At 35.6% G+C, this 137,500-nt stretch overlaps 1 protein-coding gene across 1 annotated transcript; it reads left to right on the top strand.

The window, feature by feature from the left end:
• Nucleotides 1-43,868: 43,868 nt before the first annotated feature.
• Nucleotides 43,869-119,908, top strand: LOC134853644 (uncharacterized). The gene is made up of 2 exons (XM_063869649.1): nucleotides 43,869-43,913; nucleotides 119,510-119,908. The coding sequence occupies exons 1-2, from the start codon at nucleotides 43,869-43,871 to the stop codon at nucleotides 119,906-119,908; spliced, it is 444 nt and encodes a 147-aa protein (XP_063725719.1).
• The last annotated feature ends 17,592 nt before the right edge of the window (nucleotides 119,909-137,500 follow it).

The raw sequence follows: 137,500 nt of genomic DNA, 5'->3' as shown, positions 1-137,500 counted from the left end.
CTTTATTTTTTATAGTCACAACGATTGAAACAGATATTTTTCTTCATTATGAAACCATTACTCTCTCAGTTAATTTTTATTTATTTTAACCTTTGAACCTCGCATTCTCCCAGTTTTGGCTGGACCAGAGTTGTTTAAATATATCTTCCTTCCCGTACATTTATTCAAATAATTAGTTATAAGAACAAGTAAATGACATTCTATTTAGCAATTAATATCCGTTTTGAGCGAAAAGTTGGTAAAAAACATTATTTTAAAACTTTTTGAAATCTGTTTTCGAATTAAAAAGTTGCCCTGAAAAATGTTAATTATATGATCTGGAAACAACAAGCAAAAAGAAGAATTGAAATCACGCAAGTCAGTAGTATAGTAAAAGTGGCTAGGAAAATGACCACTTTTAACCCCCCTTTTTTTTCGGTGTGCCGTTGTACTTACCAATTTTAACCCCAAAGGGGTTAAAACCCCTACTTTTTTGGGCACGCATGTTTTAAGGGGGGTTAAAATTGGTAATTTTCCAGCCACTTTATGGAAACGGGATTGGAATTAAGTTTTGGTTGGTGCATCTTTTCCCTTTGACATTGACAGTTCAAACTTTACTGCGCGCGTTATATTGTGGAATTTTTTTGTTATCTTTATCACCACATGTGGAATTAAATAAAATGCTGTGATATTGGTAAGTTTATATTGTTGTTTTGAATACCCCTTCCCCTCACGATTAGAGTTGATTATTTCACTTTTCGGTCAGAAGAACATTTTTGAAAAGCTTTAACTCCTGAATGAAAAGTACTATAAAGCTAATCACTTACATTTATAATCAGAACTTAGTTAGTCAGAATCGTCTAATATAATAGAACGTCGATTTAAGCACCACCGTTTAGGTGGTCTAATTTCTGCCCGCTCGTTTTCTTCTCGAGCTTCAATGTCCAAATAGGGGCAGTTGTACGCTGCTGGTTCTGACTCATTTTGCCCACTTAGCTGGTCGAAATCTACCAAATCCTGTTCTAGCTCTTGAACAGTGTATGTGGGTTGGATGAACCCCATATCTGGCGGTGTAAAAAGATCCACGTTATATCCCCCCTGCGCTTCTATAGCTTCAGCCAAATCCCCCCTTCCGTTATCGGTGGGAGTGGGGAACACGTCTACGTCGTATTCGTCCCAGTCCATGGTGCGCCCAATTTCTCTTTTGAACATATCCTCACGCAAACTTTTATGTCCGAAATGACTAGTAGTTACTCTGTCTGCATGTATATATGGCTTATTGTCAAATGAGCTCAGGGAAATTTTGTTCGTTATTATATTTTGTAAATTGTGATTACAGGAATTTATCCGCACATTTTCTGACCGGACCAGTGAACAGTAAATCAAATTTTCTTTGTATTTATTATGGGTTAGCTCCTTTTTTGTATATTTGAAATTCCTTTGGCGCTTTTCTTATCAGAGCCTAAAAAAGAAAATACAATCGATTACTTCAAATTTTTAACAGTTTTTTTTCCCTTTTCCACATAAATACCTCCCTTCCCCCCTCCCCCACCCCTCACTATATAATCTTATGATTGGTTTTTGTTGCCCTTTTCTAAAATGGTAATTGCAAACTAAAAGAAAAAAAAAGAAACTTACTGGAAGAAATAATGCTGTACAGTTTGGGCTTTAGTCCGACGTACTCCAGTATGATCTCCCCAGCAAACTCGTCCTTGAATTTGAGGGTAACGCGCAAATTCTCGTTGGTGTAGAAGGGGTGGGTAGCTGGTAGATTTGAAAAGTCAAAGTGATTTCGCAGTTCATGGTTTTTCTCAATTTCATTGTATAGATCTTTGCTGCGGATTTCATACAGGACCGAATCAGTGTCCGAATATAAAAGAGTTCCGTCAAAACTTTTCTTGATTATGTTGTAATGGAACTGGAACATATAAAATTTTGCCAAATCTAGTATCGCTGCACCAACAATTGTGGGCTTATCCCATTTAATGTTCACTTGTTTTGAGGTTACAGATACCAAGTGTTGGTCAATAATTTTTACACTGCTAAATCTTTTTTCCTTGATAAATTTTGCAGTTCTTCGGCATTGCGAACAGTATCTACTATAAGTCGATTCCTTTTTGATTCGCAGAATTTTCCAAACGCACTATTTATAATTTGCTTGAAGAAATCTTGCTCAAACTTGGTAGTAGCTTTTTTTCGGAGCTCAGTGTTCAACTGAACATATGGTGCAATAAATTTTTCTTGTCTTGACTGCAGTACTCGATTTAATTTTTCAATTTTCAAACCAAGTTTGAAGTAAAGCTGAAGTGTTAGGTAGTGTACAATGTAGTTTTTCTTTGGAAAGAAGTTTTGTATGAGCTTTGGCGTAGTGCCCACTTTATCCGAAAGGTTCATTTTTTTCAACATGTCCAATTGAAGCTCACTGAGCCACATTTCGGACACAACTTCTTTTGTTGGGGCGAGTGAGTAATCCGAATGTGCATCGTGCAAATGATCGGGGTATAAAAGATCCACGTCCAAAATGTATCCAATTTTGGATTCTCTGCTCGTGTTGAGAATTTCGGCTATAGTTAATTGGTCATTAAACTCAAATGAGTTAAGTGGGTGAGGAAATTTCTCCATAATACCGCCATATAAATTGTTCGCGTCTATCATGAAGAGGAAAGTGTTGGGATGTTTACGTTCGTAATTTTTCACAAATTTATTGTTGGCGAAGTCTTTTTTCAAACACACTAGCAATGCCCCCCACCCCCCCTGATCAGGTTTTCTGCCATTTCCAAAAGCTCCCTATCAGTGAGTAAATGGAGATCAGCCTTGCATGTTCTCAAAAATGCATCCCCTGACCTGAGCGATTGCTAACCGTGAAATATTGAGCACAATCTAGCTTATATGTTTCATAACACACTCGTCTAAACTCTTCAAAAACGCATGCAAGAATCAAGGTATCAGTCGTTAGATACAAATCGCTGTATTCGCCCAAAGTCTGACAACCGAAACGAGTGTACACTAACCATGCATGTTGGTATTCTTTTCACTGACACTAACAACACCTCCTTGCAGCGTGTTGGTCCACTTGTCGCGTGCAGGTAGTCCATCTTCTGTGTATCTTGCATGGCTGTCAACATACGAGTAGGGGAAGTAACCTTTTTCTCGAATCAATGCTTTTTCTTCTTCCGGTCGGGTAGCAAAGTGGTTATTGCAATATATGATTTTTTCCACGGGTAGATTCCGAGCTAGCTCATCTAGTGAGCCGTTCATAAATTTACAACTGTACACAAAACGGATTTCTTCGTAGACATTATGGACATTTCCTTTTTCGTTAGTGTACGATCTAATCAACACTTTCATTGTAAGTGAAATAAATTTTTCGTCATTGAGTAGAATGACCGAAAAAGTGTTTCTGGTATTGGTATCTTGCAGACTCTTCAGTACATGGTGCAAATCATAATTCTGGAGATTGTGGGCAAACGCAGGGGTGAATTGTATGTTACGTCTCAGGAAGTTGCATCTGTTGTGAGCTCATCCGAGGAATGATCCATCGAAATGATTATGGTCCAAAATTTTCGCGTTAGTATCGTAGAATTCCTCTTCGCAAATCCAGCATTTGTCACTGTCTTCAAGAATAGTGGTGCTTCTGAGGTAGTTCGGGTATCGTCGTTTTTTATTATGAAAGTCACGCGCCAGTACTTCCAGCATTCGAACGAATATAGTCATCGCGTCCACTCCTCGATGAAGTGAAAAAAAAAACGCCGGTTTCGGGTTTTCAGCTTCCACAACTACAAGGAAAAAACTGCTGGGCTTATGTTTTTCAATCACGGTTGTGCTCGAGCAGGTAGGATTAACTCTCACTGTCTCCACCTTCTCCAGCACAGACTCCAAATTAAAGTGAACCGCGAATGGTCTATAGCTTCTAGCACCGATGTTATTGAAGCCTACACTGCTCTTGTCAACATTTGGCATAGTAATGATAGCTGGTTTGCTCCCCGTGCAGGTTAACTGGTGGCGCTCAAGTCGTTCCTCAGATGAACATCGGTGGAAGCAGTTTCGCCACAGCATGTTTCTCGAACTCAGTTTTCTTTTTTGCATTTTGTTCACCAGCTTGTTCCGGTCTTTTATCACGACGTAGTGATGCGTGCCCATATCGTTTAGAAGCAGCAAATCCACAACAAAATTAGACTGATATTTCAAGGGTAGAAGAGTCTTTTCATTGTACCTAGAGAGAAATTTTGAATGATAATTTTATACTAATTTTTAATGTCATCAAAATAATAATTCTTCAACGAATGTGCAGCCAACCATTTGTTCTAATGTGCTTAGATACAGCTCCACACCAATTTTAAAAAAAGTAATGATTAAAACTGCAACTAACCTGAAAACATTCACTTGCACTTCATTCAAAATTTCAAAGCGTGCAATAGCCGGTAGTCCCATTGGGTACACAAAATCACCAGTTGGCTCGTTCGCTCTTGATTTTCTGCGATAATCATTGAAGCTCGCTTTCTCCTCCTCGTTACTCTGCATCGTATGAAGAGTAAGCGGGATATTGTTTTGCCGATGATACTCAGCAACGAAGCAGTACTCTAAGCATCTATCGTCTTCATAATTGCGAATATTCAACAAGAAGCGTTTGAGTTTCAGAAGATCGGCTGGTAGTGGCAAGTACGATGAACCCCTGATCGGTGCAGACTTCACCTTTTTTAGGACAATCTTATCAATCCTGCGGATTCTCCAGCCGCTACCATGAGACGCATATTGATGGACAGTAGACAATATTTGGTCTACGCAATCATAGAATTGGTCCTGGGCCCATCCTTGAATGTCTACAGCAAGCATTTTGCAATTGGCGAAGATGGTTATTACTTCTTCTGTGCCATCTGCTTTTTCTTTTCAAGAGTTTCTTCTGCCGACAATTGAGCTTTCGTCACCATTTTTCCTTAATTTTACATATTGCATCAAAGATACTATTCTCCACGGCATCCTCCGCAATTATGACCCAGTTACCCAAATGTATTTACTCTGTCCCATCACGAAGACCTTCAATGCCGAAGAATCCAGACTCTTCCTTATACCGCATGAATTTATCCAGCCTATTGAAATACCCATATTAGAATTCCTTGACAATACTAAATATAATCATAAAATATATAACCTCATTCAAAACACACCTTACGAGTTTGCAGTAGGCACCGAAGAACTAAACACCATTAAAGCACTTCAATTGCTTTGGCCACTGCTACAAACTAAAAACATCATACGCATACTAGCCAAATTACTAACAACATCAGATATGATACACGACATCTTCCCCCCACGGCTTTTTCCCAGGAGATTAAGGTAAGTATAATTTGAATTACTCTTAACTATTTAAGTTAAAAATTTAAATTAGTACTAACCATTTTCTATCAATGTTTGATTTATATTTCTAGTCTTCACACCACGATCACCTACAAAACAGAAAAGAAAAATAAAAACACAATTTTGTTAAATTATCTTAAAATTCATTAATTTCTTGCACTAAATAATGTAGTAAAATTCATACCAAATGTAGTAACTTTATTTATTTATTATTTCCCCAATACGCAGTAAAATTTCAAATTCTATGCAATAAATTCATAAAATGAGAAAGCAGTACTAACCTTTTCAATATTTTCATTCACTCGCACAAGAATTCTATCCAAACTCGCACAGCTCGCCCACAAAGAATTGTTTAAATAATGATTTTAAGTTTCAAGCTTTCACTATAAACAACTCGAACACACAATAAAAAGTTTCAAACTTTCCTTTAACCCGGTTGGAAAGGAATTATATACTAAACCAAATTAACCAACGCAGCTTACTAAACACCAAAAATCATAAATTAACAGCATGACTAAGAAAAGAAAACCAACGGTACCCAAACCGGATTAACCCAGCTTAAAACTGGATAATTTATTCTTTTGAAGACTATTATAAAGTCTAAGAAAAAAATAACAAAACACAAAAAAGTCGCAAGACAAACCCATACCAAAAACAATTTGATTTTTGAAAAAAGGACACAACCAAAGTAACATAAGAAAGACCAACAAAAACTCAACATAAAACGTTATCACATAACAGGACCTCTCAAAGAAACAGCATGCAATCATACTCCCACTCCTGGCCTAACCCACCAGAGAAGGATGTCCTGAGCATGCTCTATAGCCGGCCTAACCCACCGCGCTACATCAACGCTTTGTGACCACACTCCTATTTTTAATAAGAGGTACTCAAGGGTGAGTAACTCTTGAAAGTAACCGAACTAAAACAAAACGCTTTTGTGAAAACAACTAACTAAATTCATGATTAAAAAACCGAATTAACATAAATTTATAAAATGTAAATCATACTTTGCATTATATAGATCATACACAACAACAAAGACGAACATCCAAAGACTAGATGATCCCATCACACTCGCACAAAAGAATGGCTAAACACAACCGACATGCCGTCCACAATCACGACTCAAAGGATTTAGAGTACGACTTGACTTCGCATAAAAGGACTTCATTGAACTAGAACAATGACCACCTCGATGTTCAAGTATACGTACAGATCCGAGTTACAAGGCATCCCTTCCACAAACGATCTTCACGCCATTCCCAGACGAGGTTGCACACAAAACAAGTTCTCACCATAATATAGAAAAAACTGTCATAGCAAACCATTTTGAAATCGGATTGATTTCATTGGGGATCACAGTCGTTGTCGAATGACGACATAACAATTTCCTATCCATAATTCCAGCGTCCTGGAACGTTCTTCTCCAAGAGGAACCGGACAAGAAAATGATGTTCGCCAAATACCAACGTTCATCATCCATCCTTCAAATTGCAGAGAAGATAGATAGTTCTAAAAAACTCTGTAAACCTCGGATGGGTGGAACCTGATCTAAACTACATTTTATTATTGGATAAATTAGATATTTTATCACTGTAAAATATTTAATATTAACCAATCATAATCCATCTAACTAACAACCCACTTATTTGTAAGTGCTGAAATTACTTGTAATTTCAGCACCAGAGAGATTTGAATTTAACCAAGAAATTAGTTGCCTCTCCAAGAGAACTTCAGCTGCCGCAATAAGCCAGTATACTCTAGATCTATTGAGCCTAGCAGAGACTAGTTAAACACTCTGAAACTAGTAGATATAAGAGTAAGATTAGGATCGGTTTTAGACTAAGAAGTTGCACGAATCTATCCGGCCGAAAATAAGATAGCGTGACGAGCAGACGGTTTACCCTATCCGAAATTACTCTATGAGTTAACCACATCAGTCATAACTCAGAAACTCTGTTTTACGAACTTTCGATGTTATAAATATTTCAGTTTTTATTTCCGTTGATGTCTCAACAGTTGCTCTTTTTAATTATTTCTGTCTGTCCGAACTTTTTGCAACTCTCTATACTTGAGTTTTCGCATTTCTGATGAGTAGTGTTCTGAAAATTTTTTTTTTAAAAAGCTGACCTCATGACAGTACAGCAGTCTTCGATATGAGCGAGTTGAGCGAACTTCTGCTGCCGAAAGCGCATTCATACTTGTAAGAGGTTCTCGAGTTGGTCTGGATCAATCAACACATACTTATTCAACGAATTAGCGTTGAACTAGAAAGCAACTTTTAAAAATCGTTTGAGTTTTTTTTGGCTAGATTACTGTCTGGTGAGGAAAGAACAAATTACGATCATTACGGCATGTCGTGTCAAGTGTTCTAAATTTGAGTACATAGTCTTTGAAAAAGTCCTTCTGATGAGACTTGAAAAATTTTATCTCGTTCACATTACTATTCTTCGCGATGCGTTTCTCCAATGATTTCATTTTGTCAGTGAGAATTGAAAATTGCCGTGAAGCTTCAAACCGTCGATGAACCACAGTATTTCAATCAATTATCGGGATCATCGTGAGTGATTTATGATTCGAACGTTTTTGATGCTCTTTTAGCGGCTTCTGAACGAGAGTTTAAATGCATATCTGCTCACGGCGACTGAAAATTGAACTCCGTTTTTTTCGAATATCCGAGTCAAAAGTCTAATACATTTTAATTCAACCCCGTAAATTTAAAGTGGAATTATGAAAAAAATTGGATAGCTTCTCACCCAAATTGAAGAGATTATTAAGTAAGAATTTGAATTGAAAGCTTAGTTATTAAAAAATGTTGTTCCAACTTTGTGGCAAAACAGGATATGAAGATATACCTCTAATCGTTTGTTAGTTGGTTAATTTGAAAGAAATAACAACAAAAACAGTAGAGAAGTATCATCAAATTTAATAATAGGTTGGCCACCGAAAAAAAACATCGAAAGTTTAAGGAAATTACAATAGAAGTCTATAAAGCGAAAATACTGAAGTATCCTAAACTGAGCTCAAGTTTCAAAGGAAATTGTTATATGGCAGATGAGGCCCGCATCGAAAAAAAAGACTTTAGCATTGCCAAGTATAAAAAACCAAAGAAGTAAGTAAAACTAACTACAAAAACGCAAATACGCAAGGCCGTACAAATTGTTATCAAAGTACTTAAAGCCGTGACCACGAAAATGAACAAAATTTGAATCTTCGCCAAAGGTACAAGGGTACAAGAACGGCTCAAAATTGCAAAGTCAACAAAACTTTCAAAACAAAGCTGCTGGTCCCAGAAGCGATAAAGACAGAAAAATTGTTGGAAATAGTCAAAAGCAAAACTGAAAAATATACGTACAAAATTAGCTGCAAAGTTAAATATATCCAAAATGTTTAAGCAGAAATAATTCAAACTCAAACTAGTGCGGTTTGATTTTTTTTCTCAATTTTTGAAGTAAAATTGCTGCAAAAAAGTGCATCTAGTTGGAGTAGAATTATAAATTTTCAACAAGTACTTAGTTTCAAGAGTTTTGCCTCTTCTTACTTTGGAATGCTCATCTGACAAAGTTTGATAGCTTACATCGGTTCAAGAAACAGTTCAAAACTCTGAGGCAAGATGTTTGGTTTGTGAAAAGTGTTGAGCACAAAAAGCTGCGCAAAAACTTAGTTTAGAAAAATAATTTCAAGCAAAGGGGTTTTTTAGATCTAGTTATTGAGATATTAATTATAGAGTTAGTTATATTAGCTTAATTAGCTTGAATGGTTTTATGAAAAACAAACTAATTTCAGACAGGTTATTAAGCATTAGGTTTTTGATGATTTCAAGTTGTGTTTACAGCTTAAATTGACTCTAGACACGTTCGCGTTTTTTTAAAGCCGGCTCATTACGAGGCCAAAGTGTGCAATGGGTAGGCGCACACTTTGTCGTCTGGAGGTTTCTGGAATCGAGAGGCAGGTCTCAGAACATGTTAAATTTTTGTCGGAACGATCAAAAAAAACGAAAAAACAAAAAAATAGTAAAGAGGTCACCTTTTTTGAGGAATCCGCTAAAAACTCACAAAATACTCAGTTTGGCTTTTTAATTCTAATGATTTGAGTTTTAGGATATTCCAAATTATTTTCAAGCTTGAATTAGTTTGAAAAAAATGTAGTTTTTTGCAACTGTAAAAAACTCTTAGTTATGGTCAACTTGAATTTCGCTTTCGAACAACTGGCTTGAAAAAAATGCGAAGCCTTAATTTGTTTGATTCAAAAAATGAAAAGATTGTAAGTTGATTTGCTCGTTTTCTATAAAACAAAATGTAATAAAAAAGTCTAGACAGGAAATGACCATTTTGTGTTTTGACCACATGATTTGAAATCTATTTGTCTGTAGGTTGAATTTTGAAACAACCATCTAAAATTTTCTAAGAGATGAAATTATCAATGGTTCTAAAATTTGCTGAGGCAAGGTTGATGCTGAGCCGAGACAAGATTCCATCGCGTTTGTACTGAGGATTATATGCCGTGAAAGTTTTAAGCAGCAGCACAGGTAGGGCTCGCTATCTCTCTCTCTCTCTCTCTCTCTCTCTCTCCCTCTCTCTATCTATCTATCTATCTATCTATCTATCTATCTATCTATCTATCTATCTCTCTTTTTGTCTCCTTCTCTCTCTCTCTCTCTCTCTCTCTCTCTCTCGCTCTCTCTTTCTCTCTCTCTCTCTCTCTCTCTCTCTCTCTTCCTCTCTCCCTCCCTCCCTCTCTCTCTTTGTCTCTCTCTAGGTTTTTACCTCTCTTTGTTCTTTGTCTGAGAAGGTTTAACCGAATCCTAATTAACACACCTTTTAAAAACCTCGAGGTACCTCAGGTTTCAGCACACGTGAAATTGTTAGCTAGCCTCTTACAAAGTTATTTACAAAACTGAAAAGTGTGTGCTAATTTCTTTTCTTCCGGTTAAGCAAGTTTATAGGTTGTGATTTAAGAATTCTTATCGTTGCACTTTATAGAAACTTAAAACAAAATGCGTCTCGATCAAATGTGGCAATAATTTGCTTTGTCCGTTATGGTTTGTACCAAATGACACGGTTCTATAGGCCAGCGATCACTGTTACTTTGTCAAGCTAGGTTTCATTCGGAAAATGACTAAAACTATCACAAGAAAGTGAGTCACCGCAATCAAAATAAATTTTTATAGTGTAAAAAGATATAAGTTCTTAGCCCATTGACAGAACTTCTAAAGAAAACCGCGAAATATCATAAACTTTAAAATGTGAAGACTTCGAAATTTTAAAAAGTAGTATTTGTATAGAACAAAATTAACAAACTTGGCTCTTTGAAATGGGAGTTGCTAGGAGAGTTAACTTGTGCGTTGTTGGTAACAAATTGTACAGTAACGAATGGTAGAAAGCATATCACATATGAAACTCCCAAAAGTCCGAAGAGTTTCGCCAGAGAGTTTTTTCGATTTCCAGATTTTTTAGACGACGAATGTGTTGCCGTATTTTCGTTGGTAAGAACTTTGTTCGTCTGATAGTAGAAAAGAGGTGTTAACAGTATAGCTGGAATTGTGCACAGACAAAATAAAATTTGTCTCAAGTAGTATCGGTTGAACATACAATGCTAGATTCAAAGACTTTATTTTGAAAAAAAAATCCTTTTTGTAAAAACACAGAAAAGGTTCGAATTAGAGATTCGACACAAATAATTTCCGCAAAATTCCTTAAAAAGTGGAAAGGGTTTATTTGATTTGAATCTTTTCCTGGGATACAAATTAACCGTAATCGAGCTTAACCGATTATCTCGTTCAATCCAAAACTGGTATTAATTTTTATTTTAGATCTCTATTATATTTTATGAAACATTTGAAATAATTGTAGTATTGCGTACTTTTTATACAAAACCCAAATAACAATTTCGACACTTCCAATCAAAGTTGTAATGAGATAGTTTCGAATATAACCCAACAATCGCTGTTCTGGTATATTTTTTTGTTTACTTTGAGGAAACATGAATTTTCAATAACAAGTTGGAGTACCAGAACACAGCAAAAAGTTAAGTAAGTTTTTAGTAATACTAGCAGTAGTTAACCTTACTCTATACACCTGAAACATGTAGCTACTATTTTGAGACACAACCGGGGTCAAATTTCTAATCGTAATATTAAGTTATGATAGCTAAATTTTGCGAGCACTAACGCACTTATTTTCTCTCTTTATAATTTACCTTATTTACCTTTTACCTTTTAGCTTATTTTTACTTGAAAAGTCAAAACTATATATGATTCCAATTGCGCAAAAGTAATCATATCTCATAAAATTTCATCTAAATCATTTTAATATCTTGACAGTGAGTTTTTCCATAAAAATGTAGAAAACTAAAACAGTTGGGACCATTGTCCTGCTTGCTACAAAGTGTGACCATGAAACTTTTGATAAATTTTTTTTTTAAATTGGTGTTTAGGATGCTCATATTTAAGTGTAATTTATCTTTCTCTAACTCACAGAAAATTCTAGTATTAAACTGACGACCTTAAATAGCTGTTACACCCAAAAAAAAATTATGATTATTTATGGTTACACTTCTGGATTTTGGCTCACATATATCACAAACAAATACCTTGAAGAAAACCAGTAATTTTTTTTTACAAAATTGGCCTTAGAATCGGCAGCGGACTCAACAAATTCATGATCATCTCTATACAGTTTTTTTCTTCATTATGAAACCATTACTCGCTCAGTTAATTTTTATGTAAACTAATCTTTGAACTTCGCATTCTCCCAGTTTTGGCTGGACCACAGTTGTTTAAATATATCTTCCTTACCGTACATTCATTCAAATAATTAGTTATAAGAACATGTAAATGACATTCTATTTAGCAATTAATATCCGTTTTGAGGGAGTGCGAAAAGTTGGTAAAAAACATTATTTTAAAACTTTTTGAAATCTGTTTTTGAATTAAAAAGTTGCCCTGAAAAATGTTAATTATATGATCTAGAAACAACAAGCAAAAAGAAGAAGTGAAATCACGCAAGTCGGTCAAAGCTGACAAAGAATTTCCAAGATCAATATAAGTTTCAACAAAAAACTTTGGACCAAAATAAGTGAATATTGATCAATTTCGAATCGATTTTAATCGGTTTAATAAAAAATTTTCGAAAAATTCAGTTCAAATTGATCATAAATATATGCAAACTCGTTTATTTTGCTCAATTTAAACCAGTTGAAATTAACTTAATCAAAACCATTTTTTGGTAAGCTTTAGAAATTATATATGTGCCTGCAGACCACTATAACAGTGACGGACGTTTTCTTTAGTGCAAAGTTTTTGCAGCAAAAGTAAAGTATTAAGTAAATTAAAACTCTTGTCGCTACCAAAAGCCATCCAAGTCTACCAAAAACCATCCAAAAAAATTTAAATTAACCTTTAGGCAGTAAATTTGGTAGCAGCTACCAAAAACCATCCAAGTCAATTTAAATCAACCTTTAGGCATTAAACTTGGTAGCAGCTACCAAAAACCATCCAAAAAATTTAATTTAACCTTTAGGCAGTAAACTTGGTAGCAGCTACCAAAAACCATCCACGTCAACTTAAATTAACCTTTAGGCAGTAAACTTGGTAGCAGCTACCAAAAACCATCCAAGTCAACTTAAATTAACCTTTAGGCAGTAAACTTGGTAACAGCATCCAAAAATCATCCAAGTCAATTTAAATTAATTTTTAGGCAGTAAACTTGTTAGCAGCTACCAAAAACCATCCAAGTCAATTTAAATTAACCTTTAGGCAGTAAACTTGGTAGCAGCTACCAAAAACCATCCAAGTCAATTTAAATTAACCTTTAGGCAGTAAACTTGGTAACAGCTTCCAAAAACCATCCAAGTCAATTTAAATGAACTTTTAGGCAGTAAACTTGGTAGCAGCTACCAAAAACCATCCAAGTCAACTTAAATTAACCTTTAGGCAGTAAACTTGGTAACAGCTTCCAAAAACCATCCAAGTCAATTTAAACTAACCTTTAGGCAGTAAACTTGGTAGCAGCTACCAAAACCCATCCAAGTCAGTTTAAATTAACCTTTAGGCAGTAAACTTGGTAGCAGCTACCAAAAAATATCCAAGTCAATTTAAATTAACCTTTAGGCAGTAAACTTGGTAGCAGCTACCAAAAACCATCCAAGTCAACTTAAATTAACCTTTAGGCAGTAAACTTGGTAGCAGCTACCAAAAACCATCCAAGTCAACTTAAATTAACCTTTAGGCAGTAAACTTGGTAACAGCTTCCAAAAACCATCCAAGTCAGTTTAAATTAACCTTTAGGCAGTAAACTTGGTAGCAGCTACCAAAAACCATCCAAGTCAATTTAAATTAACCTTTAGTTACCTTTACTATGCACCGTAAAAATTTACTATCGTTTGCCTGAGTCAGAGCTATAGTGCAGGTTCTGACTTCTAGGCTGTTACCTTGAATCTTATCGATATATTAAGGATCTTCATTTAGACATTATATCGAATAAAACTATGTTTTAGCATTATCAAACGTGTAAAATTTTTAACGTCAAGCAATAACGAAAATATAACCTCCCGTACAGAAATAAAATAAAAATACAGGTATGCCCATGGTTTATCCATTTGTTTTGAGATTGCATATCTGTCGTGAAATGCAACATACATGTTCAGATCTGGAAGAACTTTTTTTTGAAGTTTTCGAATGAATTTCCAAGTGTTGAAACGTTTCTTGTTCTTTTCGTTAACAATAGCCATTAAAAGAGTAAAAACAGTCAGGCGGCTGCAAAACAAACAAAAAATGTTTTTAACTTTTTCTAATATTGCAAAATAGATTCCCCGCGGCCTGCAGAAATTGAAAAAAGTGATTTCAGAAAGCATTCATTGTTTAGCAGGTCTATGATTTGTGACACCTGACTTTATATCTCAGCAGATTTACTTCGCAGACTCCTTAGCAGATTTATATATGTCCCACCTGATTCAGACCTGGAACATATATGTGTTGGATTTACTTCCAAGTTTTTTTTTAAGTACGGGCTTTTGGTTTTTTTGTAGATACCTTGCTCAAAGGTAAGACAAAGGCGCAAAAAACAAACGTGATTTTACCACACAAACCCATAAAAGAAAAAAATTTTGACCAGCATTTTTGATGAGAAAACCCACCAAATCAGTTTTTTTTTTCATTTTTAGTTCATATTGCAGTCCTGAGTACGAAAAAATATATAATTTTTAATATGCATTTTTTCAACATTTTTTTTCATTGTTCAATTTTTTCTAAACTTGATCAAAATTTTTTTATTCAATCGACCAGGAGAAGTTTGGAAACTGACACACAGAAACACACACATCTAACAGACGTTTGAATTAAGTTTTGTATAGATTGTAGACGGTATTATCTTCGAGCTTTTTTTTCTATCAGTAAAGATATTGCATAAAAATGGTGCGGTTAATCTTTAATTTTACTGAAAGCTGTAAAAGTCTCAACTACAAACTCTCTCTTGAAAACTGTTAGAACTGCTGTTGCAAAAAAATCCAAACTACTTATCAGTGGGGTTTCGAAATGATATAAATATGCCTCCTGTAAACGAGCGTTTCATGAGATTTATTTGATTACATTGAGACTGATACATAACCAGGGTCAATGTTGTCAACGAAAAGCAAAACGAAACTTCGTTTTTGTTGGTTTTATGTGTTAATCAGATCGGTTGTGTGGTCCAGCTCTTCCGTAATTGTTATGAAACCCCGTAAACAAAAAACTGACAAGTCGGATAAAGATACTTTTTTGTTTTCGGGGTTTCAGCTTTTCGATACAAATTCAATCCATTTCTCTTCTCCAAAATATCTGCCGATTTTTCAATAAAAGTTTCTAAGCTATAGATGAGACAATGAATTGATCGAAAGTGATCAAAATGCGTAACAGTTTTTTCATGCAGTAACACAGGTTGATCATGCGAAGATTGGTTTTAATTTTTATTGTTTTTTTAAATGTTTCGACTCTGGTACAAAGTTCAACCAACAATTTGAATGCGTTTCATATCATCTGAAAACCATACAATTTGTTTTATCTCATCTCTTTTTATACAAAAAACTCAAAATCAAAAAAAAAACTTTCATCTGCAACTTTTTTCGTATCAAATATAAAAATCAAAAGCCTTCTCGGATAGTTCCAAAAGATATTAGAACAATCACCGCTTTGCCCTGATACCAACTGATTTATTCAAAAGTATTGTTTCTTTTTCTGCATTCAATTTTCTACCAATTTGCCAATGTTTTGTTGGGTGCTACATAGAAATTACATGTTTTCCGATTCCTAAAAATGCTGAGCCAGTATACAAAAATTATAAACTGTCCATTTTGAACAAACAAAACTAATTAAAATTAAGAAATCAATTGTTAAATTACAATTTTATCTATTGTTTTTCAAAATAACTACAAAATAAAATACCCGCAGTGATAAAAGCGAATAAGAAACGGTTAACAAAAAAAAAATACATATTTTAGATCTGTTGTAATTTTACTTAGTAAAATCTCGATTATGTAGTTTTAATAATTGATTATAATGCATTTTGTTTTGCAAAAGTCTCTCACACTGTATCTCTGTGTTTTATAATCAAAACCAAAACTTTATAATTTTGTTTTTTCTGCATCAAATGGTCTGCGAACTATATACAGATTATAAGCAGATTTCTACAGATTTTATTCAAATTATACAGGAAATATATACTGATTTTCTCAAAATAGTCGCCAATCAGTTGATATGAGTGAATTTAAACAAAAATATAATGCAAGCTTTTCATTCAATTTTTTTTGCTAATGTTAGATCTGCAAATTTTTAAAACTCTTTTGCGGAAAAAAAGGTTGCTGCAAAAACTAATGACTGTAAGTTAGGTTTTCTAATTTTTAGTTGATGCTTTTCTAATAAAATTGCACTGAGATGGTTGATCTTTTAAATTGCATTTGAAGAAGTTTTGCACGAAAATACTTTTCTTACCGCAGAAACCTTAAGATTGCAAAACCTTCTAGGGATCTCTAAAAACTTGTAGTTTGCGGTAAACAATTTTCCAATTTTGCCCAAGTGAGTTCAGTTCATTATAACACAAAGAAAGTCTTTCCTTACAACAAACTTTTATTTGTTTTGTGAAAAAAAATCATTAATTTCAATTATGAATGGTCACAACCGAAAATGCTACGACCCCTATAGTTTTTAAGCAATTTAAACAAATTTAAACAGACTGTGAACATATTATATACAGATTATCTACAGGTTTCAATTTATAAAGATTATAGACTGACTATATGTCGATTATCTACAGATTTTATACAGGTTCTATAGAATAGAAAAATTGAAAGTTTCAGCACTAAAATTAATTTATTGTTGGTGGAACAAATTAGATTCTATCTGTATAGAATCGATTATTGTTGCCAAAATGCTTGTGGATGAACCGATTCTGTACTTACGTTAATTTATACATTTTTCGGTTGATAACCGATTTTATCCATTTTTGTCACTGCGGGAAGTTGGTAACTAAGGTTCTTGAATAAAATTTTTAAATTAAAAAAAATATATTATGTAAATGCTACTATTGTATTTGAATTGGTTTTTTGTGAAAGCTCGTCTTAAAGCGAAACCTCGATATTTTTTGTCTATACAGAAGTTTTGAATTAGTTAAGTTCCAAAATTAAAAAAGAAGTTTTTTTCTGGCATTTTGAACACCTGCTCACAAATGCTTTGCAAACATAAGAAATCATTTTGCAAATAACAACGTATCAAGTAGCCTGGAAAAAGTTCCGAATGATTTTTGAGCGGGAATAGATTGCTAGTTTTGCAATAGCAGAACAAATTATATCGCGATAGTTTTATCGCAACTTAGCCAAAATTACCTTTTTTTATAAGCCAACATATATCTACAAAAGATGAAATTTGCAGATAAAACATGTTCTAGCTTTTAGTTTTTTTGGAAGACATAAAACAATCTGTCACGCCTTTTTAGCTCAAAAATCATAACATCTGATTTTTTTTAGAATGTTTTTGAACTGACAAAACTAGCAGTAGTCATTTGCCAAGAAAATTTTTGCATTTAAATGGGTCTTCATATATTTAAACATTTAATCAAAGAAAACAGAGAATTTCACACCATTTTTTGCTGACTTCAAGCACTGCTTTTCTTTTAGTGTTTCATTTTGATGGTCATTTTTTTTTTTTTCATTTATAATTTGACGTTGATTGACTAGATTGCTAGAATAATCAGTGAAATCTCAGAGCTATTTATTCAAAAATCGGCAAAGCGAACTCGCCCTTGGTTTTCTGAAGTTCTAGATGACATCGCAACAGCTCAAAAAGAAAAACTTAAAAGTTCCTTTGCTTCGGAATTTAAGCGTAGGAACCAAAAATTGGTGATATGATGGGAAAACTTTATTCAATTAAGTTATTCATAGGAGAGGATATATATATATATAAGACTTTAAACTAAAACTATGGGTCGCGACTCTCATTCCAACCCTAAATGAAGACATAGTTCTATCCAATGCAAAATAACATTTTAATTTAATTAGATTTTTTTTTACATGGTTATTTCATCATCAGTTAGGTTATTTAGTATTTAACCACCTCACACATCCCTTAGGTTTCTCTCCACCTAGCTGTGTGAAATACAAAAAAAAACTGATTATTAAAAAGTATTTCGGAGTTTTTTGAGGATTTTTACTGAACCTTGCCGACTGATTCCTGATCCTTCAACCTAGTTGTATTTTCAACATATCATTGCAACCCTTCTTTCGTTTCAGACTTCACAACACTAAGATCCAAACTAAAAAGTCACGAACAAACTGAGCCTGAAGATGGATTTAAAAAATTATCTCTGCCTCATCTCTCATTACTAATAACAATACAAACAACCAAAGAGAAAAACAACCAAAGTTACTGGAAAAATTTGATTTAAAAAATAGACTTTAGTTGACTAAAAATAGGAGTGAAAAAGCATCATTTAATAAAAAACAATAACCTTGACCGGATAAAAAAAACTATTTTTTGAAAACAAAACAACCATTTCGATACCAAGCTGTGCATTTTGTGAATTGTAAGCGGATTCCACAACAGGCAAAAATGAGATCGGTCCCGGAATCCGCAAAACTGCTATTTTTCTTTGATCTTCTCTGCTGTTTTGGATTCCACGAACAAATAACTAAAACACTGTCGTGCTGAAAACTGCTCCAAAAAATGGCAATTTTGCAAAAACCGCACCAAAATGTGGGGAATTCGGAACAAATATCTGGAATCCATGAACAAATAACAACATCTGCTTTTAGTAAAAATAAGCTGTCAAGGAATCCGCAACATCAACGGAATCCGCAAATTGTAAGCGGACTCCGCAAATTATAAGCGGATTCTGCAAATTCTAAGCGGATTCCGCAAACTGTAAGCGGATTCCGCGAATTGTGAGCGGAATCCGCAAATTATAAGCGAAATCCACATAAATCTGTGGAACCCACTCAAAATTGGGGAATCTACTTACATTTGCGGAATCCGTAACAACTACTTATATTTGCTCGTTGCTGAATCCGCAACAAAATCAATAATTCGACAAAACTTACGTTACAGTTATTTGTACGCGGAATCCACTGAAAAGTTATAAGTGGAATCCACTTACATTTTTGAACATGTTCTAGGACTTGTCTCTGGAATCCAGGAACATACAGACACAAAAATGTGCGCCTATCCATTGCACAGTTTGGCCTCGAATTGACACCAAAACCTACAAAGAAACCAACTCAGATACAGAAAAAGCCAAAAAAAAACTAACTATAACTCGAGGCATCGTATTTGAAAATACTACAAAATAATCCTTTTCCTCAAAACGTTTTTCATTTTTCTGATGACGGTGGATTGAGCGCAGTTAGGTTGAGTTATTACAGCTAAATTCACATTGCATAAGAGTATGTACGTTCTTTCTGCCGCTCAATCGAACTTCGATTTTCGTCCGAAAATTCAAAACAGAGAAAATTTTTCTCATGTTTAAGTGTTTTTCTTTGAAGTCTGAATCGCGAATACTTGGACAAAATATGAATTTCAAGTGAAAACTAATAATTTTTATGAGATTCACCAAAGGGGCGGAACAAAACCTATCCTAAAAGTCCCAATTCACTCCTGTCACATCGTGCCTTATACAAAGTAAAATAACGACAGAAATTTCACCATATTTTTGCAATTATATGACGACCCAATGTATTTCACTAAACTTTCTGTTATTATTTTCATCCCCAGAAAAAATAGTAATGAGTGCAAATATAATGGGTATTTGGTAATTTAAAAACTACCACTCCAGGCTGATGTGAAATGCTAGTCATAAATTTTTGTTTATTGAAAAATTGCCCGTCATACAATTCCATACTTTTCTATAGAACAATGAAAACAGCATGAATAACATTTATTCAAACTGTAGAAACTATTGATCATGGAATTTTTCCTTAATGGTATTGTATGAAAAGCTTTCTTTCTCCAAAAATTTAACACTATGAAGGCAACAATGATAAAAACAGTCACAACAGTGTGCAAAAGTAAATTTGAACAATAAAAAAACATATCACATAATTTTCTTATAACAATTGAAAAATAAAATGACAAAATTATTTAACAAAAATTATGAAAAAATAACTATTTTCATCCCAAAACACTACAACTCACTGCCCCAAATAAATAGAAAGATAAAAAGTGATCAAAATTACCAAGCTATAAAATTATAAATAGAAAAACAAATTCATAAATTTTGGTCTACATCACAATAGATTAAACACAATTGGCAGCAAAATTGCAGCAACTTTAAAGAATTATGCTTATTCTGTTCGTACGGAAAAAACTCTCATCATACAACTTTCGTTATTGGAATCAAATGATAAGGATTTTTTTTCAAACATTCCGATTTCATTTTGTATGAAAGTCAGATTCCGTTGGATTTAATTACCATTAGGAAGCTATTGGAAAATGCTTATCATTATTTCTATCGGACATAAAAATTGTTACAGGAAGGGTTGCACAAAATTTCTTAAACGTTTTTCAAGTAAAACTTATCTAAGGAAATCGGACTAAAATTAAAAATAAATACGTAAAAGACGCAAGAAAGAGAGAACATAAAAAAAACACAATTCATAATTTTTAAAATCATAAAGAAAAACGTTCGCAAAAAACTAATTGAATAATTTCCATTCCTTATAAAGAGATAAAAAAGACTATCAGGTGGAAAATTTTCTAACAAGTTACTACAACTGCTATCCCCAAACAGTAAAAATTACTATCGCAACCCAATAGAAAGATATATATTGATCAAATCACCAAGCTAATAAATTATAGTCAGAGAAATTAACAAAATCGAACTTAATTGTTTTCTCACGTTTGAACAATAGATATCATAGTAGTTCAACAATTTAGTTCAACAACCTTACAAACAACAACAACAATACAGTAGATCAAATAGCTAGCATCTATACAATTACCTAAATAGTCCACTCAAACTAAAATATCACACAAAGTTGGAAATCAAAAACACAAATTGCGCTCCAGAAAAAAAAAACAATTACTCAAATAGCCCTCAAAAAACTACAAAAAAAAGTTAAACAGCATCAAGTTAAATTATAATAGCAACTATACTAGTCTCCACTTATCTAAACACATATTACTTTGAAGCAATGAACCAGAATACTATTTTTAGTGCAAAACTCTGCCCTCAAAACCCAAAAAACAAGTCATTCATGTAGAAAATAGTTCAACAGTCATCGTTTTTTCGAATAAAAACAAAACCGAGCACAAAAATTGGATCTTTTCATTGAAAAATAGAAAATCACAAAATCAATTATAAAATTAAATTTATTGGAAAATACCTCACAAAAACTACCAAGCATCAAAAGATTTAAAAATTTGGACACCTAAGAACTATTCGAAAAACATACATAAAAATGACAGTAGCTTTACAAAGAAATTTTCCATCAGAATGAGAACACGACTTCTCTTATCAAAAATTCGAGGCTCAAGGAACAAATCATAACAACGAAAGAATATTTCAAGAAATGAGAAATTCAAGATAAAAACGAGAAAAAAAATTCTTTTTTTTTTGCAGTTGTAAAATAAAACTTTCAAAATTTCCTAAAGTGAGCAAAAATCAACGAGATTTTTCAGATCATACAAATTTTTCAAAACACTGAGTTGAAAAATGAAATTTGAGTGAATAAAAAACCAACACCAGAGTCCCTATTGGTCATTTTTTCTTTAAAAAGTTCGAAATAATGATCAACAAGTTTCACAAAAGAAAGCAGCAAAATTGCATTCAGCTGTAAAACACGCTGTGCCACAAATAATTTCACTATATGGAAAATCGACGACTGAGTAGGAAAGGAGGATGACTGAAAATAAGGTTCCCAGAAATTAACAACAACCTTCTTGCTCCCACGTTCAATCATTTTGTACACCACTGTATCAAATTTATACACTTTTTTCACACTAATACCCCCAAGTTACAACAAAATTAAAATATGGCTGATTACATAAATAAAAATCTTCCTATCAGGCCCCTCAACATTCTTCCATCGTGGCTTGTTTCGATAACACATCAAAATTTTTCAAACATACAATATAATTAATTAACATAGTAAATCTGTCTTCAAAAATCTCTAGTAAATTTTTCAATTAATTGTTTGAAAAAATCTGTGTTAACAATGTTAAAAACACTAATCAGAAGCATTGCTCAATATTTCTCAAAAATTGATCAATGGATTGATTGAGCAAAAAGTATATAGAGTTGGAGATTCTAATCTACCTTCGTCTGCTGGTAAACTCGTTTTAGGTAGCAAGTTTTGGACATGAAGCTATTAACTCTTGGGAAAAGCAGCCTTTAGACAAAAAATAGGCAGTTTACACAAAATAATGAGCGAGGACATTTCGAATTGATGGCGGCAACGGGCACTAGATACAACCCACAAAAAACTACCCATAAAAAATTCCTCGAATAAGTAACCGAAAAAACCGCCAAATAAAATCCCTCTCTCCGGCGTTAACAGCTTTTCCTGGGGAAAAAGATAATGGACCTCAGAAATTGCACAACTTGGGAAGTATTAATGGGATATCAATATAACTTGGTAGAGAGGACCCCCATGGGATTCTTAACCTGAATAAAAAAAACTGATCCCAGGTGACCCTGGGTGACCTTTAGAAATCTTTTAGACGCTCAGGACCAAAACTACGTTCAGAACATCGGAATTCACACCAAAAAGTGGCGAGCCTAACCCCTAAAGTTAGGAGTCGATCACATTACTTGTATTTAAATGATATGTATTTTGTCTTATCATCCAGTTGAAAACATTGATACCGACTCTTACAGACGTTGAGTTGGAAATTGACATATTCATTATTACGTTTAGGCTATTTCCTCACACTTTCTCAAACTCGAGCTGAGTTTCAAAAATCTGTTGAGACTGTTTTCAAAGTCAAGCTTAACCATTAGATTTTTTGTGGAGATGTTTTTTTAGCTTTTTGTGTTTCATTTATAGCAAATGAGACTCGGCGTTTAAAAAGAAAAAGATAAGTGTTTGCTCGGAGCTGTCGCGATTCAAAAACAGTTCATCATGGGCAGTACATTCTGTATCCATCCATTATTCGTGTCGTGACTACTCCTTCTATAATAGTCGCCAAAGGAATAATTAGTAAAAACAGCGAAATTGCGAGATAAATTTTAGGCTTCCATGAATCAAGCCAGGCTTTCTTTTCGGCGTGACAAACAAGAATATATCGTTCAATAGCCATAATTAGGACAATAAGGCCATTGGCAAGTACAGAAACTTCACCACTGTTTGTAATTATCAACATTCAATTGCTCCACATCTTTTATTCAAAACAAGCGATATTTTATTTCCTGGCCGTTGAAACATAATAGCTGTTTTAATAAGAAAATTAATAACTGTTTTTCCATGTTCGATCATTTTTTTGAAATTTTTTTTTCAATGGCTTTAAGAAACGCTTTTTCGATAACAGCACTTTGCCCAATAAAAAACCCAAATTTAGACACTGAAAATTAAACAAAACAGTTTTGAAAGTTCTCGTCCCAATTTACTTTATTTTGAATATGACTGATTTTTGACAATGACTGTTTTTACCCGAAGAAGCCATACTAAAAATGACAAAAACGTCAATTTAGCTTTAACCAATCTCATTGTTACTTAAATGCTCCTATGTTTCCGCAATATTCAAACTAAATATTCTGCTCTTTTTATTCACTTGATCATTTTTCATTTTCTGATTATTTTTTTCGCTTAAGTGAAAAAAAAAACTGGAATATAGACTACTCTGAATTACAAAAAACATTAAAAAAACGAAATAAAAACAATTTTCTTGAACGTATTTTTTGCCATCATGGTTGCACTTTTACCCTGCTTGGTATTTTAACCATAGTTTTGACCGCTTGACTGTGATCATCACTTTTCGCTTAACAATAATCAAACGACTGCTTCATTCGTTCGCAAGTACTTCTGCTGATTTTACAAGTTTATTTAGAAAAAACATCAAAACGTATCTCTCAATCTGAAAATGGCTACTTTTCAGTGATAATTCAAATTAGATGTAAAATGTAGCCATTTTGATTGCTCAAAAATTAATATTATCAACACTTGAGCCAAAACGATCATCTTGTATGTAGTACTGCGGTTGCAGTAACCTTGATATTATCTATTCATAAAATAAGTATACTATCATTGTCAAGGCCATTTGCGCCTATCTGAAAAAGAAGAACTGCAAGTTTAGTTCTGCCATAAACAGTATGGAGCCTAGGCCAGTAAAACTGAGCTAAAAAGAGACGTTATCAAGAACAGTCTAAACTCACTCGTTACGAAACACTAGTTTTACATAACTGAGCTACCAGAAAATGCTACAGTTATCACGTGGCGCAACCAGCAGGACTTTTGTCTCAAACAATCGAACCGACATGGGAACTCCCGTATTCTGGACCACAGCGAGCTCGGATCCGCCATGGAACTTTAAGATTTGGTTCGATCAATTTGTCATGGCAGTGACGGTGAAAGAGAATGTGGATCCTGAAGAACTATTAGAAGATACGGAACCGGTCATAGAAGAGCCAGCTTCAAGACGCGAAATACCGCGAACGGGAGAAAATGTTACGGCCGTGGCAAAAGGAGAAGCAAGAGAGAGAATGGCTAGAGACAAGGTCCAACTTTAAAACGAAGAACGAAGAGAAAGAGGCCCCAAGGTTGGCCACAATGTCTAGTATAAAGAATACATAAGAGATTACAGCTCAGGCCATTCCTAGCAATAGGGGCAGAGGGAAAGAAAATATTCGTTCAGAAGAATCCACACACGGAGAACTCAACTGAATTTAGAGGAGATGGTGGCTTTAGCGAAGGTTTTGCTTGAAAAAACACAGTGTGACGTACGTAGGATACAAGGTTTTCAATAGACAACAGGAATCAGGAGAGAGATTGGAATCATTCCACGCAGCCTTAACTGCACAGGGAGCGAGGTACGAATTGGGTACGCTAGTACGAGAGTTATTCATCTCGAAGATGAAGAAGGTAACCCTACAGGGCATTCTAATATTTAGAAACCTATCTCCCGGCGAGGTTTTGAAAAGAGCGCTAAATTTTAAACATAGAAGACAGACAACACAGGCATTCCAGACGACAAATGCCAATACTGCAAATGCAACTCAGTCATCTGGTTCACAAAATAGAATACAACAAGAACCTATTATGAAAGTGGGCATTAGAGTCAGAACAGCAGACGAGAAGGCAAGAAGAAGTATAAAAGAAAACAACAGAAGGGTAGAAACAATACACGAGCTACGATCTTGCAGTAGATGCTGCTGAACATTTAACGTGGGTCAATTAAAAATCTGCCTGGCGACGGGGTAACACGTGTAAAATCTGGCCGAGTATGGAGATAGCTCTGAAGAAGAGAGACACCTCATAAAGAATTTTGACTACTGTGACGAATTTGAAACCATGTCGTTAGAAAAAACTAACCGATCCTTAACCCAGATTGAACAATACGTCCAAAAACGATTGGCAAAAAGGAAAGGATACAAAAAGAGAAAAGGGGTGACTTAAGTATCAAGAAGATTTTAAAACAAAGAAGTCAGAAAAAGTTAAATCTCTGAAGGCGGTTGTCAATCGATAATAAAATTTTTAAAATGACAGTAGATGTAGGCAGTCCAGTTTTTTTTTACTAAAATGGGCTACTGCGAAACAAATCTTGGAAACATGGAAGAGAATCATTTTTGTGCCAGCAGATCAGTAAAACATGTCTGCCTATCTTGTTGACTATAATAAGCATCCAATTGTGATTCTTGGAGCAATCGAGGTAATTACTCGTTCAGCGGGATGGGAACTCTAGATTCATCAATTCTGGTTACAGAGAGACGCACTTGTTTTCTAAAACAAGTGGTAAATTTCTTTTGAAAACAAAGTCAGCTACTAGAATGAGTTTGACTTAATGTTACTCTTCTGATCATGGTTACACAAAAAGTTTCGTTGAGCACAGCACATTCATACACCAGTACTTAGGTGCAAACTTACATAATTACAATTTTTCACGCAAAGATGTCTATACTTTAAAACAAACGCACAGACGTGTTCAACGGACAGATACAAGTATAAAAAGTAGTTGGATTGTTCTAGATTGATTTAGAAAAACCAGGAGCATAAATTAGATTGAAGTTGAGTTTAAGTGTTACTTCCAGTCGTTAGTTATGTATTTGACCGTTAGATCGTGTCTGACGTGCGTTCGTCGATAGGTTCAGTTAATCAGCTTATGAGATTATAATCTCATTTTTTACAGCGTAATACCTATATCAACCAAATTTTTTTTTCGCTTAAAAATCGCCAGCTGCAATTGTTAAAACTTCTTAGAGATTGTAAAACTTAGTGATGACGACCGGATGTGGAGTTATTGTTTTGAAAGTTGATTAACATGGTCGATAGAACATATGTTATGAGACTGTATGTGTTGTAGATGTCGTAGGCCATTTCAAGAAAAAAGTCGCCGCATGAAACTTTATTTCGTTGTCCATAACATAAAATTAATAATTTTTTTTGGAACTGAATTGTTGAAATGTTTAAAACATGAAACCGAAGAGCTCAATACTAGTACTTTTTAGGATTTAAATTGTTCAAATAATTTCATTTGGTCAAATATACTCAATTCTTAAATTCACTTCTTAAATCATTTCACTTGAAATCGAAAGAACTTTGGAAACGGAACATTTTCATTTTTCAAGTGTTTTGAACACAAAAATGACCACTATATTAGCTGTATTGACATACATTGACGGGAAACATTTCTAGTGAAAGTTCTAAAGAAACATTTGCATTCTAGGGCTGGTGATATAATGCAAAAGAATCCATGTTTGTCTTATGGCTACACAAAAACGCTCCAGAGATGGTTGGACAAGGTTTTCTGTATCTTGAGTCAGACGTGGAAGCCAATGCACCATCTAGTCTGTAAATTCCGCAAAAAAGAGAACTTAATTAACCAACGGAGTATTCCTAATTTTTGGTAGCATTAACCCGCAATAACATTGCTTATTTCTCTATTCTCTGCTGGTGTTGCAATCTGAATAGTTTTGCCCAACACATTCGACTCATGCCAAAGAGTGGGAACCGAGTTTTTCGTAGCTGATTTTATTTGCACCTACCATTATATATCATACCAAGTAAAATGAAGAACTTTTTTTGTTTGATTGCTAGAAGTTCCTGCATAATTGACTCCTCCAGATTTCTGAACAGCTAGAGCACCGACACTTTTTTATGGTTCATATGAAATTTCCCATCTATGCATTGATTTGATGTATATGACTAGCATTTTCTTATAAAACGACCTTTTATAAAGCTTGCCCTTGTGATATCCCTAATCTGCGGAGCGTGTTAAGAAGAAGAGTAAGATGGATAATGTAAATTTACTGTTGTTAGTTTTGTTCTGTTCTTAGTTAATAACTGATAGTTTGTTACTGCTTTTCAGCATGAGATATGAACACACTAAACAACTCAAACTTTAGTGTTGAACAACAACGCATGACCTTGACCACTTACATAATAATAACATAATAAATAGTTAGCACATATGGTTACTGCAGATGCAGTAGTTATCGACTGTCCTCAAGGTTGTGTACTACAGATGGCTGCACTACCACATTCCCCCTTGGGCAAAATAAAATTATATCTACTATATTTAAAATTTTATAAGTAACAATAATATGAGTTTTTTCCAGCTCAGTTTCTTGTGGTACCATTGGTGTATGCCTTTTATCAGTTTTTCTTCTCTATTTCCTTTTTCTTTATTTCTAATGGCACTTTCCATTGATTGCTCCATGGTTGTGTCGTATCCAGCGCGGCATACCCAAACTTTTTTCTGAATAAGTGGCGTTCCAGCAGCTTCAGACGGGTCTCCATTGGGTTATGTTTATCAGTTTTCACATTCGCCAGACCAAGTCTGTATTGTTCTAACGCCATTTCGTTAATAGCATTCTCGTCATCCGCGGAAATATGTTTTACTGAGTGTTTCACTGGGCTGCCAAATCTTTTCGGCCCTTGATTTTTCGTTGCTCGTGTACTACGTCTGACGTTTGTGCCTCCTTGTTCATCAACCACCGAGTCGTCTGAAACTCCTGACGGTGATCCTAGTTCGACTTCATTCTTGTCTTCCACCTTAGATTTGATAATCTCCTCCGCTGTCATTTGCAGACCTCTGGTCAGCACTTGATCGGCTAAATTTTGCCATTCTTCCTCCCCCATGTCTTGTTTCTGGAACGCATTCAATATTGAACCCGGTGACGTATCTCTTGTTATGCGTTTCTTAGAGGGTACACTTTTGGTGCCCGAGCTGCCTGCACGATTCGCTTGATCTCCATCTGATTGTTTTGTATTGATACTATCTTCTGCTGCTTCCGCAGCTTTCTTTTTTCCTTTGCCCTTGTTTTTGAGTGTTTGCTCTCTTTTGTCCCGTGATTCCCCTGTCGGGTTTATCGCAACCTGTTCCTGTGTCTTTGGGCCCCCGAGATTGGGCTTGGCACGCTTGATTGCCAAATTTAGGCCCCCACCGACTGGTGTTTCACGTGATGTTACGACCTCTTCGCTGTTTTGAAACGATTCTTTCGTCTGTTCACTTGGTGTATTCCAGTCCTCCTCTTCGGACAGTGTTTCTTCCAAGACATCCTCATCCTTCTTCTGATGTTTGCTTTTTGGCTCCACCAGTGGGCTTTGGGCCTTCTCCTTCTGCGTTGTTCCCTCTTTGGGTGATCTCATAGGGGAACCTTGTATCTTCGCCAGGTCACTTTTTCTATATACTGCCCCTGCAGCTGTTGTCACCGTCTTTGATGACTCGGATGCAACCTTCCCCTTAAATGGCTTTGTCAGCGCTGCTCCACTTTTCCTCGTTTCGTCCCTGCGGCTGAGGTTTTGGGTGTTCCAATCTGACCCCTTGGGCTTGTCTTCTACAAATCCCTTTTCCCATGAATAGAGTAATTCCTTCCTTAACTCAGGGTCAATTGTACTTGTGTCATCTACTAGTTGTGAAAGGCTGGGTCCATCATATCTGCGTCGTTCCGCGTTCCAATTCGCGTTCGCCTCCAACAAGTTTCATAGAGTTCTCGCTCTGTTTCTCTCCTGAGTTGTCAAACTAGCTTGTTTGAATAGGGGGCTGACTTCTCTGCTTCTCTGTCCTTTTTTCACGATCTTTAGAGAATCTCGAGACTGATCAATCCTCTTCTTGAGTTGGCTTGCGGTTAAAGCTGACCTCTCCAGATGCTGTTTATCTAAATTATCAGAAAACTCTACAAATTTATCCCGTATGATTTTGAATTCTGTTTTCGGTAGTCGATTGAAGTGTGCTGCAAACGGTGATTTCTGTATGGTTTTTTGTTTTATCCATCGCAAATCCCTAATGATCGTACTAAGGCATAGTTTTATTGATTTTACATTCTCTTCCAATAGCATCACCCCCAAACGCCTTTTAATAGTTTGGATTGTCCTTTCTACTAAACCGCACCCGCGGTGGTCACCCACCGGGCAGAACTTCTGTTCAATGTTGTGTTCGAGACAGAATTTTTTCATGGCTTTTCCTTTAAATCCGGAAAACTGGTCGGTTTTTATCGATTCTGGTATGCCATGCGTATCTATGTACGACCTTAGGAATTTTATGGTTGATTTACCCCCCGTTGATTTGGTTACTTTCACCGACGGAAATTTTGAAAACCGATCAATTGCTACCAATAAGTAGATTTTCTTTCCTTTATGGTCTTCTAAAGGTCCTGCATAATCTAATTGGACTTCCTGTCCTGGCTGCGATAGCAGTGGCAATGGTTGGGAAGAGTTTTTCGGTATAATGTATTTTGCATTCTTACCATAGCGTGTACATTCTCTGCACTCTTCAGCGAGGTTTACGATGTCCTTATGCATATGGGGCCACCACAGATAATTTGATACATCAATCATTGCCTCCTGTCCCGGATGTCCTCTATGTATGCGCTTCAACACTGCTTGGCGCAACTGAGCTGGTACTGCTATTCTGTTATCTACGAGAATGCAATCGTCGACTACTGAAAGTTGGTTCCACAACGGGTTTGTGTATGGGCCCATTAGCTCAAATCCCGCCCGGTCCTTTCTCTCTATTACTCGACGTAGTCGGTCCATCCAGACATCCTCCGATATGAGTTCGGCCAACAGCGTCTTATCAAATAATTTTGATAAGGTAAAGTTTCCAGTGTCTCCTACGTCTGTTAATGCGCTTGCCAGTTGGGTTTTTCCCTCTTTAATTCTTCTCGAGGTTTGAACCGCGCTCACTTCCGGTCCAAAATCGTCATCATCTGCTGTTAGATCCACTTCAATGATTGATTTCGCTGGTGAACCTCTCGGGCTGCTCGTTACCATCTGCGTCATCGCCTCTAGCTCTCTGATATTTCCTGGTAGTTCTTGATCTTTACTAACTAGGTCCCAAATGGATAGCAAATTTTTCGTTTCTTCGGCATCTTTCTCCCATATCGCTGCCTGTGCAGTACAACTGTCCTCGTCAAAACTGTCTTCCGTTCTATCTAGAGTTCTTCTGATTCGACATGTTCTATGGAATGTAGTTTCGGTTATCTCCGCTTCCGCTACTTGATCGTTTTCCTCCTGTGTCTGCGTCCTACCGTCTTCTATTCTCACCGATTTCTTCTTCATCCTTCCATCCTCCATTTTCTCTGAGATTACTCTTCTGTTTTTTACTAAATTAACCGACTGTATTGCTCTGTTGAAATTGACACGAGTGTTTTTCTGTTTCAACACGTTCTTGTCTGTCAAGAAATCTGAATCTCCCCCGTTCTCGTTCCGGTCGAGCTTTGTTCGGTTTTTGACCGTTCTGTTGCTATAGCAACCACGCCTGGATTCTAATAATTTCTCTTCTCTATTCTGTTTTTGAGAATATTCTAGAATCTTTTCGCTCGGAATTTCTACATCCGTATCACTTAACCGACTGTATAAGCAGTCGAGTGCTCTATGAAAACACTCAATTGAAGTGACAACAAATTTTTCATCCAGTTTTGTTTCAGGCCAAGGTTCTCCTGATGGTTCTCTAGATAGATAATCTACTATTCCCATATCCTTACCTGGAATATGGACAATTTTGAACTGGTATGGCAGTAATCTATCCACCCATCTTGTTAATCTGGATTGGTATGTTTTGTTAGACTTGTTGCCTTCTAAGGCAGATGTTAATGCCTTATGATCAGTAACTATTACAAATTCCTTTCCTAATAGGTAATGTTTGAAACGATCCACTGACCATACCACTGCTAACAGTTCAAGTTCGTTGGTAGAATACTTTTTTTCTTGATTGTTAAGGTAGCGCGACGCGAATGCGATTGGAATCCACTCATTTTTCTCCGTCTGTTGTTCTAAAGATGCACCCAGTCCACTGTGACTTGCATCGCATTTTACTCGAGTATCCCGGTTTGGATCGTAATAATTCAGTTTAGCAATGTTTGCTACTGCTTTTTTTATTTCCTCGAACACCTCATTGTGTTCTGTTCCCCATTCAAATTTTTTTACTGGGATTTTAATATTTTTCAGTTTTTTCTTTTCATTTTCTTCACGCAATAATGGTCTGAGTTTTTCTGTCAAATTAGCTGCATTCGGTATAAACTTTGCAAGATGGTTAATGCTACCTAGAAAAGACCTAAGTTGTTTGAGTGACTTTGGATGTTCTAACTTTAGGATAGCCTCCGTTTTCGTAATTTTAGGAGTAACCCCACTTTCCGAAAGTTTATGTCCTAGCCAATTAACTTCTGTTTTGAAGAATTCACATTTTACCAATTTCAGCGATAAGTTCTCCTTATCGAGCTTGCTTAAGACATCAATAATCAGTTTTTCATGTTCTATTTCCGATCCTTTTGAAACAATTAATATGTCATCCAAGAAACAAAACGTATTCTTAGAATGATTCAGCGTCCGATCCATTGCTTTTTGAAATTCGGCTGGCATATCAGCTAGACCATAGAATCCCGTCAGAAATCTATAAGTACCCGTGGCTTTCCCCCCTACGATGTTGAAATTGCACTGTCTTGCAGTTTGTGGATTCAACTTTAGCTGACTATATGCGTATTTCAAATCTAACACGGTGAAGAACAAGGTACCTGCTGTTTGCGCAGTTACTATCTGACTGACCCCATCTAGTAATTCTTCCACATTCGGCATCTGATACTTATTTTTGTATAATTGTCTGTTGATGGGTTTTGCGTCCAATGCCAATTTAATTGTATCGTCTTTCTTCACTGTGATAACAATAGGGGCTATGAAGCAATCACTGGTACATTTATCCAATTTCTGAATATGTCCTTCTAATAATAGTTTTTCAATTTCCTTTTCGACTTTCCCTTGCACATGGATCGGTATTCTCCTCCCTTTCTCTTGAATCGGGCAGAGAGGATATTTGAATGTTGTGTTCACGACGTGATTTACTGATCTTCCTTTTCTATCAAACAGTGATTTAAAATCTTTGTAGAATTTTTCTTTCCACTGATCCGACTGTTCGCACAGCATGATATCAAATCTGGATTTTTTCGTTGGAGCGGGTCTTTGTGTAGTGGTTATGCCTATCTTGTTTTGTAGGTCTAACCCTAGTATACATCGCGTCCTTCGTTCAGTAATCAGAAAAGTAGCCTTTGGGACTTCCCAACCGGCGGATCTTATGTTGGCCTTCACCGCCCCCAATATTGCTATTGGTTTTTTATTATAGTCCACGAATTGCGCTGGTAAGTACAATTTCTCGACTGGAGTAAATTGTATTTTTTCTGATAACTCAAGAATTTGTTTTGCTACTGTCCAATTTATGAATGAAATTGGACTACCGGTGTCCACCGTCATATTTATTATCTGATTGTCGATTCGGATTAAAGCCTTCAGTGACTTCATCCTTCCTGATGATGAGTCATTCCGTATGTCAATCTTTTTCGTTTCTAGTTCGTTAACCCCGCTGTTTTCTTTCATTTTTTCCTCAATGTATCTGTTGATCATCTCTACTTCGCTGTCTCTCTGTTCCACTGCCATAACCTCGAATTCTTCGCATGAATCGAATGTTTGTATCAGGTTACATTCTCCTTCCGAACTCTCTGTATTTTCAGTTATTTCACTGACCTGTTGTGACCGACACATTCGAGCAAAATGATTTGGTTTGTTGCAATTCTTACACTGTTTTCCCATCGCTGCACAATTTTTCAAGTGACCATCTACAAATGGTCTACCACACCTGTTGCAGGGTTTTCTGTCCTCTGCGTTACTATTGTTCGGTAACCCTCTCCCCTCTTGTTGTTTCCGTCTATTTCTTTCACGATAGGGTTTTCTATTGCTTTGATTCCTGTTACCAACCACCATAATTGGTTCTTGTTTGACTTTAATCTGTGGTCCTTGGTGAAGTGTTGCTTGTGCAGTTCCCAGAGTAGTTTTCTGAAATGCTTGAGTCGATTGTTTACTCTGCTCAAATTTTATCGCCCTTTTTAATACTTCTTCGGGAGGTAGCGTTTCGAACGTGAGTGTATCCTGTAGAACTGGGCTTCGCATTTTCGAAATAAAGAGATCTCTGACCAATTCGTCTTCCAAAGTGTCCAATGCTGACTTAGCTGCTTGTGCAGTTAGTGCTGCATGAAAGGATTCTAAAGATTCTCCTACTTCCTGTGCTCTATTGAATAATTTGTACCGCTCGTACGTAATACTTTGGCATTTTTCAAAAGTTTCCTTTGCCAATCTAACCATCTCCTTAAACTGCAGTTTCGAAATTTCCACATGTGGATTTTTCTGAACAAATCTTTTCTTTCCTTCAGTCCCAAACGCAAGAAATAGTCTAGATACTAATCGCTTCTGAACTTCGTTGTAGTAAATATTGTGGCCCACTTTGGGTCCTCTTTCTCTTCGCTCTTCATTCTCAGCTGCCACTCTATCTCTCAACAATCTATCCCTTGCTTCTCTTGCTGCTGTTGCAGCAGCAGATTCGCCGTCTCTGGGTGTTTCTGGACGGGGTTCCGGCTCCTCTAATACTGGTTTGGGATCTTCCAGCATTACATCTGGGTTTACATTTTCTTTTACTGTCACTGCCATCAGAAACTGATCCAACCATACTTTAAAATTCCAAGGTGGATCTGAGTTCGCTGTGGTCCAATATACAGGAATTCCTATGTCCGTTCTGTTATCCTGAGCAAAAAATCCTGCTGACTGCGCCATGTGATATCCCTAATCTGCGGAGCGTGTTAAGAAGAAGAGTAAGATGGATAATGTAAATTTACTGTTGTTAGTTTTGTTCTGTTCTTAGTTAATAACTGATAGTTTGTTACTGCTTTTCAGCATGAGATATGAACACACTAAACAACTCAAACTTTAGTGTTGAACAACAACGCATGACCTTGACCACTTACATAATAATAACATAATAAATAGTTAGCACATATGGTTACTGCAGATGCAGTAGTTATCGACTGTCCTCAAGGTTGTGTACTACAGATGGCTGCACTACCACAGCCCTCAATTTTTTTCGAAAACGGAAATTCGAGAAATTTTCCAAAAAACCCTCTGGTCAAGTGGCAACCAAAAAAAAACAAATTAAATTTCAAAATTTGTTTTTTTTTGCAAATTTTTTCAGTGGTTTTTTTTTGCCTTATGTTCAGGCAGATTAAAATTTATACCACATTTACATAAAAAAAGAGAATTTTGATTTTGCACAAATTTTTCTGAAAGATTTTTTTTTGTTGGTGTGAGTGTGAAAAAACGGATGCGCATTGCGTTCTAGTTAAATTAGAACCTTCCTTGCATGCATTTTTTGTTTCTGAAATTGAAAGCAAAAAACTTCGCTAAGTTTTGGAATTGAAAAATTGGACTTTTTGTAGCCAAAAAAAAGATTCATACCATACCATTTCAATGTTTTAAAATTGGAACTTTCAAACTTTTTTCCTTAGACTGCGATTGCAAAGTTGTTTGCTAAGCTTTTTTTTGTATTGTTTTGTGTAATAAGCTTTTTTCGGGCATGGAGGTCAAGCCGGGTTTAGAAGACAATTTTTTTCTGAGAAGGACATCGAAATTAAGAATCTGATACATAACACGAGGTTCCAAATCCTGAAAACAAAGAACTCATTGCAAATCATGACCTGCTGATGGCTAACTTCTCTTTCAAATACCTTTTCTAATTAAATTGTTTTTACGAAATTGGACTCAAATTGTTAAAAGTTTCATTTAAAAAAAATTTGGACAAATAGTAATTTTGAAACATGAACTGATGAAGAATTCGTCTGGCAACAACTCATTAGATATTTTTCAGAGAAAAAAAATTAACTGTTGACAGCTTGTGCGAAAAGTATTATTTTGCAAAGTTTATGAAATCTATTGGCAAATAATGCACCCTTTAAGCTCCTAGAGTAAAACTTCAAGAATTAATGGCTCTTGAACTCCTGTTCTGGTGATATAAAATGTATGTACTCTATCTGTTTTATTGTTTCCCTAAAAAAGGAGCCGTTATTTGGTACAAAACGTTATTTTGTATAAAACTGGGCTCAATCATCCCATTTTAAGAAAAAAATGGAACTTTGAATGCGGTTGATTTCTACTTTAACTAGTCTTTTTTGTGGCTAAGCTTTTTTTGGTTCCGAAACTGGACTCGTTTTGTCGCTTTTTCTTAAAAGTTGAGTTCAACCGACCCACCACATGGAAAAAAAAACTAATGTCCTTCTTCAAAGTCTGGAAATGAGAAACGGACATGCAATTGGGTGCTCATGATACATATTTGGTGTCCAGCTCCTGTTTCAAGCCATGAAAGATGCTCGAAGTAGAAATTATGCATAACTTGCTTAATTTTTTCAAAAACATAAAAAAGCAGCCCAAATGATGACAGTATTGTTTTTCTTAAAACCAGAACCATTGAGATATTGAAGAGTTTTCAATTTCTGCCATTTAAATGATACTGCCACTGTATTTATGAAAAAAGTGTTCCCGTTTAAAAAAGAACATTAAAAAATTTGATTTGTGTTCGCAACATCCGTTGAATTTGAGGCACACCAAGAAAAATAAACAAAGTAAGCATTTTAGTTAGTTTTTTTAGAGAGCTGCCTTTTTTTAGTCCACAAATCAGAAGTATTCTTCATTTTTAGATCGTATCAGTTCAAACAAGTATGCGCCCTTCAAAATTTTTTTTTTCAATGAGTGTCAATTATATCCTGTATTTAACATTCCTGGTAGTTGTCATACCTTGATGTATGAGAAGTTCCAAACACCGAATCTGCACGGATTGGTAAACGAGAATCCGCAATTGGACATAAGCAAAACAACTGATCTATAAATCGTCTATTTAACTTCTAAGCTTTTAGCTCAGACACTTAGTTATGTTATTTGGTACAAGTTCAACCGGTGGGACTGAAGTTTATATAGTCCTTTTGGGACTTTTCTCTGCGTCTTCTATTTTTCTGATGGTTTTGTTTTAACTTCGTTGTCTTCCTCTTGATGTTTTTCGTGTTCTTCTTTTGATACTTCATTCTTCTAATACTTATTTTTTTCGTGTATCAATAATATCTCGTTTCCGGTTTGGAATGTGCTGTCTGGGCTGTTGATGGGGAATACTGAGTCGATTACTTCTGAAGACTTTTCTTTCGGTTTCTGCTTTATTGCCTCATTAAATTTAGCACACGCCTGGTACTTAGATGACTTATCGTTGAAACCCATCTCTTCTATCAAATTTTTGAAATTTGGTTTTATTTTAATGGCGTGGTGTCCGTTAGGGATTCGGTGTTGAATTGTTTTTCTTGATTTTTCGCCTGTTTGTCTTCGATTGCGTTCCTTGTTTGGTTTTGTTTCGGCCTGAAATTTTGATTTCCTGTGCGGATGCTCTTTATTGAGGTCTTCCTCCGTTCCTCTTTCCGGTCGGTTTAGCGGTCAATGTCTGAGAAACGCAAGCAAGGTCCGGATCTCTGCGCGGATTTGCACTCGACAAAGGCACTTAGCCTTGAAGGCCTGCATGGCCCATATATTATAGGTTTAGGGACAAAAGCGACTCCACTGTTCCTTAATAATCTCGGTTGCTTACCTAATGTTTGAACCAGTGCTGTATGTAGTGTATATGTCAAGAATTTTCCGTGTGATGATGGGTTGTGATATTTGGATGTGATGATGGGTTTTCTGCCCGTGTGTGCTTCAAACGGAGATTTTTTTACTCCGTGCGGAGTGATCCGATGTGTTTTTATAATTTCGGCTAAATCCTAACCCAATTTGAACAGGTTGTTGTTTTTGTCTAATCTCATTACACTTAGCCTGCGTTTTACTTCCTGTGTCACTCTTTTCACTGCTCCTATTGATATATAGTGATCGACGGGTGCAAAAATAATTTAATGTTATTCGTGTTACGAAAAAGTTGAAAAATTTTTGAGTTGGAATGTTTGTGTTTGGTCGCATCCTAATTCTTTTGGCACTCCGTTATTTGAAATGTAAGTTTGCAAGAAATTTATAGCTATGTATAGCCGTTGTGTTTGTAGCTAACTCAGCCGTTGGGAATTCTGACCAATTATCTATTGCCTCAAAGATATACGCGTCCTTATTAAGTTATCATGGGAGGGGTCCTGCATGGTCTAATCGGACTTCCTCATTGGGTTCGACTACGGGTTCTATTTGGAACGAATAATGTTTTCCTTTTCCTGGTCTTAGAATTTTTGGCTTGCTCGGTATATTGGCGGCAGCTCTGTGCCATCTGCTCTTTTGAGCGGTGGATGCCGCGGAACCAAACTTATTGACATAGATCTAACATGGCCGCCGAACCGGGAGGTGTCAGGTGTATGCTTTCGAGAAATGTTTGTTTGATTTATGTTGGTATGACTATTCGTTCGTCAATCAGGGGTAGTCCTCTCGAACTTGCAGTCTGTTTGAAATGTTGTACCAGAAGTGTCCATCGGATAATTTCATCGCGTCCCAATCCCGTTTCTTGGTGAAGTTGAGCAGAGAGCGCATATTTCTGTCTCTCCTCATGGCGCTGGCGGGGAATTCAATTCCTAGGACTTTTTTTAGTTTTCCTCTGAACAAGGGCGTGTCCTGTTCCATTTCTGTGTTGAATCCCTAATCCAGCGTCGCGACTAGTCCTTCTGTGATCATTTCATGACTGGCTTTCAATTTTATATGCTCTTGTCTAATGTTGGATGACATTGTCGGTGGTTCTATGTTGGGTACGGCTCCTTCTGGCTGTATTGAGTTGGATCCACGCGGCTCACGCAGTACTGTTAAATTTCATGTACTTCTTTGGATAGTTCGGTAAGAGTGATTGTTTCCATATTGACATTGCGGGTCTCTCTTTGCACTGTTATCGTGTAGGTTGGTTTTTCCGTTTGTGAAGCAACGCTTTTGATTTGTTTTTCCCTCTTGTTGGTTCTAGTCTGTTTTTCCGTTACATTTTTGTCTTCATTGAAGACAGTTTTCGGGAAAAATGACTTTTTTCTACATGAACAATTTATTAGTTCCCTCGCGTCCTAAACCTTCGTCGGTGAGAGTGTTTTTGATACTCTAGTTTTAGATGTTGTCCATCCAAGTTTCGTAGGTTGTTGTTGTTTTTATCCGATGCCACCGCGGATCTGATAGGCTTTCCTTGAGGTCCGATTGGCTTTGCCGTTTGTTGTCCTTGTAGTCGCTTCTGCCGCGGTTAGTGATTTGATCTGCCTGGAGAAAACCACCTCTGAAGTCTTTATAGGCATTTCGTCTCCTCATTGATCTTTGGATCAGATTGGCAATTCTTGTGGCCTGATTTTATGGGTTGCTATTCAACTGGATTTTGAGTATTTTTTTAAAAACTGATCAGTTTCTATCTGGTTTTGTTGACCGCTTTCTGAATATGCGGAATGTTTGAAATGTTTTTGATTTTTTGTTTGACTTGTTTTTTGAGCGCTTTTTGATCAGCTGATACGGTGCTCGATTCTGATTAGCTAGATTGTTTAAAATGATGTTTTCATTATCTCAAGATTGTTACTGAATGATTTAAATGACTTCAAAACAAAGCCAAAATCATAGGCTCTTAGAGTTTTTCTAGTCCAACCGAGTTTCGCAACAGGTAGTCTAATAAATGCATTTTGTTTCCCGCCAAATATTTTTGTCAAAATTAAAGGGGATTAATTGGTCAATCCATCTTGTTGGCCTACTCTGACTGGTTTCTGATCTTTCGCTTCTATTTGATTTCTTTGATTAGAGCTTGGTGGTCTTCGATGATGGTGAAAATTTTTACCGGCAAGTAATATTCGAAATGTTTGGTTGTCCAAACTCCCCGTAGTAATTCAAGCTCATTTAATAAGTACCTTTTTCAAAAAAAAAAATAAGAAATTCGATTCGTAAGATTTGCCATCCAATCTTTTTTTGGTATGTTGATCTAGGGCCGCCCCTACAACGGAAAATGAAGCGTCACAAGCCATGCGGATCTCTTAGTTTTGGTCGAGAAATTTATTTTGTGATATTTCTGATGCTAGTTTTAGGGTATTATGAATGCTTAATTGGTTTCCAATCAAGTGTTTTATTTTTGTATGCTTAATTGATTTCCAATCAAGTGTTTTAGTTGGCAGTGCGGGGGCAGTTTGCAGCACATGTGGAATGTACCGGGTGTGTTGGGCTAATGCACCCATGAAACTCTTTATTTGCTTGAATATTCTTGTTGGGGTTAGTTTTTCGCTTGCCTCGGTTTTCTAAATTTGTGATTTAGTGACCTATCTATTTTTGTTTTATCCTAACCGTTCATTTTTTTTGCAAGCAAACTATCTTTTGTCGAGTGAGGTTGCTATGTTTTCTTCGTCCTATTTTGTAAAACGGTTTTTAGTGTTTCTTCAAGTTGTTCTAATGATCCTTTGGTCACTATTACAATGTCGACTTATTAGGCTATTGTGTTTTTGCAGCTACTTAATGTCAGATCTATTAGTTCCTGGAATTCTGCCGGCATATCTGTAAGGACGTAGAATCCCGTCTGAAACTGATGCGTTGCCTCCAAAAGGACCAAAGTTGCATTTTTCTCCGGTTTGTTTATCCAACAGCATGTGCGAGTTTTTTTCTTGTACCAACTTTATGCCAATTTTTGGTGATAGATTTCTTCCTATTACATTTGCTTTTTGGTCATCCAAAGGATGAACGGTGCTGACTGTATTCTCCATCCCCCGGATTCTATCGTCATTCTTCCCTTTGGAATAAAGAATTGACCATTTCAAATTTTGCACCGCCTCTTGCGGTGAGATTTTTTTTCAATATTGTTGATTTGCGGCTATTTCGAAGTCTTTGCACTATTTTTTGTTCAAAAACGACATTGGGCTTCCCGATTCTGCAATGGCAAATTGTGCTTCCGTCTTTGTTTTTAGTTCAACTGTTCGTTCGTTTAGATAATCTTCAGTTATATCTTCAGAGTTTTTCTTACTTCGAATTATTGTCCAGTATTGTCCATCGGATAATTTCATTGCGTTCCAATCCCGTTTCTTGACGATGTTAGTTGAGTAGAGGGCGCATGTTTTTGTCTCTTTTCGTGGCGGCGGCGGTCAATTGAATTCCTAGGATTTCTTTTAGTTTTCTTCTGAACAATGGCGTGTCCTCTTCCATTTTTGTGTTGTTTTACCAATCCAGCGTCGTTACTAGTCCTTCCGTGATCATCTCATGGCTGGCTTCAAGTTTTGTTTGCTGTTGTGTTTTTTTGGATGTTATCGCCGATGGTTCTATGTTGTATATGGCTCCTCCTGGCTGTATTGTGTAGGATCTACGCGGCTCGCTCAGTACTTGTAAGTTTCATGTTTTGTTATGGATAGTTCGGTTTAAGAGTGTGGGACTCTGCTTGCCTTGCTATCGTGGATATTGGCTTTTCTGTTTGTGAGTCAAGGCTGTTGATTTGTTTTTCCATCTTTTGTCTGTTTTTCAGTTACATTGATGTCATGTTTAAGATATTTTTCGGGAATAAGGTCTTCTTTTTAGATGAATAGACTTTAAATTCCCTCGCGTCCTTAACTTCAATCTGTAAGGGTCTTTTTGATACTCGAGTACCGAATGATGTCGAACTTTCATAGGTTGTTGTTGTTGTTTTTCTTCCAAGGTTGATCTGATATACTTTCCTCGCGGTCCGATTCGCTTTGCCATTTGTTGTCCTTGTTGTAATTTCGGCCGCGTTTAGGGATACGATCCTCCGAGAAAAAACCACCCTTGAAAGTTTTTTTAAAGTCGTCTCCTCATTTTATTTTGTTGTGTCAATTTTTGGATCAGATTGACGAATATTGTTGTCTAATTTTTGGGTTGCTTTTCAACTGGATTTTGAGTGGTTTCTTAACAAACTGATCGGATTCTTTCGAATGTTTTAGTAGACCGCTTTCCGAATATGCAGAAGGTTTGAAGTGTACTCGAGGTTTTGTTCGAGTTGTTCACATTTTTCAATTTTTGGCGCGCTTTTTGATCAGCCGATATGGTGCCCTATTCTTATTACCTAGATTGTTTAGTATGATGTTGTCAATCTTCTCAAGATATTTTATGAATGAGTTAAATGACGCCACTACAAAACCCTCATCATAAGCGCTTGGAAATTTTTCAATCCAACTGGATTTCTTGACATATAGTCTAATAATTGCATTTTGTTTCCCGCCAAATATTTTTTTGTCAAAATTAAAGGGGATTAATCGTTCGATCCATCTTGTTGGCTCTGACTGGTTTCAGAGCTTTTGCTTTGGCTTATTGCTTTGATTAGAGCTTGTTGGTCTATGATGATGGTGAAAATTTTTACTGGCAAGTAATATTCGAAATGTTTGAAAGTCCAAACTACCAGTAGTATTTCAAGCTCGTTTAATTAGTACCTTTTTCTAGAAAAAAACTTAAGAATTTGATGCGTAAGATTGGCGATCCAATCTTTTTTTTGTATGTTGATCTAGGGCCGCCCCCAGACCGGAAAGTGAAGCGTCATAAACCACGCCGATCTCTTAGTTTTGGTCAAGAAGTTGATTCTGTGTTAATTCTGATACTAGTTTTAGGGTATTATTGAATGCTTAATTGGTTTCCAATCAAGTGTTTTGTTTTTGATTGTGTTTCTTAGGAGTTGGTAGCGCGGGGGCAGTTTGCACCACATGTGGAATTTACCGGGTGTGTTGGGCTAATGCACCTATGAAACTCTTTAGTTGCTTGAGTATTCTTGTTGGGGTTAGTTTTTCGCTGGCCTAGGTTTTCTAAATTAGTAGTTTAGCGGACTCTCTATTTTTGTTTTATCCTAACCATTCAATTTGTTCGCATGCAAGCTAACTTTTTTCGAGTGAGATTGCTATGTTTTCTTCATCCAGTTTTCATCGTTCAGTAAAGCTTGGTGATTTGTGATGACGAAAAAAGTTTTTCCCGACAAGTAATTTTTGAAATGTTTGATTGCCCAAAACTACCCGTAGTAATTCAAGTTCGCTTACTGAGTTTTGTTTTCTAGAGATTATAAGAAACTGGATGCGTAAGCTATCGCCATATGATCTTTTTTGATATAATGTTCTAGGACCGCCCAAAGACCGGAAGTTAAAGTGTCACAAACCACGCGGATCTCTAGCTTTCGCTCAAAATTTTTTTCTGTGCTTTTATCATATACTGGTTTTAGGATGTTTTTGAAGGCTAAGTTGTTTTCGAATCAAGTGTTTTTTGTCTGTGTTTCTTAGGAGTCGACGCAGTGCGGCGGTAGTTTGCGCCAGACTTGGAATGTACCCAGTGAGGTGGTGTATTGAACCCGTGAAACTCTTTAGTTGCTTGAATGTTCTTATTGGGGTTAGTTTTTGGTTGCCTCGCTTTTATAAATGAGTGATTTAGTGCCCTCATTATTTATATTGCACCCTAACCATTCAATGTTTGTTTTTGCAAACTTGCTTTTGTCGAGTGAGATTGCTATGTTTTCTTCGTCCAGTTTTCGTAAGACTGTTTTAAGTGTTTCCTCATGCAGTTCTAGTGATAACTTTCTCACTTTTTTTGTCGTCTGAGTAGGGGTATATATTCTTGCAGTTCAGTATTGTCACATCTATTAGCTTCTGGAAATCTGCCGGCATATCTGTTAAGCCGTAGAATCCCGTCTGGAACTGGTAGGTCCCGGTGGCGTTGCCTCCAATAGGATTAAGTTGCATTGTTCTCTAACGTGTTTAACCAACGGGATTTGCTAGTTTTTTCTTTTACCAATTTTATGCCAATTTGTGATAATAGATTTTTTCTTATTACATTTGCTTTCTGGTCATCCACTAGGATGAACGGCAATGACCGATATCTCCATCCCTCGGATTGTATTGCAATTATCAGTCTTCCCTTTGGAACGATGAATTCACCATTTCAACATGCTTAGTTTTGCACAGCGTCTTCCGGTGGAATGTTGATTGTTGCCGTTATTTCGTAGTTTTTGTACTGTTTTTTTTGTCAAAATCGACATTGGGCCTCCTTCTTGCTTTTAGTTCAAAATATGTCCGTTTAGATAATCTTCAGTAATTTCTGCTTAATTTTTTTTATTTCGAAAGCCTGAGATTTTACTATTACTGAGTAATTGTTCAGTGGGAATTCTTCCCAGCCCTTCGTGGACGTGGAGCTGTTTAACGCTACTGAGACATTTTCTTCCTTTTCGTTTGTTGTTTCGGTTTTTTCCTCTTTTTCTTAGTTTTTATCTTGTAGATAGATAAAGTTTGTAGACATACACAAACTTGAAAAACGTCCTTCTATTGCGCGTTTCGTGGAAAATTTATCTCTTGTGGGACATGATTGTAAGTGATTTGGGCCAAATTGTCTTCCTCATTTGTAGCTTTGTTTCATTCGTTCGACGTACGGTGTTTTGTCGTCCTCGAAATCCACTTCGTCCTCTTTGCAAGTTTTGGTGGTTGATTTGTCCAGCTCTACCTCGAGAATTGATCTAACTCATTGGTTCTACTTTCAGTGTTGTTGTTGTTGTTCCGAATGGATTTGTTTTCAAAACTCGGCCCTGTTCGAACCCTTTTTCCCGGCGGGTTGCCTTTTCTTATGCATCTTATGGGCTTCGTGTCTTAGCTAATAGCTCCTCCGCTATTTTGCCGTCCTTCAAGTGAGCTGCAAAGATGTCTCTGAACCACTCTCGTCTTCTCTGTCACCATAGTCTGCCCGTGAGGCGAGTTTCACCAAATCTGCGTGGAATTGTTCAAGCGATTCGTTCTTCTTTTGTTTCCTGTAAAGAAAATTGTACCTCTCGAAGACGATAATTCGGATTTTGACAATTTATCTTCTAGGATTGTCATAAGTTCTTTCTTCGTTGCAGCTTGTAAATCGAGACTTGGTCATTTTGTTGTTCTTGACGTTGGCCGTCCACACCTAGGCAGAGAAACAGACAGCTCCGTACTTTGGCTTCCGCTTCATCACACGGGAAAGAATTACTAAGTACGCCCTTCTCTCGTGCCTTCTGAACTCGGTTTTTCCAACTGACTCTTTTTTCTTGATTTCGTACACCTCGTCTTTTTTGCGGCTTCTGCTTCACCCGAGATCTGAATTTCGTATATAGGCTCTGTTGATTCGACTAATGCTGGTTTTGTTCTCAGGAGGTTGCTGATTTCTATTTTGTCCTTTGCAAATACTGTCATTTTTAGTATTGCAGACCATTTTGACTATTCTAGTTGCGGTTCTGCCTACGCTCTCTCCCAGATCAGGTTGATACGAAGTGGATTTTTTCGTATAGCCTGATGGCTGAAGGAAATCAGCCGAAACAACAGCGAATTTTTTCTTTGAAACATTATGAAAGGTTTTTGCTGAAAAAACCGTGGAAAATTTTTATCAGCTTCGATTTTTAACGTTAAATTATATCTTAAGCTGCATTTGTTGCTGACAGGTTTTTACTATCCGCAGCTTTATCAAGATCGCATGATCAAAGTTGCTGGCTTTGTCAAAATCACATTCAGATAGATAAAGCCAAGAACATTACCGTACCCAACAAAACGAAATATTGGTGAATTAATGGATAATTAGTTTATCTTTTTACAGTATTTTTAATCCGTCTTTTTCAAAAATATTCGGCGAAAATTAAAACTTTTTTAATACAATTCATGAACAATAACTTGAATTGCACACATTCGTTAAAACTATTCAGCAAAAAACGCTTGAATTTTTTTGATTTTACTAGAAAAATTTAGAAATCGAACGGGGTAAATCTTGGCAAGAAAAGTTTTTTTCCTTAAAATCGGTGCACCCCTAATAACAATGAACTAGCCCAGTTGTCATCAATTTTTTCTAACAAGAATTATCTAATTGCATAAAAATGTTACTGAGTTAGGTCTAATATGATGTTTGGTGTGCTCTGAGAGGGGGAATAACGGTTCTCAAATGGGTAACTTGTAAGAAGCTCCCCCATCTGAAACTTTCCATAACATCCGAAGTTTTGGTTTCTCCACTTTTCCTATTTCGAAAAAGATTCAGCTGATCTCGGTCAGAATTTGTTTGTAGAGGATGACAAGCTGGAATGATTTGGCTGCAGGTTGTTATCATATTCTTAGACCACAAGAAGCAACATTTTGAAAACTTAAAAAAACATACACTTATATGATTTATGTTTATAAATTCAGTTTGTATATACGTACTCCTCCTCATCATATGTGGAGTTGGAGCACACTTCGTGGTACCACCAGAAATAAGCAATGAGTGTATACATCAGTGAGGTCGACATGGATATCAGATCTATCAAAGTCTGCAAAAAGAGCAAATAGAAGTCCCGCTCTCTCAGTTTGTCCACAAATATGTAGCTCGCCAAACAGTACAAGTTTACGATAATTACAGTAATAGCCAGAACCATCTGAATGAAAATAAGGCTAACAATGTTTTTGTATAACCAGCATAAAAAGTCTTTTCTAAACTTAACTAAAAAAGACTGTGCCAAAATAGTATTTTTAAATCAAACTTAAGAGTTCATATGTTACTTAGTTCGAATACCTGCTAAAATTAACAATTTATTGGCCGTCGGATAGTCTGAGAAAAAAATTTTAGGTGGAAAACTTTCTGACAAAATATGGTCTTATTTAGTTATATTCAAAAGCTGATAAATCTCAAATTCTGATCAAAACTGAAAATTAAACTGAATTTTTTTTTATATATTTGTTGTTTAGACCGAATATTTGCTCAATATCTCTGGTTTTTTTCATCGGAACATAAATGTAAAAAAGCCATGTAACTGTCACGCTATTTATGAATACCTCGAATCACGGCCACTTTTTTTCATAGGAACATCTATGCAAAAAAAAAATTGTCAGGTAACTGTCACGCTATTTGTAAATAACCCAAATCACTGCCACTTTTTTCATCACGGTCACTTTTTTCATAGGAACTTTTATGCAAAAAAATTGTCAGGTAAGTGTCACGCTGATGCTGAGAAAATGTGAGGAAAAAATAAGTTTGAACTATAGTTGCATTAATACGAGGCCAAACAGTGCACTGGATAGGCGCACATTTTTGTAAGTGGATGAAAAGTAAGTGGGTTCCCCTTACAAAAGTTTCGGGGACTTCGCGTACAAATATCTGTAACTTAGATTTTGTCGGTACATTTGTTTTGTTGCGGATTCCGCAACAAGCAAATATAGCTAGTTGTTCTGGATTTCGCAACTGTAAGCGGATTCCGCAAGAAGTAAGTGGAATCCGCAAATTTAAGTGAAATCCGCAAACAAAATAGGGATTCCAATTACAGTTTGCGAAGTTCACTTACAAATTGTGGATTCCGCTTACAATTGAGGATTCCGCGTCATCTCAATTACTCTACACATGTCCTCTTATTTGTTTGTGGAATCCACAAATTGTTCTGGATTCCTGAATTACAGTTGCGGATTCCGCAAATTCGCTTATTTTTGCAGCGGTACAATGTTATAAGTCTTTGTTTCTGGAATCCGAAACAGCAAAGAAGATTAAAAACTAGCAAAGTTGCGGATTCCTTGAAAAATCTGATTTTCGCCGTTGCGGAATCCGTTTTACAATGCACAGAAAGCACAGTCGGCTTCGTAGTGAAACAGTGACTACATAGACGTATACACAGTGCGTTCCGGCGGGTTCGGCCTAAGTTCGAATCAAGCCTAGGTCATTTCCTTTCTAAAACTCAAATATGCGCCGAACTTGAAGGGGCATAAATTTTCGTTCAGTAATCGGGTTCGAGCCCCCCAGAAAAACCTTTTCTGTTTGTTAAGCTATTTAAACTAGTTCATAAAACGGCATTGGCCGACCATGATTGACAAGTTTTCGTCTATCAAAACCGTGATTTGCCAAAGCTTGAACACACTGAGACGCTCAACACTTCGGTGCTGAATATAGCTTTTTTGTCATAAAAAGCATATGGAATGTAGAAAAATATTCGAATTTAATCCCTGATGAGTTATAGTTTTGATCGCAGTGTAGTTTGAGTTAGCATTTTTTGTTGCGGAGTCCCGGGAGCCAGTGTATCACTGAATACAGTAGCGAGACAGGGCAAGGCAATGACACAGCAAGAGTCGGACAGTGGCTCTACATCAGCCGGACAGGGCTAGTGTCGGACAAGGCCTCTACAGTAGGAGGACAGTGTCTCGCCGATTGCTCTGTGTAGCGGTACAGTAGCCAGTAGCCGGAAGGGGCAGGTCGCTAGCTTCAATCATACCCATCGGAGGCCTTTTTGAGCTTGTTTTTTTGTGCGTCTCGGCGCAACTACCCAGTGTGTTGGAACAGCTACCCTGTTTGTGTCGGACGACTAACCTGGATCCTGTGTTTGTCTCGGTGCAATTACCCAGTGTGTCTCGGGGCGACTACTTGTGGGGCACCACCTGTGAGTTTTGCGACTAACCTTGGGTGCTCGGGGCAACTATTTGTGACTACTCTGGATGTTACAGCAGTGATCACAGCTGAGTAAAGCAGCGAACGAACGCTGTAAGACGGACCTAAACCATAGTTTGACGCTTAAATTTTTGCAATAGTCAGTTTTGCAATCCATTTCAGAAAGTCTTTGATGCACTTTAAAGCTTTTCATGGATTAACTATGGAAAAACACGGTAACATGTACTAGACACTTTTTTCGATAAAAATTTTTCACTTAAGAAACAAGTCCTTCAATTTTTCTGAAAACTCTGGACCAAAAATGTGCACCCTAACAATAAGGCAAGGGTTATAGTTTTTGTGAATAAATGGACCCAATTTTTAATTTGTTTCAACCTGGTAAACTTCCTTCTATAAAAACTGTACAAAACTGAAAATAAATTCAGAAATGGATTTTTGAACAAAACGTAACGCTCTGGACCGGAACGCTTGAAAGTTTCAATCTAAGTTATATCAACTCAAAAAACCCCAGTCGTATAAGAAAGCCTAAGCTCCGGGGACCTCAGGTTTACTCGGAGTGATTGAAAGAGCTTCGACTTAATTTATACAACAACCACTAAATCTATCCGAAAACTTTTCTAAAGTCAAAAAATCTGCCGCATCCGTTTTTGGGTATAAAACCAACAATGATTTTCATTTTCGGTGCAAGCTCTTTCGTTGCATCACCATCTGGAAAAACTACCCGCGTCACTCCGCAATGAATTTGATGATAAATTTTTAGCCACATCCGGTCTAAGTTTCAATCCGTAAAATTGTTCAACTTTGAGTCCTTTTTATACCAACAATCGACCATCGTGGTTTGGCTTGACGTCATAAAACAAGGATAAGAGTTTGTGCAAACAGTACTTGGCGTTACACCAGTACGATAAATTAGAAATCAAACCTTTCCGAATCATTCGCAGATACGGCAAAAACCACAAAGTATGTGTTGCTAACACTAAGAGGAAAAATAAGTTGAACAAGAAGCAACGGGTGCTCTTTAAGCATTGCACTCTCATCTTAGTCACATTGCAGGAGCACCTATTTGAGGCATATAGGTCTTTAGCTCAGTAGTTTGGCGATGTAAAGGTTGTAGAAATGGATGCAGTTATGTTACAAGTCTTCATTGTCGTTTCGTTTATTTTTGTACTGAATTAAGGTTTGTCACGTCCCTTTCTTTAAACGTAACAGCACATCGTAACAGTTTGGCTCAAGGAATCAGAATCAGGCCAGAAACTACAAAAGCTTCTCGAATCACGGCGCAATTTGAAAATTGAGCTCCTCAAGGCTGATAAATACATTCAAGAAGCCATATAGATCAAAAAACGAAAGATTATTATTGAGAAATACATCAGAATGTCAAATGGCGGAAAAATCTACTAACAGAGATAAATTTTAAGAGGAATAGGAGCACTGGCTTGACCTGTTGACAAAAAGACATGATGAGCTAATTCAGAAAGCTAGGAACTATGTAGGATCTGAAAAACATGTCAGGTCCGTTTTATCCCGTTCTAGGGAAGTAGGTCCCTCGAAAGGTTCAAACAATGCCAAAGTTCACATCGGTCTAGGATCTCAGGTCAGAGTAAAACAGTCTCAATGACTTCCAGTCAACATAAGAAAGAATTTTTTGTTGGCTTAGTTTAGAACAGAAGAGATCGAGAGTCAAATGAAGCGTCAATGCGCTAACTAGCAACCAAGCACAGGTTGGAAGAAGTACAAATCCACAAGTAGGATAGAAAGAGTGTGTTGAAACCAAAACAGCTGAAGCTGAATTGGGGGAAGACTCCAGCTATGTAGTCTTGTTTGTTAGCTCGGTCAGCTCCCACGTGGAAACAGCAGATAAACCCACAGAAATTTGGGTGGAAAATGCGCTGAAATTGAATCCAGTAGTGACCGTAACCAAAAAGACTGCATACACTTCTGGATTAACTAAGTTTTCCTATAACGCCCCGATGGATGTCGTTACTGTGTGTAATACCCAATTATGCTTTTTTTCTACGATGATGCATGGGGCTGAAGTACCTTCCATGATTCCTAAATCTCTTACTTGTACTCGCACTAGCAAAAAAATCGGCAATTATGGGTCGAAATTAAATCACGATGTAACACAACTACAGCTGTTTTTATTGCAAAACAGTTGATTAATGCTGAGCCTGTATTTTTTGATTTGAAATCCAAAGATGTTGAAACCAAAGTATGTATTTGAAACCAAAGTATGTTGAGCCTGCAACTACTTCCCTCGGAATTGATAAAACGGACCTTACTTGTCTTTCATATCCTAATTATCTCCATCATTTTTGAATATAAATTTACTTCCTCATACTGCAGTTGTTTCGGCAGTAACAATTGTAGGTCATCTCCAACAATTCAGTCAGTTCTCTAACCCGAACCCCGCATCGTGGTTCCCTGCAACTGCAACACCGACCCCTGCAAGTTGCAACCCTTTAGTTTTGAATGAGTCAACGCACGTAAGTGAGGCAGTAACATCCGCTGCCCCTCCAAACACCGTACAACAGCCGTTGAGCAGTTTACTATTTCACTCCGGCAAACGAGCAAGTACCCTTGCAATCACCGATTGCGTCGGATATTCCCCTGCTCGTCCGTTCATCAGCCGCTCAAAACCGCTCGCAACCTGTCCCGAATGATGTCAAACCGATATCGCAATCGATATCCGTTCGATACTTCGCCGAAGTCTTGGCATCGAACAGGAAGGTTCCCTTACCCGAACTGGAGCTTTCAAGTTTGATACTAATCCGTTGGAATGGCATGAATGGAAAAGTCAGTTTCGGACTGAGGTTGATTCGCAAAGGGTCCTTGAACAAAATTTGGACAACCTCAAACCATCGTGAGCGCCCACCACGAAAAATTTAACAGCGTTCCACCAATAATGGAAAATTCTGAGGGCATTTTGAATTCTGCTTGTGTTAATTGAAGTCTTTATGGTGTGTTTCGATCGTTGTCATATGAGGACGATGTGAAAAGAAACGGCCATCTTGAATCAAGCTTTATAAAATTTGCATCCTGATATGAAGGAGACTTGGCTATCCTAAGCGGTCAAGCGCAATTGATTTTGCCCTAGTCTCCCTGATTTCAACGAGTGGTTGAAACAAAAGCCGAAACGCATGAGCGTATGAAACTTTTCCAAGGTAAATCAAAAGCCGAGGAGCTCGTCAAGACAAAAACTACCAACCGAGTTTTTGCATCCAGTGCTCAATGAACAAGGTTGAATATCCTCCCTGCCCGCTGTGCGCTGGTAAACATCCGTCATGGGTATGCATGGTCTTTAAGGAAAAAAGCCTTACCCAAAAAGCAAAGTTTTGCGGAGAGAAGAAAATCTGTTTCTCCTGTCTCCAAGCGGACCACACTTTCTGTAATTGCCCTAAGGCTAGGGAATGCACTACATCTGAAAACGAAAGTACGCACAATGTCCTTTTGCATGGTGCAGACGGCATTTTTTTCCTCGAAAGGAAGAAAACAAGTCTTCTACCGAAAAAACTCCGGCGCAAAAATCAGCTTCTTCTTGTTCCGCATCAGTGCAGGTCGTTAAAAATCTTCTCCAGTTTATTGATTGAAGTATATCATCTAAGTCGAAAACCAATAACGCGCTCATTTTATGTGATTCCTCGAGCAATCACTCCTAATTTTTCGCAAGGACAGGGAAAAAATTTGATTTGACCCTGCATAGTTTCAAATCAACAAACAAAACTTCGACTGAGTTAATCGAGGTCAGACTACCCGCTGACATAAATAACAAAGACTATACCTTCAATGTAACCGCTTACGTGAAGGATGAAATTAATGTTGGGTCTCAAAAGGTTGATGTTGCAGCCATTCAAGAAAAGTTTCCATACGTGAAACCAATAAAACCAGTTCGGTAAATCTGTTCGTACATCGAAATGGTAATTGGTCATGACGTTTATCACCACATACGCCCATTCATTGATATTCATGATGCAGACAGGAAAACTCCACTCCAATGGCTTTTCGTCTGCCGGTAGATTGGGTTTGATGCACTTTAAAGTTTTTCATGGATTAACTATGGAAAAACACGGTAACATGTACTAGACACTTTTTTCGATAAAAAATTTTCACTTAAGAAACAAGTCCTTCAATTTTTCTGAAAACTCTGGACCAAAAATGTGCACCCTAACAATAAGGCAAGGGTTATAGTCACATTGCAGGAGCACCTATTCGAGGCATATAGGTCTTTAGCTCAGAAGTTTGGCGATGTAAAGGTTGTAGAAATGGATGCAGTTATGTTACAAGTCTTCATTGTCATTTCGTTTATTTTTGTACTGAATTAAGGTTTGTCACATCCTTCTCTTTAAACGTAACAGCACATCGTAACAGTTTGGAACAAGGAATCAGAATCAGGCCAGAAACTACAAAAGCTTCTCGAATCACGGCGCAATTTGGAAATTGAGCTCCTCAATGTTGATGAATACATTCAAGAAGCCATATAGATCGAAAACCGAAAGATTATTATTGAGAAATACATCAGAATGTCAAATGGCGGAAAAATCTACTAATAGAGATAAGTTTTAAGAGGAATAGGAACAGTGGCTTGACCTGTTGACAAAAAGACATGATGAGCTAATTCAGAAAGCTAGGAACTATGTAGGATCTGAAAAACATGTAAGGTCCGTTTTATCCCGTTCTAGGGAAGTAGGTCCCTCGAAAGGTTCAAACAATGCCAAAGTTCACATCGGTCTAGGATCTGAGGTCAGAGTAAAACAGTCTCAATGACTTCCAGTCAACATAAGAAAGAGTTTTTGTTGGCTTAGTTAAGAACAGAAGAGATCGAGAGTCAAATGAAGCGTCAATGCGCTAACTAGCAACCAAGCACATGTTGGAAGAAGTAAAAATCCACAAGTAGGATAGAAAAAGTGTGTTGAAACCAAAACAGCTGAAGCTGAATTGGGGGAAGACTCCAGCTATGTAGTCTTGTTTGTTAGCTCGGTCAGCTCCCACATGGAAACAGCAGATAAACCCACAGAAACTTGGGTGGAAAATGCGCTGAAATTGAATCCAGTAGTGACCGTAACCAAAAAGACTGCATACACTTCTGGATTAACTAAGTTTTCCTATAACTCTCCGGTGTTTGTCGTTACTGTGTGTAATGCCCAATTATGCTTTTTTTTCTACGATGATGCATGGAGCTGAAGTACCTTCCATGATTCCTAAATCTCTTACTTGTACTCGCACTAGCAAAAAAATCGGCAATTATGGGTCGAAATTAAATCACGATGTAACACAACTACAGTTGTTTTTATTGCAAAACAGTTGATTAATGCTGAGCCTGTAATGTTTGATTTGAAATCCAAGTATGTTGAAACCAAAGTATGTATTTGAAACCAAAGTATGTTGAGCCTGCAACTACTTCCCTCGGAAGCGATAAAACGGACCTTACTTGTCTTTCATATCCTACATATTTCCATCATTTTTGTATATAAATTTACTTCCTCATACAGCAGTTGTTTCGGCAGTAACAATTGTAGGTCATCTCCACCACTTCAGTCAGTTCTCTAACCCGAACCCCGCATCGTGGTTCCCTGCAACTGCAACACCGACCCCTGCAAGTTGCAACCGTTTAATTTTGAATGAGTCAACGCTCGTAAGTGAGGCAGTAACATCCGCTGCCCCTCCAAACTGCCGTTGAGCAGTTTACTATTTCACTCCGGCAAACGAGCAAGTACCCTCGGATATTCCCTTGCGTCGGATATTCCCCTGCTCGTCCGTTCATCAGCCGCTCAAATGCGCTCGCAACCTGTCCCGAATGATGTCAAACCGCCATCGCAATCGAAATCCGTTCGATACTTCGCCGAAGTCTTGGCATCGAACTGGAAAGTTCCCTTACCCGAACGCAAGCTTTCAAGTTTGATACTAATCCGTTGGAATGGCATGAATAGAAAAGTCAGTTTCGGACTGAGGTTGATTCGCAAAGGGTCCTTGAACAAAATTTGGACAACCTCAAACCATCGTGAGCGCCCACCACGAAAAATTTAACAGCGTTCCACCAATAATGGAAAATTCTGAGGGCATTTTGAATTCTGCTTGTGTTAATTGAAGTCTTTTTGGTGAGTTTCGATTGTTGTCATATGAGGACGATCCGAAAAGAAACGGCCATCTTGAATCAAGCTTTATAAATTTTGCATCCTGATATGAAGGAGTCTTGGCTATCGTAAGCGGTCAAGCGCAATTGATTTTGCCCTAGTCTCCCTGATTTCAACGAGTGGTTGAAACAAAAGCCAAAACGCATGAGCGCATGAAACTTTTCCAAGGTAAATCAAAAGCCGAGGAGCTCGTCAAGACAAAAACTATCACCCGAGTTTTTGCATCCAGTGCTCAATGAACAAGGTTGAATATCCTCCCTGCCCGCTTTGCGCTGGTAAACATCCGTCATGGGTATGCATGGTCTTTAAGGAAAAAATCCCTACCCAAAAAGCAAAGTTTCGCGGAGAGAAGAAAATCTGTTTCTCCTGTCACCAAGCGGACCACACTTTCTGTAATTGCCCTAAGGCTAGGGAATGCACTACATCTGAAAGCGAAAGTACGCACAATGTCCTTTTGCATGGTGCAGACCGCATTTTTCTCCTCGAAAGGAAGAAAACAAGTCTTCTACCGAAAAAACTCCGGCGCAAAAATCAGCTTCGTCTTGTTCCGCATCCGTGCAGGTCGTTAAAAATCTTCTCCAGTTTATTGATTGAAGTATATCATCAAAGTCGAAAACCAATAACGCGCTCATTTTATGTGATTCCTCGAGCAATCACTCCTAATTTTTCGCAAGCTTGACCCTCCGTCTGACCTGGTCATGGAAAAAATGTGATTTGACCCTGCATAGTTTCAACTCAACAAACAAAATTTCGACTGAGTTAATCGAGGTCAGAATATCCGCTGACATAAATAACAAAGACTATACCTACAATGTAACCGCTTACGTGAAGGATGAAATTAATGTTGGGTTCAAAAGGTTGATGTTGCGGCCCTTCAAGAAAAGTTTCCGTACGTGAAACCAATAAAACCAGTTCGTTAAAGTTATTTGTACATCGAAATGGTAATTGGTCATGACGTTTATCACCACATACGCCCATTCATTGATAAATTTATGATTCAGACAGGAAAACTCCACTCCAATGGCTTTTCGTCTGCCGGTAGATTGGGTTTTGAGTGGCCCACTCCCTTCATCGTCTGGAGCGTTGTCAACATGTTTCAAGTGCAATACCGAAGACGTGGATTTTGTTAGCAAACTTAAAGCGTTGTATGAGTTAGAAAACTATGGTACATCCAAGCAAGCTTATGGACAAATTTTTTTAGTCCACTTGATTTTGGTGGGTGTTAAACAAAAAAAAACGTAAATTCATCAAAACATAACACAAGAGGGTTTCTATGATCAGACCATTTTTTCCTGGATGTAAAAAGTAGGAAACTTCTGTTCAAATCCTGACTATCTTAAAACCGAGCTAACAAAACTTGAAAACGCTAACAGCTTTCCCGCGATTCAAATTATAGCTTTTCTGCAAGATTAGTTTTTCTTATCTAGAAGGCGTGTTAAATAACAAGAACAAACTGGGCAATCCGTGACCCAAACGAAGCTGCAGGGATCAACTGTATGGGCATATTAGCACGTCAAATGTTTTCTGCATAAAAATTTTTCTTCTTGGCACAAGTAAGCATGGCCATCGAAAGATGTGCAATCAAAGAATCAGCGAACTAACCGATGCTCGGCTCTATAATTTTAACTTAATTATATTTTTCACCTCAGACATGTCTACAATTTTAAAAAAGAGCGCATTGCTTTAAAGTTCCCCTTGGGCCGTAAACTCGGGGAATTTCGACAGCATGGAAATGATACGAATTGCATTTGGTTACAGAGTGAAGTGATCGGAATTAAGGGACTGATGGGAATGTATTTTTATGGCACAATGTTTTGTTTTTCCGTGGTTTATTGATTGTTCACTAACGGCAAAGCAAGCCTATTTATCGACAACCACTTCCAAATGCGCATTAAATATCCTATCCAAGTTGCCTAATATGCCAATAAACTCAAGTCTTTCTTTAATTAGTAAACCTGCTTTTCACTGATACCGCCCAACTAGTCTGGTTTTTTAACTTTTTGACAAATCTAGCCTTGTTCCTACTAATGTCATCATTTGGACCTTATTTCAAAGCAAATTGCAATTTCCTACTGCTGGGTTTTCGTCCTCTGTTTCTAGCTAAATCCTAAAACCTTTTTCTCTAGAAAATGTTTTTTTTTCTTTTTTTTTCTTACTTTCCTGCCAAGCAGAGTCTTCTAAAGCTTCTTCAATAAATTTTTCAGTACTTTTCCATAATTGCTCCCTCGCCTAATGTTTCATGGAAGTAATTTTCCCTCTTTTATCGAAAATAAATTGCTCAGATTCGTCAAAACTAAATTTTCTAAATTTTGCTCTTTGAGTTTTCCTACAATCTTGCCTTAATCAGATAAATCAAACTTTTATCCAGCTTCCCTAATTTTTTTTCTACTTTTTCGAAAATTAGTCCAGCTTTTTGAGACTTTGTTTTGATCAACACTTAACGCTAAAAAACCAGTATGCTTTGCTAATACCCTTAGGTAGTTTTTTGGAGTCAAAAAGGAGCTCTCTTAGTGGCCAACTAAATACATACGGCAAGTAAATTTTCAAAAAAAGACCTAAAGTATCTGTGTTTTCTTCTATTTTCAACTCACAAGGTTCAAAATCATCCAATTTCAAATCGTTTATCTTCGTTCCTTCTGCATGTTTCTTCGATTGACTTGAGTGTTTGAAGTTGTGTTAAGCCATCAAACAATTCCACTGTTTCAATCTTCTCTGAGACAAAAAATTGATCACTTTTTCTAACAAACAAATAAGGTTGCACCAAACACAACTTCTGCTCCTAGTTTCCTTAATTTTGCTTCAATTACCAAACTTTTTGATTGCTCGGTAATGTCCAAAGTATACTTCAGCTCAACTAATTTAAGTTTGCCTTTCTCGTTATTTACTCTCAGTCTAACCTCACCTTACCGGGAAATCTTAGATGTTAATTAATATTTTGTTATTCTCACTTAATCAACAAAAACGTCTCAGTTCCTATTCTTTCCACTAATGGCTACAAAAAAAACTTTTTAATTGCTCACCCAGTAACATTCAACTTACAAAACTGAAAAGAGCCTCATCATCAGCTGCTAGAGTCAGTTGTTCTGGTTCTTTGAAATTATTTTTTCTTTGCTTGGCACAACTTGGCGATAGATCCAAAACCTTTCTTCTAATAGCTCAGATTTTTCAGATTTTTTATGGGACTGGCTTGATCGGGTTGTCTGCTGATTGAATTCTCTCTGCACTGTTTCGACACATTCTTTTTTTTTACTTTAATAACCTTCTCTGTTCTCACTGGTAAAAAGTTTTTTTAGGCATTTTTTAAAAAGCCATTTTTTTTTCATCATCAAAATTACTCACTAAATTTCTTTTCAACTCGTATTTATCAATTTTTCATCCATTCCAATTTGTGTTATTGTAGAAATGTGTCAAAACTGTTTCAGATTGTTTTGGAATCTTTTCCAAAAAATTGAAGATAAAAGTTTTTCACTCAAACAATGTTCACCGGTCGCAAATTATGCTTGGTTTCCTCTGCTGGAGTCAAATATTTTTTCAATGAATCACTGCTACTCATTCAAAAAATAAAAAAAATCAGTAACTAAAATTAGCAATCTAGGTCTTTCAACGATTTTTTAAATATGGAAAAAATGTTTTTTACCGTCACGCTTGTGGGGTCACAAAATAAAACTGCTTTTTATCTAAAGCCCGCAGAAAATCGTTACTGCAATTTTTTTCCTCAATTTTCTCTTTTTCTTTTTGTACTCTAGTCTGTTTTTGTTCACTGCTAGCACTCGGACTAACCTTTTTTTTTATTTAACTTATTCGATATCAAAAGAAAAATCGCGCCTCAAATTTCTCATCAAAATAGGCAAAAATGTCCCTTTTTCAAAAAAATTGGATTCTATCAACTGTGTTTTTCAAAGATGTTTTTCGTGGTTCAAACGGTTTTCTGACTAAGTTTTACACAAAGTTAAGTTTTAGTTTTTATTCCAAGCAACAAATCCAGCTCTGCTCAAAAAAAATTTGGAAAATTTAATGAAAAGTGTTCCTCCCCGCGAAAGAAAAAACTAGATCCACAACTGGGTAAGGGCATCATACAAAACAATATCACCTTGGTTACTCTGCAGTGGATACTAGAAGGTGAGAATTGAAGGCTTTTTAGACATATCAACCGGTATGGGTTGATAAACTATACCAATGTTAATTACTTATATAGGCTTATTGTGATTAGCATTTTTCTGTTGATCATTTGACCTTGTGTGAGTTAAGAAAACCAAGAGTCTGAGCTAAAAGCTCCTTAGTCATGAAACGATTTAGCAGTATTGTTGTTTTGACTTACCTTCACAAGCGAATTATTGTTTTTCAATCCGTTCTGATTCGGTGTTATAACTTCTCATACGTAAAAGTATGACATGTCGCATCCATCAGGCTACACGAAAAACCCTCTGAGTATCACTCCATTCTGGGAAAAAGCTTCGGCAGAATAACCGTTGGAGTGGTCCGAATGGGCAGCCATACTAGAATTGGCGGTATTAACAAAAGTTGAAATAGAGGTAAGAAACAAATTGCAAGCAAAACCTCCTTCGGTTGAGCCATCAGAACCCATACACGAACTTGAAATATCCGTCGATGATGAAGCTCAAAAAAAATCGAGATGTACGAAATCAAAACAAAAACGAAATGATTGGGGAAACAGATTCCAGAAGGAAAGACAAAATGGGGTACTGTGGAACTCCTTCCCGTGGGACGAAGCTGACGCGAAAGTAAGGAGCTACTTATTTCTACTTATAAAGCCAATGTCAAGTACAACTGAAAAGGCCAAGACTCAACTTACACGATGCAACAACGACTACACTAGACGATATTGTCATCACAAAAAGAGTCAAATGGTTTGGAAGAGGTAATTTTATTTGCAGCAAACAGATGAAAAACAAAACATTGAAACAATTTCACGCGGACTTCGAAGAATTAGCATTGCGCGCTAATTGAGGAGATGCAGAGGACGAGTTTTTTCACGATATTTTTACAGCCCACGTGAATAAAGAAACAATCGCGGAAACACGAAGCCCACAAGATGCATACGAATAGGGAACCCATTGGAAAAAAGGAATTGAACACATGCGAACCATGAAAACGAATCCATTCAAAAGATCAGCAAAATTGAAACAAGAATCTGTGCGTTACATAAATCCTCGAGATAGAGGTGATTCATTTAATCACTAGTATACGTAAAAAGGTGGTGGCGGACTTCGAGGTCGACAAAACACCACAGGTGGAACACAAAAGGGGACAAGTAAACTCCTATAACACATAGCTGAAACAATGCTGCAAGTGTGGCAGACACTTTGGCCAAAAACACCAAGAATCATGCCCAGCAATGGTTGAACTTTGCCCAAAATGCGCAATTTGAGGGTCTTTTGCGAAAGTATCTAGATCTATAAAGGTTAATTATCTCGAAGATAGAACAGAAGAACGCCAAAAAGAAACTGAAAGCACCAACGAGATGACGGAAAACGATCCAGTAGCTTTCGCTGAAATAAATTCCACTAACTGCTGGGAAGATTTCCCACCGGATGATTTTTCGGTAATTGCAATATCTCAGGCCTTCGAGGTACAAAACTTAGATGAAAAAACCGACAATTTAAGCGGACATATTGTTAAACTAAAAACAAACACGAAAACATTTTTCGCCATTGAAGACTCGGGAATCCCGATGTCCTTTCTAAACTTCAAACAGCACTCAAATTGCAGAAAATGACGAATCAACAACATTCAAATGTATGCCTCCGGAAAACGCGGCAAAGAACTTTGGCATTTATTATTCCGAAAGGAAGACTAATAGTTGCACTAAAAATTGAGGAATGGAATATAAAATCAACACCATTTTTCATAGTGGATGATCAAAAATAAAACATAATACGTAGGAGCCTATTAACAAAATCGGAATAAGATTACTGCAAGAAAAACCAAAACATTACGAAACGCTGGGCATACGGGAAACCGAAGAATCAAACCCCAAAGAATCTGTGCAGGTCGTTAAAAGTCTTCTCCAGTTTATTGATTTAAGTATATCATCTAAGTCAAAAACCAATAACGCGCTCATTTTATGTGACTCCGCGAGCAATCACTCCTAATTTTCCGCAAGCTTGGCCCTCCGTCTGACCTGGTCAGGGAAAAAATTTGATTTGACCCTGCATAGTTTCAACTCAACAAACAAAAGTTCGACTGAGTTAATCGAGGTCAGACTATCCGCTGACATAATTAACAAAGACTATACCTTCAATGTAACCGCTTACGTGAAGGATGAAATTAATGTTGGGTCTCAAAAGGTTGATGTTGCGGCCCTTCAACAAAAGTTTCCATACCTGAAACCAATAAAACCAGTTCGGTAAAGTTATTCGTACATCGAAATGGTAATTGGTCATGACGTTTACCACCACATACGCCCACTCATTGATATTCATGATGCAGACAGGAAACCTCCAATGATTTTTTGTGTGCCAGTAGATTGGGTTTTGAGTGGCCCACTCCCTTCATCGTCTGGGGCGTTGTCAACATGTTTCAAGTGCAATACCGAAGACGTGGTTTTTGTTAGCCAACTTAAAGCGTTGTATCAGTTAGAAAACTATGGTACATCCAAGCAAGCTTATGGACAAATTGTTTTAGTCCACTTGATTTTGGTGGGTGTTGAACAATAAAAAACAAACGTTAATTCGTCAAAACATAACTTAAGAGGGTTTCTATGATCAGACCATTTTTTCCTGGATGTAAAAAGTAGGATTTTTTTGTTCAAATCCTGATTGTCTTAAAACCGAGCTTACTAAAACTTATTTTTAATTATAGCTTTTCTGCAAGATTAGTTTTTCTTATCTAGAAAGCGTGGTAAAGAACAAGAACAAACAGGGCAATCCGTGTCCCAAATGAAGCTGCAGGGATCAACTGTATGGGCATATTAACACATCAAAAGTTTTTTGCATAAGAAATTTTCTTCTTGGCACAAGAAATCATGGCCATCGAAATATATGCAAACAAAAAATGTGCGAACTAACCGATGCTCGGCTCTATAACTTTAACTTAATGATATTTTTCACCTCAGACATATCTACAATTATAAAAATGAGCGCATTGCTTTAAAGTTCCCCTTGGGCCTTAAACTCGGGGAATTTCGACAGCATGGAAATGATACCAATTGCATTTGGTTACAGAGTGAAGTGATCGGAATTAAGGACTGATGGGAATGTAGTTTTATGGCACAATGTTTTGTTTTTCCGTGGTTTATTGATTGTTCACTAACGGCAAAGCAAGCCTATTTATCGACAACCACTTCCAAATGCGCATTAAATATCCTATCCAAGTTGCCTAATATGCCAACAAACTCAAGTCTTTCTTTAATTAGTAAACCTGCTTTTCACTGATACCGCCCAACTAGTCTGGTTTTTTAACTTTTTGACAAATCTAGCCTTGTTCCTACTAATGTCATCATTTGGACCTTATTTCAAAGCAAATTGCAATTTCCTACTGCTGGGTTTTCGTCCTCTGTTTCTAGCTAAATCCTAAAACCTTTTTCTCTAGAAAATGTTTTTTTTTCTTTTTTTCTCTTACTTTCCTGCCAAGCAGAGTCTTCTAAAGCTTCTTCAAAAAATTTTTCAGTACTTTTCCATAATTGCTCCCTCGCCTAATGTTTCATGGAAGTAATTTTCCCTCTTTTATCGAAAAAAAATTACTCAGATTCGTCAAAACTAAATTTTCTAAATTTTGCTCTTTGAGTTTTCCTACAATCTTGCCTTAATTAGATAAATCAAACTTTTATCCAGCTTCCCTAATTTTCGCGCCTCAAATTTCTCATCAAAATAGGCAAAAATGTCCCTTTTTCAAAAAAAATGGATTCTATCAACTGTGTTTTTCAAAGATGTTTTTCGTGGTTCAAACGGTTTTCTGACTAAATTTTACACAAAGTTAAGTTTTAGTTTTTATTCCAAGCAACAAATCCAGCTCTGCTCAAAAAAAATTTGGAAAATTTAATGAAAAGTGTTCCTCCCCGCGAAAGAAAAAACTAGATCCACAACTGGTAACCGCTTACGTGAAGGATGAAATTAATGTTGGGTCTCAAAAGGTTGATGTTGCGGCCCTTCAACAAAAGTTTCCATACCTGAAACCAATAAAACCAGTTCGGTAAAGTTATTCGTACATCGAAATGGTAATTGGTCATGACGTTTATCACCACATACGCCCACTCATTGATATTCATGATGCAGACAGGAAACCTCCAATGATTTTTTGTGTGCCAGTAGATTGGGTTTTGAGTGGCCCACTCCCTTCATCGTCTGGGGCGTTGTCAACATGTTTCAAGTGCAATACCGAAGACGTGGTTTTTGTTAGCCAACTTAAAGCGTTGTATCAGTTAGAAAACTATGGTACATCCAAGCAAGCTTATGGACAAATTGTTTTAGTCCACTTGATTTTGGTGGGTGTTGAACAATAAAAAACAAACGTTAATTCGTCAAAACATAACTTAAGAGGGTTTCTATGATCAGACCATTTTTTCCTGGATGTAAAAAGTAGGATTTTTTTGTTCAAATCCTGATTGTCTTAAAACCGAGCTTACTAAAACTTATTTTAAATTATAGCTTTTCTGCAAGATTAGTTTTTCTTATCTAGAAAGCGTGGTAAAGAACAAGAACAAACAGGGCAATCCGTGTCCCAAATGAAGCTGCAGGGATCAACTGTATGGGCATATTAACACGTCAAAAGTTTTTTGCATAAGAAATTTTCTTCTTGGCACAAGAAATCATGGCCATCGAAATATATGCAAACAAAAAATGTGCGAACTAACCGATGCTCGGCTCTATAACTTTAACTTAATGATATTTTTCACCTCAGACATATCTACAATTATAAAAATGAGCGCATTGCTTTAAAGTTCCCCTTGGGCCTTAAACTCGGGGAATTTCGACAGCATGGAAATGATACCAATTGCATTTGGTTACAGAGTGAAGTGATCGGAATTAAGGACTGATGGGAATGTAGTTTTATGGCACAATGTTTTGTTTTTCCGTGGTTTATTGATTGTTCACTAACGGCAAAGCAAGCCTATTTATCGACAACCACTTCCAAATGCGCATTAAATATCCTATCCAAGTTGCCTAATATGCCAACAAACTCAAGTCTTTCTTTAATTAGTAAACCTGCTTTTCACTGATACCGCCCAACTAGTCTGGTTTTTTAACTTTTTGACAAATCTAGCCTTGTTCCTACTAATGTCATCATTTGGACCTTATTTCAAAGCAAATTGCAATTTCCTACTGCTGGGTTTTCGTCCTCTGTTTCTAGCTAAATCCTAAAACCTTTTTCTCTAGAAAATGTTTTTTTTCTTTTTTTTCTTACTTTCCTGCCAAGCAGAGTCTTCTAAAGCTTCTTCAAAAAATTTTTCAGTACTTTTCCATAATTGCTCCCTCGCCTAATGTTTCATGGAAGTAATTTTCCCTCTTTTATCGAAAATAAATTACTCAGATTCGTCAAAACTAAATTTTCTAAATTTTGCTCTTTGAGTTTTCCTACAATCTTGCCTTAATCAGATAAATCAAACTTTTATCCAGCTTCCCTAATTTTTTTTCTACTTTTTCGAAAATTAGTCCAGCTTTTTGAGACTTTGTTTTGATCAACACTTAACGCTAAAAAACCAGTATGCTTTGCTAATACCCTTAGGTAGTTTTTTGGAGTCAAAAAGGAGCTCTCTTAGTGGCCAACTAAAAACATACGGCAAGTAAATTTTCAAAAAAAGACCTAAAGTATCTGTGTTTTCTTCTATTTTCAACTCACAAGGTTCAAAATCATCCAATTTCAAATCGTTTATCTTCGTTCCTTCTGCATGTTTCTTCGATTGACTTGAGTGTTTGAAGTTGTGTTAAGCCATCAAACAATTCCACTGTTTCAATCTTCTCTGAGACAAAAAATTGATCACTTTTTCTAACAAACAAATAAGGTTGCACCAAACACAACTTCTGCTCCTAGTTTCCTTAATTTTGCTTCAATTACCAAACTTTTTGATTGCTCGGTAATGTCCAAAATATACTTCAGCTCAACTAATTTAAGTTTGCCTTTCTCGTTATTTACTCTCAGTCTAACCTCACCTTACCGGGAAATCTTAGATGTTAATTAATATTTTGTTATTCTCACTTAATCAACAAAAACGTCTCAGTTCCTATTCTTTCCACTAATGGCTACAAAAAAACTTTTTAATTGCTCACCCAGTAACATTCAACTTACAAAACTGAAAAGAGCCTCATCATCAGCTGCTAGAGTCAGTTGTTCTGGTTCTTTGAAATTATTTTTTCTTTGCTTGGCACAACTTGGCGATAGATCCAAAACCTTTCTTCTAATAGCTCAGATTTTTCAGATTTTTTATGGGACTGGCTTGATCGGGTTGTCTGCTGATTGAATTCTCTCTGCACTGTTTCGACACATTCTTTTTTTTTACTTTAATAACCTTCTCTGTTCTCACTGGTAAAAAGTTTTTTTAGGCATTTTTTAAAAAGCCATTTTTTTTTCATCATCAAAATTACTCACTAAATTTCTTTTCAACTCGTATTTATCAATTTTTCATCCATTCCAATTTGTGTTATTGTAGAAATGTGTCAAAACTGTTTCAGATTGTTTTGGAATCTTTTCCAAAAAATTGAAGATAAAAGTTTTTCACTCAAACAATGTTCACCGGTCGCAAATTATGCTTAGTTTCCTCTGCTGGAGTCAAATATTTTTTCAATGAATCACTGCTACTCATTCAAAAAATAAAAAAAATCAGTAACTAAAATTAGCAATCTAGGTCTTTCAACGATTTTTTAAATATGGAAAAAATGTTTTTTACCGTCACGCTTGTGGGGTCACAAAATAAAACTGCTTTTTATCTAAAGCCCGCAGAAAATCGTTACTGCAATTTTTTTCCTCAATTTTCTCTTTTTTTGTACTCTAGTCTGTTTTTGTTCACTGCTAGCACTCGGACTAACCATTTTTTTTTATTTAACTTATTCGATATCAAAAGAAAAATCGCGCCTCAAATTTCTCATCAAAATAGGCAAAAATGTCCCTTTTTCAAAAAAATTGGATTCTATCAACTGTGTTTTTCAAAGATGTTTTTCGTGGTTCAAACGGTTTTCTGACTAAATTTTACACAAAGTTAAGTTTTAGTTTTTATTCCAAGCAACAAATCCAGCTCTGCTCAAAAAAAATTTGGAAAATTTAATGAAAAGTGTTCCTCCCCGCGAAAGAAAAAACTAGATCCACAACTGGGTAAGGGCATCATACAAAACAATATCACCTTGGTTACTCTGCAGTGGATACTAGAAGATGAGAATTGAAGGCTTTTTAGACATATCAACCGGTATGGGTTGATAAACTATACCAATGTTAATTACTTATATAGGCTTATTGTGATTAGCATTTTTCTGTTGATCATTTGACCTTGTGTGAGTTAAGAAAACCAAGAGTCTGAGCTAAAAGCTCATTAGTCATGAAACGATTTAGCAGTATTGTTGTTTTGACTTACCTTCACAAGCGAATTATTGTTTTTCAATCCGTTCTGATTCGGTGTTATAATTTCTCATACGTAAAAGTATGACATGTCGCATCCATCAGGCTACACGAAAAACCCTCTGAGTATCACTCCATTCTGGGAAAAAGCTTCGGCAGAATAACCGTTGGAGTGGTCCGAATGGGCAGCCATACTAGAATTGGCGGTATTAACAAAAGTTGAAATAGAGGTAAGAAACAAATTGCAAGCAAAACCTCCTTCGGTTGAGCCATCAGAACCCATACACGAACTTGAAATATCCGTCGATGATGAAGCTCAAAAAAAATCGAGATGTACGAAATCAAAACAAAAACGAAATGATTGGGGAAACAGATTCCAGAAGGAAAGACAAAATGGGGTACTGTGGAACTCCTTCCCGTGGGACGAAGCTGACGCGAAAGTAAGGAGCTACTTATTTCTATGTCTAGGCGCGAAAAGCCAATGTCAAGTACAACTGAAAAGGCCAAGACTCAACTTACACGATGCAACAACGACTACACTAGACGATATTGTCATCACAAAAAGAGTCAAATGGTTTGGAAGAGGTAATTTTATTTGCAGCAAACAGATGAAAAACAAAACATTGAAACAAATTCACTCGGACTTCGAAGAATTAGCATTGCGCGCTAATTGAGGAGATGCAGAGGACGAGTTTTTTCACGATATTTTTACAGCCCACGTGAATAAAGAAAAAATCGCGGAAACACGAAGCCCACAAGATGCATACGAATAGGGAACCCATTGGAAAAAAGGAATTGAACACATGCGAACCATGAAAACGAATCCATTCAAAAGATCAGCAAAATTGAAACAAGAATCTGTGCGTTACATAAATCCTCGAGATAGAGGTGATTCATTTAATCACTAGTATACGTAAAAAGGTGGTGGCGGACTTCGAGGTCGACAAAACACCACAGGTGGAACACAAAACACAAGGGGACAAGTAAACTCCTATAACACATAGCTGAAACAATGCTGCAAGTGTGGCAGACGATGAAAGTAGTGTGGCTATACGAAAAAAGTATAGTACCCGATTGCAAAACCCTTGCTTTACTTTTTTCCCGTAAATAAGTTTGTTCACAGGACTCATGTCGTCTGGGATCATCTCTAGTGGCACCTTGTTTCATAATTATTTCAAATTGGGCTTGAGGTAACGAGTACGCCTGGGACCTTTTTCCTTTTTTGCTTCGCTTAAAAACTTAATTCGGCCCAATTTGTTTCGGCCTATATTTTATCGGCTTAGTTACCTAATTTTGGGTCTTTTCAAGGTAAACACAGTATTACGTTCTTCTCCGCACTTTTTAGGTGGGTTGAATTTTTAACACTCGGTTTTTTCAAATTTCTTTTCTGCTAAATTGGTTGACGTTGTTTGATATGGCTTAGTAGCTTCTTTCTCCGTGGTTTGATAAGCGAAAAAGTTTGTGTACCTCTGAGTGTTATGAGGGGATGAGGTACTTAAGAATTTTTGAATAGTTTTAAATTTTAAAAAGAAATAACGGCTTGAAGAGTTTCTGCTCCGATATTTTCTACTTTGACACCACTTGGTTAATTTTGTTCTGATGCTGATTTTGGATTTGATTGTTTGGGCATGTTTTTTTTTACAACTTTCTTCATTCATTTGCAGCATTGCAGCAATGCAGCCAAAAACACCAAGAATCATGCCCAGCAATGGTTGAACTTTGCCCAAAATGCGCAATTTGAGGGTCTTTTGCGAAAGTATCTAGATCTATAAAGGTTAATTATCTCGAAGATAGAACAGAAGAACGCCAAAAAGAAACTGAAAGCACCAACGAGATGACGGAAAACGATCCAGTAGCTTTCGCTGAAATAAATTCCACTAACCGCTGGAAGATTTCCCACGGGATGATTTTTCGGTAATTGCAATATCTCAGGCCTTCGAGGTACAAAACTTAGATGAAAAAACCGACAATTTAAGCGGACATATTGTTAAACTAAAAACAAACACGAAAACAATTTTCGCCATTGAAGACTCGGGAATCCCGATGTCCTTTCTAAACTTCAAACAGCACTCAAATTGCAGAAAATGACGAATCAACAACATTCAAATGTATGCCTCCGGAAAACGCGGCAAAGAACTTTGGCATTTATTATTCCGAAAGGAAGACTAATAGTTGCACTAAAAATTGAGGAATGGAATATAAAATCAACACCATTTTTCATAGTGGATGATCAAAAATAAAACATAATAGGTAGGAGCCTATTACCAAAATCGGAAAAAGATTACTGCAAGAAAAACCAAAACATTACGAAACGCTGAGCATACGGGAAACCGAAGAATCAAACCCCAAAGTATAACGTTGGTAAAAGACATCATTAAACATTTCAGTTTAAGGATCGGAAAATCAAAAAACCAAGTAATCTGAACACAATTCATAAAAGACACAATCGCTATTCAGCAAAAAGGACGTCGGGTCCCGATTCCATTACAAGAAAGGGTTGAAAAAGAGCTAAACAGAATGAGTTTACCAAAAGCAAATTATCAAACAGGATAAATATTCGGATAAAAAATTTATCAGTCCGATATTCATAATCGTGAAGAAGGACCTCACATTAAAGTGGGTATTAGACTTCAGTACGATCAACAGTTTTATCCACAAAAAATCATAATCAAATGGCAAACATAGACCTCCTTCTGGAAAAAATAATTTCACGGGTGGTCAAATCGAATACAAAAAAACCAAATGCTATTTTCAGCACTTGGTCAACAACGCTACGCGTACTCACAACTCTCTTTGGATAAAAGACCAGACAACCATGTAATTTCAGTCTTGTTGTACGCAATGCCACCGGTACCTACGAGTTCCAGACGGGATTCTACGGCCTAGCAGATATGCCGAGAGAATTTCAAAAAGCAATCGATTTGATCTTAACGAGCTGTAAAAACACATATACTTACTTAAAAGACATATTAATAGTGATTAAAGGTCACCCGAACTAGGCAAAGAAACACAAAAGACAGTTTTACAGAAACTGGGCGAGGAAAACCTGGTAATCTCACTTGACCAATGTAAGTTTGCATGTAAACAATTTGAATGGTTAGGATACAACATACATAGTGAGGGCACGAGGTTCTCAGAGAGAAAGCTCTGAGAGTTTCACCCGAGGACTATAAAACTCAAACAGTCCTATGGGGGCTTATTAACTCCAGTCCCACCAGGACTTAAGAATTCAATTTATTTTCCCAGAGGGAACATCATCCGCTACGGATTGATAAATTTCACCAAAGTTGTTTACTCACTCTCTCAATGTGATGCATTATTTTCTGTTGGTCATTGACTTTGTACGAATTAAGAGAACCAGGTACCTGAGCTAAAAGCTCAGAACTCAAAAAACGATTCAGCAGATCAGTTGTTATTCTGTTCACTGTGAATTATCGTTTTTCAATCCGTTCGGATTCGGTGCTATAACTTCTTATACTTAAACGTATCACAAGACAAACGGATGTTTGGTAAAAATTGCGAAAAATTTTGCGAAAAGCCTGATCCACTACTGGGCAACAGCATTGTACTAAACAACCTTAAAACTTTTGTTCTCCGGTGGATGCCGGAAGATGAGAACTACAAGCTCATCAAATGAAAAGCTAATCAAAATTCTAGCAGCGAACCAATTGATGGAAATCAAAGCTTTTTTATGCCATCTTTAATTGGAAATCTTAATTGTCAAAACGTTAAAACTACCAAAAATTACAAAGAACTCATTCAGACGCTCCACTTTCAACTGAAAAGTCTCAGTTCTCTAGGAAATTTATCGAAGAACTTTGAAAAAAGATTTCAGAAAAATTCTGACAATAATTTTTCATAGCTTCAAGGACTGTTAGGATACTCACGAATCCGTATCTGTACGAGCAGTCTTGTTTACAGGGCTCTCATTAGTAAATGTCTGCACTAATTCTTAGTTTTTTCAAATTTATTTAATTATATTTTTTTCGATTCTCTCAGTCAGCCTATGAAGTTTGTGTTTCAACAAAGTTGATAAAACTTTGAAGCTTCAACACCAACAAGAGCTGAAAGCATAACAAAATACAAAAGTTTTCGAACAAAAAAAAATCGAAGCCAATTTTGAAAAAAAAACAGAACTGCTCGTATCAAAGCTAAGCCCTGCTCTACTAAGTCTATGCAGTGGTTCTATAATGTTGGTAAAAAAACGGATTTAAATATTTGTTTGTTTTTGAAATTGCTGCTCAGTGTGCAAACTGCGCCCAAATTGAAAATGCATGCTACTAAAATTTTATAAAGACTGGTTGGCCATTTTTGAGCCGGTTTGAATCATAGATCACGCAAATCGCATTTTGATTGTCCATATTGTCAAAGTTTTGCAATATTTGGCAAGCCCCAAATTATTACGATTGACTAAATTTGACCTCAAGGCGTCAATACTTTTCGAAAGAACTAGAAACCTCCACTTACAAATGGTAAGTATAAAAGTGGAAATTGATCTAAAAAGTAACCCTGATCACTAATTTTCCGTCACCATTTACAAAAATGAAAACACAAAGCAAAACAAGACTGCTCGTATCAGGGCGAAGCTCTGAATGTTCCGACTGCCTTTTAAGCTTTATGGAGCAGTAATAACTTTAAAAAACTAAATGTAATGAAATTAAATGAAAATTATCACCCCACACGCCATATAAAGTACGAGAAAATAAATTTCGCTCCCTGTAAGAAATCAATTATGGCAAATAAGCTTCTTTCAACCAATTTGGAACGATTTTAAGACTGATTAACTCTCCGCTTACGCGTTAATAGCGCGATATTTATCACGCGTTAATTGTCCTAATTTGGCCAAATTGGCAATCCTTAAACCCCCATAACTTTACAAAAAATGATCACAGGTGACATATCTTTTCAAATTTGACCGCAAGACAACAATACTATTTGGATGACTTAAAAAAACTCCATCAAAAAGGCTAGTTAAAAAGTTGAAGTTTGTCTGCAGAAAAAAAAATCCCACCCCGAGCACAAAGATTCCGTTACTTTAGTATCAAAAGTCGGAACAAAAATTGACTGAAAGAGGATTTGGGTATTTCAATCAAATTTTCAATTTTTTTGTTTGGTGAATTACAGTGTAATTGACCATCAGCTTCCGAGTCTGATTTATACATCTTCAAACTTTTTACTGAAATTACGTCGAAGAAGTGAATTATAGAAAGTCTGAAAACGAAAAACAAATAGGAGGAGGAGATTTAAAACAAAAATTCCAACTCGAATCATGATTGAATTTGCTTCAAAAATTATAGTAGTTGAGCTCGTACGTATTAATATATTTAAAAAAATACAAGAGTTTGCGTCGAAAAAATTACCCGAACTTGGTCAGACCAGACCCTATACAGTGTATCTTCAGTTCTGATTAGATATCGAATCAGAGATAAAAATCATAGTACTGTAACAGTACTGACTTTGTATTGGCCTTGTGCTGTTTTTTGGCGATGTTTGTAAATACGACACTGCCCAGGTTCTAGCCCTCAACCTATCGCCCCAAAAAACTTATATTATAAACTCTTTTGAATTCGTCCGTTGTGTTTACTTGATCTCAGCGATCCCGAGAAGCGTATGGTTTAATCAAAGGGTGTAATTGAAAATGAGAAGCAAAACTGAAGGTGAAAAAGTTTTTATCTGCTAATACGGTCAAGCTTTGATGATAAGCTTTTACTGGTCACTCATCCATTCCTTCGAAAATTGAAATACTTTAAATTAAGAATATAGATGGTCCATAATGTTCTATGCTGGAGCTATGTTGAAGATCTGCGTTGCCAGTGAATCTTGATGTTAAAACGATGGACCATTACTGATTTGCCCTGCGACGTCAGTTAAGGCTCCGCATCTGCTTAATTTAAACCTGGTGCTTGAAATTAAAAAAACTCCGCCTCAATTACATTATCAGAACCTAGAGACCCCCGAGAGACCGGACAGACCGGACAGACCCGATTATACAGATCAGAATGCTCACCATAAGAAACAAACTTTTTTTGGATGAAAACTTACAAGCATTTTGTAAGACAGTTGAGACAAAATAAGATTTGCACTCGATTTTATTATGAACATCAAAAATTGTGGGATCCGACTTACGTGTAGAATGCGGGCATACGACCTCAGTCGTAACTGGTTCTCTTGAAACTCAAGAACCTCAGAATACAATTCATCGTCACTATATTCAGTATTCCAGTCTCTAATCCTCTGATCATAAATTACAGCAAATATATAGGCCATCTCAAATCGGTGCACTATTTATCCCAGGAAAACTTTCTTTTGTAAATGTGTATGTTTCAAAGGTTTTTCTTCAGAAGATTCAAGGCAAAAACAGCAACACCCCTTTGTGTAACCGTGAGCTTGAATTTCATTGTTTGATGAATGATACCGCTTCAAAGCATTAAGTTTTTTTTCGTTATATCATCTTTTTTTTAAAATGTTTTCAGATAACAGAGAAAAAAAAGATTAACAAGAATATGTAATTCTAGAAAAAAATGGAAATTTCCTGTTGCAATACTTTATAGACAAAAAATTCCACCCCAAGTTCCGCCATCAAGCCGCCGGAAAAAAAAGATACAAATTAAATGCAGATAATTGTTAAAATTGTCAAAAGTGGAAGGGAAAAAATTTTAACGCTCTCAGTCTAGACAAATTTAAAATTGCAACAAGTTGCATTGCGGTAATCTTCAAATCGAGAAAAATGTTGAAATTGAGATTGCTCTCTAAGATGCTTGGATTTGTTTTTCGTTAAAACAGTGAAATTTCGAAATGAAAGGTTCCAAAACTTCTCAGTTTTGTTTGAAAGCTTTGCTTTACTCTTACGGTGGTATTTTGGAACCTGATCTAAACTATATTTTATGATTGGATAAATTAGATTTTTTCCACTGTAAAGTATTTAATATTAACCAATCATAATCCATCCAATTAACAACCCACTCAATTGTAAGTGCTGAAACTACTTGTAATTTCAGCACCAGAGAGATTTGAATTTAACTTAGAAATTAGTTACCTCTCCAAGAGAACTTCAGCAGTCGCAATAAGCCAGTATACTCTAGATCTATTGAACCTAGCAGAGACTAGTTAAACACTCTGAGACTAGTAGATATAAAAGTAAGAATAGGATGGGTATTAGACTAAGAAGTTGCACGAATCTATCCGGCCGATTATAAGATAGCGTGACGAGCAGATGGTGTACCCTATCCGAAATTACTCTATGAGTTAACCTCAAGGACCTAACTTAAGTGGTTTCCAAAACTGACTCTTCGAAAACTCATTTTTCTGAAGATGTCGAAAAAATGCTGGTTTTTAACATCATAACACAAAATGGTTGATCAAAACAAAAATTAGTAGCATGACAAAAAATTGTTAGTAATCATAAATCATCTGTTGTCCCAGCTTCATCACCTAAACATAACAGCAATCATAAGCTCACTAATATCATTAAAAAACTAAAACTTTTTCTTAAATAAATTTAAACAATTTTAAACTTAAATTCATTTAATTTTAAAATCAGATCATCAAGGCTTATCCTTGGATCTTAATTAATTTTCTGTTTCATTAAGTTTAAAACTTGATCTTCAAGGCCTATCCTTGGATCAAAAAGAACAATTTTGTGCTCCCCCACCCACTTAGCAAGTGTCTAACGACCTCAAACGTCGATTTACTATCCAACCCTTCCAAAAGACCCAAGACTAATAGAAATTTTAAAATAAAACTAACCATTCAAATTAGGATAAACAGTGAAGAACTTCGGTTATTCATCCTTCACTTGAACCCTCCTCTTACCCGACCCAGGATAAATCTTAGACTTAATAAGTTTAAAATAGTATCTAACGAACTACTTGCGTTCTAATTATACCTGAACCTTGTGGATCGATTTACTATTCTCCAACCCTTGAACACAATCACTACCCCTAAGTAAGATTAAGTAAGTTAACACCTTAGCTTAGACTAGCCACGAGAAAGGAAAAAATCATATTTCGGAATCGATATACTTTTCTCTCCAACCCTGAACAAAAAGACCCAGGTTAAGCTAACCAAAAAATAGTGAGGACTAACAGTCTAAGAAAACAGAAATCACCTAAAAACTTTTTGCATCCCTCATCCTAAACATTAATCATTCAAAAATCTAGGAAATAAACAAACAATCGTTTTACACAACTGTGAGATAGATAACCAAAAATACGATCTTGTAATCACACCTCATACACAAACAGTTGGATACATTAGAACAAAACGACTAACAATTAAAAGAAAAATATTAAACAAACAAGGACAAATCACACGAAAAAGATTTTCAAAAAATAGAAACGCATTTTCAAAATCAGTAGCCAGCAATTTAGATGAACTCTACAAATTAAAAGAATCAATTGATAAAAATTGTCCCATTCGCGATCAATTATATTTTTCCGATTCAGAAACAACTTCAAATTCATCAAAAAGAGGAACAAGAAGAATAAAAAAAGCAATATAGACACAAACCAGTACTCTTGTATAATTGGAATCAACCAGTTAGACACATCGATAGTTATATATTAACAGTCATTAAACGAAAAAATGAGCCACACCCAGAGTGACGATAGTCCAGATGACGAAGAAGTTTACCCCTTCCTCATAGATGCACCCGATAACAGAGGGCAACATGATTTTTGCAAGAATTTACTCGTAAAATTGTTTGAACCCGGAATCAGCCCGTGCAAAGCAGAATTCCCAGATGTCAAAATCAAAAGACAAATTATTGAACATTATCTGAAAGATATATGTAATTAACACAACAATATGGAATCTACACCATAGAATTCAGCACACCAAATCCGAATCATCGAAAATATGTAATTCAAACAGACGATCTTGAATTAGAATTTTCAAAAGTATTCTTAAAATATATTAAAAGCATACAATATCATAATTCACAAAAAGCAATTTCCATAATGTTTAACGAAGTTTTTGCAATAATATATACCTATAATTCTATATTAGAAAAAACAGAATTTCAAAGTATCTCACCAACCGAAACATCCAAACATACAAAAGTACGACATGAAATCACATTATTTTCAACTTTTCTACCTATAATCAAAGAAAATTTCACTAAAGACGAGGTTTCACAACACACAAAACATGACTTACAAAAAATTTTGGCATGGTTTATAATAGATTATTTCACACATAATATAGACTTAATTTCACAAGCAAGAAAAAATTTCAGACCTCAAAATCCAAATGATGATACTGCCATTACAGAACAGTCAGACTAAGTTTGGGACCCTGAATGGTCTCATCATGCTTTTATAAATATCCCACAATCAATCTCAAGTCAAGCAATAAATACAATATCTTACCAAAGAGATTATGTAAAAGTAGTACCACTAACCATTGATGCAACACCATTAAACTACAATACATTTATACCTGATACGCGAAATAATAGTTTAAATTCGGTTGTCATACACAATGAAAACCTTATTGAAACTAGGAATCTTACACAGCAAGATATCCAAACACCATCACACTTCATAAATGAAGAAATCGTCCAAACAACAACAACTACACAACAAAGTATTTCACCAATACATCCAAATTTAACAACACCAAAAAATACAAACACTTCACTGGCACAAGTGACCTTACAATCAACCGTTAAACCTTCGGTTGCTCCAAAATATTCACATATGGATTATCAAACATACAGACCTATGACAGTACCGTCAAAAACACGAAGAACGTTCACAAGAAGCACTTTTGCAGAACACAATTATAGTTATGCACATTCGTCAAAAACAAACTATCCCCCACGAAAAACTAAAAATCATCACGTATGTTCTCACTATTGGGATAACCCAATGACAACAACCAACTCAGTAAATTTTCGAACTAATTCACATCCTCCACAGGATCATAGTGAAAATTACCCATTTTTTCAACAAAATAAAAATAAAAAGCAAGCACCTCATCATACAGATTACTTCTTATCTGATGATGATTGTTTACAACCAGACATTTTTGCACCATATACCCAAGAATATCGCAAACAAGGATCGCGACGACCTCATACATATAATAGAATTTTTTCTCCAAATCCAACAGATACACGAAATCAACAACCAATACAAATGCCAAATCCAACTAATACACAATCTTTTCAACCAATTTAACCACAAAACCCAATGACAATGCACTTGTATCAACCAACTCAAATGCAAAATCAAATACCACTTCCATATTACCTTCAACAACACGAAATAACAAAAAATCAACTTTCAAATTTTTCGCAAATGCCGAATGCCGCAGAATCACTACAGATGACAATGAATCCATACCTTATGGGTTGATCATCAATAACATCAAATCAACCACTAATGCTATTCACAGGAACAGACCCTCAACATTCTGTAGAAGATTATTTAAATGCAATAACAGCTGAACCAATTAATACGCCACTACATCAAAATTGGATACATCGACGCACAGCGTTGATACAAACAACCTTAGATGGCGCAGCTCAAAAATGGTTTTCAGTATTACGTATAGAAATAAAATCAGACTGGAAAAGATTTACACAAGAATTTTCAAAAATGTTTGACTCCGAAAGAAATAAACAACACCAAAGAGTTTTATGTAATGAAATTCGCAGATTACCAAATGAAACCATCAAACAATTAGCAGTACGTATCGAAACACTAGTTCGAAAAGCCTATTCACTAAATACACATGACTATAAAAACACAAAAATGACAGAAATCTTGATGATGACCTTAACACCTCAATTAAGGAAAATAGCAATAAAAAAGATAGCATCTCATCCGTCTTCAAATCGAGAGCCAGATTTAGATTTTCGAAAACTAGTAAACAAACTAGAGCAAGCGGAAATCACAATGAAACTTGAAGAAACAGAAAATCTAAAACTACAATACGTTAATCGAATTGAAACAAACACTACACATATCAATAACATACAGGAATCAGATACAGACCTAGTTGAAAAAATCACTGAAAAACTAATTATTTATGAAAAACACCCAGATTTTAAGGGCAAACCATCTTTCAAAAAATGGTGTAATTATTGCCGACGATACGGACATAGTATTTCCGAATGTAGACAAAAGCAACAAGATAACCAAAACAAACCTCAAAAGTATAAAGAACCAAATAAATCATTCTATCAATACATGAAGAAAGATCAAAATCTACCAAACAAAAATGTATGCAGTAACAACAGTTCAGGAAAACCACTTCCGAACAACACCAGTTACACAAGGAATCAATCACCATTTAACTCAAGTTATAGAGGAAGATCGCCAGAACGAAGAAATACACAGAATTCTTCACAAAATCATTATAATCGATCAAATAGTCGAAATAACTATTCGAGATCAAATTCAAATGCAACACAATTTGTTTCTAGATCCAATTCCCAATCAAACCCAAGAAATAAACACTATTCAAATAATCAATCACGAAAATCATCATATAACAGAAATAGAAAATATTCACATAATCGAAATAGAAGTTATTCGAACAATCGAAATCAGAATTACCCGAACAATCGATCAAGAAATAACTCATATAACAGATCAAACTATCACAGACCAAACGACAATTATCAAAACAGATTACGGAATAATTCACAAAATCGAAATTCAAGTTATAATAATCAATATAGAAATTATTCCCAATCACCACATAGGAATAATAACCATTATAATAATTCTAAACATCGATACAGAAGTAGCACACCAAAACATCAAAGACATATTATTCAAGTACAGTCAAATGAAGAAACAACATCAGACCCCCCAGGTATTGATGACACAGGAAATAACGAACTACAACTAAATCAAATAAACTGTGGATCATCAGACACAGAAAGTGATACAGAAAATACCATCTCCATAAATATGATAGCAGTCAAAAACGACTACGAACCTATTATATATGAACAACCTTTTACATCACATATATATGAAAATCAATTGGAACTCCTTCACAAATATTATATTGAACCCAACAATACTACACAAACTGTACAAGAAATAAACGAAATTAACACGGTAAATAAACCCGATGAAAATGACAACAAAAAAAAAGTTTAAACACAAATCATATTTATCAAAATATACAAAAAGAACAACCCAGAGAAAAAATTTGGACAATACCATTTCTCTTAGAAAGTCCAAGAAACAAAGAATTTCAACCACCAGATCTTGAAATTGATTTTTTAATTGATTCAGGAGCAGAATCAAACATAATTAACATTCGCACATGAAAAGAAATAAAAACATTACATCCAAAATTAACGCCTCTTGCAACCTCTAGTAAACTAGCAACAGCACAAGGAGCAAAATTAGTAAATTATGGAAAAGTCCAATTATTCCTCCTCCCCACAAGAACAATGGAGCAAAATAAAAATTTTAAACAAACCATTCAAACAAATATTTCATATCACTGATATTAAACACAATATCATTGGCATACCATTTATATACCAACAATCAACATCTTGAATAGTAAAATACTAATCAAAGATAAAAACACAAAAACAAAAAATACAGCTCTAACATTTTTTCAAAGATCAAATAAACAACCACCATTCTTTTCAAAATTTTATCCAATTTATAACCAACAACGAAAACACCTGAAACCACTATCAGGAAATAAATATAACTTTTCAAAAAACAAATTCACCAATATGATAAACGTCAAAATAAACAACAACTCTTTATGTCAGACTTTGAGTTCAAACCCATTCATAAGTTTTTCAAAATCACGATTTCATCTATAAAATATTTGAAAAATACGAATTCAGACATCATTTCGCTACACTTGTATAACAATACACCGTATCGAGTAACATTACCCTTAGGATTTTTAGGATGTTGCGAAACAAACGCTACAATATCACCCGTACATGAAAAAGCATACCGCTTAAATAATATACACCAATTATTAGATATTTGTCAATCCACAATTCTTAACGAAGAACTATCCATAAATAACATAACAAGCAATGAAAAGAGAAACACAGATTAATTCACAAAAACACCATATTTTAAACCAAGATTCAATATAACAAATTACACAAAAGAACAACAACAATTTTTAACGATGTTTAACTTTGAACACGCGCAAATTACACAAATCGAATTTGACAAACTAGCAAAACAACTGTTAAAATATTCAACAAACTGCGCAACATCAAAATTTGATGTTGGGAAAATCAGTTGGGAAAATCACTACATCTCCCGTTAAAACCTGACGCAGTTTTCAAAAAACAAAGAGCTAGTAAAGTACCAATTCATTTACACGACAAAGTAAATAGATTACTTGATATCTTAGAACAATACAAAATTATCTCACCAGTAAACAAAGAAGAACAACCAAAAGGTAACACATTTGTTAACCATGTTATCATCCTAGCAAAAGGAGAATCATTAAAAGTAGTTTTAGACGCTAGATATCTCAATTCACTAATAGACGAATCAAAACGCAATTGGCCTATTGAACCAATACAAGTTATTTTAACAAAAATAAACGGAAAATACTTTACAACCGCAGATATGAATAGTGCATACAATCAAATGCCACTAGATGAACAATCACGACGTTTAACACAATTTGTTATTGGAAATCAACAATATGAATTCAACCGCCTATTATATGGAATATCCATAGGATCAGCAGCATTTTCAGTTTTTATGAGCAAAACTTTTAGACCACTAATACTTAAGAAAAACGCAATCACCTATTTAGACGATGTTTTTATGCAATGACAGACAAAAGAAGAAATGTTTACAGTTTTAGAACTTTATCATAAAATACTTCACAACGAAAATCTGAAGGCCGCCCCCGATAAATCACACTTCTTTTTAACACGAGTTAAATTTTTAGGACATAATATAGAAAGAAGCACAATCACTCCATTAAAATCACGCATTGATGCTATTCAAAAACTTCAACCACCAACAAACAAAAAGAGAATCCAAGAATTCCTTGGAATGTTAAATTTCTTAAGCAAGTACGTTTATAAAATGCAATTATATTTAAGACCTGTCTATAATATCCTCAGACAACAAAATATTTTTGAATGGACCACTGAACATCAAACACGATTTGAACAAATTAAACAACTTTTAGCTGAACAAATTTTAAACACAATCCCAGATCCAAATCAACCAATCTATGCGATGTGCGATGCTTCAAACTTTGGCATCGGCGCAGCATTACTACAATCACACAGTGGTACAAATAAAATGAACCTTATATCAGCAAATTCCTGATTATTCACTGAAGCAGAGCTACGACTCTCAACTCTAATGAGAGAATGTACAGCTATAATTTATACACTAACAGAATATGAATTTCTGATACTTGGATCAAAACATCCAAAAATTCTATACACAGATCATAAACCAATCATTTTTCTCTTTACACAAAAGTCAAATCCAAATCATCGAGTTTATAGATTTCAATTAATACTAATGAAATTTCCAAACTTACATATAGTTTGGACAGCAGGAAAGAATCTTGCATTACCAGATACATTAAGCCGAAATACACCACCTGAATTACTTACACGAAAAACTACAGTTGAAATACCCAAAAAATATAACTAAAAATAAATACTAAAACTAAATACCCTAAAATTTTACCTTGCAAAAGACGAAACATCACCCCGACCAGAATGCAAACATGCAGTAAAAACTGACATTGAACAATCACAAATAAATAACCTACAACATTTCCCACTTTACTTAGATTGCCAAAAAAATCACTACGAAGTTGATCTACTTGGAACATCAACTTTCAAACCAATTCCATACTCACAATGGATAAAAAATAACACCCAACAAAAACGAACAAAACACCACTCGCATAAAAAAGATCTTTTTCCGTTAATTGAAAAAGAAAATTTAACTGATAAAATAATATTATCAGGACCACAAACAAACGATTCAAAATACACAATAAATCAAGTTTTTGACCTCCATGACCCACTTGACACAATTCATTTATCTAAATTAGAAATTGAAAACATTTTTCTCCCTCCAACAGATAAAATTACAATTAATACCTTGAAACAATATCAAAATCTTGACCCAGTTATTAGACAACTAAAATCATGGCACAAATACAAAACTAAGCCCGTAAAGGCAGATACCACAATTTTAGGAAATAAAACACTCCTCCGATATCTTCGCAAATTTAATAATACAACAATTAATGAAAACACAGACTTCCGACCTTCTACAGTATCACTTAAATGATACTACAGTTCCCTGTCTCCCTTTAAGTATGATTCCAATAGCTTTTAACATTTCACATACACAAAACATTAAAGGACACTCTGGATCAGAGAAAACATATTCATATTTTACACAAAATTTTTATTTCCCAAATGCACCAATTTGGATAAAAGTACTATGCATTGATTGTATAGTAGTTCAATTAAATGAACTTTACCCAGATCAAAAACAAATAGCACAAAAACAAGATTTTAAAGGACAAAGTTTTTATTTTAACCACCGTATTTCATTCGATACTAAAGGACCAATTTCACCATCCTCAGCCCAGTACCACATTGTAACGCTTATTATGCCTACACAACACTTTATGAACATTGGATAGCCAAATTCGGATTACCCGAAATTTTAGTTACAGACAACGGTACAGAGTTCATAAATAATGAAATCATCACACTATGTCATTTATACAACATTAAGCACAAACCGCGTACATCTCATGCACCTTGGACAAACGGTTTAGTCGAAGGTATGAACAGTTCACTACAAGAATATCTTAGATGTATCATAAATGGAAATGATACAAGATACACAGAATGGTCAGCAGATGTAAAATTATTTGCCTTAGCATATAATTCACAAATTACGACAACTCTAGGAATGTCCCCATACGATATGGTTTTTAATCAAAAGCCACGTAAACCAATTATGTTTACAGCAAACTCTCATCAAAATACACAAGGTCATTGCCAACCAAATAAAGACTCAATTTGTTATAACCTACCTTTACCCACACATGATGAAGATCAATTTCATCACCCACAAATCCTTAAATTAGCCTCCGGTACACACACCAATGGATTTTAAATAGAGATAAAAAAATGAAATTTACCAAAAACTAACAAAAAAATTGTTACAAAGTCAAAACATTAACGAACAAATAAATTCACGCTTTACACCAGCCTCAGATTTAAAAATTGGAACATTGGTCTTAATACCTAATTTTAATACACAAAAAGTAATATCTAAAAAATTACAACCCCTTCGTAAACAACCATACCAAATAATCGCCAAACCCACTGACGTAACATATAAAATCAACGATCCAGACCAAAAAGAAATTGTTCAACATCGAAAAAATCTATTACCTTACTACCCAAAAGAATACGCACTACGCGAACTAATTCAATTATATTCTTTCACAGGTTTAAAAGTTATTCAAAATCACCCACATACGGAAAATGGAATAAATGAACAAAACGATAGTCACCTTGAAAAACAAAATAAAAAACCAATTTCAACCCAAACAATACAAAAAAGCTAGATCAAAATATTCCTCAAAAAGAAAGAAAAAATAGAAAAATTATACCCCAAGAACAAATCGACAAATCAGAACATAGAGAGTCATCACGACTTAGAAATCAACCACGCAAAAACTATAAAACATTCATCCCACAATCTAAAATATTAAAGAAAGTTGAATTTCAAAAACAGCTTCAATTTTATATTTAATAATCTTTGCACCTCTGAAATATTTTGAACTTTCATTTTTCAAAACAACATTCTGACAGACACGCAACAATTCTAGTTCAAAATTAGCCAATAAGATTCATCCAATCCGTCACCTTCTATAACTCTAACACAAACCAATTAGACGAAAGATATTAAACTCCAGGCATATCTATAACTATAACTTTACAACCTCCAGGTCAAAATAAGCAAACCACTCAAACTTAACAACTAAAATAAATACCACCATAATATCATAACCCTCCCTTATCTAATAACGCAAAGATCAACAATATTTTCCCAACTCAGACCTCAAAAACCCCCCAAACAAAAATGTTAAATTAGCCTAAAGTAAAAGTACGACCATATTAATTTAGCCTAAAGTACAAAAATCTCAAAAATACCCCAGACCACCTGACAAAAAAAATAAAGTCAAAGAAGACCTCCCGAACACCATTAAATTCGCCCCCAACAACTTTTCACAAAACTCAACCCACATGTCAAAAAACCAATAAATAATTCGACCACACTTGAAAATTGCCCCAAACAACAAAAAATATTCGACCAAGAAGTCATTTCTTAAATGCTCTTCTCTCGATCAGTCAACACAATTTTCAACATTTTCATAAACTTTTTAACAATATTTAAACTTTTATTCATATTTCTCTTTGATACTTTTGAAGCTTTTATAATAATTTTAATCATTTTTGCAAATATTTTTTTAAATTGTCTACTCCCTATTTGAAATATATCTCCAACTTTCCCAAGTCATTGAACATATTCACAGGTACGAAAACCCAAAATTTATTTAAATGATACGAACCATTTTTAGTAGAACAGATATTTTTTTACTATTTGTAATTTTTATAACATTTTATCATCCCTAATAATGACAACATGCAAATGTATAAAGAAAGCAATCATAACATTCGCCTTAGCAACAATCCTTTTAATTCTTTTTCTTGAAGAATACTACAATAAACATAAATTTTTTCACTAAAAGAAATCAATCAAAACAGCCCTCAAAAATTGCTAACCAACAATCACACAGTCAGTCTTCACCGACAACATCCCATGAAAACCCGACAATACCTACAACTACCCAAAACCCCCAAATATCTACACGAATTTCTTTCCAAGATAACCCATATACTTTTGAAGAACGACACGCTCGCTTATCTGAACCATTAGAACCAGTTCAGCGACAGGCACCTCTAAGTGAACCAACATATAACTTGTACCCAACACCACCACAAGAATTAAGTAAAATAGGAAATCTTAGTCAAAAATAAAATACAGTTGAAATAAACATACAAATTATACATCCACGAAGAAATAGAAATTCTCAAACCCCCCGAGTTAACTTTGATATACCCCAATCCCCATCACCAAGTACTCCAGAAAACCCAATTAGCATATTACCAGAAACCCCTACACTTCTTTCACAACGTAGCACCTCAATTATACCCTCAGATTACTTAGGTTCAACACCAACATCTGAACAAATAAGTAAAAATCCCTTTAACCCCCAAACCAAACAACACGACTACCATATTGGACAACACAATCGTTCACACAAGGTGAACCAAATTTAATAAATGACCCAATAGATATTTCTACGGATACAACAACATCATCATCACTACCAGAAACATTATCACTACCATCAACACCATCAATAAGCCAGATTTCACCAACGCCTTTCCGCCATTAAATTTTCCAAATAAGCTCGACGCTAGATATCGAGAACAATCATCAACAAATATCCCTTTAAGATTAGACTGGAACTCATTCACAGCACCCCCACCCCTATTTGGACAACACCCGGAAAAAAAACCGACTCCAAAACTGGGCACTTCATAGATTACAGTATAGACAAGATATCCACGAAGACATTCGTGACCATAACATCCAAATACTTCAACAAAATAGTCTACAATTAAAAATTGAAATCACGGTTAAACTAAACAACATTGCTCAACATCCTTACCCATTAAACACACCAAATATAACAGCTCAATCGCTACCACCACCATTTATAACAACTGAAGTAATATATAAATACGGCAGATATACCAAAAAGACATTTGGTTACATCACATTTTATAACCCGTACTTAGGATTATCATACACATGTATATTCTAAAAATATTGATAATTCTCCAACTCCTTTTTCTAATAATCTTCGATCAGAACATAAATCCTTCTCCCCGCACAGGACCCCAAGACTTATTAGTAACACATTACGATTGTGAAGAAAATGAACAAAAAACACTACAAAAATATGCAATAAATCAAGTATCACAATGCAAAACGGAACCACAAGCTATAGAAACTACAAATGTAATAGCGACACTATATTCAAAAGCCCGAGCAACAACAGTGATAGGATATAAATTTATAGCAACATTTTCCGAAAAGAAAGTACATTGTTCACAAGTTTCAAATGGAAATAAAAACCGACTTGACCACGAATCATTCTACCAAAGTAATATAGAACGACTTCTACATCTAAATCCCGATGATTGTTAAAACGAGCTACTCAGACTAAACATCACAAGAAATAAAAACACCGACAGAAAAATCGTATATTTTCAAGTCTTTGCCGATTCTGTACATCAAGCAGAACTTGAAAGATATCAAGGACATATAAAACTAGATGAAAAATACCCATACAACGGCGCACACGGAAGATTAACTTATGACATACACGATAAGCACTGGATACCTCACATTGGTATAAATAAACCATCAAACTGCAAAGCAGACACAAAAAATAGAGGATATCAAGAAATAATGTTTTTCGATTGGAAAATACAACTCAAAAAATGCAACTCACACGAGATTTATCTGACAACACAATGATCTATCAAGGAGTTAGACTAATTTGTAAAAACGATCAAGGTTATTGTGATCCTACAACACGGACACAAGCAACAGTTGTTTGGTTTCCCGAAGATACATGTACAACATTTCAAGTAGCAAAAATACACGCTCGAATGATAAAATCTCACGAAAAATATTTTATACAATCAATTCCATATGAACAAGTCAATCCATCACGAAAACAAAGTACTGATTTTCGAAATATCCATAATATAGAAAATAAATTAACACGTTTTCAAATATATCAAGAAACAGAACTCGCATGCAAATACAGGAACCCACTTCACAAAACACAATATTCTGAAATATTAGTTGAATACGAAAAAGGTTTCGACATGAACACTGGAAAAATAAAAAATGACCCTTATGCCACAGGTCATCCTCTACACGAAGGATCATCATATATACCAGTTAACTTTTAAAAAATTAATAGTCAACCTGGTGGACATCTAAAGCCACATGACACTAGAAGCACACGTTTACAAGAACTATCACTAATGAATAATTCTTATTTTGGTAATATCCACTATGATATCCACTTAGATATGAAGTTAGACTACACGATTAGTCGAATTTTTCATGAAATGTCACTCTCCGAATTAGAAACACTTCACCAACTATGCGAATTAGAAAGGACACAAATCCTACAATCACTTGCACTAGCAGTGTTAAAAATACCCTACGCAGGATATTTACTATCAGGAAATAGATCAAATTTTCTAGACTACGAAGGAAACATTTTATGGTTTTATACTTGTACCAAAAAAGTAACACCACTATATGTTTTTGAAGATAAAAGATGCTATAAAAGAATCCCTATCTTTTACAAAAATAAAGTACATTTTGTTGACACTATTTCAAGACGAACATATTTTTGGGATACCGCAGTCCCATGTGGATCAAAAAATTGCCACAATGTTGTACAATTGAACCCTGATGAAGCTAAAAATTATCTTCTTACCCCATACCCCACGTTAATGCAATCACTCAAAAAAACTTCACCCGAAAGTATCAGAGCTATTGCTCGTAACCCAAATATTGATTTAAAATCAATTGGAATATGTCAAAATCCGATATCCAACAACAAATTAGAACACAACAATTCCAAGAATTATTAACACAAATGGACACTATACAAAGACAATCAATTGACCAAAACTTACGCAAACTTGCCAAAACCGCAGGATTTGCAGATATCTATACACAAGGTTATAGCGGATATTTTAAAGACATTAAAGACTATATATATCTAAACGGTGAAAAATACAGACCACAAGATATTTCACCTATAAGTATTTTTAGCTTTGTTACACTAAAAAATGAAATTCTCGATTTTCTAGGATGGCCCTATTACATCTTAGAAAAATTAACTATCTTATACGCAATGTTTAACTTTATACGATTTCTTTTTTCACTTTTAAAAGGAATCTATAATACATGCGCTATACACACACAAGTAAATAGACAAGCAAGTGTAGCACGCATACTATTTGCAGGATTTTTTGGAATTTTTTCATCATCAATTAACAAAATTCTTCTAGACGCACAACTAAAAGAATATAACACAAAAATAGCGACAAGACAAAACACGTACGACGAAGAACATAACAATATAGAAGTAACGCCTACAGCAACACAGTTGCCACCCCTACCACATAACCATCCGTTATCCTTAGTCCCACGTAATTTCCGAAACCTAGCAAAAACACATAACCCAAATTTTAGACCAAACATATCGCAAAGTCCCATACAACATATAATGACACATCATTCACAAGATGATAATACATATGAACAAATTATAGAACAACCCCATACCACCGCTTTTCAGTCTCAAAATAATAATTTTTTTTAGCCCACGATGAGCCGACAACTTGGATCCCTACACCGCTCAAATTCCAACCCAACCAACCTCAACACTCCAATTACAATAATCACACTTTTTGCTTTCCCGCCTCCCGATTTTCCAACTAGTAATATAACATCGAGCATGATTTCGGATACTAATTCAGATATTTCAGTTTTATACTCCATTTCACAACTCAATAACCCTAATATAGAAACCCCTGACAAATTTGCAGACTCCGAACCATCTCCATCCAATAATTTTCAAACCAACTCCTCAGTTTTTTCAAAGCCCCCTTTTCAACCGATCCCACTAAATAATCCACTCCCGTCCCTTTCTACTCCCTCTTATGCTTCACAAGTAACCCCAACCTATTCTCCATTTCATTCCGACCGATCATCTAATTCTCCCGGTACTCCCCAAATCTCCCAAGAACTCGATAATTTTATCACCCTACAACAACAGCTAATACACCCTAACACCCTCACTATAAATCAAATTTCCTCCACAATAGAATCCTCAAACCCACCTCCTCCTACACCCTCCTCAGCTTATACTGCATCATTAGCACAATCATCCAAATCCACCGAATCATCAAATAGCACTAATAGAGCTTATCGCACTTTTAAAAGAAAATTCCCAAACCAGCCATTCCCAACCAAACCAGGAACAGCCCGTGAATATATTAATCATCCACATCACACCAACACGAAAGATTTCCTAGCAATCACCATACCCTCATTCCCACAATATACTTTAAACACACCTAACGACACTAACGACAAACGTAGTTTTCTAGATGAACATGTTTTGATGCCTACACTTCATTGGACAACCTATTATCATTTTACTAATCCCCTTTGCCTGCCACTATCTAATACTCATAGCGATATAGAAAAGTATAAAGATATGCTATATAGACTCACCGCAACACTAACACCTAGACAATTTACTTATATAGGATATAAAAATCACTAAAACATTCACTGAACCCCGAGCTAACGAATTTACAATAGAATATTACGACCATAATATCATCCGAACTAATCAAGACCAGTTTTTAGATGACGACCGCTTCGCTAACCCACAACTAACAGAAAAATTCTTCATCAAAACATCATATGTATTCACACTCAATATTTTTGATAGAAAGTACGATCACATCATTTCTGAAGCACTAACTGATATGCAAGCTTACGAAAGATTTAAAGAAAAATTTCAATTATTTTCACTAACCTTTCACTTCCTTGCACCACATGAACGCGATTTGCACTGTTCACACGACATTATGTTACGCACTAAACATACTCACACATATACATACTATCGCTTCATACCTAATCATTTTGATCTACATACTCCATCAAGACAACCAAACCATCGTTTTCAGTTTCTTAACTCGAAGTACACTTCACCATTTTTTCTAAACTTCACCTATTGCATCAAAGATACTAACCTCCACGGCATCCTCCGCAATTATGACCCAATAACACAAATGTATATATTTTGTCCCATCACGAAGACCTTTAATGCAGAAGAATCCAGACCCTTCCTTATCCCACATGAATTTATCCAACCTATAGAAATCCCTATACTAGAATTTATTCACAATACTAAATACAATCACAAAATATTTAATCTCATTCAAAACACACCTTATGAGTTTGCAGTAGGCACCGAAGAACTAAAAACTACTAAAGCACTTCAATTGCTTTGGCCACTGCTTCAAACTAAAAATATCATTCGCATACTAGCAAAGTTACGAACAAACTCAGACATTATACACGACATCTTCCCCCACGGTTTTTCCCCACACGATTGACAGGTAAGTATAATTTCAAATATTCTTTACTAATAAATTTAAAATTAATACTAACCATTCTTTACTCATGTTTCTTTTAGATTTTTAGTCTACATACCACGATCATCTGCAAAAAACAAAAAAAGAAAAATAAAAAATAAACTTGTTAAAGTTCTTCTAAACTTCATTAATATTTTCAAACAAGATAATCTGATAAAATTTATACCAAATGTAGTAAATTAATTTCTAAATTATTCCCCCATAAAGCAGTAAATTTAAATATGATGAAAATTTATAACTTTAATTTTCACCAAAACTAGCAGTAAAATTGAAATTCTATGTAATAAATTAATAAAATGAAAATGCAGTACTAACCATTTGATATTTTCATTCATTCGCACAGGAATTCTACCCAAACTCGCACAGCTCGCCCACGAAGAATTGTTTAAATAATGAATTTCAGTTTCAAGTTTTCAGACTCTACAACTCTAACACATGATAACAAGTTTCAAACTTTCCTTTGACCCGGTTGGAAAGGAATTATATACTAAACCAAATTAACCAACGCAGCTTACTAAACACCACAAATCATAAAATAACAGCATGACTAAGAAAAGAAAACCAACGGTGCCCAAACCGGATAAATCCAGTTTAAAACTGGATAATTTACTCTTTTGAAGACTATTATAAAGTCTAAGAAAGAAATAATAAAACACAAAAAAGTCGAAAGACAAACCCATAACAAAAACAATTTGATTTTTGAAGAAAGGACACAACCAAAGGAACATAAGAAAGACCAACATGAACCCAACATAAAACGTTATCACATAACAGGACCTCTCAAAGAAACCGCACGAAATCATACTCCCACTCCTGGCCTAACCCACCAGAGAGGACGTCCTGAGCATGCTCTATAGCCGGCCTAACCCACCGCGCTATATCCACGCTTTGTGACCACACTTCTATTTTTGATAAGAGGTACTCAAGGGTGAGTAACTCTTCAAAGTAACCGAACTAAAACTAAATGCTTTTGTGAAAACAACTAACTAAATTCATAATTAAAAAACTGAACTAATAAAAATTTTATAAAATGTAAATCATACCTTGCAGTATATAGATCAGCACAAAAACAAAGACGAACATCCAAAGACAAAATGAACCTACTATACTCGAACAAGAATGGCTAACCAAAACCGATATGCCGTCCACAATCACAACTCAAAGGATTTAGAGTACGACTTGACTTCGCAGAAAAGGATTTAATTGAACTAGACCAATAACCACCTCGATGTTCAAGTATACGTACAGATCCGAGTTACAAGGCATCCCCTCCACACACAATCTCCACGCCATTCCCAGACGAGGTTGAACACAAAACAAGTTCTCTACATAAAACAGAAAATCCCGTCATAGCAAACCATTTTGAAATCAGATTGATTTCATTGGGAAACACAGTCATTGTCACAAGACGACACAACGATTGATGCCCCGAACTCCAGCATCCTGGAACTTCTCTAACAAGAGGAACTATGTTTTATGATTGGATAAATTAGATATTTTACCAATGTAAAGTATTTAATATTAACCAATCATGATCCATCTAACTAACAACCCACTTATTTGTAAGTGCTGAAATTACTTGTAATTTCAGCACCAGAGAGATTTGAATTTAACTTAGAAATTAGTTGCCTCTCCAAGAGAACTTCAGCAACCGCAATAAACCAGTATACTCTAGATCTATTGAGCCTAGCAGAGACTAGTTAAACACCCTGAGACTAGAAAGTATAAGAGTAAGATTAGGATCGGTATTAGACTAAGAAGTTGCACGAATCTATCCAGCCGAAAATAAGATAGCGTGACGAGCAGAGGGTGTACCCTATCCGAAATTACTCTATGAGTTAACCACATTGGTCATAACTCAATTTAAAAACAGTGTTAAAATTCGGGTCCACAGACGCCCGCTTTGTACCTATTTGCTTGTCTTGACATCTGAGCCCGATGTTTTGTTGCTTGAACTGCTACTTTAAAAGTCGCTATTTCCTTCAAATTGCATGTTGTTTTTTTTGCAGCATTCTATCATGTTTCATTTTTTACAGACAATAATCAGAGATAAAACCTCCATCCATTTTTTACTTAAAAAAAACTATTTTTTTTTGGTTTTTAGAAGAAAAATTAGTATGAGTGTTCTTGAGTACACAAGTAATATAACTTATGTACAATTACCATTTTAATTCAATCCCTCATCCACACTCGAATCGAAGACACAAACCCGTTTAAAATTGTTAGTTAAAGTCGATGGTCTGAGAAAAAACGCCCGACTAGCAGAAATATTCCGTCATTGTCCTCAAAAGTCAGAATAAACACAAAAAACTGTTCCTGAAAAGAACAAAAAAAAACAGTTTTTTGCTCCATGTAAAACCCAGTCCGCTTCACTCACCAATTATGTAAAGTACTTATATATGTAAAGTACAAAAAGATCGATTTTACGTCCAGCAAAGTATTATTAAGACCAAATTAGAGGCCTCAAATCACCCGATTTATTTCGCCTCTCATGCTTTTATATGAAGACAATTTTTAATTTTTAAGTAACTCAAATTCGCAAATTTGATAAACTTTATCAATTCTTTATAGTCTTGGAAAAAAAAGTAGGAATTTTCAAAAAAAATTGAGTGCAAAATATTGACACTTTTCTGATGGAAAAAAAACTACTTGTCCACCTTTGGCTAGTGTAAATTCGAAATTGGTCCGAAGAAAAAAAACTGCACTTACCACAATTACCTCGTTACTTTCTCCAACATTTGAAACAGTGAATTAGGACCGTTGTGGTTAACTCATAGAGTAATTTCGGATAGGGTACACCGTCTGCTCGTCACGCTATCTTATTTTCGGCCGGATAGATTCGTGCCACTTCTTAGTCTAATACCGATCCTAATCTTACTCTTATACTGTCTAGTCTCATGTTGTTTAACTAGTCTCTGCTAGGCTCAATAGATCTAGGGTATACTGGTTTATTGCGTCTGCTGAAGTCTTCTTGGAGAGTCCAACTAATTTCTAAGTTAAATTCAAATCTCTCTGGTGCTGAAACTACAAGTAATTTCAGCATTTACAAATAAGTGGGTTGTTAGTCAGATGGATCATCATTGGTTAATATTAAATACTTTACAGTGGTAAAATATCTAATTTATCCAATCATAAAATGTAGTTTAGATCAGGTTCCACCCATCCGGGTTTTACAGAGTTTTTTAGAATTGTCTTTCTGCAATTCGAATGATGGATGATGGACGTTGGTATTTGGCGAAGATCATTTTTCTTTTGGGTTCTCTTGTTAGAGAAGTTCCAGTTCCAATCGTTGTATCTTTAAAAGACAACGACTGGGTCTTTGCAACAAACTCAAGTCTGATTCCAGAATGGTTGGCTATGACAGGTTTTTCTGTTTCATGTAGAGAACTTCTTTTGTGTTTGACCTTGTCTGGGAATGGCGTGGAGATTGTGCGTAGAGGGGATGCCTGGTTACTCGGATCTGTACGTATACTTGAACATCGAGGTGGTCATTGGTCTAGTTCAATGAAGTCCTTTTCTGCGAAGTCAAGTCGTACTCTAAATCCTTTGAGTTGTGATTGTGAGCGGCATATTGATTGTGGTTGGCCATTCTTTTTCGAGTGTAGTGGGGTCGTTTTGTCTTTGGATGTTCGTCTTTGGTGTTGTATGCTGATCTATATATTGCATAGTATAATTTACATTTTATAAAACTTTTATTAGTTTGATGTTTTAATTATGATTTTGGTTAGTTGTTTTCACAAAAGCTTTTTGTTTTAGTTCGGTTATTTTGAAGAGTTACTCACCCTTGAGTAGCTCTTATTAAAAATAAGAGTGTGGTCACAAAGCGTGGATGTAGCGCGGTGGGTTAGGCCGGCTATAGAGCATGCTCAGGACGTCCTCTTCTGGTGGGTTAGGCCAGGAGTGGGAGTATGATTGCATCCGGTTTCTGTGAGAGGTCCTGTTATGTGATAACGTTTTATGTTGGGTTTATTGTGGTTTTTCTTATGTTTTGTTGGTTATGTCCTTTTTTCAAAAATCAAATTGTTTGTGGTATGGGTTTGTCTTTCGACTTTTTTGTGTTTTATTATTTCTTTCTTAGACTTTATAATAGTCTTTAAAAGAATAAATTATCCAGTTTTAAACTGGGTTAATCCGGTTTGGGTACCGTTGGTTTCCTTTTCTTAGTCATGCTGTTATTCTATGATTTGTGGTGTTTAGTAAGCTGCGCTGGTTAGTTTTGTTTAGTATATAATTCCTTTCCAACCGGGTTAAAGGAAAGTTTGAAACGGGTTATCGTGTGTTAGAGTTGTTGAGTGTGAAAGCTTGAAACTGAAATTCATTATTTTAAACAATTCTTCGTGGGCGAGCTGTGCGAGTGTGGATAGAATTTTTGTGCGAATGAATGGAAATATCAAAAGGTTAGTACTGCATTTTCGTTTTATCAATTCACTACATAGAATTTCAATTTTACTGCTAGTTGTTGGGAAAAATTAAGTTACAAATTTTCATCATTATTAGATTTACTGCTTGTGGGGAAAAAATTTATAAATTAAATTACTGCATTGGTATGAATTTTATTTAATTTGTTTGATACAAAGTATTAATAGAGTTTTAAACAGTTTGAAGAAGTTTTCTATTTTTATTTTTCTTTTGTGTATTTTTCAGATGATTGTTGGATGAGGGCTAAAATTCTACATAAGACATGGATAAAGAATGGTTTGTGTTTTATTTTGAATTTGTTAGTTAATAAGATGTATAATTCATACTTACCTGTTAGTCGTCGGGAGAGAAACCGTGGGGGAAGATGTCGCGGATTAGGTCGGAAGTTGTTAGTAATTTTGCTAATATGCGGATGATGTTTTTAGTTTGAAGCAGTGGCGAAAGCAATTGAAGTGCTTTAATGGCTGTTAGTTCTTCAGTGCCAACTGCAAACTCATAAGGTGTGTTTTGGATGAGATTATATAATTTGTGATTGAATTTAGTGTTGTGGATGAATTCTAATATGGGGATTTCTATAGGTTGAACAAATTCGTGTGGGAAGGAAGGGTCTGGATTCTTCTGCGTTGAAGGTCTTCGTGATGGGACAAAAAATATACATTTGGGTTATGGGGTCGTAATTGCAAAGAATACCATGAAGGTTAGTATCTTTAATGCAATATGTGAAGTTAAGAAAAAATGGTGAAGTTGATGGTGTGGTTGTCTTGATGGAGTGTGTAGGTCAAAGTGATTTTGGATAAAGCGATAATATGTACATGTGTGAGTTTGTTTAGTGCGTAACATAATATCTTGTGAGCAGTGCAAATCTCGTTCATGTGGTGCAAGGAAATGAAAGGTTAGTGAAAATAATTGAAAGCGTTCTTTAAAACTTTCATAAGCTTGTGTGTCGGTTAGTGCTTCTGAAATGATGTGGTCAAATTTGCGATCAAATATATTGAGTGTAAATACATATGGTGTTTTAATGAAGAATTTTTCTGTGATTTGTGGGTTAGCGAAGCGATCATCATCTAAAAATTGGTCTTGGTTAGTGCGGATGATGTTATGATCGTAATATTCTAGCGTATATTCGTTAGCTCGGGGTGCAGTGTATGTTTTTAGTGACTTTTTATATCCGGTATAAGTAAATTGTCTATGTGTTAGTGGTGTAGTGAGTCGATATGGCATATCTTTATTTCGTTCTATATCGATGTGAGTGTTAGATAAAGGTAGGCAAAGGGGATTAGTAAAATGATAATATGAGGTCCAAGGAAGGGTAGGCATTAAAACGTGTTCATCTACAAAACTACGTGTGTCGTTAGTGTCGTGAGGGGTGTTCAAAGTATATTGTGGAAATGAGGGTAAGGTGATAGCTAAAAATTCTTTCGTGTTAGTGTGATTTGGATGATTTATATATTCACGGGCTGTTCCTGGTTTTGTTGGAAATGGATGGTTTGGGAATTTTCTTTTGAAAGTGCGATAAGCTCTATTAGTGCTGAGTGAAGATTCAGTGGATGTGGATGATGGTGCTAATGATGCGGTATAAACTGAAGAGGGTGTAGGGGTAGGTGGGTTAGATGAATCTATTGTGGATGAAATTTGGTTTATAGTGGAATTGTCAAGGTGAAAGGGTTGTTGTTGTAGAATGATAAAATTATCTAGTTCTGGGGAGATTTGGGGGGTGTCTGAAGAATTGGATGATCGGTCTGAATGAAGTGAAGAGTAGGTTGGAGTGACTTGGGAAGCATAAGAGGGTGTAGAAATGGTTGGGACAGGGTTATTTGGTGGGATTGGTTGAAAAGGGGGTTTGGAAAAAACTGAGGGATTGTTTTGAAAATTATTGGATGGAGATGGTTCAGAGTCGGCAAATTCATTGGGGGTTTCCATATTTGGGTTATTGAGTTGTGAAGTGGAGTATAAAACTGAGATTTGTGAATTAGTATCTGAATTCATGCCTGATGTTACATTATTGGTTGGGAAATCGGGTGGCGGGAAAGCAAAAAGTAGAATGATTGTAATTGGAGTGGTGAGGTTGGTTGGGTGGGAGTTTGAGCGGTGTAGGGATCCAAGTTGTCGGCTCATCGTGGGCTAAAAAAATTATTATTTTGAGACTGAAAAGCGGTGGTATGGGGTTTTTCTATAATTTGTTCATAAGTATTTTCATCTAGTGGATGGTGTGTCATTATGTGTTGGATGGGACTTTGTGATATGGTTGGTCTAAAATTTGGATTATGTGTTATTGCTAAACTTCGAAAATTTCGTGGGACTAGGGATAATGGATGGTTATGTGGTAGGGGTGGTAACTGTGGTGCTGTAGGTGTTGTGTCTACATTGTTATGTTCTTCGTCGTATGTGTTCTGTCTTGTTGCTATTTTTGTGTTGTATTCTTTTATTTGTGCGTCTAAAAAATTTTTGTTTATTGATGAAGAAAAAATTCCGAAAAATCCTGCAAATAGTATGCGTGCTACACTTGCTTGTCTGTTTACTTGTGTGTGTATAGCACATGTGTTGTAGATTCCTTTTAAGAGTGAAAAAAGAAATCCTAAAAAGTTAAACATTGCGTATAAAATAGTTAATTTTTCTAAGATGTAGTAGGGCCATCCTAGAAAATCAAGAATTTCGTTTTTGAGTGTAACAAAGCTAAAAATATTTAAAGGTGAGATATCTTGTGGACGGTATTTTTCACCGTTTAGATATATATAGTCTTTAATGTCTTTAAAATATCCGCTATAGTCTTGTGTATAAATGTCTGCAAATCCTGCGGTTTCGGCAAGTTTGCGTAAGTTTTGGTCAATTGATTGTCTTTGTATAGTGTCCATTTGTGTTAATAATTCTTGGAATTGTTGTGTTCTAATGTGATGTTGAATATCTAATTTTGAATATATTCCAATTGATTGTAAGTCAATTTTTGGGTTTCGAGCGATAGCTCTAATGCTTTCAGGTGAAAATTTTTTGAGTGATTGCATTAATGTGGGATATGGGGTAAGAAGGTAATATTTATCTTCATCAGGGTTTAGTTGTACTACATTGTGGCTATTTTCTGATCCACATGGGACTGCGGTATCCCAGAAATAGGTTCTTCTGGAAAGTGTGTCAACGAAATGTACTTTATTCTTAAAAAGATAGGAATTCTTTTATAGCATCGTTTATCTTCAAAAACGTATAGGGGTGATACTTTTTTGGTACATGTATAAAACCATAAAATGTTTCCTTCGTGTTTTAAAAATTTTGATCTATTTCCTGATAGTAAATATACTGCGTAGGGTATTTTTAGTACTGCTAGTGCAAGTGATTGTAGGATTTGTGTCCGTTCTAATTCGCATAGTTGGTGAAGTGTTTCTAATTCGGAGAGTGACATTTCTTGAAAAATATGGCTAATCGTGTAGTCTAATTTCATATCTAAGTGAATATCATAGTGGATATTACCGAAATATGTACTATTCATTAGTGATAGTTCTTGTAAACGTGTGCTTCTAGTGTCATGGGGCTTTAGATGTCCACCAGGTTGACCTTTACTTTTTTGAAAATTAACTGGTATATATGGTGTTCCTTCGTTGATAGGATGACTTGTGGCGTATGGGTCGATTTTTATTTTTCCAGTGGTCATGTCGAATCCTTTTTCGTATTCAACTAATATTTCGGAGTATTGTGTTTTGTGAAGTGGGTTTCTGTATTTACATGCAAGTTCTGTTTCTTGATATATTTGAAAACGTGTCAATTTGTTTTCTATAATGTGTGTGTTTCTAAAATTTGAACTTTGTTTTCGTGATGGATTTACTTGTTCGTATGGAATTGATTGTATAAAATATTTTTCGTGAAACTTTATCATACGAGCGTGTATTTTTGCTACTTGAAATGTTGTACATGTGTCTTCGGGGAACCAAACAATTGTTGCTTGTGTTCGTGTTGTAGGGTCACAATAACCTTGATCGTTTTTACAAATTAGTCTAACTCCTTGATAGATCATTGTGTTGTCAGATAAATCTCGTGTGAGTTGTATTTTTTGAGTTGTATTTTCCAATCGAAAAACATTATTTCTTGATATCCTCTATTTTTTGTGTCTGCTTTGCAGTTTGATGGATTATTTATACCAATGTGAGGTATCCAGTGCTTATCGTGTATGTCATAAATTAATCTTCCGTGTGCGCCGTTATATGGGTATTTTTCATCTAATTTTATATGTCCTTGATATCTTTCAAGTTCTGCTTGATGTACAGAGTCTGAAAAAACTTGGAAGTATACTAACTTTCTATCTGAATTTTTATTTCTTGTGATATTTAATCTGAGTAACTCGTTTTTACAATCTTCGGGACGGAGATGTAAAAGTCGTTCGATATTACTCTGGATGAATGATTCGTGGTCAAGTCAGTTTTTATTTCCATTAGAAACTTGTGAACAATGTACTTTCTTTTCAGAAAATGTTGCTGTGAATTTATATCCTATAACTGTTGTTGCTCGGGCTTTTGAATATAGTGTCGCTATTACATTTGTAGTTTCTATAGCTTGTGGTTCCGTTTTGCATTGTGATACTTGATTTATTGCATATTTTTGTAGTGTTTTTTGTTCATTTTCTTCACAATCGTAATGTGTTACTAATAAGTCTTGGGGTCCTGTGCGGGGAGAAGGGTTTATGTTTTGATTGGAGATTACTAGAAAAGGGAGTTGGAGAAAAATTAATATTTTTAGAATATACATGTGTATGATAATCCTGAGTATGGGTTATAAAATGTGATGTAACCAATTGTCTTTTTGGTATATCTGTCGTATTTATATATTACTTCAGTTGTTATAAATGGTGGTGGTAGTGATTGAGCTGTTATGTTTGGTGGGTTTAATGGGTAGGGATGTTGAGCAATGTCGTTTAATTTTACTGTGATTTCAAATTTTAATTGTAGACTATTTTGCTGGAGTATTTGGATGTTGTGATCACGAATGTCTTCGTGGATGTCTTGTCGATATTGTAGTCTATTTAGTGCCCAGTTGTTGAGTCGGTTACTTTCTAGGTGTTGTCCAAATAATGGTGGAGGTGCTGTAAATGTATTCCAATCTAGTCTTAAAGGAATATTTGTTGATGATTGTTCTCGATATCTTGCGTCGAGGTTATTTGGAAAATTTAAGTTAAAAGGCGTCGGTGAAATTTGACTGATTGATGGTGTTGATGGTAGTGATAATGTTTCTGGTAGTGATGAGGATGTTGTTGTATCTGAAGAAATATCTATTGGGTCATTGGTTAAATTTGGTTCAGCTTGTGTGAATGAATGTGTTGTCCAATATGGTAGTCGTGATGTTGGGTTTGGAGGGTTAAAGGGATTTTCACGTATTTGTTCAGATGTTGGTGTTGAGCCTAAGTAATCTGAGGGTAGGCTTGAGGTGCTACGCTGTGAAAGAAGCGTAGGGGTTTCTGGTAATATACCAATGGGGTTTTCTGGAGTACTTTGTGATGGGGATTGAGGTATTTCAAAATGAACTCGGGGAGTTTGAGGATTTCTGTTTCGTCGAGGATGTATAATTTGTCTATTTATTTCTATTGTATTTTGGGTTTGACTAAGATTGCGTATTCTACTTAGTTCTTGTGGTAGTGTTGGGTATATGTTATATGTTGGTTCACTTAGAGGTGCTTGTCGTTGAACTGGTTCTAGTGGTTCAGATAAACGAGCGTGTCGTTCTTCAAAATTATATGGGTTATCTTGAAAGGAAATTCGTGTAGATGTTTGGGGATTTTGGGTAGTTGAAGGTGTTGTTGGGTTATCTTGGGATGATGTCGGTGAAGACTGACTTTGTGACTGTTGGTTAGCAATTTTTGATAGTTTTTTGGTCTATTCTTTTAGTGAAAAAGTTTATGTTTATTATAGTATTCTTCTAAAAAAAGAATTAGGAGGATTGTTGCTAGGGCGAATGTGATGATTGCTTTCTTTATACATTTGCATATTGTCAAGATGAGGGATGATAGAAATGTTATCAAAATTACAAATAGTAAAAAAATATCTGTTCTACTAAAAATGGTTCGTATCATTTAGATAAGTTTTGTGAATCGTACCTGTGGATATAGTCAAGAGCTTTTGAAAGTTGGAGGTATAGTTCAAATATGGAATAGAAAATTAAAAAAATATTGCAAAAAAATGATTAAAATTATTACAAAAGATTCAAGGATATCAAAAAGAAATATTATGAAAAGTTTAAATATCGTAAAAAATTGTTTGAGATTTGTTAGAATTATGTTGACTGATTGAGAGAAGAGCATTTAAGAAATGACTTCTCCATCGAATATTTTTTGTTGTTTGAGGCAATTTTCAAGTGTGGTCGGATTATTTATTGGTTTTTTGACAAGTGGGTTGAGTTTTGTGAAAAATTGTTGGGGGCAATTTTTATGGTGATCTGGAGGTCGTCTTTTTCTTTATTTTTATTTGTCAAATGATCCGGCGTATTTTGAGATTTTTATACTTTAGGCTAATTAAAATGGTCGTTCTTTTACTTTAGGCTAAGTTAACAGATTTGTTTTGGGGGGTATTTGAGGTCTAAGTTGGGGAAATATTGTTGATCTTTGGGTTATTAGATAAGGGAGGGTTATGATATTATGGTGATATTTATTTTAGTTGTCAAATTGGGGTGGTTTGCTTATTTTTGACCTGGAGGTTGCAAAGTTAAAGTTATAGATATGCCTGGAGTTTTATATCGTTCGTCTAGTTGATCTGTGTTATAGTTAGAGAAGGTGACGGATTGGATGAATCCTATTGGCTGATTTTGAACTAGAATCGCTGCGTGTTTGTCAGCATGTTATTTTGAAAAATAAAAATTCAAAATGTTTCAGAGGTGCAAAGACTATTAAATATAAAATTAAAGCTGTTTTTGAAATTCGACTTTCTTTAATATTTTAGATTGTGGAATGAATGTTTTATAGTTTTTACGTGGTTGATTTCTAAGTCGTGATGACTCTCTATGTTTTGACTTGTCATATTGTTCTTGGGGTATTACTTTTTCTATCATTTTTCTGTTTTTTCTTTCTTTTTGAGATGTATTTTGATCTAGATTTTTTGTATTGTTTTTCGTTGTAGTTGATTTTGTATTTTGGTTTTCGAGGTGAATATCATTTTGTTCCTTTGTTGTATTTTCCGTATGTGGGTTATTTTGAATAACTTTTAAACCTGTAAAAGAATATAATTGAGTTAGTTCGCGGAGTGCGTATTCTTTTGGATAATAAGGTAATAGGTTATTTCGATGTTGAACGATTTCTTTTTGGTCTGAGTCGGTGATTTTATATGTGACATCAGTGGGTTTTGCAATTATTTGGTATGGTCCTTTACGAAGGGGTTGTATTTTTTTAGAAATTCCTTTTTGAGTGTTAAAATTGGGTATTAAAACAAATGTTCCAATTTTTAAATCGGAGGCTGGTGAAAAGCGTGAATTTATTTGTTCATTAATGTTTTGTCTTTGTAACAACTTTTCGTTACTTTTTGGTAAATTTCATTGTGTTTTTTATCTCTGTTTAAAATCCATTCGGTGTGTGTACCGGAGGCTAATTTAAGAATTTGTGGGTGATGGAAATGATCTTCATCGTGTGTATGTAAAGGTAGGTTATAACAAATTGAGTCTTTATTCGGTTGACAATAACTTTGTGCGTTTTTATGAGAGCTTGCTGTAAACATTATCGGTTTGCGTGGCTTTTGGTTAAAAACCATTTCATATGGTGACATTCCTAGAGTTGTCGTGATTTGTGAATTATATGCTAAGGGAAATAATTTTACATCTGCTGACCATTCGGTGTATCTTGTATCATTTCCATTGATGATACATCGAAAATATTCTTGTAGTGAACGGTTCATACCTTCGACTAAACCGTTTGTCCAAGGTGCGTGAGATGTACGTGGTTTGTGTTTGATGTTATATAAATGACATAGTGTGATGATTTCATTATTTATGAATTCTGTACCGTTGTCTGTAACTAAAATTTCTGGTAGTCCAAATTTGGCTATCCAGTGTTCATAAAGCGTTGTGTAGGCGTAATAAGCGTTACAATGTGGTACTGGGTTAAGTGCTACATAATGTGTAAATGCGTCAACAATTACCATAATGTAGGAGTTTCCTTCAGATGAGGGTGAAATTGGTCCTTTTGTATCAAATGAGATACGGTGATTAAAGTACAAACTTTGTCCTTTAAAATCTTGTTTTTGTGCTATTTGTTTTTGATTTGGATAAGGTTTATTTAATTGACATACTATACAATCATTGCATAGTACTTTCATCCAAATTGGTGCATTTGGGAAATAAAAGTTTTTTGAATGAAATTTGAATATGTTTTCTCTGATCCAGAGTGTCCTTCAATATTTTGTGAATGTGAAATATTAAAAGCTATGAGAATCATACTTAAAGGGAGACAGGGAACTGTAGATTCACTGAATTGATATTCTAGAAGGTCTGTGTTTTCGTTAATTGTTGTATTATTAAATTTTCGAAAGTATCGGAGGAGTGTTTTATTTCCTAAAATAGTTGTATCTGCCTTGACGGGTTTAGTTTTATATTTGTGCCATGATTTTAGTTGTCTAATTACTGGGTCAAGATTTTGATATTGTTTCAAGGTTGGAATTGTAATTTTTTCTGTTGGAGGGAGAAAAATGTTTTCAATTTCTAATTTAGATAAAGGTATTGTATCAAGTGGGTCATGGAGGTCAAAAACTTGATTTATTGTGTATTTGGAATCGTTTGTTTGTGGTCCTGATAAATTTATTTTATCAGTTAAATTTTCTTTTTCAATTAGTGGAAAAAGGTCTTTTTTATGCGGGTGTTGTTTTATTATGTTTTGTTGGGTGTTATTTTTTATCCATTGTGAATATGGAATTGGTTTAAAAGTTGATGTTCCAAGTAGATCAACTTCATAGTGGTTATTTTGACAATCTTAATAAAGTGGGAAATGTTGTAAACTATTTATCTGTGATTGTTCAACGTCAGTTTTTACTGCATTTTTGCATTCTAGTCGGGGTGATGTTTCGTTTTCTGCAAGGTAGAACTTTATATTTTTGGGAATTTCAACTGTAGTTTTACGTGTAATTAATTCAGGTGGTGTATTTCGACTTAAGGTGTCTGGTAATGCAAGATTTTTTCCTGCTGTCCAAACTATATGTAAGTTTGGGAATTTCATTAGAATTAATTGAAATCTATAAACTCGGTGATTTGGATTGGATTTTTGTGTATAAAGAAAGATGATTGGTTTGTGGTCTGTGAATAGAACTGTTGGATGTTTTGATCCAAGTATCAGAAATTCATATTCTGTTAGTGTATATATTATGGCTGTACATTCTCTCATTAGAGTGGAGAGTCGTAGCTCTGCTTGAGTGAATAATCGAGAATTTGCTGATATAAGGTTCATTCTGTTTGTACCATTGTGTGATTTTAATAATGCTGCGCCGATGCCAAAATTTGAAGCATCGCACATTGCACAGAATGGTTGATTTGGATCTGGAATTGTATTCGAAACTTGTTCAGTTAAAAGTTTTTTAATTTCTTCAAATCGTGCTTGATGTTCCGTATTCCATTCAAAATTATTTTGTTGTCTAAGTATATTATAGAATGGTCTTAGGTATAGTTGCATTTTATAGACATATTTGCTTAAAAAGTTTAACATTCCAAGGAATTCTTGGATTTTCTTTTTATTTGTTGGTGGTTGGAGCTTTTGAACAGAATCAATGCGTGATTTTAATGGAGTGATTGTTTTTCTTTCTATATTGTGTCCTAAGAATTTAACTCGTGTCAAAAAGAAGTGTGATTTATCGGGGGCGGCCTTCAAATTTTCGTTTTGAAGTATTTTGTGATACTGTTCTAAAACATTGAACATTTCTTCTTTTGTCTGTGATTGCATAAAAACATCGTCTAAATAGGTGATTGCGTTTTTCTTGAGTATTAGTGGTCTAAAAATTTTGCTCATAAAAGCTGAAAATGCTGCTGGTCCTATGGATATTCCATAGAATAGGCGGCTGAATTCATATTGCTGATTTCCAATAACAAATTGTGTTAGGCGTCGCGATTGTTCATCTAGTGACATTTGATTGTATGCACTATTCATATCTGCGGTTGTAAAGTATTTTCCGTTTATTTTTGTTAAAATAACTTGTATTGGTTCAATAGGCCAATTGCACTTTGATTCGTCTATGAGTGAATTAAGGTATCTACCATCGAGAACTATTTTTAATGATTCTCCTTTTGCTAGGATGATAACAGGGTTGATAAATGTGTTACCTTTTGGTTGTTCTTCTTTATTTACTGGTGATATAATGTTGTATTGTTCTAAAATATCGAGTAATCTGTTCACTTTATCGTGTAAGTGAATTGGTACTTTACTTGCTCTTTGTTTTTTGAAAACTGCGTCAGGTTTTAATGGGAGATGTAGTGATGAGCTGATTTTGCCAACATCGAATTTGGATGTTGCATAGACTGATGAATATTTTATTAGCTGTTTGGCTAATCTATCAAATTCGTCTTGTGTTATTTGTGAATGTTGGAAGTTAAACATTGTTAAAAATTTCTGTTGATTCGCTGTGTAGTTACTTATGTTGAATGTAGATTTGAAATATGGGGTTTTTGTGAAATAATCCGTATTTCTTTTTTCGTTACTTATTATATTATTTATGGATAATTCTTCATTGAGAATTGTGGATTGACAAATATCTAATAATTCGAGTATATTATTTACGCGGTATGCTTTTTCGTGTATCGGTGATACTATAGCGTTGGTATCGCAATAGCCTAAAAGTCCTAAAGGTAAAGTTACTTGATAGGGTGTATTGTTGTATATGTGTAAAGAAATATTATCTGAATTCGAGTTCTTCAAATATTTTATGGATGAGATTGTGATTTTGAAAAATTTATGGATAGGTTTAAAATCAAAATCTGACATATAAAATTGCTGTTTGTTTTGTTTTTTGTCATATTGGTGAACTTGTTTTATTGAAAAATTATATAATTTTCCTGATAGTGGTTTCAGGTGTTTTCTTTGTTGGTTATATATTGGATAAAATTTTGAAAAGAATGGTGGTTGTTTATTTAACCTTTGAAAAAATGTTAGAGATGTGTCTTTTGTTTTTGTGTATTTATCTTTGATTAGTATTTTACTATTCAAGATGTTGATTGTTGGTATGTATTTAGAGATAAACGGTATTCCAATGATATTGTGTTTATTGTCAGTGATATGAAATATTTGTTTAAATGGTTTATTTAAAAATTTTTTTTGTTCTATTGTTCTTGTGGGGAGAAGAAATAATTGAATTTTTCCGTAGTTTACCAACGTTGATCCTTGTGCTGTTGCTAGCTTACTGGAAGTTTCGAGAGGTGTTAGCTTTGGGTGTAAGGTTTTTATTTCATTCCATGTGGGAATGTTTATTATGTTTGATTCTGCTCCTGAATCTATTAAAAAATCAATTTCAAGATCTGGTGGTTGAAATTCTTTGTTTCTTGGACTTTCTAAAAGAAATGGTATTGTCCAAATTTTTTCTTTAGGTTGTTTTTTTTGGATATTTTGATAAATGTGGTTTGTATTCAAGCATTTTGTTTTGTCTTTTTCATTGGATTGATTTGTAATGTTGAATTCGTTAGTTTTTTGTGTCGTTTGTGTGGAATGGATGGGTTCAATATAATAATTGTGAAGGAGTTCTGATTGATTTTCATATATATGTGGTGAAAAAGGTTGTTCATATATAATAGGTTCATAGTCATTTTCGACTGCTATCATATTGATGGAGAGAGTGTTTTCTGTATCACTTTCTGAATCTGATGATCCACAGTTTATTTGATTTAGTTGTAGCGTATCATCTACTGTGTCATCAATACCTGGGGGGTCTGATGTTGTTTCTGGATTTGATTGTACTTGATTAATATGTCTTTGGCGTTTAGGTGTACTACTTCTGTGGCGATTGTTAGAATTATTATATTGGTTACTATTTCTGTGTGGTGATTGGGAATAATTTCTATAACGATTATTATAACTTGAGTGTCGATTTTGTGAATTATTTTGTGATCTGTTCTGATAATTATCGTTTGATCTGTTATATGAGTTATTCCTTGATCGATTGTTCGGTTAATACTGATTTCGGTTGTTTGAATAACTTCTGTTTCGATTATTGGAGTAGTTTCTATTTCTATTATATGATGAGTTTCGTGACTGATTGTTTGGATCGTATTTTTTCCTTGATTGGGAATTAGATCTAGAAACAAATTGTGTTGTATTTGAATTGGATCTGGAGTAGTTATTTCGACTATTTGGTCTATTGTAATGATTTTGTGACGAATTTTGTGTATGTCTTCGTTCTGGCGATCTTCCTCTATAACTTGAGTTATGTGGTGATTGAGTTCTCGTATAATTGGTATTGTTCGGGAGTGGTTTTCCTGAACTGTTGTTGCTGTATACATTTTTGTTTGGTAGATTTTGATCTTTCTTCATGTACTGATAGAATGACTTATTTGGTTCTTTATATTTTTGAGGTTTGTTTTGATTGTCTTGCTGTTTTTGTCTACATTCAGAAATGCTATGTCCGTATCGTCGGCAATAATTACACCATTTTTTGAAAGATGGTTTGCCTTTAAAGTTTGGGTGTTTTTCATAGATGTTGAGTATTTCAGTGATTTTTTCAACGAGGTCTGTATCTGATTCCTGTATATTGTTTATATTTGTGGAATTTGTTTCAATTCGGTTAACATATTGTAATTTCAGATTTTCTGTTTCTTCGAGTTTCATTGTGATTTCCGCTTGTTCTAGTTTGTCTACTAGTTTTCGAAAATCTAAATCGGGCTCTCGAATTGAGGAGGGATGGGATGCTCTCTTTTTTATTGCTATTTTTCTTAATTGAGGTGTTAAGGTCATCATTAATATTTCTGTCATTTTTGTGTTTTTATAGTCATGTGTATTTAATGAATATGCTTTTCGAACTAGTGTTTTGATGCGTACTGCTAATTGTTTGATGGTTTCATTTGGTAACCTGCGAATTTCATTACATAAAACTTTTTGTTGTTGTTTCTTTCTTTCGGAGTCAAACATTTTTGAAAATTCTTTTGTAAACCTTTTCCAATTTGATTTTATTTCTATAGGCAATAGTGAAAACCATTTTTGGGCTGCGCCGTCTAAGGTTGTCTGTATCAACGCTGTGCGTCGATGTATCCAGTTTTGATGTAGTGGCGTATTAATTGGTTCAGGTCCTATATTTAAAATTAAATTTGCTGTTACTGCATTTAAATAATCTTCTACAGAATATTCGGGATCTGTTCCTGTGAATACCATTAAAGGTTTGTTTGACGTTATTGATGATCCACCCATAAGGTATGGATTCATTGTCATTTGTAATGATTCTGCTGCATTGGGCATTTGTGAAAAATTTGAAAATTGATTTCTTGTTATTTCGTGTAGTTGAAGATAATATGGGAGTGGTATTTCATTTTGCATTTGTGTTGGTTGATACGAGTGTGTAATAATTGGGTTTTGTGGCTGAATTGGTTGAAAAGATTGTGTATTAATTGGGTTTTGTGTTTGTATTGGTTGTTGATTTTGTGTATCTATCGGTTGTGGAGGAAAAATTCTATGATATGTATGTGTTTTTTGTATTCCTTGTCCACGATATTCTTGGGTAGATGGTGCAAATATATCTGGTTGCAAATAATCATCATCTGAGGATAAGTAATCCGTTTGATGAGATGCTTGTTTTTTATTTTTATTCTGTTGAAAGAATGGGTAATTTTCACTACGATCCTGTGGAGGATGTGAATTTGTTTGAAAATTTACTGAATTGATTGGTGCCATTGGATTATCCCAATATCGATGTCTTATGTGATTATTATTATGATTTTTTCGTGAGGGATAGTTTGTTTTTGATGGATGTGTGTAATTATAATTGTGTTCTGCAAAATTGTTCCTTGTGAACGTTCTGCGTGTTTTTGACGGTATTGTCATGGGTCTGTATGTTTGATAATCCATTTGTGAATATTTCGGAGCAATCGAAGGTTTAACGGTTGATTGTAAGGTTACCTGTGCTAGTGAAGGATTTGTATTTCTTGGTGTTGTTAAATTTGGACGTATCGGTGAAATACTTTGTTGTGTAGTTGTTATTGGTTGAGCGATTTCTTCATTTATGAAGTGTGATGGTGTCTGAATATCTTGTTGAGTGAGATTCCTAGTTCCATTAAGGTTTTCATTGTGTATGATTGTTGAATTTAAACTATTATTTCGCGTATCAGGTAAAAATGTATTGTAGTTTAATGGTGTTGCATCAATGGTTAATGGTATTACTCTTACATAATCTCTTGTATAAGATATTGTACTTATCGCTTGACTTGAGATTGAGTGTGGGAAATTTATGAATGCATAATGAGACCATTCGGGGTCCCAAACATAGTCTGATTGTTCTGTGATGGCGGTATCGTCGTTTGAGTTTTGAGGTCTAAAATTTTTTCTCGCTTGTGAAATTAAATCTATATTATGTGTGAAATAATCTATTATAAACCATGCCAAAATTTTTTGTAAATCATGTTTTGTATGTGGTGAAACTTCATCATTAGTGAAATTTTTTTCTAATTATATTTAGAAAACTAGAAAGTAGTGTGATTTCATGTCGTACCTTTATATGTTTAGATGTTTCTGTCGGGGAGACATTTGGGATTGGGATTTCGTTTTCTAATATCGAGATATAACTATAGATTATTGCAAAAACTTCATTAGCGAATATTGAGTTTGCTCTTTGTGAGTTATGATATTGTATGCTTTTTATGTATTCTGAGAATACTTTTGAAAATTCTAAATCAAGATCGTCTGTTTGAATTACATATTTGCTGTGATTCTGGTTTGGTGAGCTGAATTCTATGGAATAGATTCCGTATTGTTGTGTTAAGTTACATATATCTTTCAGATAGTGATCGATAATTTGTCTTTTGATTTTTACATCTGGGAACTCTGCTTTACATGGGCTGATTCCGGGTTCAAACAAATTTAAGAGTAAATTTTTGCAAAAATCATGTTGTCCTCTATTATCGGGTGAACCTACGAGGAAGGGGTAGATATCGTCATCATCTGGACTTTCTTCACCTGGAGTGTGTGTTGAGCTCATTTTTTCGTTGAATGACTGTTAATATGTAATTATCGATGTGTCTAATTGGTTGATTCCAATTATATAAGTGTACTGGTTTGTGTTTATATTGCTTTTTTATTCTTCTTTTTCCTCTTTTTGATGAAATTGAAGTTGTTTCTGAGTCGGAAAAATAAAATTGATCGTGAATGGGGCAATTTTTATCTATTGATTCTTTTAATTTATAAAGTTCGTCTAAACTGCTGGCTTCTGATTCTGAAAATGCGTTTCTAGTTTTTGAAAATCTTTTTCGTGTTATTTGTCTTTGTTTGGTTATTATTTTTCTTTTTAGTGTTTGTCGTTTTGTTCTAATATATCCAACTGTTTGTGTATGAGGTGTGATTACAAGGTCGTATCTCTTGTTATCTATTTCACAATTGTGTAAAACGATTGTTTGTTTGTTTCCTAGATTTTTAAATGACATAAGGTTTAGGATGACGGATGCAAAAAGTTGTTAAATGATTTCTATTTTCCTAAACTGTTAGTCCTTACGATTTTTTGGTTAGCTTAACCTGGGTCTATTTGTTCAGGGTTGGAGAGAAAAGTATATCGATTCCGAAGAATGATTTTTTACTTTCTTGTGGCTAATATAAGCTAAGGTGTTAACTTACTTAATCTTACTTAGGGGTAGTGATTGTGTTCAAGGGTTGGAGAATAGTAAATCGATCCACAAGGTTCAGGTATAATTAGAACGCGAGTAGTTCGTTAGATACTATTTTAAACCTACTAAGTCTAAGATTTATCCTGGGTTTGTTAAGAGGGGGGATCAAGTGAAGGATGAATAACCGAAGTTCTTCACTGTTTATCCAAATTTGAATGGTTAGTTTTGTTCAAAAATTTCTATTAGTCCTGGGTTTTTAGAAAGGGTTGGATAGTGAATCGACGTTTGAGGTCGTTAGACACTAGCTAAGTGGGTGGGGGAGAACAAAATTGTTCTTTTTGATCCAAGGATAGACCTTGATAATCAAGTTTTAAATTTAAATAAATAAAAAATGAATTAAGATCCAAGAATAAGCCTTGATGATCTGATTTTAAAATTAAGTGAATTTAAGTTTTAAAATGGTTTAAATTTGTTTAAGGAAAAGATTTAGTGTTTTAATGATATTAGTGAGCTTGTGAATGCTGTTATGTTTAGGTGATGAAGCTGGAACAACAGGATGATTTATGATTACTAACCGTTTATTGTCATGCTACTAATTTTTGTTTTGATTTTTCAATAAATATTTTCCAAACATGTTTTTTATAATACTGCAGAATTTAGGAAAACGATCTGAGATCTTTTTATCAATCGTTATTGTATATTAATAATTTTGTTTAGCGCCTGAAATGATTATGAAGATTGACTTCAAGATTTTATGTTTGCAAATGAAAATCTAAATTCATTGCTAATAAAATTCTAAATACAAAAGTTTGTGTTGGCTTTTGCCGAACTATCATATAACTATATGGTAAGTTTCTAGTTTGTCGTATGTCGTATCTGGTTTGATGTCTTCTTCCAATACCGGGTAGTTCAGTTATCGTTCGGAATATTGGCTCTGATCTATCGAGTCGTAGAGACATTTCGATTAAATTATCGTCGTATAACATTTTGTAAATGTTTTGTCTAAATTCTAATCTATTTTTGGTTAATTCTAAGCTATTAAGGTCTTGTTCGAGACTTATGGTCGCACCAGATGAGTTAGGACCGTTGTGGTTAACTCATAGAGTAATTTCGGATAGGGTACACCGTCTGCTCGTCACGCTATCTTATTTTTTTTTGGCCGGATAGATTCGTGCAACTTCTTAGTCTAATACCGATCCTAATCTTACTCTTATACTGTCTAGTCTCAGGTTGTTTAACTAGTCTCTGCTAGGCTCAATAGATCTAGGGTATACTGGTTTATTGCGGCTGCTGAAGTCTACTTGGAGAGTCCAACTAATTTCTAAGTTAAATTCAATTCTCTCTGGTGCTGAAACTACAAGTAATTTCAGCACTTACAAATAAGTGGGTTGTTAGTCAGATGGATCATGATTGGTTAATATTAAACACTTTACAGTGGTAAAATATCTAATTTATCCAATCATAAAATATAGTTTAGATCAGGTTCCAACAGTCAACGGATAATGCAATCAACCCGATATTTACCAGAATTGAATGTTTAATGTCACTCCTCTGCGCGCATAACCGTCACGCCACTAAGCGGATGGCAATAGATCAACTTCCATTTATTTATCTTGAAACTTTGGCACAAAACTGTAAGAAAAGAGCAATTCATTGTGCATTTCGAAAGCTCTGAGTGATTTAATCTGTCTGTGAATCGTTAATTTAATTCAATAGCGATCATAAGAATGAACAATGTTTCCTTTTTTGTTGTTTTGACTTTCGAAGGAATAATTCGCTTTATTATATAGTCGGAATAATTCGCTGCCAGTGCTCAAAAAAAACCACCTGAATTATTTTTCACAAATGCTTTCAATTTAGGGTTACTTTGACGACTATAGTTCAAATAGTGGTAATTAACAAGCAGTTTAGCTAGCCCTATCAAGGCGTAATACAATTCAAATCACTCCAAATTGAACTCGCAATCAATATTTCCCTGTTAAAACTTCATCAGACGCAAAATATATCATAAAGAAATTTTTCTCAATAAAATTTCACATATTAAATAAATTTTAATGATGATTTCAATTTTAAAAAAATTGATCGTCGTTAGGAGGCAGATGGAGCGTTCAGGTTGTGCTCTGGTAGGAGCAGTTTTTTTACTCGTTACAAGTTTGATTGTCTTCTGATTTAAAATTAAATTTGCTGTTACTGCATTTAAATAATCTTCTACAGAATATTCGGGATCTGTTCCTGTGAATACCATTAAAGGTTTGTTTGACGTTATTGATGATCCACCCATAAGGTATGGATTCGTTGTCATTTGTAATGATTCTGCTGCATTGGGCATTTGTGAAAAATTTGAAAGTTGATTTCTTGTTATTTCGTGTAGTTGAAGATAATATGGGAGTGGTATTTCATTTTGCATTTGTGTTGGTTGATACGAGTGTGTAATAATTGGGTTTTGTGGCTGAATTGGTTGAAAAGATTGTGTATTAATTGGGTTTTGTGTTTGTATTGGTTGTTGATTTTGTGTATCTATCGGTTGTGGAGGAAAAATTCTATGATATGTATGTGTTTTTTGTATTCCTTGTCCACGATATTCTTGGGTAGATGGTGCAAATATATCTGGTTGCAAATAATCATCATCTGAGGATAAGTAATCCGTTTGATGAGATGCTTGTTTTTTATTTTTATTCTGTTGAAAGAATGGGTAATTTTCACTACGATCCTGTGGAGGATGTGAATTTGTTTGAAAATTTACTGAATTGATTGGTGCCATTGGATTATCCCAATATCGATGTCTTATGTGATTATTATTATGATTTTTTCGTGAGGGATAGTTTGTTTTTGATGGATGTGTGTAATTATAATTGTGTTCTGCAAAATTGTTCCTTGTGAACGTTCTGCGTGTTTTTGACGGTATTGTCATGGGTCTGTATGTTTGATAATCCATTTGTGAATATTTCGGAGCAATCGAAGGTTTAACGGTTGATTGTAAGGTTACCTGTGCTAGTGAAGGATTTGTATTTCTTGGTGTTGTTAAATTTGGACGTATCGGTGAAATACTTTGTTGTGTAGTTGTTATTGGTTGAGCGATTTCTTCATTTATGAAGTGTGATGGTGTCTGAATATCTTGTTGAGTGAGATTCCTAGTTCCATTAAGGTTTTCATTGTGTATGATTGTTGAATTTAAACTATTATTTCGCGTATCAGGTAAAAATGTATTGTAGTTTAATGGTGTTGCATCAATGGTTAATGGTATTACTCTTACATAATCTCTTGTATAAGATATTGTACTTATCGCTTGACTTGAGATTGAGTGTGGGAAATTTATGAATGCATAATGAGACCATTCGGGGTCCCAAACATAGTCTGATTGTTCTGTGATGGCGGTATTGTCGTTTGAGTTTTGAGGTCTAAAATTTTTTCTCGCTTGTGAAATTAAATCTATATTATGTGTGAAATAATCTATTATAAACCATGCCAAAATTTTTTGTAAATCATGTTTTGTATGTGGTGAAACTTCATCGTTAGTGAAATTTTTTTCTAATTATATTTAGAAAACTAGAAAGTAGTGTGATTTCATGTCGTACCTTTATATGTTTAGATGTTTCTGTCGGGGAGACATTTGGGATTGGGATTTCGTTTTCTAATATCGAGATATAACTATAGATTATTGCAAAAACTTCATTAGCGAATATTGAGTTTGCTCTTTGTGAGTTATGATATTGTATGCTTTTTATGTATTCTGAGAATACTTTTGAAAATTCTAAATCAAGGTCGTCTGTTTGAATTACATATTTGCTGTGATTCTGGTTTGGTGAGCTGAATTCTATGGAATAGATTCCGTATTGTTGTGTTAAGTTACATATATCTTTCAGATAGTGATCGATAATTTGTCTTTTGATTTTTACATCTGGGAACTCTGCTTTACATGGGCTGATTCCGGGTTCAAACAAATTTAAGAGTAAATTTTTGCAAAAATCATGTTGTCCTCTATTATCGGGTGAACCTACGAGGAAGGGGTAGATATCGTCATCATCTGGACTTTCTTCACCTGGAGTGTGTGTTGAGCTCATTTTTTCGTTGAATGACTGTTAATATGTAATTATCGATGTGTCTAATTGGTTGATTCCAATTATATAAGTGTACTGGTTTGTGTTTATATTGCTTTTTTATTCTTCTTTTTCCTCTTTTTGATGAAATTGAAGTTGTTTCTGAGTCGGAAAAATAAAATTGATCGTGAATGGGGCAATTTTTATCTATTGATTCTTTTAATTTATAAAGTTCGTCTAAACTGCTGGCTTCTGATTCTGAAAATGCGTTTCTAGTTTTTGAAAATCTTTTTCGTGTTATTTGTCTTTGTTTGGTTATTATTTTTCTTTTTAGTGTTTGTCGTTTTGTTCTAATATATCCAACTGTTTGTGTATGAGGTGTGATTACAAGGTCGTATCTTTTGTTATCTATTTCACAATTGTGTAAAACGATTGTTTGTTTGTTTCCTAGATTTTTAAATGACATAAGGTTTAGGATGACGGATGCAAAAGGTTGTTAAATGATTTCTATTTTCCTAAACTGTTAGTCCTTACGATTTTTTGGTTAGCTTAACCTGGGTCTATTTGTTCAGGGTTGGAGAGAAAAGTATATCGATTCCGAAGAATGATTTTTTACTTTCTTGTGGCTAATATAAGCTAAGGTGTTAACTTACTTAATCTTACTTAGGGGTAGTGATTGTGTTCAAGGGTTGGAGAATAGTAAATCGATCCACAAGGTTCAGGTATAATTAGAACGCGAGTAGTTCGTTAGATACTATTTTAAACCTACTAAGTCTAAGATTTATCCTGGGTTTGTTAAGAGGGGGGATCAAGTGAAGGATGAATAACCGAAGTTCTTCACTGTTTATCCTAATTTGAATGGTTAGTTTTGTTCAAAAATTTCTATTAGTCCTGGGTTTTTAGAAAGGGTTGGATAGTGAATCGACGTTTGAGGTCGTTAGACACTAGCTAAGTGGGTGGAGGAGAACAAAATTGTTCTTTTTGATCCAAGGATAGGCCTTGATGATCAAGTTTTAAATTTAAATAAATAAAAAATGAATTAAGATCCAAGAATAAGCCTTGATGATCTGATTTTAAAATTAAGTGAATTTAAGTTTTAAAATGGTTTAAATTTGTTTAAGGAAAAGATTTAGTGTTTTAATGATATTAGTGAGCTTGTGAATGCTGTTATGTTTAGGTGATGAAGCTGGAACAACAGGATGATTTATGATTACTAACCGTTTATTGTCATGCTACTAATTTTTGTTTTGATTTTTCAATAAATATTTTCCAAACATGTTTTTTATAATACTGCAGAATTTAGGAAAACGATCTGAGATCTTTTTATCAATCGTTATTGTATATTAATAATTTTGTTTAGCGCCTGAAATGATTATGAAGATTGACTTCAAGATTTTATGTTTGCAAATGAAAATCTAAATTCATTGCTAATAAAATTCTAAATACAAAAGTTTGTGTTGGCTTTTGCCGAACTATCATATAACTAAATGGTAAGTTTCTACTTTGTCGTATGTCGTCTCTGGTTCGATGTCTTCTTCCAATACCGGGTAGTTCTGTTATCGTTCGGAATATTGGCTCTGATCTATTGAGTCGTAGAGACATTTCGATGAAATTATCGTCGTATAACATTTTGTAAATGTTTTGTCTAAATTCTAATCTACTTTTGGTTAATTCTAAGCTATTAAGGTCTTGTTCGAGACTTATGGTCGCACCAGATGAGTTAGGACCGTTGTGGCTAACTCATAGAGTAATTTCGGATAGGGTACACCGTCTGCTCGTCACGCTATCTTATTTTCGGCCGGATAGATTCGTGCAACTTCTTAGTCTAATACCAATCCTAATCTTACTCTTATACTGTCTAGTCTCAGGTTGTTTAACTAGTCTCTGCTAGGCTCAATAGATCTAGGGTATACTGGTTTATTGCGGCTGCTGAAGTCTTCTTGGAGAGTCCAACTAATTTCTAAGTTAAATTCAAATCTCTCTGGTGCTGAAACTACAAGTAATTTCAGCACTTACAAATAAGTGGGTTGTTAGTCAGATGGATCAAGATTGGTTAATATTAAATACTTTACAGTGGTAAAATATCTAATTTATCCAATCATAAAATATAGTTTAGATCAGGTTCCAACAGTCAACGGATAATGCAATCAACCCGATATTTACCAGAATTGAATGTTTAATGTCACTCCTCTGCGCGCATAACCGTCACGCCACTAAGCGGATGGCAATAGATCAACTTCCATTTATTTACCTTGAAACTTTGGCACAAAACTGTAAGAAAAGAGCAATTCATTGTGCATTTCGAAAGCTCTGAGTGATTTAATCTGTCTGTGAATCGTTAATTTAATTCAATAGCGATCATAAGAATGAACAATGTTTCCTTTTTTGTTGTTTTGACTTTCGAAGGAATAATTCGCTTTATTATATAGTCGGAATAATTCGCTGCCAGTGCTCAAAAAAAAACCACCTGAATTATTTTTCACAAATGCTTTCAATTTAGGGTTACTTTGACGACTATAGTTCAAATAGTGGTAATTAACAAGCAGTTTAGCTAGCCCTATCAAGGCGTAATACAATTCAAATCACTCCAAATTGAACTCGCAATCAATATTTCCCTGTTAAAACTTCATCAGACGCAAAATATATCATAAAGAAATTTTTCTCAATAAAATTTCACATATTAAATAAATTTTAATGATGATTTCAATTTTAAAAAAATTGATCGTCGTTAGGAGGCAGATGGAGCGTTCAGGTTGTGCTCTGGTAGGAGCAGTTTTTTTACTCGTTACAAGTTTGATTGTCTTCAGACATAAAAAGCCGGGTCAATTTGCTTCCTGTTTGGATATTATCAACGAACTACGGGCTGCGGGAATAAAAATTTCAACATAGAATTTTGTGAATTTCAGAACCTCAAGCGATTGAGAAAACAACACGCTAGTTTGAAATAAAATTTTTCTTGTAGTTTTTGAAAGAGTATGATCAGAACATTCTGTGCTATTTTACCTGTACAGTAACCGGCTATCCTTGTTTTTCCGACTTTTGTAACAAAAATAACTGAATGCATGTGCTCGGGATGGGTTTTTTTTTCTTCAGACAAATTTAGACTTTTTAACTAGCCATTTTTCACGGAATTTTTAAAAATCAATCGAAAGCTATTGTTGTCTTGAGCTTAACTTTGATAGAATATTTCACCTGTGATCTCTCTTTTTTTTTGTAAAATTATGGGGGTTTAAAGTTTGCCATTTCGGCCAAATTGGGACAATTAACGCGCGATATATTTCGCGCTATTAACGAGTAAACGAGATTTAATCCGTCTTAGAAATCGTTCCAAATTGGTTCAAGGAAGCTTATATGTCATAACTGATTTGTTAATAGGAGCAAAATCTATCATTTTGTACTCAATATGGCGTGTGGTGGGATGTTTTCACAAAAAAATCTCAATTTTTTTGATAAAAAATTTGAATTTATTTTATTCTATTTAAATTTTTCGTGTTATTGCTGCTCCATAGACCTTAAAAGGAAGTCGGAACATTTATGGTTTCGCCCAGATACGAGCATTCTTGTTATAATTTTTTTTCAAAAATGAAATTTCAAGAGACTGATATAATTGCGCCTTTAATGGATTTTGATTTATAAACTATTTGGTTGATTATCCTTAGGCTATGGAACTTTGAACTCTTTATAGAGCGATTCAACTTCGATGTCCATCTGAATAAAAAAAGACCCGATTAAGAAGTAACTGCAAGGCTCTTCCCCCAGGGCTTAGTAAAGGTGAATTGGCGACCAATTAATTGGAGACCGACCATTCGTTGACAATAGTTTTCTTTCAATTAGTGTCCATTGACAAAAAAAGCCAGGCAATTGCAATTAATTGTGTCTTTTATAGTTGGGTGGCACGCTATACAATATTAAATTGAAACCAGATCAAGTGAGCAGCTGTGTAATTTGTTCAATTTGTTGAACTTATTTCCAGCAAAGCCGGATTTACATTAAACGACCTGTCACATCAGTCTGTTTCCGATGAACCCCGAGATGCACTTTTTCTGAACGTCAACAAACAATTTTGGTCAAAGACTGATGTGACAAAAGCCATGAACGAAACCAATTACTAGCAATTAATTGTTTAATTGACAAACCTTTCAATTAATTGACATTTTATCTCCCAATTGATTTTTACTGAGCCCTGTTTTCCCCACCTCACATATACATCAAATTTTAGGTCCTACAAGAGAATGGACAAAGTTTACCTATAAAGATACAATATAGTTGTAATTGGAGCTACTTAACAATCTCCCCCTTTCAAGAATTTTCGACCAATCAGAATGCAGCAAAATTCGAATTTCCCTACAACCCTCTAGTGCATATTTACTGTTTTTATTTACAGGGGTGGAGATTCCTTAGTAGATACAATAGGGGAGGGTTGTTAAATAGATCCTTGTTATTGCCTAATTACTCGAAATGCCAATTTCACAACAATCGGATAATGCGAAAAAAATTAAACTTATTAAAATAATGAAAATTGGCAGGTGGGGAGTGGGGGATGTTTGTTAACTACTCCCCCCATTCCCCATCTCCCCCCATCCCCCCTATGGTACCTTTTAACGAATCTCCTTCCCTATAAAGAAAGAATTGAACAGTTAAGCTATTGCAATAGGGGGGAAATTGTTAACAAGACTGCTCCCTGAATGTTCCGACTGCCTTTTAAGGTCTATGGAGCAGTAATAGCATAAAAAAATTAATTAAAATAAAAAATAAGTTTTTCTTTTATTTTAATTCGAAATTTTTTGTGAAAATCATCCCCCCACACGCCATACAAAGTACAAAAAGATAAATTTTGCTCCTAGTAACAATCAATTATGGCAAATAAGCTTCTTTCAACCAATTTGGAACGATTTATAAGGCGGATGAAATCCCCGCTTACGCGTTGATAGCGCGAAATATTTCGCGCGTTAATTGTCCCAAATTGACCAAAATGGCAAACTTTAAACTCCCGTAACTTTACGGAAAATGATCACAGGTGAAATATCTTTTCAAATTTAAGCTCAAGACAACAATAAATTTCGAATGATATAAAAAGTTCCGTCAAAAATGGCTACATAAAAAGTCGAAATTTGTAGAAAAAAAAAACCCACCCCGAGCACAAATATTCCGTTACTTTCGTATTGAAAGTCGGAACAACAAGATCCGGTAAAAAAGATATTTCACCTGTAATCATTTTTCGTAAAGTTATGGGGGTTTAAAGGTTGCAATTTTGGCCAATTTGTGACAAATAACGCGCGATATATTTTGTGCTATTAACGCGTAGGCGGATATTTAATCCGTCTTAGAAATCGTTCCAAATTGGTTAAAAGAAGCTTATTTGCCACAATTGGTTTGTTACAAGGAGCGAAATCTATCCTTTTGTACTTTGTATGGCGTGTGGGGGGATGATTTTCATAAAAAATTTCAAGTTTTAGAAATTTTTTTTTGATTTTGTTTTATTTCATTGAATTTTTTGTTGTTATTACTGCTCCAAAAACCCTAAAAGGCAGTCGGAACATTCAGGGCTTCGCCCTGATGCGAGCAGTCTTGTTCTCGTTTGTTATATTCACATTAATCTATAGACCGCCACAATTTACATGGAACTACAGAACAGTTTGAATGGTCTCCTTTTCTTCCCCCCATAAGCATTAATTTTATGGTTTATCTCAAGTTCTAATCTAAATATCTGACCAGAAATTCTTCTTGAAATATTTTTAAAAAGCAGGGAGGTTCTTAAGTTTTTTTACAGAGCTAAATATGAAGACTAAATATGTTTGCCGTGGCCTAATCTTTCCGATGCCAATTTTTGTAACAATCGGACAATGTGTACTTGAAAATCGTCTGTAAAAGCTCAAAGGTAGGCTCTTTTTCCTTCCCCCCCCCCCCCTACCTCACACGAGCTTAAATATATTAGTGTAATGAGTAGTTTTACGAGGTTGAGTATGAAGACCAAATGTTTGCCGTGGCTTTATTAGTCTGTATAAGAAAAAGAGCCCAAGGGTATAGTGCAAAAGAAAACGGAAAAGGACTGAGTGTTTTACAATTTGCCTAATATTCGCTAGCTTGTTCCTTCAATCCTTCTGGAACATTCGTGTCCTATTTTAACGTCACGTAATTTCTAGAATATTCTCATTTCTGCTTTTTAAATTCATGATTTTACTAAAAGTTTCCTCGTGCCAGGTACAAAAAGCAAACAGTTTACCTCTATTCCAATCAATAAATTCGGTCAATCAGCCAATTTTATTACCGTAAGAAACCAAAATTTCAATCCCTGCTTCAATTCTTGCGCTCAAGCAAAAGCACTCCCAATTTTCACGAAAAATAATAATAACAAATCACGCCTAACTTTCAGAAATGCTGCGAAACTTTGTCGATTACGATCCGTATCTTCTGGCACGGAGTGCAGCCAGTATTTAGACAGCCGCGTATTCATACTGGTCAGTATTTAGACAAATACTGTATGAACCAATCAGAATCGAGAAAAAACATAAATAATCCAAAATAAATAATAATTATTTATTAATTTCTTCTTTGTCTCGATTCTGATTGGTTGAAACAGTATTTGTCTAAATACTGACCAGTATGAATACGCGGCTGTCTAAATACTGACATGTAACCTTCTGGTACGACCCGGAAATAGCAATAGGGGACGACCTTCATCATCGGCAGCCTTCTACCCGAGCCGAATAAATTGGCTTTCTCCTCACGCGGACACTTTGATCCAGGCGCTCCTCCGAGACGAAGAAAACTTATACGACGACTTCCGAAGCTTAAACTCTCTTTTCGGACCAGGCGTGAACTATGACAATATTAGGAATTTTCGAGACGCGGTCGCAGTCGGGAAAGACGACTGGGCTCTGGTTGTCGATACTCGTGGTTTCAAACCAGACAAAGTGAATGTTAAATTGGAGGGAAATACTTTGACGATGTCGGGAAACACGGAATGGCAGAGCTCGGACGGGACGTACAAACGAACGAAGACTTTCTCGCAGGCGTTCTCGATCCCCGAAGATGTGAAAATGGACACTTTGAGGACAAAGATGATGGACGATGGCTCTGTGGTCGTTCACGCCGAGAGAGAAGAAAGAAGAGAAGAAACAGTCGATTCGGGAAATTCCGATTGAAAGAATTCAGCAGAAGGAAAGTGCAGAAAAATAGATGGATATTCAAACTTTAGCGTCCGATTCAAACGATAAACTCTGATTTGTTTTTTGTTTTTATAGTTGTGCTAAAAATTTTAGCTTAAGGTTTGGAGACAAAAATATTAGATGCAAAAATAGCTTAAAATTTGAAAACAAGAGAACTTAGATAATTCGTGGGTTGTGCAGACAAAAATATTCTAGATGATTTAACTGCATCTATAAATTCAATATTTGTTTTCTTTAATTTTCAATTCTTAAAACAAGAACTGAAATAAATATTGTTCAAACTAATTTTTGTTCTAGACCATAGTCCCTGCCTCCTCGTGGATGGTTGAAACATGAGAGCTTAGATAATTCGCGGGTTGTGTTCCAGTGAAAAATTCTAGATGATTTAACTGCATCTATAAATTCAATATTTGTTTTCTTTAATTTTCAATTCTTAAAACAAGAACTGAAATAAATATCGTTCAAACTAATTTTTGTTCTAGACCATAGTCCCTGCCTCCTCGTGGATAGTTGAAACAAGAGAACTTAGATAATTCGCGGGTTGTGTTCCAGTGAAAAAGAAGCGATGAAAAACTGCTATCCCAACCTAAAATTTTTTTTCATGGTTTTTCATTCCGTTCTATGTCTCGATTCTGATTGGTTGAAACAGTATTTGTCTAAATACTGACCAGTCTGAATACGCGGTTGTCTAAATACTGATATGTAACCCCTCGTGCCAGATACAAAAAGGGAACAGTTTACCTCTATTCCAATCAAAAAATTCGGTCAATCAGCCAATTTTATTACTGTAAGAAACCAAAATTTCAATCCCTGCTTCAATTCTTGCGCTCGAGCAAAAACACTCCAAATTTTCACGAAAAATAATAAAAACAAATCACGCTTAACTTTCAGAAATGCTGCGAAACTACATCGATTACGATCCGTATCTTCTAGTACGACCCGGAAATAGCAATAGGGGACGACCTTCATCATCGGCAGCGCTACACCCGAGCCGAATAAATTGGCATTCTCCTCACGCGGACACTTTGATCCAGGCGCTGCTCCAAGACGAAGAAAACTTATACGACGACTTCCGAAGCTTAAACTCTCTTTTCGGATCAGGCGTCAACAATGAGAATATGAGGAATTTTCGATACGCGGCCGGAGTCGGGAAAGACGACTGGGCTCCGGTTGTCGATACTCGTGGTTTCAAACCAGACAAAGTGAATGTTAAATTGGAGGGAAATACTTTGACGATGTCGGGAAACACGGAATGGCAGAGCTCGGACGGGACGTACAAACGAACGAAGACTTTCTCGCAGGCGTTCTCGATCCCCGAAGATGTGAAAATGGACACTTTGAGGACAAAGATGATGGACGATGGCTCTGTGGTCGTTCACGCCGAGAGAGAAGAAAGAAGAGAAGAAACAGTCGATTCGGGAAATTCCGATTGAAAGAATTCAGCAGAAGGAAACTTTAGCGTCCGATTCAAACGATAAACTCTGATTTGTTTTTTGTTTTTATAGTTGTGCTAAAAATTTTAGCTTAAGGTTTGGAGACAAAAATATTAGATGCAAAAATAGCTTAAAATTTGAAAACAAGAGAACTTAGATAATTCGCGGGTTGTGCAGACAAAAATATTCTAGATGATTTAACTGCATCTATAAATTCAATATTTGTTTTCTTTAATTTTCAATTCTTAAAACAAGAACTGAAATAAATATTGTTCAAACTAATTTTTGTTCTAGACCATAGTCCCTGCCTCCTCGTGGATGGTTCAAAAAACATGAGAGCTTAGATAATTCGCGGGTTGTGTTCCAGTGAAAAATTCTAGATGATTTAACTGCATCTATAAATTCAATATTTGTTTTCTTTAATTTTCAATTCTTAAAACAAGAACTGAAATAAATATCGTTCAAACTAATTTTTGTTCTAGACCATAGTCCCTGCCTCCTCGTGGATGGCTGAAACAAGAGAACTTAGATAATTTGCAGGTTGTGCAGACAAAAATATTTTAGATGATTTAACTGCATCTATAAATTCAATATTTGTTTTCTTTAATTTTCAATTCTAAAAACAAGAACTGAAATAAATATCGTTCAAACTAAATTTTGTTCTAGACCATATTCCCTGCCTCCTCGTGGATGGTTGAAACAAGAGATTTTAGATAATTCGCGGGTTGTGTTCCAGTGAAAAATTTTAGCTTAAGGTTTGCAGACAAAAATATTCTAGATGATTTAACTGCATCTATAAATTCAATATTTGTTTTTTTTAATTTTCAATTCTTAAAACAAGAGCTGAAATAAATATCGTTCTAACTAATTTTGTTCTAGACCATAGTCCCTGCCTCCTCGCGGATGGTTGAAACAAGAGAACTTAGATAATTCGCGGGTTGTGTTCCAGTGAAAAAGAAGCAATGAAAAACTGCTATCACAATCTAAAAATTTTCATGGTTTTTCATTCCGTTCTATGTCTCGATTCTGATTGGTTGAAAGGGTATTTGTCTAAATCCTGACCAGTCTGAACACACGGTTGTCTAAAAACTGATATGTAACCCCTCGTGCCAGATACAAAAAGGGAACAGTTTACCTCTATTCCAATCAAAAAATTCGGTCAATCAGCCAATTTTATTACCGCAAGAAACCAAAATCTCAATCCCTGCTTCAATTCTTGCGCTCAAAACAAAACACTCCGAATTTTTACGAAAAAAAAATATAAACAAATCACGCCTAACTTTCAGAAATGCTGCGAAACTTCATCGATTACGATCCGTATCTTCTGGTACGACCCGGAAATAGCAATAGGGGACGACCTTCATCATCGGCAGCGCTATACCCAAGCCGAATAAATTTGCATTCTCCTCACGCGGACACTTTGATCCAGGCGCTCCTCCGAGACGAAGAAAACTTATACAACGACTTCCGAAGCTTAAACTCTATTTTCGGATCAGGCGTGAACAATGAGAATATGAGAAATTTTCGAGACGGGGCCGGAGTTGGGAAAGACGACTGGGCTTTGGTTGTCGATACTCGTGGTTTCAAACCAGACGAAGTGAATGTTAAATTGGAAGGAAATACTTCGACGATGTCGGGAAACACGGAATGGCAGAGCTCGGACGGGACGCACAAACGAACAAAGACTTTCTCGCAGGCGATCTCGATCCGCGAAGATGTGAAAATGGACACTTTGAGGACAAAGATGATGGACGATGGCTCTGTGGTCGTTCACGCCGAGAGAGAGAAGAAAGAAGAGAAGAAACAGTCGATTCGGGAAATTCCGATTGAAAGAATTCAGCAGAAGGAAAGTGCAGAAAAATATATGGATATTCAAATTTTAGCGTCCGATTTCAAACGACAAACTCTGATTTGTTTTTTTGTTTTTTATACTTGTGCTAAAAATTTTAGCTTAAGCTTTGCAGACAAAAAATATTCTAGATGATTTAACTGCATCTATAAATTCAATATTTGTTTTATTTAATTTTCAATTCTTAATACAAGAACTGAAATAAATATCGTTCAAACTAATTTTTGTTCTAGACCATAGTCCCAGCCTCCTCGTGGATGGTTGAAACAAGAGAACTTAGATAATTCGCGGGTTGTGTTCCAGTGAAAAAGAAGCAATGAAAAACTGCTATCCCAATCTAAAATTTTTTTTCATGGTTTTTCTTTCCGTTCTATGTCTCGATTCTGATTGGTTGAAACAGTATTTGTCTAAATACTGACCAGTCTGAATACGCGGTTGTCTAAATACTGGTATGTAACCCCTCGTGCCAGATACAAAAAGGGAACAGTTTACCTCTATTCCAATCAATAAATTCGGTCAATCAGCTAATTTTATTACCGTAAGAAACCAAAATTTCAATCCCTGCTTCAATTCTTGCGCTCGATCAAAAACACTCCAAATTTTCACGAAAAATAATAAAAACAAATCACGCTTAACTTTTAGAAATGCTGCGAAACTTCATCGATTACGATCCGTATCTTCTAGTACGACCCAGAAATAGCAATAGGGGACGACCTTCATCATCGGCAGCGCTATACCCGAGCCGAATAAATTGGCATTCACCTCATGCGGACACTTTGCTCCAGGCGCTCCTCCGAGACGAAGAAAACTTATACGACGACTTCCGAAGCTTAAACTCTCTTTTCGGATCAGGCGTCAACAATGAGAATATGAGGAATTTTCGATACGCGGCCGGAGTCGGGAAAGACGACTGGGCTCCGGTTGTCGATACTCGTGGTTTCAAACCAGACGAAGTGAATGTTAAATTGGAGGGAAATACTTTGACGATGTCGGGAAACACGGAATGGCAGAGCTCGGACGGGACGCACAAACGAACGAAGACTTTCTCGCAGGCGTTCTCGATCCCCGATAAAGATGATGGACGATGGCTCTGTGGTCGTTCACGCCGAGAGAGAGAAGAAAGAAGAGAAGAAACAGTCGATTCGGGAAATTCCGATTGAAAGAGTTCAGCAGAAGGAAAGTGCATAAAAATAGATGGATATTCAAATTTTAGCGTCCGATTTCAAACGATAAACTCTGATTTGTTTTTTGTTTTTACACTTGTGCTAAAAGTTTTAGCTTAAGGTTTGCAGACAAAAATATTCTAGATGATTTAACTGCATCTATAAATTCAATATTTGTTTTCTTTGTTTTTCAATTCTTAATACAAGAACTGAAATAAATATCGTTCAAATTAATTTTTGTTCTAGACCATAGTCCCTGCCTCTTCGTGGATGGTTGAAACAAGAGAACTTAGATAATTCGCGGGTTGTGTTCCAGTGAAAAAGAAGCGATGAGAAACTGCTATCACAATCTAAAAATTTTCATGGTTTTTCATTCCGTGCTATTCGATGATTCAGCCTTAAAATTTTATTAAAAAAATCAGCGCTGATTCAGCGATGAAACATCGATAACTGATGTCTACAAAATTAGAACTTTTTAGTAGAAATCGGCTCAATAGTTTTGCAAAAGTACCAACTAGCACTAGCATAAATAATGCTAGTATCTAGCACTAGTATCTAGCACAATATGCTAGTATCTAGCACTAGCATAAATAACCGACAAATAAAAATTGCATTTCTTTTTGATTTTTGAAAACTTTTCAATTGAAAAAATAAGTATTGTTACGTAAATTGTTTTGGTTGAAAATTAGCTCATAACTGCTAAATGATTTAAAAACGCTTTGGATTGATACCATGTGATCTAACAGAAACAACGGTAAGGTGGCTGCAAGTAAAAACGTGCCAAACACAAATTAGATTTAAAGTTTTTAATTGTAGGGAAAAGTAGATTCCCATGGCCCTTAGAGTTTGGGAAAAAAGCTTCTAAAACAAATGTTTTTTCAGTTTGACTTCCTTTTGAGCCAAGTTTGTAGAAGCAGACTCATTGGTTATGTATCGACGTACGTTGTTAGTAAAGAGACGTAAACTCTTTTAGGTCACAAGCGCCAATGGCTGAATACACGATTAACGTTCACTGCTATGTTGACCTTGATAGCCTGAGTTCATTATTTAGTACATCACACGCAATAAACAAAGTTACATAACACTCTCCACTACACTTCCCCTTCTTTAATTTGAAGTGTTTGATAATCATTTTACTGCCTCAATAACATGTAAGTTCAAAGTTTTCCCGTTTAGTCAAATGTATAATGTTTCTTTTGATAATATCCTGTAAATTTTCCCTTTCCAGAAAAGTTTTAAACTCAATACTTTCAGTTTCCAGTTTCGCCAACTCTTCTAAACTCTGACGATGATCTTCTCCTGTTATTTTTATTGCTTACAACTTGTCCGCGATATCCAAATCGTCCGGCACAATCGGTCCACACATTCACTGCTCACGTTTGCTATATCCCCCACTCCTATTAAAGCTGTCTGTTGCATTTCCTGGTTGTAATTCTCTTGCTCCTTGCTCGGCAAAATGCTAGCCAAAATCGCCGTGGGGCTCCTCGCCTTCGACATTTGTGTTTCTTGTTTACAGGAAAATGATGGCATTGAAGTCATTGCCATTGGTTTAGCTGTGATCTGCATATTTGATGAAACTACCGCTGGCGTCGGGGCTGAACTAGATGTCCCTGCGACCACAGCGTCAGCCTTCTTAACTCGTCCTGCATTTGGTACTGGCCTACTTTCACTTTCGGCCATAGCTTTTTCGAATATATCCTGCCCTGCCTTGTCGATAACTTCGCGGGTACTCTGTATTTCGACCTGCTCCGCGTCGACCGTTTTACCCAACCCATGGGTTTTTCGACTGTTTCAGATACGAGCCTCTAACCCTTGGTATAAGGATTGCAGATAAAACCTATCGAACGTAACTTCCTGAGAATCCGTAACCAAGACTGTTCCTTTTGAGTGTCTGTTAATTTTCCGCAGCTGGTCCAGTACATCGACAGAGTGCGCGAGACTTTTTTTATTTAAGTCTGTGATTTCATCCTGAACCTAGTCTGCTCCCCAGTAAAACCGACATTTTTCTCGGTCGAAATATGTGTCCTCTGCGTTTCTCTTTTTTTGGGTTCGGTATTTTCTTCGGAGTCACTTGTTCTTTCTTCGATGTCCTGCTGTCTCCGACATGGTTAGCATCCAAAAGACGGTTAGTCGTTATGAAATGTAAAGGCTTTGGGGCTCTTTTTGGCAATTTGTTTGCCTCGTCCTCCGAACTGTCCTTCGATGCGATCTCATTTACTGTGATAACGTCTGCTGTAACCATGCTTGTAAAAATCGTTCCCCCGGGAACTTCGGCGGCTTTCGCTTGCGTAGAGATCGAATATTTTGACGTACACTCGGTTTCGGTGTTCTAGCCAACAGGCTACTGGTTCCCTCTGGTTCTGTCGGAGTTTCGTTCGAAGGAGTATAAAGTTTTTTCCTTTTGACTGGCTTTGACGTTGGAACTAACCCCTCTGACTTTTTGCATGGCAACATTACAACATCCTTCTCCTCCATTTCTTATGACTGGTGGAGTATTGCGCAATTCTTGTCTATTTTTTGGCTTATGAGAGGGTAATTGAGCTATATTGTTCCTTTCTATCTTTTTCCTTGTTCATCTTTATCACACTATTTTCTTCGGAACTTGAATATGGTACTATCAATCCAGTCGTTGCATTGAATAACGCTTTTCCGGCCGGTTGATCCTGATTGTTAGTAGTCATCCTTGTACGATCTCCCATCAGGCTTTCTGCAGACAATGACCCGCCTGAAGAGCTATCAATAACAATTGGGTTATCGAACGATCCCGCCGCGTCTACCGTCTTGTTCCTTTGTGTTGATGTTAATCTGATCGGGTCCCTAGGAAGCTCCCTCGTTTCATGTAGCACCGCAGCCTTCCTCTGATTGTTAGATTTTACCACTTCACGCGAATTCGTAGCCATTGTCAAGCTAACAGTCTTACGTTGCGGCGAGTGTAACTTCTCCTGTTCAGGATCTTTTTACCCAAGCTTATCAAAAGATAAAAATTGAGAATCAATTTTCCAGAATCAACTTTCCAGAATCAGCGCTTTTTTCTGTGTGACTAGTTCCGGCACTGTCCTCACCATGGGCGACCAACAATTGTTCAATCCGGTAGTATGTACCCATTGTCGTACCATCGTCTGGTAATTTGTACTTCTGCAAAACTTGAGCAGAAAACATCTTCTTGTTTTTATCTAAGAAACAACATACTATTTTCCAAGACAGAGTATTCAGAGACGCGGTTCGTGTTACCTCATGCCAAAATGTTTTTGACTTTCAATCAAAATGAGCCTCGAATGCCGAGCATCTCAGTTTGGCCTCATAATGAGTTCCGTGACTCACCTGCTGAGAACAATTGGTTTCACATCCAAGAAATATAAATAACATGATCTACATTCAGGTCAAATAAGATTCAAACTTTCATTTTGAAATTTTTTTTCAATGATCGAGTCGAAGTCCGCTACTTACAAAAAGAATTTGAAAGTCGTGCCGCTTACCGTTCTCATACTGAACTTTGTATTCGCGCAATATGGTCCAAGTAGCGTCGTGCTGTTCTATTTTAGTCGCGCCCCAGGTTTATTTCAACCGCGCCAAATTCTTAGCATAGTCGCGCCAAAGTGTTATCACAAACGCATCATTGATTTAATCATTTGTTAAATCACGCAGTCAAAGTGTTGTCTTACGTCGCGACTTCATATTGATTTCATAAGCGGAGGTCAAAGTTATTTTCTTAACTTGCATATCGGATCGAAGTCCCTCAGGGGCTCAGAGTTCTTGCCTAAGTCGAGCCTCCAAAGTATATTCTCAAGTCGCGTAGCCGCTCAAAACTTTTCCTTCTGAAGTTGGGACTTCAAAATCTTTTCTGAGTTAGTGCCTCCACAGTATTTTAGTAAAGCGCAGCGGATCACAGTCTTTTCCTAAGTGACGCCTAAAAAAATTCCTTCTTAAGTGGGACATCCAAAGTCTTTTCATAAGTCGCACAGTGGCTCAAAGTATTTTTCCAAAGTCCCTCACCCGCTCCTTGAAGGTTATCCAAAGTCGCGCAGCCAAATTATTTAGTTAGAACGCGCCGCGCTTAGCTTTCATTAAGTCGCATATGAAACAGGGAGCAAAATTGAAGGGTTTCCGGTACCGTAAGTCGAACAGACACAAATCCAGGGACGGATCTAGGATTTTCTTGAGGGGGAGCTAATGTTTTTAAAAAATTAAAATTTGTCGCCATTTTTTAAGGTCAAATAAATTGATTTTCTGAGCTCTCTCAAATGACTTATAAGCTTTTTAAGCTTTTTTTGTCGCGCGCTCCCCCCTCAAAGTAAGTATATATTGGGGCCAAAGGGGCCTTTGGAAAAATTTTAACGTCAGTCAGTCAAAAATGGATATCTCAAAATTAAATAAAAAGTGGGACGCTTTGGTCGGCATGGGGTCCAATCTCTGAGAAAGGGCGTTCGCAAGATCCGCCCCCATTAAATTCACACCTGCTCAAAACTGTCTTTAAAAATTCATTGTTATAGATCTTGATTACATAAACTGCGATAATCAGTGATTTCTTAGAGCAGGTCGAATGTGGAGAGGAATCGGTGTGTGAAACGGCGTAATGAGAGGGAATTTATCAATTAAAAACTCCAATTTTGAAATGATAACTTTAAAAACAAATGATAAGAAAATTGTTTGCAAATTGTTTTCACTGTAAAAATTCCTACATTTACAAACAAATGAAATCTCATTGCGAGAACCCCGTGGAATTTTGCAGCCCATTAAGATCATTTATTTATCCACGAGGGAAAGGACCAACATACGAGCTGTACAGCCCATCACGGCGAACCGCTGTTGTGCACCTGCTTAAGAACTACATGCAATTTTTTTGGTTATTTTACTGGGCTGGGTAATGTTGCTTCACCCTCAAGCAACGAGCACGGATCATGGTGGGCCTCGAACATCCGACCTTTCGATTGAGAGGCGGAGACGTAACCACTTCACCACTGCTTCCCATTCTCAAGCGCCTTTGACTATACCGATTTCAAGCTGGTTATACTGACTTCCAAGATTAAAAAAATACAATTCTTTTCTATCGCAGAAGCGGTCAATGTAAAAATCCAAAAATATCGCCGCAAATTTGATGATTTTGCCATACAAAGACTCCTAAATCTCGTCATTTAGTACCTATTGTTTGCTTTGACCGCAGAAAACCGTTTGAAAAAGGGGCTATCAATTAAGTAAGTAGAGCGAGTGAAATCCAAACCCATATCTGGGACTGCTTGTATGAGGACAAAACCCCAAATATTCCGACGGCTTCCAGCGTTTTTGAAAGTTTTTTGAAAAAATCAAATCAAACAAGAAGACTGAACTTCTAAAAGAAAGAAAGAAAAGTGCACGTTTTTTTTTCTAGAACTCACCCTAACGCTATACCAAAAGAGTGATGTTTTATTGTTTAGGAATGTATAAATAGCACCAAAGACATGCATCAATCAGTTTGGAAAAATCTATGAGCGGATTAATTAGCTAATTAATAGCACGAAATATCTCGCGCATTAATTGTCCTAAATTAACCAAAATGGCAATTCCCGCGTCAAAGTTTAGGCTCGATAAGTCGATTATTACGAATTATTATGATGCTTTTATGACATCATAATTATCAAATTATCAAAGTTAGGTCTTTTCATAATTATCATTAACTTTCATAATTAACTTTCATTAACTTTCATAATTATCATAATTATCGATAATTATCAAAGTTAGGTCTTTAAAGGATATGAAATCGATTATTATCGTGATATTTTCCAAGAGGTTATAATCGCTTTTAATCTATTATAACTGTTTATATTTCCAATAAAAAACCCCTTATAGTCAATTATAATTGTATTATTTTCCAAGAGACTATAATCTCTAATAATCGGTTATAATAGTGATGTTTTCCGAGAGTATATAATCTTTTAAAATCCAGTATAATTGTTCATAGATCATACAGAAAACCCCTTAAAATCGATTTAAAACTCTTATAGTTCCTGACATTTAAAAAAAAGCCATAATAATGAATTATAAATATTGATAATCATTAAAAACTCCTAAAAAACAGAACGTTGTTCGGTAGAATGTTATTCTCTAGAATGTGCAGAGGTGAATGGGCAGCCACTGAAAGTGAATTATAAATGTGTAGTTCAGCAGGCGGATGGGAATGTATATTATAAAACAAATTGATGATCAAACAAAATTTTCTTATTGAAAGCAAGAGATTATAATCATTTTTGTACAACTTCAGTTGGACAGCTACTGAATCATAATATGGTCGATTCTTAACTCTTGAAACTGGGTGCAGGCTCCCAAACACCCATAGTTTTTCAAAACTCAGGTAAGCACTTTTTTGAATTGACATCACTGGTATTCAGATGAAAAAAATAATTCAAAAAGGCTAGTTGAAAAACTGAAATTGATTTAGATAAAAAGAAACCCAAGCACGAATATTCTGTAGCACAAAAAATCCCTACCCGCATCCGCGTAAGTAATCGATTATAACGGATTATCAAAATGATTTTCTGATATTTTTAATTGATTATAAATATCAAACTTAGGTGTTTAAGGGATTTATAATCGGTTAGAATCGTGATATTTCACAACAGATCATAATCTATTATAATCGATTATACTTGATTATAGTTCTTACAAAAAAGCTCTTTATAACAATTTTACTCGGTTATTATCAATTTTAGTCTCTTATTTTGCCCACATTTTGGTTTAAACCAAAAGTTTAATTTAATCAATTCCCGTGGGGTCTTTTTTTCTGTCAATAACAAAATTTTTTAAACCGAGATGTTTTGTCACACTTTAGCTCATCTGAATACAAAGTTTTACCAGGAACAGAACTTTCATAGAGATCCTTTTATTTTAGTTGAAAGGTCACTGTTGTGGGTAAAAAACAATTTTTTTCCGAGTTAATCCTGAAAATAAAGCAATGTGTTGATATTTTGGTAGTTAAAAAAGCTAAAATGTGCATGATGGAAAAACTTTTGGGTGCAACATATGAATTAGAAATTGGGATAAAAATAATTGGTTTGAATCGATTATAATCGATTATAATTGAATAGGAAATTAGATGGATTCGTAATTGTTTTAATCGGTTAAAGTGTATTATCATATATTATAATTTGATTTCAAAAAGGGAGATTATAACCAATTATTAATTGATTAATATCGATTTTTTTCCCAATTTTGAAAAGACTGGTACAAAAATTATAATATAATCAATTAATAATGCTTGAAACTGGATGCGGGTATACACGTCAATTTTTTACAGCTAACTATTGTAATCTGGATGTTGTGGGACACAAAACAAACATTTCAAAAGCTAAATTTTCAAACTTTTTTATCAAGCGGTTGATACTGTTAAAATGCAATCTGAACATTCAGCACTCTGTCCATATTTGCGAGCAGTTTTTTAGTTTCAATTTTCGTTGAAAGTGATGAATGAATTTTTTGGAATGGTTGTTTATTCAGATCAACTTCTGAAAAAGAAATGTTGAGTGGGCGTAAAACCCTGAAAATACGAGTAATCCTGGAATTATGCATTATCATAAGGACTAAATACTATCAATCCAGAAACTCGTTCAAAAGTTTGAAGATTCATTTTTGGTTCTGAAAGCATAACAACGAATATTATCACAGTTTTCTGGAATTGAAATCGGTTTTAGTTAGTCATATTAGTTCGTTATACGGCTTAACTTTTAATACTTCAAATTTGAAACAGATTATCCTTACCTTCATAATTTATCACAAAAAGTTTTACCAAAATTTTCTAGAGGCCATCATTAGAAAGCAGTCAAAAAATCAGAGCTTTACCCTGGTACTCGGGTTATCATACTGAATCCATAAGGCTGCTTTTCTTGGTTTTCTGCTTTGTAAAAACTTGAAAGGCAAAATTTTTTCCTGTTCTTTCTTCGGAAGTCGAAACAACGCTAGGACGCAGTTAAGCAAAACTCTGATAGTGACATAAGTGTCGTCTCTCTTCTTTCTGACATAAGTGAAACTTTCGATTGAAAGTGACTTATTAATTGACAGAGCTTGCGCATTGAGAATTTCATGTTTGCTGCTTTCTGATTTGCTGCATTCAAAATTTCAACTAAATTCAATTAATTAAAAATCTCCCACCCTTTTCTTGAAGATAAATTTGAGAGAAGTGCCACATTTTCTGATCAGGACTCGAGTCGAGATTTTTCACCTCCATCGATTTGAGGGGTTTGAACGGTTTTTTAGACAATTGCGCTCAAAATTTTGCTTCATAATGAGCGTTTTCAGCGGTCTTTGGGCGGTTTATCTCAACTGCTCAACCGTGCGAACATAGTAAAAAGGATAAGGCTTCATTAATGACTAAAAATGTTTTTAGTTTCAGATTTCTAACAAGAGTATAACAGAACTCCGTGCACGAGTAGACTGAAATCAAACAAAAAGGAGAGAACAAACAAATTTAGTTGGAAGTACTTACCAAGGCAGAAGAAAGAGCATATGAGATACCGGCAAAAAGTAAGCCGATTAGAATGAGTCCATTTTGATTTTAACATGTGTTGGTAAAACGGCACGTAGAGTTGTGTAGAGTTAATTCAACTTGCTTCTTTTACGTATAACTCAGACACTGAATAAGAGGTCAACATACAGACAGACCTGAATTGATTGACAGAGAGGTACCTGTTTACACTTCGTTGTGATATTAGAAACTCTCATAAATATAAATAATTATAGGTTACAACTGAAAAAATTGACATCCTAATAAGTAGCCCTCAAATTTCTTTACGGATGTAAAACTTAAATTTAATCTAGTAAGTAGCACTGAAACAGCTTTAGTTTTAAGCTTACGGACATCCCTCTCCATGGGTTACAAATTTGGAAAGTTTTGGAATCAGTTTTTCTCCTCCCTTGAGTTCTTCTATTTCTCCCCACGCTTTGGGTTTAATTCGGTAATGGAGTCAATCATCAACCCTCACATTTTGTCCAAAGGTTTGCGTCACCTCTCTCGTCTTTTGGCCCGCTGCAACAGCTTCTTCTCGCGCCGCAAACTTGACTGGTATTCTCAATAGGATGGTGTCCAATGGCTGATTATCTTCACTATCCGAGTCGTCTGATGATTCGATTATTACTCTTGGTTTTTGTGTCTGCGTAGTTTTAGGGCGCTTTGACTTAGGGCTTCTTGGAGTTTCTCGCCTTGCGCCCGCTAGCATCTCAGCCACGGTCGCCGGTTTTTGTTTCTTTGGGACAGTTGTTTTTAGCTTCTTTGCAACGGCACTTTTCTAAGCACAGACCCCTTTTTCAGTTTGAGGGCATGTTTAGATCCAGATACTGTATCAGATTTTAATAACCTGTCTCGGTTTAGTATTTTGCTAGCAAACTGCTGGTAGATCTCGGCGGCATCCTTATCCACTTGGTAGTGCAGTTTATCCTGCGGTCTCTCCTCCCTGGTCTGTGTCGATCTGCTGATCGCTATTCAGCTTAAGCGGTGACTTCCTCAGTGTTCGAGCGTAGATCAGGTCTGACCATTTCTCCCAGTTTAAGTATTGCTGGTTGGCGATCGCATTCAGCTCTGAGTCGTTTTCGTCTGAACACAAACATTTTAGTTTTAGAACGCTCTTCCAATCTAGATTTTTAAACCTGGTTTTTTGATAAGTTTACGGTAAAAGGGTAAAACGTAAAACAGAAAACGTACAACGGTGTCTCAAAAAAATTAGCCTAGTTTTCACATTTGTCAAGAAACCTAACGTGCCTAACACTTTGTCGACCAGTAATTTAAATGATTTATGTTCGTTTACGGTCACATTGGGTGAACACAAAGTTTTTGAGACTGACGATTGTTCTCTCCACCGACCCCGTGCACCGGTGATCGTTTAACGGCGAGTAGATTAGCTCACTTCCTTCGCTATTAAAGAAGCTTTTAAACTTGTTGAACGTGAAAAATGATCCTTGGTCTACATGGATTTTTTGAAGAACTCGAATTGATAGCTGTACTTTATTAGATATTTTAAAACTTTATCCGTTGTGTTGGTTGTAGTAACCAATGCCGATAGCCACCTTGAAAAAGATCCGTCACAACTAAAACATACTTTTTCTGCAATTGCTGTAAGGTATTTATGGAGGCTGTGATATGAAGTCAAAAACAATTTTAATTGGGTCTCGTTTTTTGAGGCCGCCAGTGCGTAGATTGGCGCCGTCTTCAGTCTGAGGGGTTGTACCCCCGATTTTGTGATTCGGTGTCCGAACTCTCCGCAACCTCGCTTTGCGAATTCACACTTTGAGTGTTTTAATCATATATTCTAGCGGTTCAATTTCCGAAGAATTTTATCAACCAAGGATATGTGCTCGACTTTGGTTTCTTAGGTTTTTTTCAACATATTGACAGTTCAATTGCCAAAACTCGTTCAATATTGAGTCCATCACTCTCTGCAATTCAGCCAGCATTGACTTTGACCCGTAAAATTTCGTCCGGAACCTGTACGTACCAGTCGACCCCCCGACCACTAGTGAGAAGTTTCAATGCACGCTTGTTTCTTCACAAAAAATTGATTCAAACATTCCTGAATTTTTTCTGTGTGGCCTTGGACCAGCAGTTTGTCGATTTTTTTATCCACTTTGTCTTTGAGTGTCACTGGCATTCTTCAACCTTTTTGTGGTAATGGTTGGAGATTTTCGAAAAATTTCACCTGTACCTTCTAAATCTAAATTTACCTGTTCTTGTGAAATGTTTTAAGAATGGCTTAAAATTGTTGACAAAAGTCCATGTCCTGATCCTCTGGTTCTCCTGTTTGCTCATTACCGCCGGTGTCTTGTGCCACTTGGATGTTCATGACTGCTCCCCCTGGACTTAACTGCATGAATTGCAGGCTCAGTTTCACCATGAAGTCACGTCCCACGATCGATAGCCTGTTTCCTTCGATGAATCTGACTTCTGCTCTGATCTTCTATCCATTTGATGCCAGCTCGACATCCCCTTTCACCAGAAAGTAAATCCGTTTGATGCTGTAGTCTCGAAATTTGTCGTCCTCGGTGTTCTTCTGCTTCAGCTCGGTTCCGGTTCTTGCCAGGGTCTTTTTGAGTCATCCATTGTAAATATCAATATCGGATGTCCATTAATGCTGATCTTTAACTTTGGCCCGGCAATCTTCCCTTCAAAAGTAATTTCCTCTTAGGTCGAATTGCCATTTTCATATAATCATCGTAGTTTTCCGATGACCAGCGATGCTCTCTTTTTACGAATCCTACGGAAGTGGCGTTTTGTGAGTTGATTTATCCGAGGGGTATTCTCCCCTTCAAACAATTTATTCCTTGGATGAGCCCTACTGACTGTTCCCCAGGCGAAATTTTTTTTCCCTTGCATGTTCCCTCGTAATGACCCACCTTCTCGCAGAAGTTGCTTGTAACCGATATTGCTGGGCGTGGTTGTCGGTTTTTAGGGGGTGAAGTTTGCCTGTTCACATTTGTAGCATTTCCGGTCCGGCGCTCGAACTCCCCCACGATTCTGATCGCGTCCCCTTGTGCCGCGAATGTTGCTTAGTGGTTCAACCTTGATTATCAAAACTTGGTTATCGGTTCAATCTTGACATCAACCCTCGGGGGCCGTAAATCAGCTTCCTGTAGATTCTGGCTCACTCCCTTTATATGTTTTAGCATAATTATCGACTTCCCCTTCCTCTTGCTTTCGAGATACCATTCGATACATCTCATACGTCTCGCTTTGCTTCTTGTTGAAGATTGTTGCGCAAGTGCCGAGAAATCGCGGGTAACAAAACGTTCCATATCGAGGTATGGTTGTTGATTGTCAGTGCGCGTTGTCCCTCGTGTCCAAGGCACAGAGACAAAATGGAAATGAGTGTTCTTTTCCTCTCTTCTCTTGTTTTTCCTCCAACATTCCCCAGTGCAGTGATCTGCGTTGCTGTTAAGGTGGCATCGAAGTAGTAGTCCGATGAAACTATTCCATGATTCGCCACCATCGCCCAGTGGAATCGTTGTTTCCAATGTTCCCAGAGTAGTTGAAGCTCCACCTGATTCGGAGGCGAGAATGCAACAATTCCCATATAATTTTCCCCCTCCATCCGCTGACTGCGCCATAACAAGGGTTGATAAAACTTGACGGTGTTAAGAGTTAGTTCAATTTGTTTAAATAATGTATAATTCAGGACCTGAATCAGAGGTCAACATTCAGACAGATCTAGATTGATTCACAGGCGGTTACCTGCTCACACCAGGTAGTGACATGAGAAACTCTCACGAACATTTAAAAAATTATAAGTAACAACTGAAAGGATTGACATTCTTGATGCTCGACCTTAATTTTGATTTTAAAAGTCAATCAAGTGCTTTTTCGCGACAAAACTTTCGCGGTCAAGAAGCAAATTTAGGTCGAGCACAAATTCGAGACATAACTGATTTCGGTCAAGAAAGTTCATACATTTACGATTTTGGCCGAGAACGTCAAAACATAGGTCAAGAAAATCTAAGCATATGTCAAGCACAGTCAAAATAGGCCTTGTTTGGTCAAAAAAGTCGAAACATATGTCGATCACAAACGAAACATAGGCTGAGCACCGTCACAGGATGCCCAATTTTTGTCGAGAAAGTCGAAACTTAAGTCGAGTATAGTCGAAACATAGGTTGAGTACGGTCAACATGTGCCTATTTTTGGTCGAGAACGTCGAAACATACGTCGAGCAGAGTCTTCACATACCCAATTTGGATCGAGAAAGTCGAAACATAGGTCGAGCACAGTCAAAACACAGGTTGAGCACAGTCGAATTATGCCCAATTTTGATCAAGAAAATCGAAACAAATATCGGGCTTAGTCGAAACATACCCAGTTTTGATCGAGAAAATCGAAATAATGTCTAACATAGTCAAAACATAGGTCGAGCACAAACAAAACATGCCCAATTTTGCCGAGAGCGACAAATTATAGGTCGAACAGAGTCAAAACATAAGGTTGAGCACAGTCGAAACATACCCAATTTTGATCAAGAATGTCAGAACATACGTCAATTTTAGTCAAAACATACTAAAATTGGTTCGAGAAAGCCGAAACATATGCCGAGCATAGTCGAAACATACCCAATTGTGATCGAGAAAGTCAAGTTATAGGTCGAGCACAGTCAAAGTATAAGTTTAGCACAGTCGATTT

Source organism: Symsagittifera roscoffensis, chromosome 8 (assembly GCF_963678635.1).
Source record: "Symsagittifera roscoffensis chromosome 8, txSymRosc1.1, whole genome shotgun sequence".
In the NCBI taxonomy this organism is placed as follows: Eukaryota; Metazoa; Xenacoelomorpha; order Acoela; family Convolutidae; genus Symsagittifera; species Symsagittifera roscoffensis.
This window is presented reverse-complemented; position numbering and strand designations above follow the sequence as displayed.

Bases quoted from the DNA above. Each gene is read 5' to 3' on its own strand.
- LOC134853644 (XM_063869649.1), top strand. From the start codon at position 43,869: ATGTCTCTGAACCACTCTCGTCTTCTCTGTCACCATAGTCTGCCC. The intron at 43,914-119,509 runs GTGAGGCGAGTT...ACTTTGATCCAG, and splicing joins TCTGTCACCATAGTCTGCCC to GCGCTCCTCCGAGACGAAGA.